This window comes from Schistocerca americana, chromosome 4, assembly GCF_021461395.2.
Source record: "Schistocerca americana isolate TAMUIC-IGC-003095 chromosome 4, iqSchAmer2.1, whole genome shotgun sequence".
Lineage (NCBI taxonomy): Eukaryota > Metazoa > Arthropoda > Insecta > Orthoptera > Acrididae > Schistocerca > Schistocerca americana.
In genome coordinates, this window is record NC_060122.1 from 613,364,788 (window position 1) to 613,508,966 (window position 144,179).

The following is a 144,179-nucleotide window of genomic DNA, read 5'->3' on the forward strand; positions in this document are numbered from 1 at the left end:
GACGTTGTGGACAGGTTCTATAATGGTAACTGAATACCACAATTCACTGCAACGTGTGGAATAAAATGATACATAACGCATAGGAATCAAACCCTATTCCCGTAATCCAGAACGAATTTTCGTTCTGTAACGGGACTCGAACTTATAGCCTGTTCCTTTCAAAGGCAAGTGTTCCACTGACTGAGCTACCGAAAGCACGACAAACGACCCGTGCTTACAGTTGGCGGAAATGAAGTTCTGAGGGAGCATCGTGAACAGTGCTAGGGTAAGTCAGTCGGAACAGCACGTTCTCACGAAACCCAAAGGTCCCTTGTTCTTGTCCCGGTACGTCACACAGTTTTAATCTTCCATGAAGTACCTACGAGTAATAACAGTAGTAGTAGTAGTAGTAACAGTTCTATTCATCCAAAGATCTCTTTTATAAGGATATTGAGCATGGCTTGCTATTACAATTTAAGAAAAACGAAAATGAAATAATTCATGTATACAGACATTTGCAGACTTACGGTTCTAGTAAGGTGAGCATGGGACAGGGAGTCAGCTGTGGTCTTGTAGTAGGGAACATCCCAGCGCTTGTTTGAAGCAATTTAGGGAAATCACACAAAATTTTAGTCAGGATAGCTGGATGAAAACTGAAGCCTCCAAACTCCGAATACAAGGCCAGCATGTTTAGAACAGAGCTGCCTCGTTTGGTTTGTTCCTACTGTACAATACTGGTTTTCATGTAAGTCATTTAATTACGAAAGAGGCTAATGGTACACTGTTAATTCATTCCTCATACCCAGTCACTGCACACACTACACACACATTGTTTCATAACACCACACAAACTACCAGCTTATGTCAGGTGAATTTTGGGTACCACAGCATCCTTCGCTAACCTGAACGGCATCCCCTTATAACGAGTTACATGTTGTGCTCAGAAACAGGATGTTTATTTACTTATTTATTTAATCTGGCAAGATTAGGGCCATCAGGCCTTCTCTTACGTCTAACCAGGCACTCTACTTATTTTATTTTCAAATGTTTTAGTAGGTATGTTAAGGTACATATAGTACAAAAAGTCGAATAGACAATTACAAAGGTACACTTGGAAAATTACATACATACACAGTATGTATTCGCTGATGATAAGTACAGCTATAATTAGACATTATGACAGAGACAGATTTTAGATAGGAGTGCTGGCAGCAGGGGGATATGAAGGAGACTGATGGTGAAGGGAGGAGAATAATAGGGACATGATGAAACATAATTAAGAAAATATCAAGGAAAAGAAGATTGAGTGGCTAATGAAGATAGATGAAGAGGAAGAAGAGAAAGGAGCAAGATAGGAGACACTAGCTTTGCTGTTTGACAGAGAGAAGGATTCGCCTAGTACATTAATTTTGTGGAAAACGTTTTGAGGATGATAGCAGGAAATGCTTTGGGAGTAAGTTTCTCCAGAGGAGGAAAACTGAATATAAATATATTATGAAACAGCTATGTGGCATCTTATATGTTTAATTATCGTTATTATTATTATTTATTTGTTTTACAGCTGTTACCAAATCTGTACATCTTGTTTCCATTTCGGAAAAAAAGTAATTTAGAGTACAAGTAGATGCACAAATTAATTTGCAATATGGATGTAAAATGACTCGTTCCACATCAAGACGATTTATCGTAGAAAATGATCCATGGAACATGAAAGTAACTAACTAAATAACCAACCAAGTAGCCATGTTCTGTGTTACTTAAGTAATCCTTCAATGTATAGCATATATTGCTCAACAAGTACTATTTACTGATTTTTTTAAACAAGTTTACTTTAGCAATGTCTTTAATACCCTTTGGTGATTTATTGTACAGTTCTATTCCTTGTTAGAAAATGCCATTTTGAGGTTTAAGTGTATTCTTTCTTGGTAAACGAAAGTTCATTCTAGCCTTGTTCCATGATCATGGAAAGAGTTGTTCGTACAGTAATTATCAACATTATTTTTGATGTGTACAACTGATCGGTAAATATACTCACGCGATGCAGTTAAAGTCCCCATTGTTTTGAATGGATTTTTACAATAACCTCCACTACTAGTTTTCCTTATTATTGTTATGGTCCTTTTCTGCAGTTTGTAAATTGTGTTCACATTTCGAGCATTTGTTTCCCGCTAAAGAATGTCATAGCTAAGAATTGAGTGCACACACGAAGAGTGAGTAACTAAAAGATGAAGACTGCTACAGATGACAGGACTCTAAGGACATAATATGCTGACGACATTCTGTTTGCAAATGTATTTGTGTGTTTACACCATTTCAAATGAGAATCACTATTCATTTCTAGCAATTTTGCATCTATTACACAGCCTATAGAAGTGCCATCTACGTTTAATTTAACAGTGTCATTGTCTCTCTTCAAACCTGAATTCACGGCATTTGTTTTCAATATGTTTACATTTATAAGATTCTAATATTCGACTAAAACTAATTAATATATAAACCCCAGCAGCAACAAGAGTAGAAGCATGAACTAAAACAGATAAATGTTACTTTATTACTTATTGAGCAATTGTAACTTCCTCGAGGGTTCCACTTGCTTTCTCAAAAGGGAGTTCTCTTTTTCTCTCAGTGTCTATAACATTTCTGCCACAGCAAAGACAATTTTTCCCTGTGACTAACACTACTGGGAGAGTCGTTGATGTATATCACGAACAGTATTGGTCTTAAAGGATACCTTGAGGTATTCTTAGGTTAGTGTATTTTGGGTCTAATAACTGTGTGAGTAAAAGTTACTATTAGCAGATAATGAACAGATCGAAAGATGGTGGGTAGCTTTCTCTAAGCGCTCAAATTTTTCTAAATTTTCCGCCGTGCTGATTACACGAGATATATAAGGGCTATCCAGAAAGTAACAGTTGATTTGGTCTATCATAACAGTGGGCGGGGCTACAGTTGCCATCTTGGTGTCATAATCATCCTACACTCAGTACACATCCAGCAGTGGTCGCATGAAGTCTACGTTTCTTCTATTTTGACATGTTAAAATGTGCGCTGCGATAGAAAATCACACCACTTGTGAGGCAAACAACTATAAACCATCTGAAATTAATCACGACTGAGCTGTGGCCAGCTCGTGTTCATGTCATTTGTTCTTTGGCATTTTGTTACAATCGAGTGGCGTCTTATTTCTCCCTGAGTTACTACCATTACAAGTTGCTGACTTGCCTCCATCAGTGGCAGCTGCAGCGCTTATCGATACTAGTACTGCTGTACCATCTTTGGTGTGACGGCAAGGAAGTTTCCGCAGCGCGGGATCAGGCCGGGACTGCTGATGGCACGCACCCACAGTCGGATTGTGAGGTGCTAGCTGCGAGATCTGCAAAGATCGTTGCCCACCGAACCTGGACATTGAAGTTGAGTGATCAGTTAACCTGTTATGGAACCTCAACTGCTGTGACATCTCTTTCTTCATTTCTGGTTGTTGCTTCCTGGGCTGTTCTGGCTAGTAGTAACGTATGGTGTGTTGGAGTCGGCGAAATTTTGCAGCCGTCTTCCTGTATGGCCTTTAACTATTGAACTGGCTGTTACTTATCAGCGAAGTTCACAAGCGGTATTTTCTGCCTTGTGACCGTTAACACCCCAGTTACCTGCCCTGGTCGAAATGTAGTTTTCCGGCAGTGTGTTTTCCTCGCCGAGTTGATGCTGTCCGGCACAGCATGTAGTTTGACAGCCTTTTACTTGTTTGTTCATATTGTTGTTGGTTATTGTGCCTTGGCTGTTTTTAGATGCCAATTTTGAAGACGTAGTGCCACTAGTATCTTCGTCCTCAGTTGATATTTTCCGTTGTTGTACCGTTGGTCGGGTGGAAGGGAATTGATTAAGTTGTTGGTCGGTCTTTCAGCTGTCCCTGGGTCGGGTTGCCATCCAATTATTTAATCTTACTCTTCGCTGCCTCTGTCATCTCACTTTGCGGTAGAGCTTCCTCCTCAGGGCGACCCTTGGAACACTTCTGAGCACCACTGTTCTGTTGGTTTTAGATAGTGATTTTCATTTTAGTCTGATGTACTGTGTGAGGTCTTCAGCTGTCTATTAATTTAGTTTGTTTTAATTTTAAAATAAGGCCTTCAGCCAACTTAAATTAAAATTTGAAGATTGATTTGTTTAAAAACTAAATTTTGAAAGTTTGTTCTATTTGAAATTCTTGTTATCCAGGCCCTAAGTCTTGAGTTGTTCAAAGTCCGGTGTGTGACCTTAAGCTGAGCTTTTACGTGAAATATTTTTTAATATAAGGCCTTCATCCGTCTTAAATTAAAATTTTGAAAATCGATTTGTTTAAAAAATTTTTTAAATTTTCTCTATCTGAAATTCTTGTTGTCCAGGCCCTAAGCCCGGAGTTGTTCAGTTTCTTGTGTGTAGCCTTCAGCAGAATATTTACATGATTTTTTTTAGGTAAGGCCTTCAGTCGGGTGTATTCTTTAAAGTAATTTTTATAACTTGTATTCAGGCCTTCAGCCGTTTTTGTTTCAGTGTGGTTTTGAGCCTTTAGCCCAGGAGGTATTGCAAGTTTTCTTGACTAGGCCCTCAGCCGTATTGTTTTAATTTGATCCTTTTAAGGCAATGTGCAATTAAGTGGTTCTTAGGAAAATAAAGTTTGTGTGTTTTGTGCAAGTAACAGTAGCTGATTACGGCCCCCTCCACAACCATAACCTGATCCGCTCTGTCCTGCAAAGCCAGATTTCAACGACCTTTGTGATGTGCACGGGAAAGGAATAAGGAGTGAAAGCCGAGTGAGGCACTAGTGCACAGATTTTTAAAAAAGGCTGTACGAATGTTCACGATTAGGACCGCAGTGGTAGGCCTAGCCTTCTGACTGACGAACTGGTGACGAAAATCAACGACAAAATTCGCAAAAAATCGTCGTTACACGATCACGGAGCTTCCGTAACATTTTCCCCACATTTCACAGTGTTTGGCCCATGAAATTGTGGTGGAGAAGCTTGGTTACCACAAATTTTGTGGTAGGTGGGTTCCCAAAATCCTAACGGAAGACCACAAAAAACAGAGACTGGGTGCAGCACCAACCTTTCTCGAAAAGATTACGAGAAAAATGGTGTCTGAGTTATCGATCGTATCGTAACCGGGGACGAGATTTGGGTGAAGCATCTCAATTGTGAAAAAAAAAGGCAGTCGATGGAATGGGGACACACAAAGAAACCTAGTACGTTTTCAAACGCTGTCAGCACGAAAGATCGTGCCTGCTGTGTTTTGGGACTCTTAGGGAATGATTTAGGTTTGCTCCCTTGAACGAAGCACAATAGTTACCGCAGAGAGACATTGTTAAACATTGAAAAAGTTATGGCGGGCGATACAAAACAAGCCTCGGGGCAAAATCACCGCAACAATTTTGGTTCTTCGCAACAACGAAAGTCCACACGCGGCAATCGTACCTGAGAGCTCCTATAGGGCCGTGGATGGGACGTGTTTGGTTACCCAACATACAGCCCGGATATGGGCACCTCATTCCAGCAATGAAGACATGGTTTGCTACACAACGCTCTGATAATAACGCCGAATTGCACGCAGGTATAAACCAGTGACTGCAATCGCATATCCAGTAATTGCAGGCCGCCGATTCCGACAGAGACGGTGCCGAAAAACTTGTGTCACGGTATGGTAAGTTCCTCAGTCTGAATGGCGATTACGTAGAAAAATAGCTCAAGAGTGTACCTTTGAAATGTACGTAATAAAATTTGGTTTTTCCATATTGTTAATTTTTTATTTCAAATAGCCTGTTCCTTTCCGGATAGTCCTCGTAAGTTAGAAGATGTCATTTGTTTTTTGACTCATATCAAACAAGGTGTCGAAATTACGAGGCTAAGATATTGCAAATTGCTTTTTGCTTTCGTCTTCTTTTGGAGGCTGTTCGGCACTTCTTTGTTGACTAAAAAAGCTGAGACACAGAATGCAGTTTTTATGTGAATCTTTTCTGTTCTGTTAATGATGTAATCCTGGTGACAAAACTGTAGCAGTCCTGTCACGTTTCCTTGTGGTACATCCGAAACTGTCAAACAGCACTCAATTATTGATCCATCGAGAATTTCTTGATCATCATCAATTACATTTCTTTAAGATACTTCCTGTGAATCTGACTGATATTTTTCTTTTTGAAGAAGAAGTTCATAACTTTCTGAACAGCATGGCGGCGAGCTGGTATGACATGGGCATACAAAAACTGCCACAGCGCCTACAAAAGTGCATCGACAGAAATGGTGATTACGTCGAAAAACAGCTAAATGTTAAAGCTGTAAACTGATGTAAACCATTGTAGAAATAAACAGGTCTATGTACTTATTAAAAAAAATTGGAAATCTTACGTTTGGGATTACCCTCGCACTTTGTGGTTGTGAATGATTTCATTGACTGATCACTGATTATATACACAAACCTAATCGAAATTTTCTTGTATTTATGTTCAGTACCTCACATTTATTTACATTAGGGTCAAGAAAGAAGTAGAGTTATTCTGTAAATTTACTAACGCTCTTGTTGTTGCGTCCAGCCAAGCACAGGAGGAATATATACAACTTCGGCGGTACGACAACAATAATATTTTGATAACGTTTCCGCTCTTTTTCACTACCAGCTGTCAGCATCAAACAACGACAATGGCCCACAAGCGGGAACCTGGGAAATGTTACCCAGTAGTTCCATTTCTTCGAAAATTCGCGCGAAAACCTCATTTTATAAGCGAACACGACACTGGTTTTCGAAAGTTTTCAACCGTACAGGCGCACGAAAATACTACTGAGAAGATCGTAACAGAGGAGACAGAACATAGACTTTGGAGAAGAAATTGAGAAGGAATATGACGCAGTGTAGTCAGATGGTATTTTGCTTCAGTATTAACAACAGTCGCTGTAACACTCTCGCGTATCGGTATACTTTCACATTCGGGTTTCATCTCCCACAGAACAGCATAAAAAAATAAATACGAGGGCGTACTGAAGAATAACACCTCCGAATTTTTTATCTGTTCTCAATATCGGTTGAGGTACTACATGTCATGCATATTGCACGGTCGAGCTTCCACTTCGCTGACTCAGTTTGCAATCCTCTGCTTCTAGAGTGCTCCAAAATTGTAGCCTCTAACGAGGCGGACTGTTATGTAAGTGCGTCTGCGCGTGAGAGACCCTCAGAAAACTGAAAGCACAAATTCGAAGAGTTCGTCCACTCGTGTAGCTCTCTCTACTTCAGCTTCAAAATGGCAGACCACTCGAGAGCTGCGACGTCTGCAACAGTCCGACGCCTTGGGTTCGCTGTCATCGATTATCCTCCATACAGTCCCGACTCTTCCCCATCCGGTTTTTAGCTACTCTCAAAACTTAAAGTACACCTTCGAGGACTTCACTCTCAGCGATGAAGCTACGCAAGTAGAGGTGAAGTTGTGACTCCGTCAACAAAGTCAAACATTCTATAGTGAGGGTATCAACTAACTTCTCCGTCGTTGGGAGGAATGTGTTTGCCGCCAGAGTAACTGTCGAAAAATAAATATGTAGACGTCAGGAAAAACGGTTTGTAATGTCAATAAAGTTTATTTTTTTTAAAAAAAAAGGCTTGAAGGTTTCTCACATAAAAAATCGGAGACATTACTTTTCAAAATGGCTCTGAGCACTATGGGACTTAACATCTATGGTCATCAGTCCCCTAGAACTTAGAACTACATAAACCTAACTAACCTAAGGACATCACACACATCCATGCCCGAGGCAGGATTCGAACCTGCGACCGTAGCAGTCGCGCGGCTCCGGACTGAGCGCCTAGAACCGCTAGACCACCGCGGCCGGCATTACTTTTCAGCACACCCTCGTAATATTATCAAGGGGATATCGTTTTACTGATTCCTTTCCGCTCACGAGATAATAATATGTCATTCTCAAACGAATGACTATCGAATTAATTGCAGAGTAATTTAAGGGGAATAAGAGCTCTAAATACTCTGACTATTACTGAAAAACAATCCGGTTTCTATCTACTTGGTGGAGAATGTCAAAGAAAATTTGTGACAAAAGAGAATCTGTGACAAAAGCGATCAATATGCAGAAAACAACTGCGACTGCTTCAGTTAAATTTTTGTAATCGTTGTAGGAGAAATAACATAGTGATCGGTAGAGGTGGACAGTGTTCCGTATGATTTCGGGAAAAGTTATGAGTATTTGTCACTTAACTGGCAATATATTCTGTTACAGAGTCATTATGCCATCTTGTCATGTAAAAGTACACTGAGATCCTGTACAAAAGCCGCAGTCAGTGAATGCATAGACCACGCACATGTAGCTGCGCCGTGCTGAACATTGCTAGGTTGCTCGATGGAGTCTAATAAAACAATTTTGGTCTACACATCTAAACTTTAGGATTTCATCAATCAGAGAAAGCACGACTGCCAGAAAACCTCATCACTCGGAATGGTTGTTCCTAGTTGTAATCCTGTAGAGTGATAGTGATTTCGTCGATATGTAGATCAGTATCTATATCACTTTGACGGGAAAGACGCAATTGAATAAAACAGAAGTGATAAAAACGCACCACAGTCCGAAAAGGATGCAACAGTGATCTCCAGCTTTGTCAAATCGAAAAAAGTCACTGAATTCCAAAAAAATACATATTACAAAATATTTCTATAATAACTTATTTAAAAATAGTTTTGGTTAGTTACTGCTACAAGTAAGAGGATTGCGCAAATATATGTCAGGCTTTTATTGTCACTGCAGTTCACATGTTAGCATAAGCGCTATTTACATATATACAACGGGAATGATAATACTTTTTTGCATGCTTTCAGGCATCTGGTTTAGAGAACAAAATCATAAATTAATTTCCTTCACTAACTTTAATGGCTACAATTAATTCTTATTAACATCTGTCTCTCCTTTTGATACACCTCAAGACATATTCTGTTACTTACGGCGCGTACAGAAGTAGTTGCTAAACAGGAAAATCGATTCAATCGTCTCAAAGTGAGTCAAGATATTTGCAATAATAGTACCGAACACTTTGTAATACAAAACTACACGGCAAGTGGTGTAGATACAAAGAATGTCACATTACTTTCTCCAGTTCCGTATTCTGATATCGCCAGTAGAAAGGGAAATAAACCGTTACTGCGACGTGGCCTCCGTATTTTTCGACATAGCGAACAGTAGACCCAGGCCAAGAGTGACTTAATTCGTCACCTGTCTAGGTACAGCCATATTCCAGTTCAAAGCTGGGCAAGCACAGAAAGTGGTAGCAGAAAATGCCACGACTGGTTGATGTTAACGTCATTAAATTTCTTGTCGATGAGAGGATAAAGAGCTGAGGGGAAAGGTGACGAAATGTTCAAACAGAATGTTGGAGCTGAGTAAGTCGATAGGTGCAAATGATGGCAATAGGGACTCAACAATAATATGAACGTGACTCGAGTATCTGCCCCAAAAAGAAGGAACATGATGCACACAGTAAACATCACACTGACAGTGTACGTATCTGGGTTATTAGGTAGGAATTTCTGCGATGCTATCAACGATACAAATAAACACGAAGGGGTACCCAAAAAAAAAAAAACGGAATAACATTGCCGTGGGCGGAGCTTGTGTGCCGCTAGGTGTGTACAGCGCAACTCATTGCCAGTTCAGTGCCTCGTGTGTTGTCGACCTGGCTTGTTCTGTTCATCTGCAGAGATTGTTTTTTCAAGCACTGTTTTGTTCTTATTTCGCTTTTTTACTATGGCAAATTTAAGTGAACAATCTGCAGCTGTGAAATTTTGTTTTCTACTCGGTAAAAATGCCGCTGAAACAGTTTTAATGTGGAAAACAACTTACCAAAGTGACGCTATGGCAAAAACTAAAGTGTACGAGTGATTTGCTCGATTTAAAAATGTCGATTGATGACAAACCACCTTCTGGACATCCATCAACTATCCAAACTGACGAAATTCTTGAAAAAATTCGAGAGCTTGTGCTCACAGACTGTCAACAGACAACTGATCAACTGTCAGAGATTAGTGGGTTATCTTGGAGCTCGGTTCAACCAGTTTTAACAGAAGATTTGGGAATGAAAAGGATTGCTCCCAAGTTTGTTTCTCGGGTTCTGATTGACAATCAAAAGGAACGTCGAGTTGATACGTATCGTGCTTTGAAACAACAGCTTGAAACTGATCCAGATTTCCTGTCAAAGCAACCGGTGTTGGGTCATGGTGCTATGTTTACAACCCGGAACAAAGCAACAGTCAAGCCAAAGGAAGACGTCATCGTCGACCCGTCCAAAAAAATGTCGGCAAATCAATTCAGACATCAAAACAACGCTGACTTGTTTTTTTTTTTATGCCAAGGGTGTAGGTCATTCAGAGTTTGTTCCCCCAGGTCGGACCGTCAGTCAAACATTTTATTTAGAAGTTTTAAGGAGATTGCGCAACAGTGTTAGCCAAAAAGGCCCGATTTGTGGCAGGCAGGAGGCTGATTCTTCTATCACGACAACGCACCTGCACACCCAGCCATCTATGTTAGTGAGTTTTTGGCTAAAAATGGCATGTTTCCGCTGCCCCATGCACCTTATTCGTCTGACCTCTTATTTTCACGCATGAAAAGAACCATGAAAGGACACCGATTTGATAACACCGACGAAGTCAAGAAAAAACGAGGGCGGAGCTGTCAGCTATTTCTTAGGATGACTACAAAAAATGTTTCGAAAAGTGGAAGCTCCGATGGGACAAAAGTACTAGTTGTAATGGAGATTATTTTGAAGAGGATGTTTTGTAAACAATTTGAAAATATATAGATTTTAAAAAATAATTCGTGTTTTTTTGGGTGTCCCTTGTTCAGACTGTACGAAAACGTCACAGGTTATGTCGCACATAACTGGATGGTAAAGCTAGCAAGGAAATTCTGATAAAATTTGTTATTTCTATAGGATTTTGTCTGCAAAGACGCCAGAATAAAACGAATAAGCATGCGCCAGTGAGACAGTATAGCTTCAAATGGGCGTATTACATAATGTTGTTACGTAAATATGAAGTATTACAGTTAGAGTGACATTGGGTTATTCAAAATAAATATGGGTTCATACAAATCACACAGTGACTAAATGTTGCTACATTGATAGTGTCCAATGAAAAATGTCTAATGAAAGTGCCGGACAATGTCTGGTTGTGATGCTACGCTAAGAACTGCCACATATGCGGCATGGCTCTATCCGTAAGAACACAGAGGTATGCGCTGTCACTGTCTCCCCTTCCCGTTTCTCGGGTGTAGCCGCGACGGTGCAGCTACCCTGGCCCGACTACAGTTCGCTTTGTCGGATAATACGCAGTGCTTATTTTTTAACTCGTGTATGACATATTTTATAAACAATTTGTAAGCAATTCTTTTTTTTTTAAATCATTTAGCACTTGATGTACCATAATGGCACTTCTATCATTGTTGCAGGAACGCAAGTGTAGTACGTGCTCCAGGACGTAATAATGCTTGTAAAACGCAAATCAGTTACAGAATGAAACCAAACTTAACAGTTTCTTCAACCTATCTCACAATTAGTAATTAACTGACAGTTGAAAACTATATAAACGTCTGACATCCATAGAGAATGTCTCGTAGATACATGCCTTCAACTTATACAGCTTATGGGCAGATAACTATACGTCAAATACAAACATCTGTATGTAGTTTGTCGTGCACGGCTAAACCAGAGTGGCATTGTGTTTTTTTCTTCTGTCACTCGTAAAATTGCATTATAAATAACATACCTTCACAGTGGCATAACTGTCCACTTCGAATTGATACGCTACCAGGTAAAGTGTCATTTGAAAAGTTCTTGTAGAAACAGTAAATAATATTCTGACAAGCTGCGACATTGTCGCAAATAAAACAGTGACCCGTATATACAATAAATTTCCTTTAATTTACGTCTATGGTCACAAATGACCATCATCAGATAGATCTGTTCTATAAAAACAAAGTCCTAATGTACTGCAGCCATAGTGGAATCTTCAAATGAATATAATGCATTTGATGTGATTTATATATATTTGACGATGCTGATTTTGCATTGAACATTTGATGATGCCACTATGGCTGCAGTACATTAGGACTTTGTTTTTATAACACAGATCTGATGATGGTCATTACAGACCGAAACTGGTAATCTGTTAACAAAACGTTTGTGACCATAGACGTAAATTAAAGGAAACTTATTGTAAATAATATTGTTAAATACATCAATCCATACCTTTAATTACAACTGTTTTTAAAAGAGGCTAGAGAAACTAAAATAGCTACGTATCAATCACAGAGAAGTCTACGTCTCAACTACAGTAATACGTGGAATAATTTTCACATCCCATTGGTGGAGTTTTGACTGTGTTCTACAGATAGTATAAACTTTGCATACCTGAGTAACACACACTTTTGGACCACGACTCACGCCCTAAAGAACAGGCCGAAGCGAAGCAGAAGGTAACACGGCGTGTGTCTGTATCTATTGTCAAGAAAAGAGATACTGATGTGAAGAAAGCAGACAGTTAACGAATTCACAGGCTACCAATAAACTGCTTTAGATGGGACAATCACAAACAGTGTTTCAAACTACGGAAGCCCATATTTATCAAATGAAAAGGAGACCACCCTCTTACCGTATGTGACATACAAGACACCATGACGAATATAATTAGGAGAATGTATGGCTGCCAGTTTCACAATTCTACTAAAAATCCGTATGTGGGTCAGAGGATCGAATAGTAAGAGTATGAGTCATTTTACATAATGGGTGTGAGCAAGCTTCATTCACCACTAATTAATAGAATCTCTACAGCAACATACAGCATGCTCAAAAAATGAGGGACTCTCATGAAAGAACGTTTCTTTCTCGTTGTCAGTATGATCCTTGTATTATCGAGAAAAGAAAGGGTTACGCATTAAAGCAGACAGCATTCGTTGACTTGTACCGATTATACTGACATCAATAATTCCTTCACAGAAATGTGTAGCAACAAGGACACGATGAAGAGGCTGTAAAACAAGTTACAGGAGACAGGAAATGCTGCAAACTTAGCCGACAGTGGTCGACCGAAATTGGTAGCACCTGAACGGTTGATTGAAGTTCAAGCTGCGTGTACTTTGAGTCCAGTGAAGCCTTTGCGACACCTCTCTAGCCGAGGCTCATAGTATATGTAACGCCAGACGGGGAAGAAATTCACTCCGTCATCAGGCCACGAGTGGCCCATCGGAAGCATCCGACCGCCGTGTCATCCTCAGATGAGGATGCGGATAGGAGGGGCGTGTGGTCAGCACACCGCTCTCCCGGTCGTTATGATGGTTTTCTTTGACCGGAGCCGCTACAATTCGCTCGAGTAGCTCCTCAATAGGCATCACGAGGCTGAGTGCACCTCGAAAAATGGCAACAGCACATGGCGGCCCGGATGGTCACCCATCCAAATGCCGGCCACAACCGACACCACTTAACTTCGGTGATCTGACGGGAACCGGTGTATTCACTGCGGCAAGGCCGTTGCCGGGGAATAAATTAATGATTGGTTTTTGTCAGACGAGGCATCGCTCCACCTTGATGGATCCGTGAACGCTCATAATTCATGCATTTAGGGTACTGGAAAATCACATCAAGGACACGCAGATTTTGGGTGTCTGTCCCGCAGTGTCAATCTTCATCACGTTCTTCCGTAGCAGACTGAAGAGAGAGCACTAGGTACAGTTTGTAAACACAGTTTGTAAACAGATACCTGAAAAACATTTACAGTAAAATGTCTTTAGGAGGACAACGCTACGGCTCATACAAGCAACAATACCATGACTTCCTCGGATGAGAATTTTCGTGGAGAATCGACTTCGAACTAAGTTGTTCGCCACTTCGACCTCTTCGCTTATCCCCACCTGGCTTTTTCTATGGGGATCCCTTGAGAATGCCGGCTAAAGTCTCGTTGCTGCGATCCCTCAACTAACATTAGAACATGTAGCTACGAACAACCTCAGCATTACTTTTTGTTACTTTTTGTAATAAAACAATATTCCTATAGATATGCACTCTTGAATTTTCCTTATAAAATAACTCTGTCCCAAATTGAGAACCACACTATCCGGAACTGCGCATGCTTTTAGTACTCGCTCCAAAATGCACTATTTTCTTTGACAAAAATTATGAAATTTAATCCGTTGGCTTTCGCTATAAAAAGTTACATACAAGCAAAATTTATTATGTTTTACATATGTCAATCAGTTTCGGAAGCTTTCAGCTGATTTTTAACCAACCATATCCTTAGATTTCCCTAGCTATCCGAAAATGGGGCGTCTCATCCTACACGCGAACATGTTGATCACATTCCAAGAAAGTGTTGATCATGTCGTTTTACGGATGCGACATATCGTCGACGTCTCCGTTGCTCATACTGAACAAATTGTGTCAGCGGTGGTTAATAATAAAATCAACATTATGCCTTTCTCACTTGTTTGACCTTTTATTCCAACGTCCCGTCCCTAATCCATTACATAGGGAAACATTACTGTACGTCTCTGTTGCGTTCTCAGTGGCAGATTTACACCCAGTGGCCAAAATTGGAACGATTTTTTTTTCCCCAAACGAGAATCAGTTCCTCATTAATATATTAGTATACCTATCAAGTTTTGTTGCCATATGACAATCACAGCGCGAACTGGGCTTTTGTGAGTAGCTGAACATTAAGTACAGTCACCCATTAATTAAGATTTATTCATAATAATAAATGTACATAAGCGTTCTTACAAGCTTTCTCTGTTTTAGCAGCTGCTTGAAATCACTACATCTTCGCGTTCACCTTTAGTTAATTCCATTCCATTCTTGTTTTCGTAACTCCATTTCACAACGATTTTACTGTTGACAGCAGTCATGCAGGAGATATTTTATTTTATATGACAGCAAAGCAGGACATTTGCCATGTCTGATATAAAAAAGATCTGATACTATAAGCGATCATGCTTTGGACACTGGTAGTTAATGATAAATTATTTTATCTGCGTGTCTTCACTGTTCTGAAATATGACTTTTGTTTTTTTATTTCATAAAAACCTATAAAAGAGTCTTTCGTGTCTTTTTGGACACTTCAGAGTACTTGTGGCGTAACGGTAAAGTGCAGGCTGCGGCACTCTGAAGAGTGACGAGCGCTGTAGTGAAGACATAAGGGCGGCGCGACGCTCTGCCAGTGTGACGTATTCTGCCAAAGTGACGGTGGACCGGGGGGTGAGGCGCCGCCGCGATGTCCCCGCGCAGACGCAGCCCGCTAGCCGCCACGAGAGGGCCCGGAGTCGCTCTGGCAGAGCCCCAGGGAGGGGACGCAGCTGTGCGCCGGCGGGCACTGGCTGCAAGCCCGGCCCTCCAGGTACAGGGGGCGCGCGAAGCGGTTGCCGGACGGCCCGTAGTTGCAGGCGTACATGGACGTCACCGGCTGCGCCTCCCCCTCCCGCCACGCGGCGTACCCGCAACCCAGCGTCCGCGTCACAGCCGCCACCATCTGCGTGTAGTGGCTCGTCTTCCCCAGCGACCTGCAAACACCACAGCCTTCGGTTCAGTTTCTCCACAACGTGGGTGCGAGAGACATTGAGGTGACAAAACTCGTGGCATACCTCCCAGTATGGTGAAGGACCTCTTTTACCCGGACGTTGTGCAGTAATTTGACGCGGCATGGCCTCGAAAAGTTGCACGTCGCCTGCAGAAACGCTAAGCCACGGTGCCTCTGTAGCGGCCCAGAATTGCGACGAAGTTGCCGCTGCAGCTTTTTGTGCACGAACTCGCCTCTCCATTGCGGGCTTCCCAAATAATAAATGATGAAGTGTGGTGTGGCCCTCAACTACGTACCCTCAGACTCAAAGTTGAAATATTAACAGTTTTGGCTGGTTTCGTTGTCTAGGGGCTGGGATACGTAGTTGCCGCTTTACTGGACAAATACTGCTGAGTCTACAATATACAATTGGAATATACACATGAATCTAATGGTCGAAGGTTCCTATCACTCGGCAACTGCGAATTTTAAATGAGTAGACATTTAACTGAAAGATTGCAATTAAATAAAATCTGCAGGTGCTATTCTTAACGACTTTAAATTGTGGTACGATAGTAGACGAACCTATAAGAATGCTGTTTATTACAACAAAACACGTATTGGTGTCGATGATCCAGCGATTAAATAAAATATAAGTTGTATAACAGGGAAACAATAAATTCCAACTTTACGTACACTACTGGCCATTAAAATTGCTACACCACGAAGATGCTGTGATATGTAAATGATTAGCTTTTCAGAGCATTCACACAAGGCTGGCTCCGGTGGCGACACCTACTACGTGATGACATGAGGAAAGTTTCTAACCGATTTCTTATACACAAACAACAGTTGACCGGCGTTGCCTGGTGAAACATTGTTGTGATGCCTCGTGTACGGAGGAGAAATCCGTACGACATTGCTGCTCGCGTTGGTCGAGATCCAATGACTGTTAGTGGAATATGGAATCGGTGGGTTCAGGAGGGTGATAAGGGACGCGTGCTGGATCCCAACGGCCTCGTATCAGTAGCAGTCGAGATGACGGGCATCTTACCCACATGGCTGTAACGGATCGTGTAGCCACGTCTCGATCCCTGAGTCAGCAGATGGGGACGTATGCAAGACAACAACCATCTGCACGAACAGTTCGTCGACGTTTGCAGCAGCATGGACTATCAGCTCTGAGACCGTGGCTGTGGTTACCCTTGACGCTGCATCACAGACAGGAGCACCTGCGATCGTGTACTCAGCGACAAAGTTGGGTGCACGAATGGCAAAACGTCATTTTTTCGGATGAATCCAGGTTCTGTTTACAGCATCATGATGGTCACATCCGTGTTTAGCGACATCGTGGTGAACGCACATTGGAAGCGTGTATTCGTCATCACCATACTGGCGTATCACGCTGCGTGATGGTATGGGGTGTCATTGGTTACACGTCTCGGTCACCTCTTGTTTGCATTGACGGCCCTTTCAACAGTGGACGTTACATTTCAGATGTGTTACGACCCGTGGCTCTACCCTTCATTCGATCCCTGTGAAACCCTACATTTCAGCAGGATAATGCACGACCGCATGTTCCAGGTCCTGTACGGGCCTTTCTGGATACACAAAATGTTCGACTGCTGCCCTGGCCTGCACATTCTCTAGATCTCTCACCAACTGAAAACGTCTGGTGAATGGTGGCCGAGCAACTGGCTCGTCACAATACGCCAGTCACTACTCTTGATGAACTGTGGTATTGTGTTGAAGCTGCATGGGCAACTGTACCTGTACACGCCATCCAAGCTATGTTTGACTCAATGCCTAGGTGTTTCATGGCCGTTAGTACGGCCAGAGGTGGTTGTCCTGGGTACTGATTCTTAGGATCTATGCACCCAAATTGCGTGAAAATATAATCACATGTCAGTTCTAGTGTAACATATTTGTCCAATGAATACCCGTTTATTATCTGCATTTCTTCTTGGTGTAGCAATTTTAATGGCCAGTAGTGTAATTAGTTATGAGCAACAACACAGCTTGCGAAATATTCACTTCTAAACGTCTTCACTGCAGAAACCAGGGAAATCTCACAAGTTTACAGGTCAGCACTACGAAAAATTTCTATCTCTCGCGACCATGCGCAAACTGCTCCACTCTGTAAGTCTTTCCCGCGACCGCCCGTCGCGCCTCCTCGTCCACCACCCTCTCCCGTACTCTCCTGTACTTTCCTGTAGTGTGATCCATGCTCCTCCCCCGCTTCGGTAGTCGCCTGCTGTAGTAACGAGCGCTGTGATTGGCTAGAGCACTCCTGCTACGTCTTCAAGCCCACGCACTCTCACAAACATATTGAAACACATACTAAATCCTGGATTTACATTTAAATAATTTGAAATTAAATAAATATTCCTATGGCTTGACCATAAACACGCTCTAACACACATTGTTAGATACATAAGCAAATATAATAAACATATATTAAAGGAATAGAAACAAAAGGTAGGCCAGTAGCCTAACGTCTCTGTGATTTCTAAAACACAGTAAATATTTAACCAATTGCTTCATCAATAGGATATATCGGCTATAAATAAAGATCTAGATGAACAAATATATTTATAAGCATGCTGCTACCGTTTTTTCGTGTAGCTGTGAAGTACTTATGCCCTGACGCGATCGATAGTAATCAACCACTTTGACCACCAATAACTCATGTATTCAAGTTACATTCCTGTAATTTATACCAATTTAGGTTTACACTAACAGCTTTCTAAAGACAAGTCGATCGACAAAATCGGATGAACCGTTTAGATTTTGTAAATTCGTTGCTGAGTGTTACTTGTATAATTTACAGTCAGATACTAAACCTTAAACTAATAAAGATATTGAAAATCTGATTACACCATCAGAATCGTCGTGCAAATAATGGTAATGTACAAGTTTCTTTTTAAGGTATCATGATTAATCTGGCTGCTATTAATTTCTATACGAACTGTGAAATGTCTGCCATGAAGGTTTCACAAAGTCCGCCATCTTTGGCACTCCTGGCATGTCTCCTTCATCGACACAGTGGCAGCATGGAATTCCCAGCCATGTGGGGGCTGGACCACGCACTGGGGCTACCCCTCTTGTCTGGCGCCGCGTAGTCGGCCTGCCGAGCATCCCGCATGTCCATGCCAAATTCGAACTTAGAATATTTTCAGGGCACCACAACTGGCCCGCTACCTCACACCATTGTGTCCCATCAATGTTCAGTGGGATTATGTCAGGCGATCTGGGAGGCTAAATTATTCTTTCGAATTGTCCAGAATGTTCTTCAAACCAATCACGAGCAACTGTGGCCCAGTGACATGGTGCATTGTCTTCCATAAAAATTCCATCGTCGTTTGGGAACATGAAGTCCATGAATGGCTGCAAATGCTCTCCAATTAGCTGAACATAATCATTCCCAGTCGATGATCGGTTTAGCTGGACCAGATGTAAACACAGCCGACATCATGACGGAACGACCACCAGCTTGCGCAGTGCCTTGTTGACTACTTGGATCCGTGGCAAAGCGGAGTCTGCACCACACTCAAACCCTATCATTAGCTCTTACCAACTAAACTCGGGACTCATTGTGCCAGGCCATGGTTTTCCAGTAGTCTAGGTTCCAACTGATGAGGTCATCCTGCTGGCGATGTTGTCCTTTTAGCAAAGGCACTCGCGTCGGCCATCTGCTGTCGTAGCCAATTGTTACATACCAACCCTGTATCAGGCAGCTTGCCGCAGAATTTCATAATTGCGAGGCCTCTTCACTTTGTGTTCCTTGAGGGAGTGTCAACAAGCGCAGCACGAAACGACAGCGTTTCATCACGTTAGCAGGTCAGGCGGAGAGCAGGACATCAGCGCTTTGCACGAACTGGGTAGCCAGCACCAGCAGAAGCTTAGTAAAGCAATAATACTGAGAAGTATCACGTCACCTTGTCACGTGAAGTAAGAAGCCGCCTCGCTAACGCAAGAAGTCGTACTGAATATTGTTACGGACCAGTCTGTTGGTATAAAAATTATGTTAAGCAAATAGGGTACGATATGGATCGCTGACACATTCGTACTAGGAAAGTCTATGTGGTCATTACAAGTGACGTTCGGTCAACACCAGCCGATATTTCACACTATAAATACTCCAGCATTTCAGTTCAGAAGGGAATTGGTCAGAAGGATGGATGGTGTACAGGATTCGCGTACTCGATTCCCTGACACAGTATTAACGCTGGGTATAAGTCTGTTAGTCATGGACTGTGCTGTTGGTCCTGGCGGAGGTTCGAGTCCTCCCTCGGGCATGGGTGTGTGTGTGTGTGTGTGTTTGTCCTTAGGATAATTTAGGTTAAGTAGTGTGTAAGCTTAGGGACTGACAACCTTAGCAGTTAGGTCCCATAAGATTTGAACATTTGAACATTTTTATAAGTCTGCTGTAGATTTCCTGCTCATACTAAACACTGCTGACAGCCGATGGAGAGATGTCTTCCTCTCCTTAAGCACCAGTCAAGAGTTCGGCGCTGCTGACAGCTTCCAAGGCAGATGGAGAGACCTGGGGGTCTTCCGTGTCGACTTGGAACAGGACTCCAGTGTTCCTGACACTTCAGTAGAGCCACGGGCCTACCTGCACGGCAGGCCAGGGTCGGCGCTCTTTTCGACCACACGACAATCGTCGTCATGGTTCAGAGAGCAGAGGTGAGCCACAGTTACGTGAGAGGATAGAGAACCTCCTAGGCCGGCGTGTGTAGGCCACATACGCACGTGCCACCTTCTTCGACTGCAGAGGATGGAGACGCAGCATCCACTTCCGAATAGCTGCCGGGCGCTCGCGAAACAACAGGACAAGCAGCGGCAGAGGACCGTCGTAACATCGCTAAAGGAGAGATGTATCTGCAGAAATAAATGGTTAAAAGTCACTCTTCTTTTACTGCGCCCACTGGCGTACTCAGGTCACAACCAGGAACTGGGAAGTGGCGAACTGGGACGGTGCCTCCTGACACACCATCCATCTGCCACGCCTCCCAATCGTCGTCACCTGCACCATTAACGCCACATTTCGCCGCACTGTCCTAAGCGATATGTTTTTCATATGTCCCACTTCACGCTGTGTTGTTTGTCTGTTAGCACTGACCCCTCTACGCAAACGCCGCTGCTCTCGGTCGTTAAGTTAAGGCCGTCAATTCCTGTGCTGTCTGTAGTGATTGATAATGCTTAAGGTTTGGTGTTCTCAGTGCTTATATGTTAATATGTTATATGGTGCCGGCCGCGGTGGCCAAGCGGTTCTAGGCGCTTCAGTCCGGAACCGCGCGACTGCTACGGTCGCAGGTTCGAATCCTGCCTCGGGCATGGATGTGTGTGATGTCCTTAGGTTATTCAGGTTTAAGTAGTTCTAAGTTCTAGGGGAATTCCCTCCTCTGGAAGCCGGGAAACAAAGCCGAAACTACACCTACAACGGCAATGGCATCCTGTGGCTCTAGCAACTCTCAGGGACAATAATGCAAACGAACAACCAATACAAGAAAATATAGTGACGAGCTCAAGTACGAGCCCCACCACACAATGCACACCAATAGTTAGACTACCACCGGTCGATCCGGTTAGGGTGTACCCCAACTTGGAGTACACCATGCAACTATCCAGATTGGAGCAGCCGCCTACCCTGACCACTGCCTTACGACATGTGGTCCGTGTAGGACATGAAGACGGCAGGAAGATAACTTTTTCGGTGATGGAGGCTGTTGACAGAATCCAGCTAAAATCAGTGAATCTTCCCACCGACTTTGGAGCCTTGCGAGACTTGCTCAAGAAAGTATTCGAAAGACGAGGAGAGAAATTTGATCTTGACGACATTTACCAACAATCAGTAATAGCGCATGGACGAATTGCATTTGACTGGAGTAAGACCTGGCCACATGACCGATTTCACACATACTCCCCATAATGACAAAAATAACTATAGGACAGCTTAACACACACAACAGCAGACTTGTAATGCAGGAGCTCCGAAAGGAGATGGAGGAGAGGAGACTAGATGTACTCTGTCTACAGGAGCCATACTCCCTGGCTGGGAAAATAGCTTTTGCTGCTGCAAGCTGGCAAATAGTCAGCAGAGGGGATGACCCGAAGACAGCAATTATAATAACAAATAAACTCTTGAGAGTTACCATACTCTCACAGTTCACAACTAGCCACTGCAACGTCGTGGAGCTTCAATCCCCTAGGGGAATTATAACTCTCATAAACATGTACTTTCAGTATGGGGACAACATAGAACTTTACATAGACCACCTAGCGAGAGTTACCACGGCGTTGCGGGGAAGAAAAGTCGTAATAACTGCCGACATTAACGCAAAATCCCCCCTGTGGTACAGTGGCACAAGAGATGCTAATGGCGAAAATGTTGAAGAACTTACTATGGCATCACAACTTGTGGTGGCTAACAGACCCGGCAATCCTCCCACCTACGCTGCAGGTGGAGGACAGGGCACAAACATCGATGTTACCCTAGTAACTCCGAACACAGCTAACAATCTTCAAAACTGGAGAGTCCCAGAGAATGCCACCACAAGCGACCACAATCTGATAACTTTCACCATAGGAGAAAGACAGTGCCGCTGGGCCACGGGGTGGGAAGTACAACTAAATTATAGAAGAGCCGACTGGGAACGCTTAGCGATGGAGTGTGACATTCCTCCATCACCGGAAGATGACATGCACTTGGACATGGACGTAGACCAGAGAGCAGAGGAACTGGTGACTGCAGTGACAAGAGCGGTGAGGGCAGCCGTACCTACTAGGAGGAGGGCCATGGCGGCCTCCCCGTCGCCATGGTCTGTCGAACTAGGGGAACTGCGTCAGTCTGTCAGAAGGCTAATGAGGTATTATCAGCGCAGTGTCGTCTGGCAGGAACGACAAAGGTGGCAGTTGCTGTACAGGGAGGAAAAGCGGAAATTCCAAAAGGAACTGCGGGAAGTTAGAATGAGAAGTTGGGAAAACTTTGTGCTCAACCAGCTAGTCACGGACCCGTGGGGGCTCCCATATAAGTTGGTGAGAGAAAAAATCCGCTCTCCTCTGGAGCTATCAACAGTCAGGTACGGGGATAGGACGACGGAGTCCTGGCAGGAGACTGCGGGGGTCCTCCTCCACTCCCTGCTGCCTGACAACAATGCTGATGGGGAGACAGAGGGGCAGCAGCAACTCAGAGATCAAGACCAAGAAATATACACCAATGAGACGGCTGTCTACCCCTTCTCAGAGGAGGAGGTAGCAACCCATATAAGATCTCTGCAAAGAGGAAAAGCACCTGGGCCAGACGGCATTGTGGCTGAGGTGGTGCAGTTTCTGGCGCCTCAGCTGACTGAGCCACTAACACATCTGTACAATGAATGCCTCAGACAGAGAAAATTCCCAAAGAAATGGAAAATGGCAAATGTAGTTATCATAAAGAAAGGACCAGATAAGGATCCTGCAGAAGTGAAATCTTACAGGCCGATTTGTCTGCTGGATATATTTGGCAAAATATTGGAGAAATTGCTGGCTGACAGATTGACAGCACACCGAGTGTTGTGCGGGATGAGTGACAGGCAGTTCGGGTTCAGGCCGGGGCGGTCGGCATCTGATGCAATCGCCCTGGCGGCCGAGGTCTGTGGCTCGACCCCTCACAAATACGTGGTTGGCATCATGGTTGACATCAGCGGCGCCTTCGACAACCTGTGGTGGCCTTCGCTCTTCTCCTGCCTGCGGGAGAAAGAGTGTCCAGGGCCGCTATATGGTTGCCTGAGGAGCTATTGCGAGGATCGGGAGGTCTGGTTATCATCCTCTAGCGAAAGAGTTGGAAAGACAATTACTAAAGGAGTCCCCAAGGTTCTGTCTTAGGACCCCTCTTCTGGGACATCCATATGGAGCCTTTGTTAGATAGTTTACAACAGAGTGAAGAGGTGCTAGAGGTGATAGCCTACGCGGATGACCTCCTCCTGTTGGTTGGCGGCCGCAGCCGCGAAGACATCGAACCGAAAACAGAGACTGCATTAGATAAACCCCAACAGTGGTGCCACGCGACTAAAATGACGATATCGCCCAGCAAATCTACTTACCTCCTGCTAAAAGGACATCTCATTAGAAATCCGACTGTCAGAATAGACGGTTCACCTGTTCTCAGACGACGTGAGACACGCTACCTAGGAGTCATCATTGACGAGAGGTGGAGTTTCGGAAACACATTGATACCGTCACCCAGAGAGCCCTTCAGATAATACTAAACAACCTCATCTCAATAGGCCATAAAAGATTCCATCTTCCTCCACACCCAATTAGACTTTATCATAAGAGTATCCTAAACTCAGTTGTGGGCTACGGCTCGAGAGTCTGGGCGCACAGGCTCACGAGGGTGGTGCCCGCCATGGCAGTGAGAAGGGTCCAGAGAAGCATGATACTAAGAGCTGTGGGTGCCTACAGAACATCTCCAGGGGGGGCCCTATTAGTCATAATGGGGTCTACCCTCTGGACATAAAGATAAGGGAACAGGCGACCTGGTATTGGGCCAAAAAGGGTAATTACGAGAAGATTGTAGATATTGTGGGTGTTAGGGTGGGGGATAAAAGAGAAATAAGGAAAAGAGGGGAGGAGCTCTGGCAGGAGACTTGGGTGATAGAAGAGGCTGGACGACGAACCTTCCAGTTTCTACCTGATGTGAGGGAACGCCTGGGAATGAAGTACTTCGAGCCTACACGAGGTCTGATTCACTTTCTCACTGGCCACGGACCCTACCCGACGTACTTATGTCGATTTGGGAAAAGGGCAACACCAGCGTGTGACTGTGGCGATCCGGAGGGTACACCCGAGCATGTTGTTTACGAATGTCCCCTCTTCAATGATGTCGCAAACACACTACGAGACAGACTTCCCAACCATGACACGTATCAACTGCTCAGACGAGAGGAAACATTTCAGACCCTAAACACCTTGGCAAACGAGGTATCTCTAAAAGTTCTAATTGAATATCTAAGAGAGATACGGTAAATAACAAGGACATAATCACCGATTTCGACCAAGAGCCCTATTCCCATGCCGCCTGTGCGTGGACTGGCCGACTTCATCCGAGTTGGAATCCGCCATGTGCAGGACTAGGGGGAGTAGGGATCAACCACCGATTATGACACACACCAGACATGACGTAGGATAAGTTAGTTTGTAGGACTTAGATATAGGAAATTAGGATAGGTACTGCAGCGAATTATAACTTCGAGGCCTCCCCAGTGCCAGGGGCATGTTCTTCGGGATTAGCTCGAAGAACAAGGCATATTATAGTAGGTTTATATTCTTACTGGCACACATGTGACGCTGCAGAATATATATATAAATTCAATTAGCTATAGGAATTAGGTATAAACAGTAGATGTAGATATTAAATGCCCATTGTTGTTAATAACTGTAGCTCACTATAAAACTAAAAAACTAGCTGCACAATTTAATATAAATGTATAACTGTTAGGACCCACTAATGAGCTAAGGAAGTGGGTTAACTTGTATAAATTATAATGGTTATCTTAATAAAGAATTTAAAAAAAAAAGTTCTAGGGGACTGATGACCACAGATGTTAAGTCCCATAGTGCTCAGAGCCATTTGAACCATATTTTCTTATATGGTATTTTCAGGAGTTACATTGCTTTTAAATTCTCATATTCCTGTATTTCATTCTTATAGCAGTTCTTATATTATTTCTTATGTTTTATTCTTGAGGAAGTTTTGGTGCATTCCTTTGGGTGATACCAACCGCTAAAAATTCGAAACAAAGAAATTCCGAAGACTGGTTTGCCACAGTGATATCTCACTCGAGAAAGAAACGTCACCGCGCGGGGTAGCCGCGCGGTCTCAGACGTCTTGTCACGGCCCGCGCGGCTCCCCCCATCGGAGGTTCGAGTCCTCCCTCGGGCATGGATGTGTGTGTTTTCCATAGCGTAAGTTAGTTTAAGTTTGATTAAGTAGGTCTAGTGTGTAAGCTTAGGGACCGATGACCTAAGCAGTTTGGTCCCCTAAGCTCTTACCCCAAATTAATTAAAGAATCGTCGTTAACATTACTTAAGATCTCACGTATCGGTAATAATTTCGCGGCAACGCACGCATAACGGAACACTAGCAAAAACTGGCGCTGTGGTTGATTATGAATCAAAATATACTATAGGAATTTCACCGAAAGCAATTTAAAATAATTTTCTCACTCATATATTTTTTTTTTTACTTTTATTTTGATTCATTCACCAGACATACAATTAGTAGACGAATAACGACACCCGTTATTTCAGTATACATTGGAAAACATTCATGCAATAATCTTATACGGATATGGATAAATAAATGGAAATCAAAAAAAATAATAATCGGGTTTCGAACACTGGGCGCAAAAATGTAGGCTGAGAGGCTACTCACCGCTTAGGTTCAAATATTTACTCGATAAAAGGCACATAAAGAACCTCGGAAACTTTTACCGTCTTTTATTCAGAAACGGTCGTGTATGTACGGACAAGCCGCGATACGTGTTCGCCTGTTTTCAGCCCTCTTCCACTGAGCGAAGTTTCTGGGGAATCGGGTTATGACACTTGCCGCGATCTCCTCGTGAGATCGACTGACAAGGATCTGACTTTCGTATCGCAACGTGCCCTCGATTGCTCGTTCTAGTTGTTTGGGTCAATCGCCCTGGCTGCATTTGTGCTTTCCTTCGTGCCACTCGCTACACGGTGTTTGGACACTAGACCATAGACTCATACTAGCACATTGTGCTTTCCCTCTTCCGCGGTCTTGTTGCCTGGCTTCTATGTCAAGCATCCAAGGTCGGCTAGGGAAAGAACAATTTTGCCGACAGGATTATTTCACAGCATTGCAGATACAAAATCTTCATATTCACAAAACTATTGCTCTGGAGCTCAGCTTAAAAACAGCAGGGCAAGGATTAAATGAAACCTGCATAAAATCCTGTCAATTAGAACGTGTCAGTGTTAGTGAACTCGTGCCTTATTCCACTCTCTTACTGACTGAAAGAAAAGTGAATGTGCATACGCCTCTTTGATCACCATAATCTCACTCATTTTGTTTCCATGGTCTGTACGTGAAATGTACAAATGTGGCAGCCGAAGTGTGGCACAATCTTTATCGTAAGTACCAAACAGGGAAGCAGACTGCGCAACGAAGGATGCCTATTTAGAAACCCGTATTGTCTCCCATTCTGACGCATAAGTTCGAAATTTGGCTTCCTCTATAATGGTGCAAAACCCTGGCGCCTTGCGAAGTCAAAAAGGAAAGTGTCGACAAATGCGAAAAAGAGGCCACAGCTCTGACGTTTATATGAGCTTGAATGTCGGTTAATGATGTCAAATTGACACCAATTTTCACCACAATTCTGCCCAACGACAACGTGGATGTGTTACACGAAGAGAGGGTCGTCACATCCACTCTTACCCATATATCACCCCTCCTTTTGCCGCCTCTGTGACGGATATCACAACCACGACACTCGGTATTGAAATCGTGCGGATTTTTATGGGTGGCACCCACAGACACACTCCCCCTCAGAATCGACACAAAAACGCCTCAGGGCGTTGGCATAAAGGGTGTCAATAAAACCGCCCCTTCCCTTGGGGCACTGATTCCCATACAGTCGAAAAGAATAATCTAATCTGCGGCAACAGAAAGACGTCCGTAAGGACGTTCAGACTGCTGCAATGACATTGTGGAGCTACAGCCCCACTGAGCGTGAACTTCGAAGTATAGAGCGACCACAATGTTTTGCTCTGCTATAGAGGGTGGAACCACTAGGGACCGTTCAAAACCACCCTATGAAATTTGAACGTGATCTGGAGCAGCAGAGGGGTATTATACTTTTTCAGCGCTTCTGGTTTGCGCCCTCTTCTGGCCTGATCACGTAGTTGTGCTACATAGTCATGGGTGTGAATATAACAGAAAACGCTCCCTCTAAGACCCCCTCCTCCTCCTTCCCCCCCTCCGCAGTTCACCAATACCATCGGTGCCAACTATGCACCTTTGCTGAGCACTTTAAAACTGTACCTGTCAGAAATATCGAGGCTGCCCTAGCACCTGAAGGTAGGCAACCCGCATGTAATAGGTGCCGAAAGATTTGCCCCTCATGCATTAGAGGTGCCACGATGCTGAACCAGTGTCAAAGCGATTTGTAACAACAGTCCCTTTTGCTGTATAGGTCAAACTGGCACCGCTATCAGAGTAAGGTACTGAAGGACATTTACTGGGAAAGAAATATGGTAAAGTGGACCTCTTTACATTTGCTGAATATTTACTCCTTACTGATCATTCCGCTAAAGATGTGGGAGAAACAGTAATTTTGTCTAAGCAGGTTCAAAGGCGCAAAATTCGACTTACGTGTAGAACTGGAAATTTTTAAACACTACCGTTTGCCTCGGCGTCGGTAGTTTCCAATGGCAGTGGCGTTAACTTCCGTTCGACACACCATTCTAACGGCCGCAACAGTACCCATGTTCTGTGTTTCTTTTTAACTCTGCAGTTCTTTAGGATGCCCATTACAGAGTTGTGTCACTCCATTTGCCTCATAAATATCTACTGCTCTGGCCCAAAAGGAAACCACATCTCGATTTTTAAAAAGGTTGATACATTTACCCTAGTAGCTAATTAAGTTTGCATAAAAGCGTTGCTATTTTTCAATGAAATCCTGACCACTGTTCGTCTAGCTGACAATGTTTTAGGCAGAAACGTTTGATGCCTCTCAGTGTGTTTTCTCCTTTTATCTGCGAGTACACGGTAGCTGTGTCTGACTCACCTGAATTGTTTCACGTTGCTGGCGTCAAATATTTCCACCTCGTTGTACCAGCTGAAGACGGTTGAGCTCCAGTTTGCTTTGATGTCGTGCTCGGTGCCGTAAATAACGAACAGGTTCTGTCCCACTTGGAAAGCCGCTGAAACAGGAGCACCGGGAATATTCTGAGGGGAAACGAAAGTGGCTAAATGCTGAGGATCTCCACCACACAGTTGGTCGCGTCCTTCAGCTGAGAGGACAAGTGTTATAATCAGTTCTAGTGGAAGAACCCCAACGCATGAAAAATATTAGGTAACATTATTTTCTAAAATTTCCACAACCTTACTTAATATTAAAAACGTGCAGATTATTTACGTTTTCTGTTAGTAATAGAGTATTCACGTTAACATAATATTCATTTTGAATACATAATGTTTGAGGCTGTTTTAATCAATATCTCAGCACGATTTGTTACGAAACTCTTTTCATTAATGATGGTCGATTCGCCCATAATCTAATTGCAGTGTAAAGCCCGTCCCTTGGATAGGGTGGCAAAGCGACAGCCAATAGGAAGCAACCTAAAAGAAGTGGTTGTGAAGATAATGCACACAGTAAGCTGGTCTTGGGTGTCGAGACTGGAAGATATCTTGCTTGCAGGCTCGAAAGAAAGAGGAACGGACGCGAATTTGTAATGTTTATGTGATTTGACATTTGGTCAGCAAGTGACCGTGTGGTGCAAATTTTGCGTCCGTTTCTTTCGTGAGCCCAGTTCACATCGTGAATTACAATATTTACGTTAGTGAGATCATGGAGAAAATTTAAAGTATTCGTAGTGCAGTGCATTGATACACAGTTGTAGAATTAACACTTTTGTCAATTATTCGTCTCTCATGAGACCACTTTAAGCCGTTTTTTTGTGAATATGAGTGCCTGCTACAGTTGCTGAAGTAACTAGTGGCACCACGACTGAATTGAGTTTTAATGAAGAAACAATTTAAATTCGAAGGTACAGTGCGCGCAAAATGCAGTGGCCGCTAGATGCGCAGTTGGCTGGGGAAGCGAGGGGAGGCCGGCAGTGGTGGGGAGCCGCTCAGAGCTCAGAGGGGAAATGCCGGCGCTGGAGGGGAAGTGCCGTTCTAAACTGAAGTCTACGCTCAAAGTTGTTTTTTAACTATTAAGCGTGGCCCCTTCACACCTACACTTGCATGATGAACATTCAAAAAGATCTACTCTCACCTCTGCTTTCGTTAGTATCTAAAAAGAATCCTGCCGGAAACGCAACGATTCATTTTCTCCTGGATTGATAACCACTTGTAACTTTCAGAGAAGAGTCATGAGTAGCGAATTTTGAGTAAAACCCACACATTTCTCTAGTTTCCATGACAAAATTTGCGTCCTTTGCCAAAACACAGCGGAGTTTACACTGTATCACCTCATTAATACACTCCTGGAAATGGAAAAAAGAACACATTGACACCGGTGTGTCAGACCCACCATACTTGCTCCGGACACTGCGAGAGGGCTGTAAAAGCAATGATCACACGCACGGCACAGCGGACACACCAGGAACCGCGGTGTTGGCCGTCGAATGGCGCTAGCTGCGCAGCATTTGTGCACCGCCGCCGTCAGTGTCAGCCAGTTTGCCGTGGCATACGGAGCTCCATCGCAGTCTTTAACACTGGTAGCATGCCGCGACAGCGTGGACGTGAACCGTATGTGCAGTTGACGGACTTTGAGCGAGGGCGTATAGTGGGCATGCGGGAGGCCGGGTGGACGTACCGCCGAATTGCTCAACACGTGGGGCGTGAGGTCTCCACAGTACATCGATGTTGTCGCCAGTGGTCGGCGGAAGGTGCACGTGCCCGTCGACCTGGGACCGGACCGCAGCGACGCACGGATGCACGCCAAGACCGTAGGATCCTACTCAGTGCCGTAGGGGACCGCACCGCCACTTCCCAGAAAATTAGGGACACTGTTGCTCCTGGGGTATCGGCGAGGACCATTCGCAACCGTCTCCATGAAGCTGGGCTACGGTCCCGCACACCGTTAGGCCGTCTTCCGCTCACGCCCCAACATCGTGCAGCCCGCCTCCAGTGGTGTCGCGACAGGCGTGAATGGAGGGACGAATGGAGACGTGTCGTCTTCAGCGATGAGAGTCGCTTCTGCCTTGGTGCCAATGATGGTCGTATGCGTGTTTGGCGCCGTGCAGGTGAGCGCCACAATCAGGACTGCATACGACCGAGGCACACAGGGCCAACACCCAGCATCATGGTGTGGGGAGCGATCTCCTACACTGGCCGTACACCACTGGTGATCGTCGAGGGGACACTGAATAGTGCACGGTACATCCAAACCGTCATCGAACCCATCGTTCTACCATTCCTAGACCGGCAAGGGAACTTGCTGTTCCAACAGGACAATGCACGTCCGCATGTATCCCGTGCCACCCAACGTGCTCTAGAAGGTGTAAGTCAACTACCCTGGCCAGCAAGATCTCCGGATCTGTCCCCCATTGAGCATGTTTGGGACTGGATGAAGCGTCGTCTCACGCGGTCTGCACGTCCAGCACGAACGCTGGTCCAACTGAGGCGCCAGGTGGAAATGGCATGGCAAGCCGTTCCACAGGACTACATCCAGCATCTCTACGATCGTCTCCATGGGAGAATAGCAGCCTGCATTGCTGCGAAATGTGGATATACACTGTACCAGTGCCGACATTGTGCATGCTCTGTTGCCTGTGTCTATGTGCCTGTGGTTCTGTCAGTGTGATCATGTGATGTATCTGACCCCAGGAATGTGTCAATAAAGTTTCCCCTTCCTGGGACAATGAATTCACGGTGTTCTTATTTCAATTTCCAGGAGTGTATGTTGTGCAGACAAAATTGCGACGGAATTCTGAAACAGTGGTTTATTAAGTTTCTTAAATCAAGAACTCAGGAAAATTAAAGTCAGTAGTTTATGAAAAAGCACATCCATTGTACAAAAAAAACCTATAATGTCTCCAAATATGTTGTTCCAAAACCCATAGCGTTTCTCGTTTCATCAGCTATCGATGACCCTTAAAAATTACATTCTTTCACCAAAAAAATCTGTAGTTATTGGAATAACACAATAGGCAATAAGTTGCATATAATAACGATATGGTAAAATAGTCTCCTCTTTGCGTGCTATCGTTTGCCAAAATCTCATTTCGATATCTGAAACCGTTTATGAAATATGAGGACTGTTGTGAATATTTCACTCTGGCTTTACCGCTGGCGCGGCGCGATCGCGAATGAGAGTGCTACATCTGATTAATTTTCTTGAGATTCGTGACAGACAGATTCCTCTATCCAAGTTTAAAGAAAAATTGAATATGTTAGCTAAACTTCACACTTAACAGCATATTATGTATTATGTACCAAACACAAAATCATAGCGGCCCCTATTTTTCATTTTTCCGAATTTCGCTCAGCGTCTTACTTTCGCGTAAATACCACAATACCTATGACCATTAACGAAATGATGGGCGCATCATCATGAACCTGACATATAAAGCTATCAACAAAGCAAAAATTAATTTTTTTTTCGAATAGTTTCTGTAAAATCGTTTGAGAAAGATTGTAGTGTGCGCGCCTCCATTCTGTAACAAACGAATGAACTCGCCCAGCGCTTTGGACGAAAACTGGTCATTGCCCATCGGCCACTGTATCCTGCGCGAGGTATACTCCTTGTGTTGCCTACCTCATCTGATGTAATAAACTCGAGCTACGTTCATTTATTTTATTGCAGTCAACAAGTATTCCAAGAACTCACAAATTCGTGATTTTTTAAATTAGGAATTGTTTTGCAGTGGTGTGCTATCGATCTCTACACTATAACAAAAAGAAAGAGCTTCTCGTCCAAGCCGTGAGATCACAGGGATGTCTCCTACCGCCGCGTTGTCCTCTACCTTGCGACGTCATGTGGATGCGGTATTCAGAGGCATGTGTTCAGCACATCCCTCTCCCGGCCGTTTTGCAGACTTTCCAGACTGCAGAGCCGCTACCGCTAGTTCCAGTAGCTCCTCAGCTGGCATCACGAGGCAGAGTGCAGCCCGTATCAGGCCTCCCACCAAGGAAAAGCCCTTACCAGTGCCCAGAATAAAACCCGGCATGGCAACCATCAAAGCAGACCACTCAGCTACGAAGCTGGACTAGACGACACATAATGGGCCAAAATCAACTCGGATGAATCTGATCAGGCATTTACGTTCCCCATCTAAAGTTGGATTACTGATTCCCCCACTCCTCCATGTTGCACTGTTGTAAAAAGGGAGAGTCTGTGCTGAGAGTTGTACGAGCGGCTAAAATATAGTTAAACAGACATTAGCAACTGGTCCTTGTAACTTATGTATATACAGTGTTTTTCTTTCGAAAATAAATTTTTTTGTCAAACAAACAAAAATTGAAATACAGCTCCAGGCCTCAACTGGGGTGTTGCAATTCCTCGCCCCCCACTTGATCACGCCTCTGACTAAGTTGTACAATGTGTGTTTGAGGCTCAGTATGGAGGAAGGCAAACGAGGTCATAATAAAGCAGCTCCAGATCAAGACCCGAAAGCTGTGCGGGATTAGCCGAGCGGTCTAGGGCGCTTCAGTCATGGACTGTGCGGCTGGCTCCGGTGGAGGTTCGAGTCCTCCCTCGGGCATGTTTGTCCTTAGGATAATTTAGGTTAAGTAGTGTATAAGCTTAGGGACTGATGACCTTAGTAGTTAAGTCCCATAAGATTTCACACACATTTGAACAAGACCCGAAAGAGGTAAAGTTGTATAGAAGTTCTACAGGTCCGTCTGTTTATTGGACCTGCTGGGAAAACTTCTTGAGAAGCAGCTAGCAGGTAAACTGACAGCACACGGTGTGCTGTGCGGGATGAGTGATAAACAGTTCAACTTTCGGTTGGGGCGATCGGCATCTGACGCAGTCGCCATGGCGGCTGAGGACTGTAGCTCAGTCCCGTACAAGTACATGGCATCATGGTGGACATCAGTGGCGCTTTTGATAACCTGTGGTGGCCTTCACACTTATCCTGCCTGTGGGAGAATGAGTGCCTAGGGCCGCTATGTGGCTGTCTTAGGAGCTATTGTGAAGAAAGGGAGGTCTCGCTATTATCCCTAGCGAGAAAATCAGTAAAAAGGTAACAAAGGAGTGACCACAGGGTTCTGTCCTGGGCCACTCTCTTGGGACGTTAATATGGAGCCTCTTCTAGAGAACTTGAAGAATATTGCGGATGTACTGGAGGTCATGGCCTACGCAGGTGACCTCCTCCTGCTGGTGGTTGGCGGTGGTAGCAGTGAGAACCTTGAACCGAAAGCGGAAAAGGCTATGTCGGTATTGGCAGAGTGGTGTCATAAAGCAAAGATGGCAGTAGCACCTAGCAAGTCTACCTACTTCATCCTGAAATGACGACTTATTAGGAATCCGACAGTAAGAATAGACGGCTCACCAATTCTTCGACGCCACAACTACCTGGGAGTAGTCATCGATGAGAAATGGAGTTACACGACGCATATCGACACTGTCACCCAGAGATCGCTGGAAATACTTAATAACCTGATTGGAATTAGAGACAAGCCTTTCCACCTACCAGCAGACCTGATTCAGCTGTAGCACAACATCCATTGTAGGGTACGGTTCGGCAGTCTGGCACACAGGCTCGCGAGCATCATGCCTACCACGGCCGTGAGAAGGGTGCAGCGGAACATGCTCCTGCACTTAGTAAGGGCATACAGAACGACACCTGGGGGGCATTATCAATGTTAATGGGACTTGTCCTCTTGACAGTAAGATTAGAGAACAAGCAGCATGGTACTGGTTAAAGAAAGATAACAGGTAGAAAATAGTTGAAATAGAGAGGGCTCAGGCAGGAGACAAAGTCGAAATCAAAAGAAGGGGTGAGGAAGTACGGCAGGAGCAGTGGGATGGGGATGAAAGTGGGTGCAGAACTCATGAGTTGTTACCAGACATCAAGGAGCGCCTGCAGCTTAAGTACTTCAAACCTACCAGATGACTGCTGCACTTTATCACCGGATATGGACCTTACCCGGCATATCTGCGCCGATTAGGAAAGCAGGCTACACCATCGAGTGATTGTGGCACTGTACATGGCACTCCAAACCATGTGGTGTTCGAGTGCCCCCTTTTCGACGATGTAGCATGTCGGCTTCGACAATAGTACATCCAGCTCAGGCCACACAACACATTTGAGATCCTCAGTGAACATGCCAACGAGGTATCAACCAAAGTTCTAAAAGAATTTCTAAGGAACACCCACGATTAGAATAATACACCGACTAAGACGCAATGCACCTCTCCTGTTCCGCCTGAGTTTGAACTTTGCCAGCCGCCTAATGGCTGTGATCCGCCACGTCTCGGATTTAGGAAAGAGTGCATCAATCACGGACTGGACAACGCACCGATTATGACTGCAGTATTAATAATTTTAGGTTGCATGTAGGTTTAAAATAGGATAAACTAACACTAGGCAAAATGCAGCAAATTCAAGATCTTGAGCCGGCCTGGTGCCAGGGACATGCCCACTAGGATTAGGTCGACGGACACGACCACCAGTGTAGGTTTATATAGCACTGAGACACCTGGAACGTTGCAGGACGTGTAGATTAGTTTCTTAAGTATCATGTTATGCAGAACTTAGCATAGAATTAGACAATAGATACTATCATAGTAACCAAGTAGATAACAGTTAATGTTACATGTAGAACAAATAATAATAGTTAAAACAAGAAATGCCCATATTGGAAATACGAATACACCTCATGTAGTAATAACAATTAGCTGCAGTAATTGTGAACATTAGATGTAGAATTGGGACCCACTAATGAGTGAGGAAGTGGGTTCTTATGCATCGTACTGTTTATATTGAAATAAAGATTAAGAAAAACTGCACTTTGCAGCACCAGACCTTAATATGATCTGCAGCGCAGGCTGAAACCGGTTGTCTGTGATAAAAGAAACTGAGATCTAGGCGACTGTTGTTTATTTAGTATAGTTATGATAGTAGAAAACAAATTCCGCTACGGGATTGGTTTCATAAGTTTTGCTGGTGTTACGTATGTACTGAAAAAAATCGAAAGCTTTCTCAGTAAAAACCCAGTTTTTCCTCTTAGACCGTCTTTTCTGTACTACACTGGTATGTCTGAGTCCACACGCAACGAGCAGAAAACGGAGCGACAGCAGCGGCACAGGAATGGGAAGCAGCGAAACACTTACGGAGATCCCTACAGGCGTCGTGGGCGTACGTGCACTGGTCCACCCAACGCTGCGCTATCGTCGCCAGCTCGGAGTCCCACACCTGCAACCAGCAAACAGAGCAACCACGCACAGGTGTAAAAGTCCGTATTTAGCGCACGCACGTGCCTTGTATGCATGAATGGGAAGAAGGTTAGGGTATAATCTCCCATCGAGGACAGAGTTGAGGTGGTTATGTGTTAGGGTGTATAAATCGGCGCGGCTTTGATCGCTATACTCCAGTATTCTTTCCCCTGTGCTGTGCTGTCAGCGTGCTTGCCTCATAACTTCCCTGTCATCGCTGAGACATAGAGTAGTACATTTGGGGGTTTGTTCTGTCTGGGAGGCGTGCACCGATAGCCGAAGTTGTTACGGCGATTGCTTGCGTAAAGCGGGAAACCCGTACAAATGTTCATACTTCACCAGTTAATTCCGGAGATATGTCCTGTACAAATTTTCATACTTCGCCAGTTAATTGTGGAGATTGGTCCTCTACAAATTTTCATACTTCACCAGTTCATTGTGGAAATGAAATCTAATCGTACTCGCAATTGCGAGGAAGTTGCATAGTACACCGTAAGAAACAGATACTGGAAAATACCATTTCAATCGCTTACTGACACCCAAACCTCCAGATGTCAGACATTCAGATCGGTTCCAAATGTTGTATGTAGACAGCTATCAACCAAAACACCGAAGTACTTCGTACTATGTGCTGTCGTCCAGTAGAACATGCGTAAACGGTAATTAAAAGTAACACCAGAACTACGGAGCATAGGAAATGAGTGTCTATAGGTCTTCCGTGGGTAAGCTGGTAGAGCATATAGTTGTCATGCCACAGGTTCCACGTTCAAACTCTCCTGATGACTATTGTTTTTAAATGTTTACAAGTGAAACTGTTATAAGGAAGAATATTTTCCTAGCACGTAAAAGGACTTTTCGGAGTTTGCAGCAATGATCTTTTGTAAGTAAGCTTTCGCTTCGTTAGTTGAAAGTAGCAAACCCATAGAGTACATTATTATAGATAGGTGTGGTGTTGTGTCGGACATGTGCGCCAGAACAGACACCAATCGCATTTGTATTTTCACAGAATAAACATAAACAATCGGAACAGTAGAATAAAGAAACAGTAGCATCACACGTACGGAAATATTAATAGTGCCATATAACACATTCACCCATAACACTAAAACTAAAAATTGGCATCATTATGGTGTGAACCCAGGACCCTTGATACAGAGATCTAACGCGCTACTAACTTCCCCTCGGTAGCTATGCATGTTAGCTACAGTTATGCTTTTCCTGTTCTCCGTGGTTCTGATGTTACTTTTAATCAACGTTTACGCTTGTTCTGCTGAACGACAGGACAAAGTACGAACTAAATCGCAATTTTGGTTGATACCCTATCGATACACAGCGTTTGGTACCGATCTGAGTGTCTGACATCTGGAGGTTTAGCTGTGAGTGAATGTTTTGAAGGGAACTGCAGTGGGATACACCATAAAAAGTCTTCTTCACAGCGGAGCATAAAGCTGCAGGGGCCAAACAGCACGAGAAGTGAACGCAGCGGACTGGAGACGTATGGTTTGGCCCGATTAGGCACAATTTTATCTCTTTATAAGACATCAGGCGCACCAACGATGCGTTCAATCTGCAGTGTCGGAAGGTGTGAGGGTACACAAACTTAGAATTTTTAGTTTTAGAAGATTCCAATGAAAATCTTGTTTGATTTCAAATTTTTGTACTCTCAGCACTGAATATGGATGAGTAAACGTTATGGATTCTAACTTCGAATTACCATTACGTAAGGTTACGATTCTGATAATCAGTGATTCATTTTGTAATATGTACTAGATCAAGTTTCTGCTCGAACTTCGTGATATCTGTTTGAGGTATTCATTGGGCTACGCGCGGTGTTGCGCACACCGCGGAAGTTACTCTGACGTCAACACAAATGCAACGGACAGAGCCCAACGCCGTACGTCGTCCCACGGAATACTTCAAGCACAGACCTTCCTTTGAAAACTTTTAACATTGAAACAACAAAAAGAAAGCATTTTTTGGCTAGGAGAGAAAGTGAGTCGTATGAAATGCCCAAGTAAATGCGGCAAAAAACGTGTCCGTGATACGGAATTCCTCGGATACTCGCTTGTAACAAACTGAAGTAGTATCAGTACGTTTGTATTTGGATGAATAAAGTGTACGAGTATCCTGCAGGACCAAAAGCCATATAATTTTATCCTCCTGTACCCTCGCACATGGTTAAGTTCAGGTGGTGTTTCATGTAACGTGTCCTGGACTGAATAACTCACGTTACCATGAAAGTGAGCATCGGTGTTTATTTCAACTTTCTCTGTGACAAAGTATTGTCCTTTCGACTTCATCTTCGTCATGAATACACAGTAGACACTTCCACATTCCAAGAAGACTACTGCCGTATTCATAAGATTACACGCTCACATTCCTGTTTAACGAACACTCAGGCACCTATCACAACTCGACTGGTCCACAAAATCAGCCGAACTTATCCCTAGAAATACCAACGCATTTTCCAAAACGCTTACTACCAAGGAGGAATACTTTATGCCCTCTAAAAGAAAAATTTCAAAAAATACTTTAATTTCTAAACCTGTTGTTAACTTTTATTAAAAACACCCTATCTATACAGGTACTGATCTATAAGTAGGACCCAGAACCTGAAAATATCTTTCAACACAAGTTGAGCAATATCAAAGCATTTTCCGTAACATGTACATTGAGAGGAGGGATACTTTAAGGGCCCCCGAAAAAAAAAATTGCAGATTTCGTTAACTGTCATTGCCTTTTATTCACAAAATACTTTTTGAAGATATATTCATGTTTAACAATAAATATGAATATGACATTTGATGCAAAAAGTCAAATTCACCACTGCGGCATAAAATTTTGGGTTGCGTTTTACTGAAAAATTTAAAATAGTTAAGGATTCTAGTGTCACAAATCATTAAAAACAATAAATAATTTTTTCATAATTTTAAAACATAAAATATACGACTAGTTTACAATATTTTCAAAAGGTAGGCATAAAGAACCCCCCCTCCCTCCTCCTTGGTACTGCGGGGGTTAATCGAATATAACGAGCCAGGGTCTATCCTATACCCCCCCCCCCCCCCCAAGGGGTAAGCTGAAATTTTCTGAGGGGTAGAAAGAAAAGTCTTTGACTACAGCTTGCGAAGTGAATGTATGAACATCTTCTTTGGTTGGTTGGTTGTTTTGGGGAAGGAGACCAGACATCGAGGTCATCGGTCTCATCGGATTAGGGAAGGAGGGGGAAAGAAGTCGGCCGTGCCATTTGAAAGGAACCATCCCGGCATTTGCCTGGAGCGATTTAGGGAAATCACGGAAAACCTAAATCAGGATGGCCGGACGCGGGGTTGAACCTTCGTCCTCCCGAATGCGAGTCCAGTGTCTAACCACTGCGCCACCTCGCTCGGCCAACAACATCTTCTTTCTCACACAGTCCACCCACTACATACATATTTTCTACATTGTGTTACGAATCTATGGCAGAAAACTTGAGACTTATACCTTACATATTCTTAAACACCTTATGAAAATGTCTTCTATCGCAGTGGATTAGTAAATGCTTCATTATTCACTGCGCAATGTATAAATAAATTAACTGAGAGCATAACGAAACACTAACTAAGTAATCGCTACTACATTGCTGTATTATTATTATTATTATTATTAGTGCCAGTGCTCACACACAAAGCGTCAGGTGTCTGAGTCTTACAAGTTCTGCCAGTCCAAAAAGTATAAATGAAGCAAGTGTCGCTACGGAAAAAGAATGGTGCAGAGGAAGCATGTTTTGTAACAAAGGTCTTCACTCAATGTGGATCGTTAACTTCCTTCCCAGAGAAAGAGATGTAGATAGCAGTTGCGATTCACTGAGAATAGCTTTATCATTCTATAAAAAAGTTGTTAGAAGTAAGAAGAACCAATTGTCTCTCTGACATATTAGTTCGTGATTCAATAAGATAACTACAAAACTAAATTTCATCTATCTTTCGTCACTTTAAAAATAAAAGTCTTCAAACAAAGTTCATTCCCAGCGTAATTTGTAGTTAAGCGCTAATGACGACGGTGGTGGGAGGGAGGAGGGGGATACTAGCTAATATTTGCTTGCACTCCCGGGTGATATCAGAAACGTTGGAAACCACTGCTATAAAGAGTAATGCTGTCGGCAGTGGTGTGACATTACGAGCCGTAGCCTTACGCGTCGCTGATTCTTGGTAACATTCAGAGCTGCAGGCACCGTTTCCGGCAGGAGATACTGTTCTACAATGCCCAAGCGCACTGCTCACACGCCTTTATGACAGACGAGAACAATCGTTCTTCAGCTATTGGTGGAACTGTCAGATGCAGTCAAGTCCCATCCTAAATGTTGGTATGCTGCATAAGCTGTCTGCGTTTTTCCGTAAGTTTAGTAAACACTGTCATCAACGATATATTCCCCTTCACTATTTACAACAGTCTGTCGACGCTGGGGTAACTTTTCGATTCCGCAACTGTATAAATCATGTGGTTTTCAGGCGAACAACTCGTCGAGCCATGTTCTGAGCACATTTTCATCGGGGAAAGAAGTTTCTTGAAGAGTGTTCTATAGAGAGCAGAAGATCAGGTGAATAAAATGGGTGCGGAATGACTTCCCAACGCAATTTCTGTACAGTGTTTCTTGCCAGTCCAGCAGAATGCGGGCGGGCGTTGTCGTGGAGTAGAACCACTTCACGCAGCCTTGCTGGTCGTTGTTCGTGGACTGCGTCTGCAAGACATCTTAATTCGTTGTCAATAAGTGTCAGCAGTGATGGTTACACCTCGGGGAAGCAAGTCGTAGTACGCCACACCGTCAGTGTTTCACCAGATGCATAACATTATCAATTGTGCATGCGTCCACGTCTTTGTACGGGGAGTCCCTGCTTTGTTTGGGTCCAACCATTTTTTTCTTTTCCTTACGTTAGCAGAAACAAACCATTTCACGTTACAAGTAACAATACAAGATAGGATTAGTCGGTCTTTTCGCGAGCTAGTCAACGACGAGCAAGCAGAGATGCACATTTGGCCAACTGTTGATGTTTGTGATTTTTGGCTTAGAGCATGCGATTCTCATACACCCGATTTTTGAACCTTTCCTATTGCATGCAAATGTCTCAGGATGATGGAGTGGTCACAGTTCATCACATTTTCCAGGTCTCGAGTACACTGACGTGGATCAGTGTGGATTAATGCGTTTACACGATCCTCATCAAACCCCGAATGTCTTCCTGAACGTGGAAAGACTTATGTCAAAACGATCCTCCTTAAAACGACAAAACCATTTCTTGCCGTGCTCTGTCTCATGGCATTGTTCTCATACATTGCGCAAACGTTTCTGGCAGCCTCCGCTACTGCCACCCCTCTATTGAACTAAGACACAAGAATATGTCGAAAATGTTCCGGTTTCTCCACTTGGCATTCCATTTTTTAGCGTCCACTAAATCTATTCACTATCTCCGATTGATAAACTGAAAATATGTAAACTGAAATAGCAAAATGGTTCAAATGGCTCTGAGCACTATGGGACTCAACTTCTGAGGTCATTAGTCCCCTAGAACGTACAACTAGTTAAACCCACCTAACCTAAGGACATCACACACATCCATGCCCGAGGCAGGATTCGAACCTGCGACCGTAGCGGTCTCGCGGTTCCAGACTGCAGCCCCTAGAACCGCACGGCCACTTCGACCGGCGACTGAAATAGCAACTGTAAACTACAAATAAAATCGGTAAACAAACCCATAGCAACCTGAATACCAAAATACAAAACAAAAACGCTACAAAGTCATCCACTAGCCTAATATGAAGACTACCTGGCAGATTAAAACCGTGTGCCGGACCGTGACTCGAACGCGGGATCTTTGCCTTTCACAGGCAAGTGCTCTACCATCTGAGCTACCCAAGCACGACTCACGCCCCGTCCTCACAACTTTACTTCCGCCAGTACCTCGTCTCCTACGTTTCAAACATCACAGAAGCTCTCCAGCGAACCTTGCAGAACTAGTACTCCTGGAAGAAAGGATATTGAGGAGACATGGCTTAGCCATAGCCTGGCGGATGTTTCCAGAGTGAGATTTTTACTCTGCAGCGGAGTGTGCGCTTATATGAAACTTCCTGGCAGATTAAAACCGTGTGCCGGACCGAGACTCGAACTCGGGACCTTCGCCATTCGCGGGCAAGTGCTCTACCATCTGAGCTACCCAAGCACGACTCACGCCCTGTCCTCATTCTGCAAACATCCCCCAGACTGTAGCTAAGCGATGTCTCCGCAATATCCTTTCTTCTAGGAGTGCTAGTTCTGTAAGGTTCGCAGGAGAGCTTCTGTGGATTGTGGAAAGTAGAAGACAAGGTACTGTCGGAAGCAAAGCTGTGAGGACGGGGCGTGAGTCGTACTTTTGTATTTGAAATTCAAAACATATCTACAACCAAAATCCTCCTGTCGAAGCACAGAAAAGGCTAGAATGTTCCTCTTTAACAGACTCTGAGAGGAAGTGGGGAACCAGTTGCTTCAGTCCTCATTCAGCTTTCCTAAAAAAAAATTTAGCACTGTTGAAGTTCGCCGTTTTCGGACCTTCCAGATGCTCCAAGCCTATGTATGTTCTCCACTCGTCTGTGTTTTTCATTTCCACTGCCTTCTCTCTCTTTTGCTCCAACTACTCCCGTACCCATCCGTCTCTCTTTCTCTTTCACTATCATTTTCTCTCCCCAATCATCGCTGTCTCTTCTCTCTCTCTCTCTCTCTCTCTCTCTCTCTCTCTCTCTCTCGCACTCACACAGTTTTTTTCCCACCTTCACTGTCTCTCCGTTACTCTCTTTCAGCACGAAAAGCGCGTCTATATTCACAGGACGTCGGAATGAGGACTGAAGCAGTTGGTTCCCGACTTTTCTGTCAGAGTCTTTTAAACAGGAACACAGTCGCCTTTTTTGTGTATCGACAGGGGCATTTTTCCGCTTTTTCTCTTCTTTTCCCTGCTACAGGAGAGTGTGCTGTTTATTCGATGGATCAGTAAGTTTGGAAAGTTTATTTATATACTTTGTCACATATACACTCATGTTCAGAAAAAAACAGAACATCTTGAACGACTGAAGATAGGACATTCATATTCACAGGACATGTACATTATATGTTCTGCAGAAATGATTAGAATTTTAAACATGTCGGCCGGCGGGTTCAAGGTCAACATTGATATCGCGGTGCTACATCACCTACAGGCAAAATGTGCCTGCTGCTCTCGTTGTCCCCATACCCCGAAGGCAATAGGTCAGTCTAACTTTAGCAGACGTGCAGGATGCCTCACAGACGTATGCGCGAACCGTACCAACAAATCAGTGAGTTTGAAAGAGAGCGCATTACTGGCATGAGAGAATGTGATGCATCCATCCGGGAAATTGCTTCTCGTGCGGGACGAAGTGTTTCAGCAGTGCAACGGGTGTGTGCAGAGTGGTTCACGGAAGACCGTAGAACACCACGAGATGGGTCATGTCACACCACCCAGACCACACCCGTGACACCTCATCCGAATGGTTCTGGCACAATAGTGGAACAATGGAACACGTTGTACACTATCAGGGCTGACAGTCCGTCGCCGTTTATTACAGCATGGGTTACGTGTGCGTCGTCCACTTCTTCGCCTATCTTTGACGTATGTGCAGAAACATGCTAGACAGCAGTGGTGTATGGAACGACGTCGCTGAGAACAGAATAGCGTTTTGGGCTGAATCCAGGTTCGGTTTGATTGAAAATGATGGCCGCATTTTGGTTCGCGTAAACAGGGCGTTCGGGATCACAGTGATTGCATCCGCACAAGACATATAGCTCGAAGTCATGGCCTTGTGGTGCTGGGTGCTATTGGGTACATCCACAAATCACAGCAGCTGCGTGTTGAGGGCGTTGTGACCAGTGTGACCTAACTGAATGACATCCTGCAACCAGTAGCCACACACTCCAGACGCCATTGTTCAGCAAGACAATGCACGACCACATGTTGCTGTACGACCACGTGCCTTCTTGGTGGCACATCAGATCACTAGACTTGTCGCCAATCGAAAATTTGTGGAATATGGTGAAACGACGGGAACAGCGATGCGACCCAATGCCAACCACCACAGATGAACTTTGAAACCAGGTGAATGCAGCATGGATGGCTACACCACAGGACGTCATTCGCGCCGCCTTATACGCGTCGATGCCACCACACATGGAACAAGTTATCGGGGACCATGGCGGACCATGGCGGACCGTGTGCCCACTAGGCAATAGGTCACATGCTGAACCGAGGTGACTGAAATGCTAATCATTTCTGCAGAATATACTAATGTACGTGACCTGTGAATATGAGCGTCCTATCTGTAGTCGTTCACGGTGTGCTGTTTTTTTTCTGAGTATGAGTGAATATACTTTGATACATATAAGCAACAAGTAAGTACGCATACATAAGTGTAACACAAAATCGTTTTCCCTAGGTGCTTAGTTTAACGATCACAATTCATCGAAAACGCCTGGCTTGTGATTTTTATCTTAAAAAAGTGTAAACATAATTGAAAACATTTTACTGTATTTTTAATATTTCTAGTTTTATGTAATTTTTGGCAGTCATTTTAAGCTGTTCGTAGACATGTTAAGACTGTCTTTAATCTATTTTCTGTCACTGCAGTACCACCTTGGGCATATTTGTAAAGGCGTGAAGTGCCTGTCATACAGAGATTGCGAGTCTTACAGTTTTATTGCTGAGAACGTGCTCACTAAAGACATCGTTCGATGACCTCAGAAACTTTGCGATGACCCTAGAACCTTTGCCATGCGTTCACTATATCAGTTAAAACTACATTTACGCCTAATACTACTATTACTTGCGTATTTTATGTGCACAAGCACGGCAAATTTGAACCACTGGATCTCGGTAACGGATAATGGTATCAAAAAAATTTTCAACGTTCCCCGAGGACATAATCTTAAGAAGATACAGTAAACATTTCGACAATTTGCCATGAATAGAAATTACAGAAGTGGGCATCCCCACAACTGGCTCTTTTGGTACACTAAAATCAATGTTTGTCTGGTGTATCTTGATAACGAATATAGATTTTCGAAAACGGGAAATTAGTGTTTCCAGATGAATGTCTAAAGGATGTACGGATAATATTTAAACCAATTTCTCCAAATGTTTGTATAGATAATTGCGGGTCACTGTGCGAAAACCGGTTTTTGCTGTTTTCTGCATAAATACAGTAACTTTGATCTCTGGATATCGGTAACGGATAATGATATCAAAAAAAGTTTAAGATTTCCCCAGAACGTCATCTTAGGAAAATATGGTAAAAATTTCGACAATCTGACATGAATAGAAATTATAGAAGTGGCCATCCCCTAAATTAATATTTTTCGTACCCAAAATTCATGGTTTCAGCGTTCTCTCAGAAAACACTTATGAACAAATGATGCTTTTTATAAGCCGCTTGACGTCCACTCTAGACCACACCTAATGCGAAAGGATCAACCGATATGCCTGGTTTGAAGGAAGTGTGTAATGTTGAAATTTTAACCCTGAGCTGCTCGATAGTTAAACCATGCCCGCTCTTCAGAATGGTGTACAAATGGTCGCCAGGCTAAGGACTATTTTTACTTGACCTCTTACCTCTGTGATCAATGATTTGCACTGCGTCACTCCAGCTCACAGTATTTTCAAAACCTTCCACGTCTGGTAGGGTATTTGGAAATCGGCAGCGGGCTCTTCCTATAGGTTTTGGTTATTATTTCCATTTGTCTTGTTTCGCCACACTTTTATTCGACGAGCGGAAGGTGATGATGTAATTGCTTCAGTTGTTTGAAGGAAGCTATTTCTCGACTTCAGCCTAGGACATAATGTTTAGCTTCCGAACATGGCATATCTTCAGTCATACACCTTAAGTATGGTTTGTATGCTGTGCAAAATTCATCGAACAATCTCTCTTACTTCTGAAGAAAAGTGTACCTATAGCAACAAATGTAGCAAATAGTAAGCGAAAAAATGATGAAATTTCACATGTAAAAAAGTTTGTTTTGTAGTGTTTTTGAACTTTCACTGCTATGAGTGTGAGTCCTGAATCCTTCCTGGCCACGCTGACAAAGCTTTATGGATTTATTTGTAAAAGTATCTTTTCTTTCTTTCTTTTGCTTGTACCGTTTGTCCCGCAGATACGCAGGGTCAGCATGATTAATCAGATGTGGCAATTTTAGTGGAAGAGGTTGCTTTAGTCGTCTTTTTACGCGTGACCTTGATTCGGACTTAGTCTCTGGCGCTCGAGCAACGCAACACGGGTCCTAGTATTACCAGACCCGTGTTGCTGGAAAATTCACTTCCGGTTGCGCAATCGCGCGGTAAGGAACTGATAACGGATGCCGTTCCTGCCGCCACCCCGTACCCCCCAGGTAGCAATTATTGGACCCCAACTGTCTGCGACTAGTGTAATCCATGGAATAGTGCGAAAGTGTTCCGATGTCTGCGAGCCGTGTAATTGAGGCGGGATGTGGGGACGAGCCCAGTATTCACCTAGGGGGATGTGGAAAACCGCCTAAAAACCACATCCAGGCTGGCCGACACACCAGCCCTTGTCGTTAATCCGCCAGGCGGATTCGATCCGGGGCCGGTGCGCCTACCCGAGTCTAGGAAGCAGCGCGTTAGCGCGCTCGGCTAACCTGGCGGGTAATTTATTTGTAAAAGTATAGACAGTGGAAATTAAAATGTACTGTGGTGCCTCTCATGCTCCAAGTCGGCCCGTTTGACGTCCTACCCTCCCTTAAGTGAGCTGGCCCTCAACTCTTGCAACTGGTCTTTAATGCACTGGATACTGTGCTGGGGTGAAGTTATCATTCGAGCTGGTCGCACACATACTCTACTGGCGACAGATCTGGCGACCTTCCTGACCACAGTAGTACCTCGCATTAATCAGTCAATTCATAGACACATGTGAAACATGTGGACGGGCATTGCCATGTTGAAAAATGGCACCAAAATTCTGCCGCATGAGTGGTAACACATGCACGAGGACTCACGATGTTAGTGATGTACTACCGTGCTGTCAGTTGCTTTAGTCACTTCCAGCCGTGACTTCCTGTCATGCCTGATAGTTCCTCTCACTATGACTCTAGGAGTAACACGGCTGTGCCTCTCCAAACCCTGGGAAGAACGAGATGTGTCCCCAGACTGCCGCCCTGCTAGCCAACAGTTGTCATCCAGGGTAGACCAGAACCGCGATTCATCGCTCAACACAATGCAACCCCCTTCATCAGCAATCCATTTTTCCCAGTCATGACTACACTCTCTGAATGCAGTCTGTTGTGCTTTGGTGTTAACGGCAGCCTTCACATGTTCGGCTGCTGCTCGTCCCCGACCTATGTTACGGGATGACACTGAATATTGCAGGCAGTTCATAACTTGTTCTCTGATGGCAGGCACAGATGTGCAAGGGATACGATGTACTTGGTGTGCAGTATGGCTATCTACGTAGACGGTTATATTCTGCAAGCCACCCTGCTCTTTGTGGCTGACGGTATTTTGTGTACTACTGTCACTTCCCTGCCCTCTCCATTTTCTTGTTCTAGTCGCGAATGGTACGCGACAAGAACGGTCGTCGGTAAGTTTTGGGCTCTAATTCCCTTTATTTTATCTTGATGTTGTTCTCGCGAGATATACTTAGCAGGAGGCAATATATTTGGTGGCTCTTCTAGGGACGTATGCTCACGGAAGTTTAACAGTGAACGAAAACATGACGCACAACGCCTCTCTTGCAGCGTTTGTCGCTGGAGTTGGTTTATAATCTCCATAAACATCCGTGCTTACTAAATCAACCTGTAGTAGTCAGACTTGATTGACAACAACCTTGATTATGAGTAGGCATGTCCTCACGTTGCCATACAGTCCAACATCAGCCCATCATCATAACCGAATACTCCAAAAATCTGGATATTGTACAATTGGACCAGCTGGTTTAATGGAGAACCACAATCAGGCCCCTTTCAAACTCTGTGATGTGCTGATTTTCTGTAGATAATACTTCCTCTAGCTTATTTAAACATAGGCCTAAGGCTAGTGAACATAACATGTGGAACAACATGAAGAGTACGCTCATATACATAAATCAAATGTAGCCAAAATGATTATTTTACGAGGCCATGGAGGTTAGCTTCCCAGATAATGTAAGAATGTGCATATCATGGTTTTAGCATGTAAGGATTAATCACGTATTCCATATTACATAAAAGAAGAAATGTTAGAAGGCGTCAGATATTAAATGCAATAAAATAATATAAGGAAATATAGTTTTTCATATGACAATAAAGAAAGGGAGTGTTTGGAAGTACTGAACATTCCATTTTAGACAAAAATCAAAGTGTATCATTAACTACCAATAATTTCACATAAGGAAAAAGATAGAGAGGATGCTAAGACGTTGTTATCCATGTCCGGAAAAAAGAATGATGTAACAAAGTACAAAATGTTCCTCATGAGTAAGAAAACAATGAATCTTTATTGTTTCGACTTGTTGTTGTCAAACATTTCACCTTCATCCTAGTGATGACAATTTAATTTTTATTTTTGTAAGCGGTTACTGGCTTTACTGTTAAGGATATGGGACGTTTTTATATTTGCGTAAATTGTTTACTTATTATTTATTTAGTTGTTTTTATTAACTTGGATTATCGTGTAATGTTTTACAAGTGTCAGTTGGAAACTAACAATTTCTGGATAGGCGCTCATGATTAAGACATTCTCAACGATATGACGCTTATAAAAGATGTCTGACTTTTTTATCGTACTTGTCTAATACAATAAGAAATTAGAAAAATATGAGACATTATAAACAGTATATCTGTTAATGGGACACCAAGTTTAGAGTGGGAAGTATGTGTTATGTTATCATTAAGCCTGACTGGTCAAGAAATAACGCGTTCTTGGAAGTACTTTAGGATCTTAGTTTGTTCAGTTAATAGTACAAGAGTAGTAACATTAATACGCAAAGCTAAAACAAGTAAACTAACATACTTCTATTAGAAGGAAAACAATCATTTGACAGAAGCAATGTACTCTAAATGTGCAGGTCGAGAATATAACTCTGGCCGCTTTCGGTATTAACCCAATAAAAGTTAACATTGACAGGAATTTTTCTGTGCATTTGGAAGTTCTGTATACTAAAATGGTTGGGTTTTATATGATTAATAATTGTGAATAGTTTAACTTTAGTACTAGTAGCCGATAGTGCTCAGCCAAACATTCAGCTAGAGCTTAAAATCTCTACTAATTATCATTGACTGCATAATGTTAATTAAGAGAGATTCTCACAGATAGATTATGCTTTTGTAGCCAACAATTATCTATGCAGTGGGGAACCAAAGCGTATAATTTTCTCTACGGTGGAATGAATCGAAGCCCACCATCGTTATTAAGACTGAGTGTGGTTCAAGGCAAATAGTTGTTGACTTTATGGCGGTATATGTTAATAAAGGTAATTCAATCAAAGTAAATCTCCTTTCCGGAGAGAGAACTGTAGTGTGTGATGGTATACTTTTTAGGTGAATATGCACAGAACACAGGTATATAATCCAATATTGAGGAGTACATTTCTTAAACGACAATTACGTAAACAAATGCAATAAGAAGAGGAAAGAATAAATACAGCAGGTGGTATAGAACAAAGAGTATTTTTGGCTATTACGTGCTTAGATGACCTTCACTGGGTGGTAAAGGACAGGTAACAGATGTCATTGTATGTAACTTTGTAGTTCAAAGATGGAACGTAAAATTGAGCGTGAAAGAGAGAGTGTAGTACTTACCAGTCTTAACTAACGTGCTATGAAGAAGGACATTTAACAGTACTGGAAGACGGTCAATTTATGGTGCAGGAATTTTTACCAAAGAGTTAGTTGCAAGTAAAAGATGTTTTATCAAGATACATTATAATAATGAATGCAGTTACGGTGTAGAACAACGGTGTTAATGTTAAATGAACTTTGACTGTGTGAGTCAGTTGTTCAAAGTATGTAGTATGGAAAAATCCACAATTTATTATCCTTTTTCTCAGGAATGGTAAACGTGTTACTTTCAGATTTGTGTCACATATTGAAGTGTATGGTCACGTGGCGGTGCAAAAATTTTGAGCTTCTAACTCGATGCAATCAAAAGATACGGCCATTTATGTCACATGTTTTGATAATCGAGAACCTGATCTAAACCTGTAGGGTACTTCCCGTTGACCTAGAATAATGAAATTTGGCAAGAAGCAACGTTTCACAATACAAGTAAAGGAAAAAATCCGAAAATAGTTAATTTGTACTTATATAACACGGAAAAGATTTATTTTCATTTTTTATCCATCTATTTGTCCATCTGCTAAGAACTCTTTTTCCCGTGATCAGGTTGGCTTATCAAATTCAAATTTATGTCACATACTAAGGTCTGTGGCCTCTTGGAGGTGTATGACATTTAAGCTTCTAAGTCATTTCAGTCAAAAGATTCGACCATATATCTCATGTATTTTGAAACTTGCAAACCCATCCATCAAAACCTACAGGCTACTTCCCATTGACTTATAATCATAAAATTTGCCAAGAAGCATGGATTCACAGGAAAAGTAAAGGAGAAGTCAGAAAATGTTAATTTGTAATTAGACAGCACGAAAAAACATTTTTGTAGTTTTTCATCCGTCTGCCTGTCCATCAGTTCGTTACGACTGCCTTTTCTCTTGAACAGATTGGCGTACCAAATTGAAACTTATATCTCACACTAAGGTCTGTGGTTTCTCGGCGGTGTAAAAATTTCGAGCTTCTAAAGTCAATGCAATCAAAAGATGTGGCCATTCAAGTCACATAATTTGATACTTGAAAACTCACTCACCAAAACGTTAAGGATACTTCCCGTTGACGCAGAAACATGACATTTGGCAAGAAACAATGTTTCACAATGCAACTAAAAAAAATTTGAAAGTTGTTTAATTGTAACTATGTTTCATAAAAAATACGTTTTCGCTTTTAGAACATACACTCCATTCATTACCCATCAAAAGTGTGATAGACGAACATTACTGCAAGCAAACATAAAATGTAAGGTGTACTCTTGTTTTAGTAAAAATAAGTAACTATTATTTTATGAAAAACGTCTGTATCTACATATATAAACTGAAATCTCCTGCTAGCCTGTTTTTGTATGTCCGGGTTAGTCTGAGGAACTATTGTAGAAATTTTGATACGGGCTTGGAATTCCCGCGACTGATATCTTCTCAGGATCTATATCGAAACAAGTTGTTGATATTCTCGATTCTAAAGCTGGGATGCCTAACTATATTAATTACGTGCTCAACACGGAGTCCTGACGTAACCGGATGGATCTTTTGAAGTGGTAGGCAGGTTTACAGGTGTCGCACAAAGTTATTTCCGACCAGACAGCCACTCGCAAGCAGATGAGTTCCGCTGTATTAAGAATGCTGCTGATAATTACTGTAATTCCAAAAAAGAAATATGATTGCTTATGTAATTGTGTATCAGATTGCTTTCAGCCACATATGTTTGCACATATTTGTTAAGAAACATGACATTTTTAATACGTGGCTGTAGCCTGTGTATAGTGAATTTGCAATAAATAATTATGAAGTTTTCACCTCGAGGCTGAATCACTTATACCCAAGTTCGCTTACAAATAAATTTGTTTTTGGATGGGATCCGCCTTGAGCTACCACAGTTTTTTTCTCCTTTCTCTCTGAGTAGTTTCGCTGAAGTTACACAATAATCACTGTATTTTTCATTATCTTTCTTTTAAATATCCGGAAAATTGGTCTTTGCTAAATGTACATAAATAAGTTTAAGTTTTTTTAAAAAAGTATTCACAAATCTGAAAATCAGATTACAATTTTTATATACCTTGTCACCGTATGCTGTGATTTTTATGATATTCTGTGTTTTGCGTTATAGATGTTTTCCTTTTACAGCTCGTTATCTGCAACCATCTTGGTGAGTGAACACCCTGACATACTGTAGTCCAATCTAGAGTTAGTTTTTCATGGTTACCGAAATCGCTTAACGGGAATGGTTCTTACGGTGACGTAACAGCCTGTTTCTTTGGCCTTCATTTTTGTATCCTGGCTTCTGACCCATTCACAAAGACCCTGCCGTCGACAGGATGTTAAATCTTCCTCGTTTACGCAGTTGCGATGGGTACAATCGTGTTGGGAACATTTCAGTGCGTCAAAAATTCAAGACCTGACAATCAATATGTGCATCCCTGGTTACTTCGGTTCCACGGCCAATAATCAAGCTGTAAAGTACACACATCAAAAAAAGTTTTGCATCACCCCAGTTCCCAGAACTTCTGCAGATAGACGTTGACTGTGGATATTGTATCACAAACACAGTCCGTTTGACTGTTCAGTGATGAAACTAAACCCGCCCACAACCAAGCATGAGCAGCCCTATTAGGCGGAGGGGGTCCGACAGTCGATCAGTTCCACTCATTCCATCAGGAAGGAGGTACACGACTCGTGTTGTCTGTAGTTCAACCATGCCTACACAGTCAATACCGCTGTTGATCACGTCCGAATTGTTACTTTGTGCCAGGAAGGGCTCTCAACAAGAGAAATGTCCAGGCGTCTCGGAGTGAACCAAAGCGATGTTGATCGGACATGGAGGAGATACAGAGAGACAGGAACTGTCGATGATGACATGTCCCGCTCAGGCCGCCCAAGGGCTACTACTGCAGTGGATGACCGCTACCTACGGATTATGGCTCGGAGGAACCCTGACTGCAAGGCAACCATGTTTAATAATGCTTTTCGTGCAGACACAGGACGTCGTCTTACGACTCAAACTGCAGTAGGCTGCATGATGCGCAACTTCACTCCCGACGTCCATGGCGAGGTCCATCTTTGCAACCACGATACTATGCAGCGCTGTACAGATGGGCCCAACAACATGCCGAATGGACCGCTCAGGATTGGCGTCACGTTCTCTTCACCGATGAGTGTCGCAAATGCCTTCAAGCAGACAATCGTCGGAGACGTGTTTGAAGGCAACCCGGTTGGGCTGTACGCCTTAGACACTCTGTCCAGTGAGTGCAGCAGGTGGAGGTTCCCTGCTTTTTGGGGGTGGCATTATTTGGAGCCGCCGTGGGGGTGGTCATGGAAAGCACTGTAACGGCTGTACGTTACGTGAGTGTCATCCTCCGACCGATAATGCAACCATATCAGCAGTATATAGGCGAGGCATTCGTCTTCATGGACGACAATTCGCGCCCCCATCGTGCACATTTTGTGAATGACTTTCTTCAGGCTAACGACATAGCTCTACTTTGGAGTGGCCAGTATGTTCTCCAAACATGGACCCAATCGATAATGGCTGGTATAGAATCAAAAGGGCTGTTTATGTACGACGTGACCCACCAACCAATCTGAGGGATCCACGCCGAGTCGTCATTGAGGAATGGGACAATCTGGACCAACAGTGCCTTGATGAACTTGTGGATAGTATGCCACGAGGAATACAGGCAAGTATCAATGCATGAGTACGTGCTACTGGGTATTAGAGGTACCGGTGTGTACAGCAGTCTGGATCACCACCTCTGAAGGTCTCGCTGTATGGTGGTACAAGATGCAATGTGTAGTTTTCATGAGCAAAAAAAAGGGCGTAAATGATGTATATGTAGATTTCCATTCCAATTTTCTGTAAAGGTTCCGGAACTCTCGGAACCTAGGTGATGCAATACTTTTTTGATGTATGTATATTCCCGTACGCAACGTTTCGTCCCCTCTTGTGAGAGAAATTCTCAGAGGCTGTAAAGATGGACGTTGATATGCAAAGTAACTTTCGGATAGTGTGTCGTTGACACGTAAAAGAGCTCAATGAAAACTGGACCACGCGCAGAAAGAACTGTTATGGTACTATGCAGAAGATAACTGAAAGAAATATGCAAAGAGACGTACAGAAATGCCACTTTCATTTTAAGACAATAATTACATTGAAGTCCTGTAATGGTCTGCTGGAGATTACAAAAGGTTCTTAATAGGCTGTGTGACCACCACTCTGCATCGTGCTCCCATGGTGGCGACAAGGTTTTAGAGCTCCTCCGCCTGTACTATGTGGTGCGGTCGCGCATTGCCATCTGTAAAAATAAAGTTATTGCCGATTTCATCCCTGCAAAGATGCACATGGCTAAGGGGCACAGTGCCACAGTAGCGTTGACTGGAAAGGTGCTGTGTTGAAAGATTTACCCTCAGCATGACCAGGTAAAATTATGCCTCCTCACACCATAACATCTGGACCAAAAAAACAATCATGTTCGACAATACTGGACGTATCCTATATGTCAAGACGTGGGAATACTCATTGCACCCAGGTACATTGTCAACTGTGATCGTTTTGGCTGTCGAGGTTTAAAGTGTGGGAAGGCAAAACGTTGCATGTGTGACTAACCTCCAAATCTTTTAACGCAGTACACTCACCGGTCACATTATTGTGACACTGTACCAGTTCCCCACGTGCGTCTCTTGAGGGGTGCTGTCGGCTCTAATTTCGTTTTTGTGCGTGACGATGTGCTAGGGCAAATGAACTGGCCTGTCCGTTCCCCCGGCTTAAATAGCATAGAACACGTGTGAAAGGCATTGGAGAGACGTGGTTGCAGCGCGTCCATATGCACCAACGATCATCCAGCAATTGCCAACCTCGCTGGTGGACGAATAGAACGCTCTACCACAAGAACTCCTTACCAACCTTGTCGCCACCATGGGAGCACCTTGCAGATCACGCGTTGCCATTTATGGTGATCGCACACTTTATTACGAACCATGCCCTGTCCATTCTTATTTACAGAAGACAGGGTGAATTGCATTGAGTTCAGTGTATATAGCGTCTTTGAATAAAATCTTCATTTCCATTCCTCTCACTACGCGTTTCTTTCCGCTACCTTAAGTACCATATTGCAGCAATTGTTTCTATGTATGGCCCAAGTGCCATCAAATTATGTTACTTGAAAGTGAGCAAACTACGTTGGTCTTTAAAGTTTGCACAACCAGTCTAGTTGCTACACTTTGAAACGTAAACTTGTTTATTCACTGAGGATTGAAATACCGTGCGATTAAAAGGCTTTATGAGGGGAAGATGCCCAAAAACAAACTTTTACAAGGAACTCAAAAGAGAAGCTCTTACCTACCACAAAACAGTTTGTCAGTTTCGTCTGAAAATTAACTTGCTACGTCATTATAGCCTCTGATAAAAGGACATAACAGAAAGAATAAAGCAAATAATCGACGAACACCTCCCCGGAAGCCAAATAGGATTCAGAACGGGAAGATAAACTCTGACAGAAATAGAACTCCTGCTAAAGAGCGTATGGGAAGCCCTTGAAGACAAAGAAAAGTTCTATGTAGTATTTATAGATTCTACAAAAGCCATTGACTTTATAAACAGAAAATTAATGCCAAAAAACTAAAGGAAACCCTGGCAAAAAACAACATCTCGACACGAATTATAAGCGCAATACTGCAATGGAACGAAGTAAGAATATCAGACAATCTCTCCCTATCGGAGCCGATACTCCAATCAAACGGAGTACTACAGGGAGACCCACTGAGTCCTCTGTTATTTATCCTTGCAGCGGAAGAAATTGTCAGAATACCCCAAAGGGAGGGTGTAGTCTCATATGCATATGCAGACGATATTGTAATAGGTGCAAAAATATTGCAAAGTTACAAGAAGCGATAAACGATATGGAAGATTGGTGTGTCGAACACGGCTTCGAAATAAATGTGGCGAAAACAGAAATGATGGTACTCAGAAATGGAAGTAGAATACCTGCATCAGCTGACATCTTTATACGAGAGAGAAAACTGAAGATTGTACCGTACTACAAGTACCTAGGGGTCCCAATACAAACAACTGCAAAATGTTTCACAAAACATGTAACAGAGAAAGCAATGCAAGCAATAATGGCAATACATGAAATACAATACATCAGATCCCTTAGCCTAAAGACTGCAATGGCACTATTCAGAGCCAAAATCTTCCCAGTACTGACGTACGGCATAGAAATTATTGGACCACACCTTACAGTGAACAACCTAACAACACTAGAAAGAGTGAAGGGGACCTATATAAAGAAAGCAATAGGAGTGTCGAAAACAACACGTTCGAGACTTGTATACCTGCTGGCGAGGGAACCCTTCCTCATTGAAGACCTTCGGACAATTCTGATGCTACCCAATAGCAGCGCCTTGGAAAGTCTACTTAAAACATTGAAGAAAATAAGGGAAGACATACCTCCAGAATTTTATAGCACAGGTGCCATGATTGACCGAACATGGACAAAGGGAAACTTCGAAACGAGACACGTGATCACCAGATTGGCAGTCCATGTTTTCCACCACCTTATTTGCAACAACACGTCATATCTTGAACCAAACGAAATGTGTGAGTGTAAACTGTGTCACCAAATTTGCAAACGTTACCATATAGAGCTCTGTACCAAAAGGATACGAACAATAAGTGACTATGCAAATCACAATATGTGAAGTTTCTAATTTATCTTATTGATCACTGTACATTGAATTTGTATGGCTATTTGGCTGCAATAAACTTATTATTATTATAAAAGGACATAGGAAATGTACTGTTACGTTTTCATTGTGCTGTTATCATAATTTAGGGAAGAAGATAGCTGAGAGTCATCTTCCATGAGCCAGAAAGGAAACTCCAGAATTCTTTCCCACCTAATAATAATTAACTCAGTCTAAAATGTCAGCTCTAATTGTTTCATCACGATATTCAAAGACTAATAAGTAAAGTTAGTGAATTACTCGTTTACACTGATGAATTAGGCATTCAACCCAGTTGGCATAGTCTCATCACTGGGAGCGCTGGTGTGACAGAGAGTGTGAGGAGAGAGCTGGAGGGTGAAGTCACCAGCTTGTGCATGTGAGCACTAGCGTCAGAGAGAGTGACAAAAGAGAGGTGTGGGGTGACGTCAACATGCATGTGAGCACTAGTGAGAGACAGAGTGAGAGGAGAGAGGTGGGAGTGACGTCACCAGCTTGTTCATGTGAGCACTAGTGTCAGAGAGAGCGGCAAGAGAGAGGTGCGGGGTGGAGTCACCAACTTGTTCATGTGAGCACTAGCGTCAGAGAGAGTGGCAAGAGAGAGGTGTGGGGTGACGTCACCAGCTTGCGCATGTCGGCGGCGGGCGGCTGGTTGCCGCGGAACTCACGGCCGAGCGCGACCCTGGAGCGCAGCTGGTTGTGCAGGTACAGGATCAGCTGGATGTCGCCCTTCCGCAGGCCGCGGCTCAGCATGCGGGACTTGCACGACTGGCTCATGCCCTGCAACAGCGCACAGCCTGCTCAGCTGGAGCGGTCTCTGGGGCCAAGGCAAGAGGGGCAGCCGAGAAATCTCTGAGGAAGCGCTATGTGAGTGTCTAGTAACAGAGCTCTCTTTCTCTCCGAACGTTTATCAACCTTAATGCAGACTACCCACTTCCCTGTCCTACTTTACCAACTGTAGATGGCGCAACCTGTACCACCCATTCCTCTCGATTCCAAATGAAAGTCCCGGCACGCTGTTGCCTTGCCCAGATGAAATACCGATCATCTCATCTAACACTTCTGGTAAGTTCCCTCCCAGGTAGACATTCCATATCATTTTCCGCCTGACATCCCCTCCAACACTCTCCACAGACCAGCCCCTACCATATGCACCATATTCCTCTCGATTCCAAATGAAGGTCCCAGCACTCTCTTACCTTGCCCAGATGAAATACCGATCGTCTCATCTCCTAACACTTCCGATAAGTTCCCTCCCAGGTAGACATTCCATATCATTTTCTGCCTGTCGTCCCCTCCAACACTCTCCACAGACCAGTCCCTTCCAACAATTACCAGGAGGTTCCATAACATCATCCTTATAATAAAGACCATGTACTCGTATATCCACATCAGCAACTTCTTGTAGTAAACATTGTCAACTATTTTCAAGTTAGGAAGGTTTCATACAGAGTACATCATGGTAAAACAGAGATTTAGAAACTAGATTTTAAACTGCAAAACATTTGCACGGGCAGACTTCCATCACAATTTACTGGTTAGAACTGCTGATTAAAATTGAAGAAACTAAGCAGATGGTACCTGGATAAATTGAAAGAACCAGAGGTTCTTGCGCGTTTTAAAACCAGCGTTCAGCAACGATTCTCTGACACAGGGAAAAGGGGTACAACAGAAGATGAATGATTAGTTTCGACAGATGAAATAGTGGAGGTAGCAGAGGATCAAATGGGCAAAAGGACAAGGCCTAGTAGTTACCCGGGTATAACGTGAGAGAGACTGAATTTAACTAATGAAAGTAGAAAATGTAAAATGTAGCAAATAAAGCAAACAAAAGGAAATGCAGACAAATCAAATATTAACATGACAGGAGGTGTAAAACGGCAAAGCAAAAATAGCTAGAGGAGAAATGGAAGGCTTTACAAGCATATATGACTATGGGGAAAATTTATGCTTACTGTAGGAAAATTAAAGAAAACTTTGGAGAAAGGAGAAGCACCTTTATGACTATTATTATCATTTCAAATGGCAAGTCTCTTCCAAGCAATACAGAGAAGGAATACATAGAGCGTCTGTACAAGTAAAACAATCTTGAAGACAATAGTACAGAATTTTAACACGACTTTCACGAAGATAAGGTGGGATATATGATACTGTGAGAAGAATTTGACAGAGCACTGTAAGACCTAAGTCGAAACAAGGCTCCAGGAGTACGCCACATTCTCTCAGAATTATTCAGACCCCCTGCGAAAGCTAGCCATTATAAAACTATTCCACGAAGTATAAGGTATATTAAACAGGCAAAATACTGTCATACTTCAAAAAGACTGTAATAACTGCAATTCCAAATATGTAAATTGTTGACAGGTGTGAATATTGTCGAACCATCAATGTAATAAATCATGGTAAAATTCTGAGTCGTATGAAGAGTGGCCTTCAAAAAGTATGCCACATACTATCATGGAAGGCCAAGTAACGGTTCATGAATGCTACACTACACTTAAAAAGTGACACAGCTGCATACATTATTTTTCAGCAATATCACTAAGTCTTTGTATGCCGCTATCGGAGCGTGCTACCAGTCGCTCGTTTCTTTCACGAAAGCAATACGTTCTTTGGCCATGGAGTCATTCGAGTACCATAGTGTGAACGTCTTCTTTGTGGGCAAATCGGCTTCCAAGGCCGTCTGTGGTCGATGTCGATGGCCTTCCTTCCTGATCAGCATCATCCAAGTCAGTGTGGTCTTGGTCAAATTGGTACCATTATCCTACGGCTGGACACGACATTTCATTTGGTCAACGGTCAGAATTTCACAGTGAATCTGTATGCAGCTTAAACGTTTTACCCACATACGTCTGCACTATCCCGAGCACTTCAACTCTGGAGTACATTTCCAACTGTCACGCTATTTCACTCCCTATCCGTACCACAGCAGCACTGTGTCCACAGAATATCCAGAACATGTGTTTTTTATGACAATGAGCCACTTTTGTCGCACAATGGTCTTAGGGTGCGACGCCTTGTATAACTCACTTTTTCAAGCTACGTTGTATTGAGAGAAGAATGGGAAAAGTGGTAGAATTCGGTCACTGTGAAGATCAGTTTGAGAACCACAGAAACGTAGGGACATGTGGGGCGATATTGACCAAACGACTTATCTTAGGAGACAGACTGAAGAAAGTTAAAGATACATTTATAATACTGGTAGATTTACTGATGATTTTGACAACTTGGACTGTTGATAGGAATTACTCTTTGAAATACTGAAAGTGGCAAAGATAAAATCAAGAAATTAAACAGTTATTTACAACTTATACGGAAACCAGACTACTGTTATAAGAATCGAACGATATGGAAGGGAAATAGTGGTTGAGAAGGGAGTAAGAGAGGACTGTAGCCTCTTCCCAACTTTACCCAACCTGTACATTGAGCAGGCAGTAAAAGAAACAAAGGAGAAATTTGTAAAAACGAAAGCTGAGAGGTTTGCTGATAACACTGTAGTTGTGTCAGAGGTGTCTAAGGCCTTAGAAGATCAATTGAGTGGAATGGACTTGTCTCGAAAAGCGCTATAAGATGAACGTTACCAAAAGTAAAACAAGGATAATAGCACGTGGCCAAATTACTATTTTAGCTATAAAATAACTAACAACGGTCAAGACAGAGAGCAAGAAAAGCATTTCTTAAAATGAGAAGTCAGTTAACATTTGACATAAATTTAGGTGTTATGGAGTCTATTTGGAAGCATTTCTCCGAAATGTAGCTTCAGACGGAAGTGAAACCTGGACAAATTAAGTACCGAATCGAATTGGGGAAAAAGAAATCTGGGCCATAACATGACGGTTGATAGGACACATCCTGAACGATCAAGGAATCGTTGGTTTAGTAATGGTAGAGTGAGTGGCGAAAATGGATTCGGAATAACAGGCCGGTTAAAATGGATGTTTTGTGCAGTAGTTTTACAGAGATGAAGAGGCTTGCGCAGGACGGAGAAGCGTTGATAGCTGCATCAAACAGAGTTTAGGGCTGGAGACCAAAACCACAATGTATGAACCTAGAATGTTTATATAATCCAAAGGCTGTAGACTGCCACCTAGGCTGATGCCAACCTGTTGGCAGTAGGGGGAGTGTATTATCATTTATTATTTAGCACATGACTGATACACAAAATTGCCAACATACAAATGAGAAATGATGAGCTTGACATGTTTACATATGTATCATAACAGAAAGTCCAGTTCTTTGATCCAGAGCACAGTCTCTGGTGTTGCTAGCAGGAAATCTTCGTCACTATTGTGATTTGTTCGAATCCGACAATCGTTGGCAACGTGATGTACAATGAGATGTCGAAACTCATGAGATACCTCCTAATTGCGAAATTGTTGCCAGTGCAGGATTTTGTGCACGCACTGATCTGTCGATTATGTCCCATATATGTTCTATGGGATTCATGTCAGGTGGTCTGGGAGGCCAAATCATTCGCTTTAATTATCTAGAATGTTCTTCGATAACTGTGGCTTGGTGACAAGGCGCATTGTCATCCATAAAAATGCTATCGCTGTTTGGGAACATGAAGTTCATGAATGGCTGCAAACGGTCTAGCGTAACAGTCAATACGAAGATTCATACCCTCTACGAATCTAAATAATCCATGTTAGTTATTATCCGATTTTGTTCAAATTTGCTACACAGCCTCTTATTATTAATGGAATGACGCTGTTAAAATTTAAAATTTTTGTTTATTATAGTGCCCGAGCTAAAGAAAATTACCTAAAAGTCCTAAAAACAACGCTTGTTTTTTTTTTTTTTTTTTAAACCAAGTTAGGAATAAATACAGATTGACTTTCATCATCATTAGAAGCCACTACAAATTTATCAGTGCATAAAATCAATCAGTCAGAATTTTCTTTTCAAAACTATAGTCACTGAGCGTTACGTAATACAAAAATCAGTCAAAATTATTATTTGATTATATTTTGTTATGAGTGCATGAGAATGATTGAGAGAGTGTATGTGGGACATATGTTAAAACTTAATACGTCATTTTTATAAAACTTTGTACAAATAGACCGTTGGAAAGTTATGGTGCAACCATGATTCAGATGACGTATGTCGGTGTGAGCTTGCTTTTGTATAAAAGCAGCCAGAATGAAAGTTAGAGACGGAATAAGTTTATTTATCGATTTGGAGAACATATTAGAAATTGAAGTTTTAATGATGTTAATTACTATCAGACTATTGATTGGATAAGCAAGCTCTGCCGCGAGAATGATCTGTAAGGAACATTCTGATTGGTCGTTTAGATCAACAGCCAATCAGAATTAAGCTGTTCCCTCGGGAATATAGTGGAGTGGGCAGTCAGTAAATACAGTTCGAGGTAGTCGCTTGCTAACCAGCCTACCATGTTAGATAGCTCCGTAAAAATACTCTGAAAAATGAAGAAATAGTGAGTTAATTGCGGTTCGAATACCCCGTGACTTAAGCGACTAGAGCTACGAACATTTTAATGAAAGTTTGGTGTTCCTAAATTATATAGTTCGAGAGTTATGAGCGTGTGAACTTCCTGGTCGTAGTAACAATACCGCGTGGCATGTTTCGTGCTCTGTACGGAATACTTTGGCGAGCAGTTCTTTCGAAGAAGAACACTGAAACGACCGAATGTTTAACTCGCGAATAGTTGTGGGTCGGTACCTGGTAGAAAGTGAAAATTAGTCGGATCGGACTTGCAAAAATTCTGACTGCTTTTCGAGTGAAACTATGTTGTACAGACAGTGAAGTTTGGATGATAGAGTATTACCATAGTGAATACGAACTTGATAGCCATTTCATGTGTTTCCATATGAATAAAAAGCAGATTCAGTCTAATTTTAAATTCTTTCTGCAAGTAGAATGCATCCTCCGAATGCCCGATTTTTTAATTATGAACATTTAGGAACTGACTTTCAACTTGAGTTACTCGGCCTCTGTGTGGTAGGTATTAGGTATTGGTTTCACCAACGGTGCTTTACACTGCCTAGCACGTATCTGTTACTACAGAGTGAAGGGGCGTCGGAAAGAATCACATCGAGGTGGGTGGACTTTCGGTAAGTGAAAGAGAGAATGCGGACTGCCGACCCCGCTCCGCCGAACACGGTTTCTCAGCCGTCTAGGGTCCAACCGGTATGGTCACTGGCCCAGGAGAGGCGCTGCAGGCGGTGTAATGCTGTTAGGAAAGGCACTCGCGTCAGTCTTCTGTTGGCAGAGCCCCTTAACGCCAAATTTCTCCGTACTGTTCTAATGGATACGTTCGTCGTATGTTCCACATTGATTTCTGCGATTATTTCACGAACTGTTGCTTGTCTGTTAGCACTGACACACTATACAAGCACTGCTGCTCTCATTCGTCAAGTGAACGCAGCCAGCCACTGCGTTGTGTGTGGATCTCGGCGCACTGAATTCTCTGACGATTTCCGAAACAGATTACCCCATGGGTCTAGCTACAAGTACCATTCCGCGTTCAGAGTCTGTTAATTCTCCGCCATGCGGCCACTATCCCGTCGGAAACCTTTTCACATTGATCACCTGATCTCAAATGACAGCTCCGCCAATGTAGTGTCTGATATTAAACCTTATGGACGGGATACGGCCGCCATTTTCATATGTGCATATCGCTATCCCCTTGTTCCATTTGTAAAGTGCATAATTGCGCCAGGCATTGCCCATACGGATTCGATTAAAAGCAGTCCAGGTCGTTTGTGGTAGATGATAACCAATTGGAAGCTTAGCATCTCAGTAGACATTACGCAGCCTCACATCTGTTACCTCTTCCCTCCAATCTTTCCATTCTTCAAGAGACTTAAAGTCTCTGGCAGTGTTGTGAGAAGCATCACTTAGAGTTGGACGTCGCAATTGTAGCCTTTTAAGATTTAAAGGTGGCAGACCGCTATGCATTAGTAGATCCGGATTTCTGAAGACCTCGTGGAATTCTCTCTTAAGAGCAGTAGATCTGCGAAAGTCGGGTGGCATAATACAACGGAAGCCGATGAACTGAGGTAGATCTATATATGACGGTAGTATCTGTTCCCGAAAGAACAGTTACCGTAGATGACCATGCAGCTTTGCTAGAAATGAAATGATAATTAAATGGACACCCTAGCTGCAAACAGGCATTGATGTACTTCGTTGGGGACATGTTGAAAATGTGTACCCCGAATGGGACTCGAACCCGGGATCTCCTGCTTACATGGCAGACGCTCTATCCATCTGAGCCACCGATGGCACAGAGGATAGTGCGCCTTCAGTGTGCCCTTGCACACTCCCCGTGAGACATGTTGGGAATGTGGGTTCACAAAATTCAGCGCTTGAGTATTGTTTTCGTGAATCCTCTGGTAGTTTCACATAATGTATGGAGGTTATTATTTTAGTGTTATTATTATTTTTCTAGGTGTCTGTGGGACATATAAAGTTGGAATGGTAACAAGTTTTCCGGGGGGGCGGGGGGGGGGGGGGGCGCGAGACAGAAACTGCGATCCCTGCGAACCCTGGTTCCGTACCTGTGTTGAAAGTGGAATACTGCTCGGGCAGCATCACACTGCGTCCACACTTTCATTAAGTTCTAATTGAGGCGTGACGATTCTACCAACTTTAAGCTTTTGATCGTTCGTTGGTTTATTTAGTAGCCACTGGTACTTAAAATCTGCTACCAACATGTCTTGCCTCCCAATCACTCTTTTTGTACATATTCTGTAGAAGCCTATTAACAACATCGATTATATTTTTCTAGTGTACAACATGATGAATTATCTTCGTCCCTCATAAAATAGTTCTTGCTAAGTTGAAGCATTACTGAAAAACTTGTAAAACCGCTAGGTGACGTCAGTACATTCTACTGACCACCAGTAACGTATCCTCAGGGTAAAATGTCAACACCCTTTACATATTTCAGACGTGGAGGTAATATTGTAACACTGGAAAAGCATTAAAGATCTAAATTCAGATGTGGAAATATTTAATTTGAGTATACATCATGTGCAGGCCGAGAAAGTACTTGTTTATTATTTTATAGTTTTACAACTATTTTGGCGTGAAATCCGCATAATGGCACTTAATTTGAGACTTTATAATCATGTTTTGGGTAGCAATTTAAAGGATGTGTGTGTGTGTGTGTGTGTGTGTGTGTGTGTGTGTGTGTGAAGGATAGAAGGGCAGCGTGTAGGGGTATAAAATAACGCAACATTGTAAGATTGAAGAAATTATGGCATATTCTTTCACTGGCTTATTTTTACAGACATTTTACATATGAAATTAACACTGATTCTTGACAATCATAAAACATCAATTATATGCGAGGGTTTATTGTGTCTTACACCACCTGCAGGTCGAAAAATTACCTGCATAGGATGTTATTTTTCAGTCATATGTGTTTTATAACTATTTAGATATGGAAACAACGTTGGGCCATTTAATTTGAGAGTTCATAATCATTTTTAAGCAGCAATTTTGATGAATATTTGTATGTGTGTGTGTGTGTGTGTGTGTGTGTGTGTGTGTGTGTTATGCTGAAGTATTTTAGATGTGGAAATATTGCTAGATACATCCTATATGTATTTTTTATAACTACTTTTGAACATGGTGCAAAACAATTCATCTCGTTTAGAAACCCCCGAGCATAGCCAAGATGGTGACTGTAAGCCTACATTGTGATTAGATGCTTCGTTTTAACAGACTGTACCGTACTGAGTGTGACTGGAGGAGTGGGAACAGGAGATGGTGAGTGGGAGGCGTAGCAAATCACCAACAACACTGGCTCAGACAGTTTGGATTTTTTGCTTTTCACCTGAATTCTTTTACGTGTCTATTTTCTTACGTTTCCCAGAACTCTAAAATTTTGAGTCCCCCCCCCCAGTTCCATTTTATATTTTTAAATTTATCACTAGCACCATCTAGGATGTTTTAATTTCCTGCCATCTGCCATCTTGTATTTTAGCATTTTGGTAACGCAGCTAGTGACTGATGTGTCGCAACAGCAGTGCCGACCAGCGGCATAAACTTGAACTATTTGCCAAGTTCTCCAGATATATACTGCCATGGATTAATACGTATATTGCTCCAAGACATTCCACTTACAAACAAGCCCTTTACAAAGTTTAACTAGCAGCACATTGCACCTATCGAAATTGAAATGATATGAAAGTTGCTTAGTGGAGCACAAAGAATCGAAAGCTATTAGCAGGTATATTCAGTGTTTACTTGCCTACTGTAAAGTTGATATTTTGTTCTAAGAAATGTCCACTTGACAGGCGGTATACTATAAAACACACAAAGTTCCTCTAATTTGATGGACAGTTAACTGAAATCACTCCACACTTCCATAACATTGTTAAACAAAAATAGTCAGTTAATATGTTCCTTGGTATGTGACAGAATACTTTTTTTTGCGATACTACTCTGTTCTACTCCTTTACTTTTCAAAAAGTTCATACGAAATACATCATACCAGTCCGAAATGCACAGGCACCTCCAAGAGCCTGGTTATGTAAAAGAGATTGCAACGGCTGACAGGTATATGTGGGAGTAGACAGCATGTGGGTACCTCTCTAACCTGAGTAAAACCTTGAATGAAGTTTTCACTTTGCAACGGAGTGCGCTGATATGAAACTTCCTGGCAGATTAACACCGTGTGCAAGACCGAGACTCGAACTAGAGACTTTTGCCTTTCGTGGGCAAGTGCTCTACCGTCTGAGCTACCCAAGCACGACTCACGACCCGGCCTCACAGCTTTACTTCCGCCAGTAAAACCTTGACCATGGTGCATGAGCCCTCTAGTTCTGTAGTTAATCACTTATAACTTTCTCAGTTTGGATTTTGTTAAAGGAAATATTCTATTTATGATGCAGGGACATTTCAGAATGAATCTGGAAAAGTACAATCCCTCTGCTTCAGTAACATTGCTAATATGAAATAAAGACGGTGCTGGTTCATACAAATTGTTTAAAATTCATTATCCTCAAAAATATTATAACTACAATTATGAAATTTGATACAGCTCTGATAATTCTTTAACAAAAAATGATTGTGAAATTTCTAAATTGTATACTAGTTTCACTGGCTGGATAATGTACCGTACTTTATACCATACTATCACATTTTCAACAACAACTTACAAAGTAATGAAAGTTTCTTAAATTGTTTGTGAGATGATTTACTTTGAAACACACATCTATAAATAACAAGTTTGCTACTTTTGTTTAAAGTCGACTAAAATTCATGAAAGTAAGTGAAATTCCTCGAAAAATTAGATAATGAGTTTCTAAAAGCAGCACAATCGCCAACAGAAAAGTTCAACAAAGTTTTTTTCGACTTCACCTCCTCTAACAGTGCGAAAATACCAAACACCTACACAACATGTAAAAAAGTCTGTAAATCGGACGACAAATTTAAAAAGAATACCTGTTTTCAACCAATGATAGCAAAATGTAGAAAAGTCTTGTGTATACCATATTTACTGAATGAACCCCTAATGATGGTCCATAAATAGAAGTGCAACACATTTGGTATAAAACACGCTTAAACTGCAGTACACCTAGAACGGAAAAACAAATAATATACTCTGTTTCAGATGAAACCTTAAGTTCCCAGAAACTGAGGAGGGAAAGAAATGTGATTAAAAAGTTGAGTCAAATTTATACAGAACTTGGCCGTATGAACCCATTTATCAGTACAATGTTGCACCCCGTCTGACGTGGATGTATGCACTGATGTGGATGGGAAGGGCGTCATAAACCTGTTGCGCCCTTTCCTCAGGAAAGCTGGTCCGCAACTGTTTTAATTGGGGCTTGATATCCTGGAGACTGGGACTGAGTATGTCTGAGCTGGTCACACCCATGTCCTGTTGGAGACAGATCTGGGGACTTTTCTGGCCACAGGAGGACCGCAGCATCACACAGTTAGTTCCTAAAGACATGTGCTGTTTGTAGACAAGGACTGTCCGGTTAAAGAATGGTATCACAATACTGTCACATGAGAGGTAACACACACAACACAGGATGTCCATCATGTAGTATTGTGCTGTACAAGTTCCCTCAATCACTACCAACTTTAACCTGAAGTTATAAGGTGGTCGGTTTGCATTGACCAATTTTAGTCCAAAACGCTGGGCAAGTTTATACGTTTGTTGGGAGGGGAAGCTGACATTGGCTGCTTTCAACTGGCTGCGATGACAGAATCGAGGTGCACACCCTGCAATCTTTCTCAAACGATTTCACAGAAACAAATCAGTAAAAGAATTTAATTTTTGTGTTTCTTATAGCCTTGTACGTCAGTTTCATGATGGAGTGCCCGTCATTTCGTTAATGGTTGTAGTTATTGTGATATTTGCATCTGTGTAAAACACTGCGCGAAACTCGAAAAAGTTTGTAGTGAAAAATAGGGCTCGCTATGATTTTGCGTTTGGTGCATATTACTCGTTGCTGTGTGTGAAATTTTGCCAACATATTGAATTTTTCTTTAGACGTCGTTGGAGGTCTCTATTTGACACCAGTCTTGAGAAAATCTATCTTATGTAGCACATGCATTTGCGACCGCGATAAAGGCAGAATGAAATATCCATAACATTTCTCGTATCTCACATCCAGTTTGAGATATCGAAATGAGATTTTGGGAAATGATAGCATACAGATGAGAGTTTGTTGCCATATGGTTACTATGCAAAACTTCATTATCTCCTCTATTATTCCTCTAACTGCGAACTTCTTTGATGAAAGAATATAAATTTTAAAGGCCAGCGACAGTTGGTGAAATGAGAAATGCTGTGGCTTTAGGAACAACATAAGAGAAGACATTACATGCCTTTTTTGTACCGAGTATTTGGCTCTTCACAAGGTATTGATCTTACTTCCACTCAGTTCACAACTTAATAACACTCGTTCAAAATTCCCCCGCAACTGCAACTGCAGTCATTGCTAACAGACAAGCAGCGCTGCATAAAATAACTTCATAAATCAGTAGGGCAAACGTTTCCGTTAGCACAGTGCAGAGAAATACGACATTAATGGGCTATGGCAGCAGATGACCGACGCGAGTGCCGTTGCTAACAACAAGACATCGCCAGCAGTGCCCGGTAGATCCTAGACAACTGGAAAATCGAGGCCTGGTCAGATGAGCCCCGATTTCAGTTGGTAAGAGCTGAACGTAGGGCTAGAGTATGGAGCAGACCCTTTGAAACCATGGATCCAAGTTATCAACAAAGCACCTTGCAAGCTGGTGGTAGGTCCATAATGATGTGGGGTGTGTTCACATGGAATCGACTGGGTTTTGGTTATGTTCAGCTTCTTGGAGACCATTCATGGACTTCATATTCCCAAACAGCAATGGAATTTTTACGGATGGCAATGTGCAATGTCCCCAGGCCACAAATTGTTCTCGATATGTTTCAAGAACATTCTGGACAGTTCGAGCGAATGATTTGGCCACCCAGATGAGCTGACATGAATCCCGTCGAACATTTTTGGGACATAATCGAGAGGTGGGTTTGTGCACAAAATCCTGCCCCGACAACACTTTTGCGGTTATGGACAGCTACAGGGGCAGCATGTCTCAATATTTCAGCCGTAAAAAGAGGGGCCGACACTTTATTAGGAGCTTTCCCATTACTTTGGTCACCTCAGTGTATAGCGATAGAAATGACGCACTGACACCATCACAGAGATTTTGAATAGCTTCATACACCAACTGACATCACAATGAACTGGGTCAGTGGCCAAATATCCAAATGGCATGTGTCATGCAGTGAGCCTATTAGTGTGTACCGGGGAAGTTGTGAACAGCTTCATATGGCAAGTGACACGGCAGCTAACTGGCCCTACTCAAGGTATCCAGCAGACGGAGTGTGTTGCATATCGTACCTTGAAGCGGCACATGGTGTGGTCCTGGCAGACTCTGCAGTAGTCTATGGTCTTTGCCAGTGTCACTCCCACAGCCGCAGCCACCAGCGCAGTCCTGATGGCCGCCAACGCCCACAGCCTGCGCACCTGCAACAACTGGAAACACTACCTCAGGAAAGCCCTAGTCAAGTACAGCTTGGATATTTTTTAGATGGCATTGACACAGCTATCATTCTGGCACTGTTGACAAGTTTCAGGCGAAATACACCTTGGAGTATGGTTAAACGTGCTCAGGCTAAGAAACGAGTAGTAGCGTTTCAATGAGACACTACTTGTAACCGGACAAACTACAGAGTCCACAAGGTGTGCGACCTTTTACAAAGGTCTCCTCTGCTGGCAGAGAAACAGCCTCGACTGTCACGTGCCTCTGCATAAGAGGGTTTACAACATTATTCAGGGTGCTCAAAAAAAGTGACGAATACTTTGAGAGGCGGTAATACTCACTCAAACAAGAAAAATAAGTCCAACCAACATGGGTCCAGAAACGCATACTTTTCGAGTTAAACACGTTTATAGGAAGGGTTGCGCAACACTTGGTAGTGAATATTAGCACAGTCGTTGCATTACCGCTCCGTCAAATGTGTTGGTAGTGTATTATGATGTGTTACTCACAGTGCTCTTCTGTGAATGCTACATTCGGTGGAAGGAACCTCTGGGATCAGTGTGCGATTATTAGCAGCAGCAGAAGGCGTGTCTCACTCTCTCATCTGGGGAGCGGGTGGGGTGGGGTGGGGGGTGGGGGGTGGGGGGTGGGGGGGGAGGGTGTTCCATGAACAGTTGCTGCACCATATCATCACTAGCACGTTCAGGCATTAAGAACACAGGCTCATCATAGCAGACGGCGGTTCTGTTAATGGCTGTTGCAAATTTTCATAACCAGCATGTAAGGCAAATATAAATCCCCAAGCAGTTCAGAAAATGGAGCATCAACACCGATTCTCAGACTACGTTTTCGCAGGTGTACTTGGTGACAAATTAATAGGGTCATATGTGGTACCACAAAGGTTAAGTGGGGTACATTATTTGGACTTTCTCATTAATGTATTGCCTATCTTGTTGTAGGCATGCCATTCTGGTTCATACTTGATGGCGCACCAGCACACTTACGCCACAATATGTGTCAACATCTGATGCGACATTTCAGGACCACTGGATGGTCGGTGTGGTCCCATATCTTGGCCTGCTCGTTCCCCGAGACCTCGATCCCCTTGAGTTTTGACTATGGGGACACTTGAAGGAATTGGTCTACGCCACGCCAATCAACGATGTGGGGACACTACATGGTCGCGTCTTCAATGCGTGTCTGTAGGCACAACAACAACTGGGTACACTTCAAAGGGTGCATTTTTTTTTTTTTTTTTTTTGGATTGTCGTGAATGGACGCCACGTTGACCACCTCCTGTAAACATGTGTTTATCGCTTAAATTATGTATTTCTGGATTCATGCTTATTGGACTTATCTCAAAGAGTATGCATTTCCGGACCCATGTATATTGGACACATATGAAGTCTTTTTCAGAGACTGAATTAAAAAAGCATTTTACAGTATTGGAGCACTGTTTGTATATGCGATTATGTCGCAGTTGAAGGCACTTATTTTTCTTGTTTCGATGAGCACTACCACCTCTCACAATATTCGATACATTTTTTTGAGCACCCTATATATGTTAGCCGTGAAATGTACATATGCATCATGCATGAAAATACCAAAGCATATAAAAAATAAACTAACTACATACTGTTGTAATAATATGTGAATGCCTGTCTTGTTTTATTAGTGAAACTCTTAATGTCATGAAAAACAAAGTAAAGTGTTGAGGCCAAAGAATTCTGCTACTAGTCCAAAATCATAAAAGTGGGAAGAATTCCTGCCAGCTTTTTTGTTAGAAACAAGTGAAACACCGTACTTCACTTTTTCCCGCCATACTTAGGCGCCTTTTTTCCTCCTGCTCTTATAACGTGAGAATCTATATTTCTATGTAAATTTGTTTTGGCTTAAATGAAATAGATTGTAATTACTATGTGGAATTCATTTTGTAATATATTACCTGATTAATTCTCATCCTGACAAAAATAATTTTGTATTTTTTCATAGGCCATGAGGAAACCGTTGGTGGCTTGATGGTGTAACAATCGAAAGCATTACGTGTTAATTTCATTATTTGTACACTATCGCTAAGGAGAACCTGCCTGAAATCAATTTGCAGATCAATTCGTTCAGTCCGTTGCGTGTATTTTTTATGTAAGAATTTTGTTTGGTTGATTGGTTAAGTGCCATCGAACAATGACGTAGACAGCTACTTCAGTCGCTTGATGTCTCCAGCTGCACAGATTACATTAGATTTGATTAATACTTGTTCCATAGATCATGAATACGACACTTCGTAATTATGAGGAATGTGTCAGGTTAATAAAAGGTGCCTATACAAGATATTACATTACACAAAATATTACATGCCACTTAATATTTTTAATTTTATTTTTTGGTGGGGGGTGGGGAAATTACCCACTTACCATATCCAAAAATTCATCTAATGATTAGAAGGAGTTGCCATTCAGAAATTCTTTTAATTTCCTTTTAAATGCTATATGGCTATGTGTCAGACTTTTGATGCTATTAGGTAAGTGACCAAAGACTTTTGTGGCAGAATAATTTACCCCCTTCTGAGCCAAAGTTAGATTTAACCTTGAATAGTGAAGATCATCCTTTCTCCTAGTGTTGTAGCCATGTACACTGCTATTACTTTTGAATTCGTTCGGATTTTTAATAACAAATATATATACTGTGAGGCTACAGTGAAGATCGCCAGCTCTTTAAATAATTGTCTGCAGGATGATCTTGGATGAGCTCCAGCAATTATTCTGATTACACGCTTTTGTGCAATGAACACTTTTTTACTCAATGATGAGTTATCCCAGTATATGATGCCATACGAAAGCAGAGAATGAAAATAGGTGTGGTAAGCCAATTTACTGAGATGTATATCACCAAAATTTGCAATGACCCTAATAGCATAAGTAGCTGAACTCAAACGTTTCAGCAGATCTTCAGTGTGTTTTTTCCAGTTCAACCGCTCATCAATGCATACACCTAGAAATTTTGAATATTCTATCTTAGCTACCGATTTCTGATCGAAGTCTATATTTATTAATGGTGTCATTCCATTTACTGTGTGGAACTGTATATACTGTGTTTTGTCAAAGTTTAATGAGAACCCATTTGCAGAGAACCACTTATTGATTTTCTGAAAAACATTGTTTACAATTTCATCAGTTAATTCTTGTCTGTTGGGTGTGATAGCTATACTTGTATCATCAGCAAAAAGTACCAGCTTTGCATCTTCATGAATATAGATTGGCAAGTCATTAACATATATAAAGAACAACAGAGGACCCAAGACCAAACCTTGTGGCACCCCATTCTTGATTGTTCCTCAGTTTGAGAAATCACCAGTTTCTTGCATATTACACGAACTGCTTATTTCAACTTTCTGCACTCTTCCAGTTAGGTATGATTTAAACCATTTGACCGCTGTCCCATTCATACCACAGTACTTGAGCTTATCTAGAAGTATTCCATGATTTACACAATCAAAAGCCTTTGAGAGATCACAAAAAATTCTAACAGGTGACTTCTGGTTACTCAGAGCATTTAATATTTCACTAGTGAAAGTATATATAGCATTTTCCATTGAAAAACCTTTCTGGAAACCAATCTGATTTTTTTAAAAACTTTATTTTTAAAATGGTGTCAAGCTACTGTACACTACATTACTTTTTCAAGAATTTTGGGTAAGGCAGTGAGAAGAGAGATTGGGCAGTAGTTGTTGACATCAGATGTATCTCCTTTTTATGCAGTGGATTAACAATGGCATACTTCAGTCTATCTGGGAAAATACCCTGCTTCAGGCAGATATTACATATGTGGCTAAGAATCCCACTCATCTCTTGGGAACAAGCTTTTACTATTCTGCTGGAAATGCCACCAATTCCATGTGAGCTTTTATTCTTGAGAGAGTTCATTATCTTCCTAACAGAAGGAGAGGTGGGTGGAATTTCAATTGCATCAAATTGTGTGGGTAAGGCCTCTTCCATTAACTGCCTTGCTTCTCCTAATGAACATTTAGATCCTATTTCCTCCACAACATTTAAAAAATGATTATTCAAAATATTTTCGACTTCCAGCTTGTTATTTGTCAAGTTTCCATTCGCTTTGATGGTAATGCCATCATCCTGTACTCTTGGTTGCCCTGTCTCCCTTGTAACAATATTCCAAATTGTTTTGATTTTGTTATCAGAGGTATTAATCTCAGACATGATGCACGAGCTTCTGGACTTTTTAATAACCTTTCTTAATGTAGCACAGTAGTTTTCTAATATTTGGCTGTTTCTGGGTCATTACTATTTCTTGTTGTTAGATACAGTTCCCTTTTGTGGTTACAAGATATTTTTATTCCCTTAGTAAGCCAAAGTTTTTAGCATGGCTTCTTATAACTAGATTTAACTACTTTCTTGGGGAAACAGTTTTCAAATTCTGTTTAAAGTGCATCATGAAATAAGTTATATTTTAAATTATCATCAGCTTCCTTGTACACCTCATCCCAGCCTAACTGTTGACGATTTTCCCTAAAATTTCTAATTGTTGAATCATTAATCGAATGCACAACATCTGAGGGTAGTTTTAAATTACTGAATGGAGCTATGTCATATACTGTAACTAGCTGAGCACCATGATCAGAAAGGCCATTCTCAACAAGACAAGAATTTATGTTTTTAAACTTATCTTGGTCTATAAAAGTGTTATCTATCAATGTGCTGCTGCCTTTACTAGCCGAGTAGGAAAATCAATGACAGATGTCAAATTGAAAGAACCGAGCAAGACTTCCAGGTCATTCTTCCTGTTACACTCTTTCAGTGAATCAACATTGAAGTCCCCACAAATAATAATTTGCTTTCCCCTATCTGGCAGATAGCACAACAAGGGATCCAAGTTCTCAAGGAATAAATGAAAGTTTCCTGAAGAGGACCCATATACTGTTACAGTTATAAAAGAGCACTCCTTCAATTTAAGTTGACAGGCACATGCTTCTATATGTTGCTCTAGACAAAACTTTTTTGTATCTAAGCTTTTTACACAGTGATAACTTTTGACATATATGGCAACTCCTCCTCTCTCTACTCATATGTGCAGCTAGTTTATAACAACTGATATTAACTTTTCCATATCAGACACAATGTGATGGTCAGACAGGCATAGTATATCTATTACATTATCAGATTCAATGTCATCTAAACAAACCAGGAGCTCATCTACTTTATTGTTCAATCCCGGAATATTATTTTTTTACTTTACTTTTGTGAGAATCTACTTTTTCTTTAATCCACCAATATTTTGGTTAAATATGGTAACATTATTATTTACTTTACTGTTGTGAGAATCTTGTGAGCTTTGGACCTCTTTATCCATGAGTAGTAGTGTCCCCCCTTATGGATTTCGCTAACAACCCTGCCAGTTTACCCTTCCCTTTCCTATTGAGGTGTAGGCCATGCCTTGTGAAATCCCCCCTATCAATAGCCTTGACAGGAAATCAACCCAATGTCTGACAGAGTGGCCACCCTACGCAACTGATCCAACTCCATATTTACCCTCCTGACAGAGCGGTTCAACTGGGGCTGATCATGCCACATGAAAGCAGGCACCAGCCCAACGTTGGCATGGGTCATTGCAGGGGCTATTTTCACCAGATCACACTCAATACTGTAGCCCTGATCCCTATCAATACTGTTTCCCACTCCACCCACTATCACCACATGATCCTGCTTTGAGAAACCCTTGCACAAGGAACCTATATCCTCTACCACCTGGCTAAGACATGCACTTGGCTTGAAAACGTTTGTGACCTGGCATGTGTCACCTAATTTTTTCTGCAAAATCTGGCCACACCTCTTCCATGGCTGCTACCTAGCAACAGAACTTTCCTCTTACTTTCTACTTTTTTTGAAACAGTTGATTTCCTAGTGAGATTCTGTTACATCTTAACTTCATCTACTGCTACTGGAGCCTCTTCCTTTCTTAACTGTGGTAGTAAGGCAAATCTATTGGTTGTGCCAATTGGGAAACTGTCAGACACTATTCTCTTTCTGTGGCCCCTTTTCTCAGCTACCACTTCACAAATAGAAACAGATGGTGAACTGAAATATTACGCTAATGCGAAATTCTCCAATTTTTTCGGCCATTATTACTTGCTTCTGTCCAAAATTTGGATCAGATTCACCATTATTAGGGGTTTCTGTCTCTCGTCGCGGTATTACGAGGTGCTTTGGTAATCATATGCTTTTACTGTCGATACTTAATGAGTAAACTTCTATCTAAAACATCTCAACTTTTAAAACATAGAAAGAAAGAGAGAGAGAGAGAGAGAGAGAAATGCTTCAGGTCCCAACCAGTAGCGGAGAGGGGGAGTATGCAGATGTCCATATCAAAGAATCGATGTTCAATCTGTATCAAAATTTGCTGGAAGCTCCTTACACAACTAACTCCGTTCCATAGACTTGTTATAAATGATGAGTTAGATGGAACGTGTCTCGCCAGATTCTCTGTAAGGTTAATCATGACGACTACTAGGATCCAACGAATTTAATTTTGAAAAGTACTGAAACCTACAGAATATATTAGAGTAGTTACTAACTCCTAGTTATCGTTTTGAAAAAGGTTATTTAATTTATGGGTTTTTTTTGTAAGCACATGACTGCAGTTCTAAAACAAGTGGAAAGTCCCAAAAGAAAATGGTGCAGCTCATTAATAAGTGGAGTGCGGTGTGGTGTCTCGGTTTCCGCATTTGAATGAGAACAACACTGCAACAATCCATGCTAAGTTGGTGGTAGTGTTTGATACGGATGGCGGTTATCACTGAAACAACTGGTTTTCGGTTATTTCTTTTGTTTTTCACATCAGTTAACCTGACTGTTAAAACCGTTGAAAACAACGAGTTTCTCAAATAACCGATTTTCGGTTTTTTACTCCTATTACTTCCTGTACTAAATACAGAAATCTAAAAAATACTGAAAAACTTTGACCCTCTTAGTATCAAGATACCTAGAATCAAGATGTTTAATAAAGTTGGCAAATAAAAGAAAACATAGTTTTTTTCTGAAAAGTGATAAGTCGTCGAATACTACAAAATAATCACAGGATACTACTATTGATTCTAATTTTTTGAAACTATGCTCGAAATTCATAGTGAGTGCTACAGCGTGAAAACTAAGAAATCAGAACTCTGTTTTTCGTATTGATTTGTTCCTTTTCAAGGGCTACAAGCAAATAAAGACATATTACGTAGACGCAAGTAGCAGATCAGCTACTTTCTATTTTTATCGTATACTATGAATGAACTGTTGTTTAGTTTCTAATTTATTACTGTTACGGTAATTTCCTTTCTCTTATATTATTTTAGAAACAGCAGACAAATCTGTACCCTTTAAAACAAATGATGCATTGTAATTCCAGACTATGGTTTGCGCCATTCTGCAGTACAATGAATGTGTGGCGACGACAGGGAGAAACCATCGTATACACCTGGTGGTTCGTTGGTTGGTTGATTTGAGTGGGGGGACCAATCAGCGAGGTCATGGTCCTTCGGTTTTGGGAAGGATAGAGAGGGAAGTCGGCCGTGCCCCTTCAAAGGAACCATCTCCGTATTTATCTGAAGTAATTTAGGGAAATAACGGGAAACCTAAATCAGGACGACTGGACGTGGGTTTGAGCCGTCGACCTCCCGAATGCGAATCCAGTGTGATAACCACCGCGCCACGTCGCTCGGTGGACCACATGGGGCAGGTCTCGCATTCTGCACGTACACGCGTATCTTAAACCATGACAACAGGCATATAATTGCCTCGGTAACGCTGTAACAGTTCTTAAGCCATGTGCTTGTTGTTCGTTTTTGTCAGCATTGTTATAAAATAGCACTGATCGCTTTTCTCGTTTTCGATAATGACGCAATATTTCAAACCAATTCAAATTTTCCGAATAAAAATTACTCCTTTTTTGAAGAAAAGGTTTATTCAAAAAATGAAAAATTTTAGCACTGCTGCTATGGCTAATTGACATTTCGATTTCCTTACCGAAATACACGGATTATTCAAAAATAAAATACCGGCATCGGTTTTAAGCGGTCGGTTTCTCCCATCCCTAGTGCATGGCCACAATGCTCCATCATATTATTCATTGGTCAGGTGTCACAAACGCTTTCGCAGTGGGTAAACTGTCCTGAATGGGGAATACCGAAGTAGCAAGCCATATATTTCAGAAGAACGGGGAATCGTATGAGAAATGCAGGACCTGGTGTTCGAAAACCGACGTATCTCAATCACGGCGATAGTTAAATAAGTGAAAATCAATCATGGATCCATTTTTAACGTCTAGCATGACATTTTAAATATCACAAAAGTCGGCACCAACTTGATCTACATCTACATCTACATCCATATTCCGCAAGCCACCTGACGGTGTGTGGAGGAGGGTACTGTAGTGGGACGCGAAATTGAAGCGTCACCCATCCACCAGTGTCAGCTCAGTTTGCAGGTGAATATAAGTTTAATTTAGTTTTGTTTATGTATTTTTTGTAATATTTGTAATCGTTGTGAATTGTCTAAAGTTTGTATTTATTTTTTATATTTCATGTACGGAGAGGGCGGCGCAACGAACGGAGACAGCATCTTCGCTGCCGGGACCAGAGAGAAAATTGCTGGCCACTATACGTCGCGGGTCGACAGCCAAAGAACAACGGAAGATCCTGAAACCGAGTTGTTGCGTCGTGCTTCTAAAAATCGAAAAAATTAGAATTTGTAATGTTTCTACAACAATGACGTCATAGAAAGTTTAATCATGTTGTAAATGTTCAGTCCTATCTCGTCAAGACTCAGGTTCACATCTATATGTAGGAAGATAATAAACTACTGGATGCTACTTAAGTCTCAATACGTGTTCCGAGAATTTATTTATGAAGAATTATGTTACGTAATTTGTTTGACAAGATTATTAATTTCTGAGAACGTTCATCGCGAGTTTGAGTCTTGAAAGTTTATTCAATGTGGTTCTAATATCTATTAAAGCAGATAACCTCCATTAATATAATTTCTGAGGAGAAACAAACGACATCTAAATTGAAAAAGTTTACGCAAACCAATTAGACTGAGTGACGTAATTCTGCGCATACGACTCAAATGATGATGTTTTACAGTTTCGTTCAAGAACCATTCTGAGACAATTGAAAAAGAATTTAAATAGTTCTGAAGTGTGTTGTAACTGACGTAGGTGACGAAGTCTGCACATGGTCATATGTCAAAAAGAAAATCATTCATACGAAACTTGCGTCGTTACACTACACCGTGGCGACCTTAAAAACAGGACTTGTGTGCAACTAAGGCACACAGGTACGAAACAATTAAAACATCAAGAGTCCTTCGGAAGTCAACGCGAGTTTTCGTGGAGCCTTCACCAGCCAGCGGCGACTTCGCGGGTGTGGGCATCTGACGGAGCGCAACCAAGCAGTACGGTCACGCAGTTATTCCACGAGAAGGCGCATCTGTTGGGCAGCAGCTGAACGCTGCAAATCCCGACAACCTTTTTCTCCCTAAACTAACAGGTCCAGTACTTCAGCTGGGGGGCGGTCCTCCGGTTGGTATTAGAGGTGTTGCTGAGGGCTTCGCCTGTCTACGGTGCGGCCGGGCGTGGTTGCAGCCAGTGACGTCTCCGGTGTTCGACTCAGCGTCCTGCCGGTTGCGGAAGCGGGGTCGCAGCATCTCAGCGGCTGCATCGACGGCTGTTACTTCTGCAGCCCATAGCAGCACACTGATCACCGAGAACTGAAAACTACAATATTAGTGTCCGGTGAGTCTGTTTTAAGTTGGAAGTGGAGTGTTGTACGTAGGGAGTGTGCATTTATAGGATTGTTGATTACAAGTCTGCGTGTGTAACTAGTTAAAATCTTACAATAATGTCGGGAAGTGGAATGTCAGACGAAGAGCAATCTGTGTCCGATAGGAACAATCTAACGAAGAATCTACTGCTAGATTAAAAGAGGAATTAAAACAATCTGACGAAGAATCTACGGCTAGATTAAAAGAGGAACTAAAACAGGAATTAAAACAGTCTAACGAAGAATCTACTGCTAGATTAAAAGAGGAACTAAAACAGGAATTAAAACAGTCTACCGAAGAATCTACTGCAAGATAAAAAGGGGAGTTAATAAAATCTACAGACAGGTCACAGGAACATCTTAATGAAACCAGTCGTGAATTAAGTGATAAAATAGAGGCTTCTAAAGTTGAAATGCAGGAAAAACTAGTGGGACTTAGTAATAAGATTGCTGATAATTGTAAGAGGTTAGAAGAACATATCCAGGAATCACGTGAGGAAAAAGCTCGCATGCGAAATGATATTACTGACTTAACCAAGAGACTAGATAATGACAATGTTTTAGTTGTAAATGAAATAGAGAAAAATAACGATAAGTTACGAGGTGAATTTTCTATGCAAACAGAAGCTGTTCGTAGAGAATTATTAGAATCTATTAAAGAGGTTTCTACCAAACCTGTAGAGATTTCTTCAATAGATAATGTAGAATTAGAGATATTAACTCATCGAGCAGAAAAAGATCATACTGAAATAGAAACCATGAAATTTTTAATTACCGAAATATGCAGTAACCTTCAGACTTCCAAAGATAATAACATTGACGAAGGTACAGAGCGTTCACATCGTGAACACAGTGAAGAATCGATATTAGCTAATCGCGTATCCAACACAGAAATGCGAATACAGGAAATTGCTAAACGGTTATCGGAATTAGATAATAATGAAAACATTTCAAGTAGTAGAAGTAATAACGTAATCAGAGACAACAGTCACATCGTGTTTGCCAGCTCGGACGACAACAATACAAATAAATAAATCACGGCAAGCAAATCCGACGCAACTCCGTCTCTGCAACCTAAACAAAATCCAACTATGTCTCTCGCAGAATCTTGGGATGATATAACGACAAATTCGAGTGTAGCAAGTCGATTTCCTGTATTCAAACCAGGAGGCGAACTTCACCCTATAATCTTTATAAAAGCTTTTGAAATTTCATTATCTCCTAAATGGAGTAATGAAAAATGGATTCAATTTGTAATAGGACATTTAGAAGCAGAAGCTACGGAATGGGCAGTACTGCATAGAACTGAATTTAGGGACTGGGATGATTTTGTTAAGCAGTTTAAACAAAATTATTGGTCAAGAGGAAAACAACAACACTTAACGTTAGAGTTGTTAGACCCTCCTCCATATTCTAAACGGTGCGGAGGTTATAGGAATTATTTCGAATGGCATTTAAACCATGCTAAATTAATTGAAGAACCAATTATTGAAAGTCATCTAATACGAGTCCTAATTAGTAGGCTACCGTATTATGTAAAGGAAAGAATGATAGAAAGGGAATGGTCACAACCTTGTGAATTATTAGGATATTTAGAACAGTTAAATATACTTAATAGAGAACGGGAAGACGAGAATTTAGATTTGGTAGAAATGACAATCCTCGAAATAAAAATAATTCAGAACCATGAACATTTAACAACAACAATCATATCCGGTTTTGTTATATAAAACGGCAATCTAAAGATAAAGAGAGCCGACAAAATCGTGGTAATAACTCTAAAATGCGGAAATTACACAATAACGATAATGAGATAAATCATCCTCAAGTAATTAATAAAGGTCAAGTTGTAGGTGACGTTATCATAGAAAGTTCGGAAAACTACGTAGTAGAGCCCTTTAGTATGGGTCGACTAAAGGCAACTGTTAGTCAAAATTACACAAGACCCAATTGCAATTTAATCAACATGCTATGGAACCCTCATCTCAGGTAGGAGATCTTGTATTAGTACGATCTCATCCTGAAAGTTCGAAGATCAATAAAGAATTCTTCTTTATCTTTGAAGGTCCATATGTTGTACATAATATTGTACATCCCAAAGCGTTACTTCTCATGGAACCTTCATCAGGTGTAATTAAAGGATTATATAGTGTCGATCAAATGAAACCCTTCATTCCTAAATAAGTTAATATGTAATATATGTTACATACGGAAGAGCGTTCATAGTTTATTCATGTGAAGTTTTTCGTGATAGTTACGTGTTATTTTTAAAGAAATGACAGGAAGTTTAAACAAGTGTTCTACAATAATCTACCGGTACTTCAAAAAGGGAAAGATAACTAAAAGGGGATTTATATGGAAGAAAGTTTTGTTATTAGGTCAGAAGGAATTTTGTATATTTTATATTTACTCGGATAGTAGGAACCAAAGGGGATGGTTAATAATTTTAGGGACCATGGGCGTCCAGAGCTATATGGCTCACGAGAACATAGCAGAGTGCCTTTAATAGAGATTTGTAATAGTGTTAATATAGAACACACCAAACGGGGCTCTCTCGCTTGTTTCTCCTAAATAAATTGCCGTTACCCAACAAAGTGTCCAAAGGTAAAGAAAGCCGTGCCGAGATTCTAAAGAAAGTTTTGCTTGATTTCTTCTTGACCTCAGGCATAAATAAAGCATTAGGGAAAAGAACGACGTAAAGTAAATAGTACTATTAGTTATTGTGAGAAACTTGTTAGTAATATACATTTTTGGAAAGAATAACTCTAGTAAATGAATAAAACTGAAACAAATCTATCACATTTTGAACGCTTTGTCCTAATGTAACAACGTTAAAGAACGTACTAAACTATTATTTACTAGCAACTATTAAATGAAAAGGAGTAATCTCAATATATTCGGTTCTGAATTATCATAATAGCACAATTAAAAGTAAATGACAAATAGTCACAACAATATCGTCATAAAAGGATTGAATCTATCTAAGAGCAAGGACTTTAGATTACTGAAAATGTGAGAAAAATTGTATATCATTAACAGTTAAATATTGTATATAGAAGAAGTTTTATTTTCGGTTAAAACCTGACAAACTGAGCTTGTGGGTGGGGTATGTAGTGGGACGCGAAATTGAAGCGTCACCCATCCACCAGTGTCAGCTCAGTTTGCAGGTGAATATAAGTTTAATTTAGTTTTGTTTATGTATTTTTTGTAATATTTGTAATCGTTGTGAATTGTCTAAAGTTTGTATTTATTTTTTATATTTCATGTACGGAGAGGGCGGCGCAACGAACGGAGACAGCATCTTCGCTGCCGGGACCAGAGAGAAAATTGCTGGCCACTATACGTCGCGGGTCGACAGCCAAAGAACAACAGAAGATCCTGAAACCGAGTTGTTGCGTCGTGCTTCTAAAAATCGAAAAAATTAGAATTTGTAATGTTTCTACAACAATGACGTCATAGAAAGTTTAATCATGTTGTAAATGTTCAGTCCTATCTCGTCAAGACTCAGGTTCACATCTATATGTAGGAAGATAATAAACTACTGGATGCTACTTAAGTCTAAATACGTGTTCCGAGAATTTATTTATGAAGAATTATGTTACGTAATTTATTTGACAAGATTATTAATTTCTGAGAACGTTCATCGCGAGTTTGAGTCTTGAAAGTTTATTCAATGTGGTTCTAATATCTATTAAATTAGATAACCTCCATTAATATAATTTCTGAGGAGAAACAAACGACATCTAAATTGAAAAAGTTTACGCAAACCAATTAGACTGAGTGACGTAATTCTGCGCATACGACTCAAATGATGATGTTTTACAGTTTCGTTCAAGAACCGTTCTGAGACAATTGAAAAAGAATTTAAATAGTTCTGAAGTGTGTTGTAAGTGACGTAGGTGACGAAGTCTGCACATGGTCATATGTCAAAAAGAAAATCATTCATACGAAACTTGCGTCGTTACACTACAGTACTTTGAGTACCTCTATCGGTTCTCCCTTCCGCGACTGCTCTCACCCATTACAAAAAACGTCAGACGTTCCTTCTCTTCTGCCCTCTCTGAGGTTCCGAAGCTTCGGGCTGAGTCCCACTGGTGGCCGCAACCATAGGCCAAGTCTTCTTGTTTGGTATTTTTTAATTTTATCACAAGCGACTTCTAATCAAGCTGCGGGCCTATGGGGTATCGTCTCAGTTGTGCGACTGGATTCGTGATTTCCTGTCAGGAAGGTCGCAGTTCGTAGTAATAGAGGGCAAATCATCGAGTAAAACTGAAGTGATATCAGGTGTTCCCCATGGAAGCGTCTTGGGACCTCTGCTGTTCCTGATCTATATAAATGACCTGGGTGACAATCTGAGCAGTTCTCTTAGGTTGTTCGCAGATGATGCTGTAATTTACCGTCTAGTAAGGGCGTCCGAAGACCAGTATCAGTTGCAAAGCGATTTAGAAAAGATTGCTGTACGGTGTGGCAGGTGGCAGTTGACGCTAAATAACGAAAAGTGTGAGGTGATCCACATGAGTTCCAAAAGAAATCCGTTGGAATTCGATTACTCGATAAATAGTACAATTCTCATGGCTGTCAATTCAGCTAAGTACCTGGGTGTTAAAATTACGAACAACTTCAGTTGGAAAGACCACATAGATAACATTGTGGGGAAGGCAAGCCAAAGGTTGCGTTTCATTGGCAGGACACTTAGAAGATGCAACAAGTCCACTAAAGAGACAGCTTACACTACACTCGTTCGTCTTCTGTTAGAATATTGCTGCGCGGTGTGGGATCTTTACCACGTGGGATTGACGGAGGACATCGAAAGGGTGCAAAAAAGGGCAGCTCGTTTTGTATTATCACGTAATAGGGGAGAGAGTGTGGCAGATATGATACGCGAGTTGGGATGGAAGTCATTAAAGCAAAGACGTTTTTAGTCGCGGCGAGATCTATTTACGAAATTTCAGTCACCAACTTTCTCTTCCGAATGCGAAAATATTTTGTTGAGGCCAACCTGCATAGGTAGGAATGATCATCAAAATAAAATAAGAGAAATCAGAGCTCGAACAGAAAGGTTTAGGTGTTCGTTTTTCCCGCGCGCTGTTCGGGAGGGGAATGGTAGAGAGACAGTATGATTGTGGTTCGATGAACCCTCTGCCAAGCACTTAAATGTGAGTTGCAGAGTAATCATGTAGATGTAGATGAACAGTGGAATGTCATTTCTGACGATACTCACGTAACAGTAAAACAAGTCAGTCGCCGAGCAGAGAAAATCTTCGCTGCAGCCGGGAATCAAACGCACCCCTGCGGTTACCAGTCCACCGAGCAGCTACCGAGGCGGACGAGGCTCTCGTAGTGGCGCGCGTTGCCAAAGACCAGTCGCGAGGCGTGTTGCTCTCTAAACTTCCTCTGAAACATTTCTTGGCGTCGCCGAAACATTTCTATGCACTGCTGCGCAAACGAGTATACTAATATGCTAAACAATGGTCGCGAGTCTTGCTTTGACCTGCGCGACGGGATTTAATAGTTATTTCTTCTATCCCACTCCCTGTAGCAATCCATCTCCTTTCAAACAGCTTTCACATCCGACCACTGGATTGGGAAACTACAACTGCACACAGTCACTACCTCGTCTCTAACTGGTTTATAGTATCTCGTCCATAAACAAAAGTGCATAACAAAGTTAAAGACCGATAGACACACAAAACCACCACCATTTTCACTGGAACAGAGTGGAATTATTGTCTTCTATAAACCGCGCCATATCTGCCTCGTTGTTATCAAACACTAACAGGTGTAGAAGTATGAAACCGAAATTTCCATATAGGTGGTGCTAGTCGTCAGTGTAGGGCCCGTGAGACAGCGTCTGCAGCACCATTTGCTTCCCGTAACGGCTGACGACGAATGTCAATACACAGTAACACAAGTTCCATACATCGGTTTCTGTTTCAAACCTGTAAACATGTCGAGTTTCGTGCCTACGAACAACGATTTACGGACAGCATTGGTTTCCTGTTATCATTTGTAGAAAAATGTTGCACAATCGCGTCGAAAGCTTGTTGAAGCTTTTGGTGAACATGCTCTTGGGAAAACACAGTGTTTCGAGTTGTTCAAAACATTCTAAAGTGGTGACTTTGACGTGAGAAACGACGAGTGCGAGAAACCACTGAAAAAGTTCGGACAACGAATTGCAGGCCTAATTGGATGAAGATGATACTCAAACTCAACAGGAACTCGCGGTACAATTGAATGTGATGCAGAAAGCCGTTCCTCTTAGGTTGAAAGCTATGGGGAAGGTGCAGAAAGTGGGAAAATGGGTTCCGCATGAACTGAATGAACGACAGCAAGCAAATCGAAAGACCACTTGCGAAATGCTGCTCGCCAGATACAAAAGAAAGTCTTTTATCCGTCGAATAGTGACGGGTGATGAAAAATGGATGTAATTTGAGAATCCTAAGCGTCCTAAATCATTGGTGCATCCAGGCAAACCATCAACATCCACTGCAAGACCAAATCGCTTTGGAAAGAAGACAATGCTTTCTGTTTGGTGGGATCAGATGGGTGTCCTCTATTATGAGCTGCTAAAACCTGGCGAAACCGTTAACATTGATCGGTACCATCAGAAAAGGATCGATTTAAATCGAGCAATACGTGAAAAACGACCGGAATATGGAAAAAAGCAACACAAAGTCATATTGCTTCATTATAACGCCCCATCACACGCAGCACACTAGCTGAAAATTAGCCCCTGCCCCTCTGGAAACTATAAAATTGGCGTGGGTGTTCATAATGGGGACCTCCACTAGCTGACAAGCAGAGCACAGAACCGAAACGTAACAAACCCGCCTAACCGAGCAGCATCAGATATGTTACAGCCATGTTAGGCCAATGCAGATGTCTTCCTTACCCTTGTAATCAACATCGGCACATCAGTGTGTATAGCAATGACTCTGCCACAAAGGAGCCCTGCAACCAATGAGGACATTGACCATTGCCAAAATAAGGGGCAGAACCATTGTTGGAAAAAGTGACGGTGAGCCATTTTGGGACTAATATGGTACAGCTGTAATAGAAAACACTAGCAAGCGATAAACCAGTATAGGGGCATACTACCGAAATCTCCTGACGAGATTACATTACGTCACGATGAAGAATCGCAGGTAGTAGTCCTGCTCATTCTACACAGGACACAGTCAAATATTCTGCTTCTTTGAGGTGCCAAATGTTACCTCTCCTCTGCATTCTCTTTATGACGCTCCAGAGAGGAGAAAGAAGTCAGCAGTAGTGTATAATTGTCGATTCAGGTGCAGCATACATTGTGGCCGGATTTCTGATGACCTATTTTCGTCTATGATGCCGTGGAATGTTGCCAGATATTCTCCCTCACCCACCAACCACCCCTCTCACGTCGCTATCCAAAATGGAAAAACTAGCGTATTTGTCCTAAGTCAAAATTGTGGGAAACTCAAAGTACTAACTTGCACTAGTGCGAAATGCAAAACACCCCACCAAATTTCGCCGAACCTCATAGTTGTTGTTGTTGTGGTCTTCAGTCCTGAGACTGGTTTGATGCAGCTCTGTGCAAGCTTCTTCATCTCCCAGTACCTACTGCAGCCTACATCCTTCTGAATCTGCTTAGTGTATTCATCTCTTGGTCTACGATTTTTACCCTCCACACTGCCCTCTAGTACTAAATTGGTGATCCCTTGATGCCTCAGAACATGTCCTACCAACCGATCCCTTCTTCTGGTCAAGTTGTGCCACAAACGTCTCTTCTCCCCAATCCTATTCAATACTTTTTCATTAGTTATGCGATCTACCCATCTAATCTTCAGCATTCTTCTGTAGCACCACATTTCGAAAGCTTATATTCTCTTCTTGTCTAAACTATTTATCGTCCATGTTTCACTTCCATACATGGCTACACTCCATACAAATACTTTCAGAAACGACTTCCTGACACTTAAATCAATACTCGATGTTAACAAATTTCTCTTCTTCAGAAACGCTTTCCTTGCCATTGCCAGTCTACATTTTATATCATCTCTACTTCTACCATCATCAGTTATTTTGCTCCCCAAATAGCAAAACTCCTTCACTACTTTAAGTGTCTCATTTCCTAATCTAATTCCCTCATCATCACCCGACTTAATTCGACTACATTCCATTATCCTCGTTTCGCTTTTGTTGATGTTCATCTTATACCCTCCTTTCAAGACACTGTCCATTCCGTTCAACTGCTCTTCCAAGTCCTTTGCTGTCTCTGACAGAATTACAATGTCATCGGCGAACCTCAAGGTTTTTATTTCTTCTAACCTCATAGTCCTAAGTTTAAAATGACAAAATAGGCAATTTATGTTTGTTTTAATAGCACTGCGTCATTTTCATTTAAACAGTTACATTGTTTAAACAATTACCACCATGTCTGTTCTAGAATGGAATGAGCGGGAATGCTGTTGGGGCGTCTAAAGATCACAGTAGCTCAGGTGCCAGACATCTTATTGATGTGGTCAGTAGGTGCATGTGTAGTGAATGTTTTTATTTATTTAGATAATTGGCAGCGGTATCTGCACAACACTAAGACACTTCAACGCAAATAGTCAGTGGCTTGCCACACCATGCCGCTGCTGGTCGCCATAACACTCGCACAATTCTGGAGACCTGGTGTGAGTGCCGTTGTCTGATGGGCCACCGCCCATACACCGTGTGACGTCTCACAGCTACTCCTAGAGGCCACGGATCCAATAGACAAGATCACATGATTAGTGAGTCATAATGCATCCATACCGAATGCAGTGGTTTGAAGCTATTTCCTACTGCCAGGAATATGATGACGTTTCTGCAACACGGAAATGCGCTGAAGGTATTACCAGCACATAAACATTCCAATGGGAATGATTTAGCACTCAGCTAAGGTCTGTATTCAGCTACATATGGCGGCAATAAAACTGTGCTGTATCTAGCAGTAAACAGCGCCAAACTGCTGCTGGAATGTGTCGTAGCTGTATATGACTATTAGTCACACCTGATTGTGGCTATTTTCTCTCGTCAGAAATGCGATATTGTCTCTGCACCACGGAAGAGCAATGATGTGATGCGATTTCTAGCAGACAATTATTCATATAGAAAGCATTCTCCTCTCAGACACAGATGCTACTAAACGTTCTACCAATATATAGTATCAGACTGAAAGTAAAACGTGCAAAGAGCCCAAGACAATCGATTTACCTTTCCAAATAACCAGATGTGGTAATGCAATCTTCCCCCATACTCTAGTGGAATTTACAATCATTGTTGGAGTATGGATTAACGCTTTCCACATACGTAAATAATGTAAACTACACTGAAGCGCAAAAGAAACTGGTACAGGCAAGCGTATTCGAATAAAGAGATATCTAAACAGGCAGTATACGGTGCTGCGATCAGCAACGCCCACATAAGACAACAAATGTCTGGCGCAGTTTTTAGATCGGTTACTGCTGCTACAATGGCAGGTTACCAAGGATTAAGTGAGTTTGACCCTAGTATTATAGTCGGCGAAAGAGGAATTGGATACAGCATCTCCGAGGTAGCGATGAAATGGTGTTTTCCTGTACGACCATTTCACGTGTGCACCGCGAATATTAGGAATCCGGTAACACATCAAATCTCCGACATCGCTGCGGCCAGAAAAAGATTCTGCGAGAACGGGAACAACGACGACTGAAGAGAATCGTTCAGCATGACAGAAGTGCAACCCTTTCGCAAATTTCTGCAGATTTCAATGCCGGGCTATCAACAACTGTCAGCGTGAGAACCATTCAACCATCATCGACATGGGCTTTCGGAGAAGACAGCCCATTCGTTTACCCTTGATGACTGCACGATACAAAGCTTTAGGCCTCGCCTGGGCCCATCAACATCGACATTGCACTGTCGATGACTGGAAACATGTTGCCAAGTCGGATGAGTCTCGTTTCAAATTCTATCGAGCCGATGAACTTGTATGGGTATGGAGACAACCTCATGAATCAAATGGTTCAAATGGCGGTTCCAGTCTGAAGCGCCTAGAATCTCATGAATCCGTGGACCCTGCATGTCAGCAGGCGACTGTTCAAGCTGGTGGAGGTTTTGTAATGGTGTGGGATGTGTGTAGCTGGAGTAATATGGGACACCTAATACGTCTAGATACGACTCTGACAGGTGACACGTACGTAAGCATCCTGTCTGATCACCTGCATCCATGCATGTCCATTGTGCATTCCGATGGACTTGGACAGTTCCAGCAGGCAATGCAACACCCCAAACGTCCAGAATTTCTACACAGTGGCTCCATCAACACTCTTCTGAGTTTAAACGCTTCCGCTGGACATCAAACTCCCCAGGCATGAACATTATTGAACATATCTGGTATGGCGTCCAACGTGCTGTTCAGAAGAGATCTCCACCCCCTCGTACTCTTGCGGATTTATGGACAGCCCTACAGGTTTCATGGTGTCAATTTCCTCCAGCACTACTTCAGACATTAGTCGAGCCCATGCCACGTCGTGTTACGGCACTTCTGTGTGCTCGCGGGGCCCTAGACGGTATTAGGCAGGTGTACGGTTTCTTTGGCTCTTTAGTGTATAACCAGAATGACCCTTATTTTTGCGGAATTCGTAATCTTTGTAGGAGTCTGAGTTAACAATCTCCACATATTTCGCAAGCAGAACCGCAGTTAGGTACATGATTGTCCTTTTAATTTGTAGAATAATTCTTCAAATTCCCGCGCAACTGCTACGGTCGCATGTTCGAATCCTGCCTCGGGCATGGATGTGTGTGATGTCCTTCGGTTAGTTAGGTTTAAGTAGTTCTAAGTTCTAGGGGACTGATGACCACAGATGTTAAGTCCCGTAGTGCTCAGAGCCATTTGAACCATTTTTTGAATCTTCAAATTCAGTAGGAGAAAAACAGTAAACATCTTTCACAGATTAGGCCTTGCATCTCTTCTGACTGCTGCCTGTAAGACAGTATGACGAGCAGTCTACGATCGCGGGACACTTCATCAGCATTGCGCCAATCCCTCCAATTGTTATTGCTGATAGATGAATCCTGATGATGCCACAAGGGATGGGTGTACCCTGTACCATACTTCCCTACGTCAGAAAAAAATCTGTAGAGGCACCAGATTCTTCCACACCAAAGGCAGCAATGCTAACCATGGAGCTGTGGAGAGAATCTTCAAAATTTAATTGTCGACCATTTAAAATGGTCGAAAGCTATTTTCTTTGAACACGTGTTGAAAATTAAATATGGCTAGTTAAATTCTACGTTATAACATGTTTCTCACTACAGTACGAAAAAAAAGTGAATTACTACAAAGAAATATGCGACATTCACAAACACTGCGACTGCACTGATTGCACGAATATGTGCTTAAGACTTTATACTAAATTCTGCAACAGCATGGAGGAGGAGATTTAGTAATGTACACACAAGACGATGTGGAAAGCCTTGACAATAGCGTAATACAGGAAATAAAAGACAAAGAAAAATTTCTGAATGCTATACGGTAGAAGAATTGCAAAAATGTGCAGAGTTAGTTAATTATTAATTCCATACAAGAGATGTTTTAAAGGAAAAGAATTAGATGTGTATTATAATTCGAGAACATACCTTCTTTGTATTTACAGAAGTACCGGTTGAAGAAGTAATTAGATCATTCAGATGTAGATTTAAATTATGAGTTAAGAATTAATCTGGCTGCTGTTAAAACTGTAGCAAACAAACACACAGAAAGAGTTGCCTTCTGTGTGTAATGCGTATGGAAAAATTAATAACGTTATTTTTCAACAATATTTTGTTTTCCTCTACATTACCCTATTAAAAGTTCTCAAAAAAGTAGTATTTATAATAATTTATGTGTGTCTTTTGGATGGTGATCTTTAAAGTAGTTGAAAGTGTATAGATATATGACCTTGAAAAGTATTTGGCAGTTGGTCGCTGAAAGCATAGCAAACCTTGTTTCTTACCTCTTTCTTGGATAAAGATCATGGTACTGCGAGACTGGAAGCTATGATTTATGACTAGAAGATCAATGTTGACGTCGTGGAAGGCTATCAAATTGTATTAAACACTAACAAACTGTATTTACAATTTGCTCCAGTGCACTTTGCACCTATCGCTGTTTGGTCCCTTTCCCCAACATCAACGAACCAACGTATCGTTTCTGTGTGGTGCGTATTCGTGAATAGCTTACAGAACAGTTGCTGTATTATGTTTAACATTGCTTTGCAATTTGTCTGCTGGGGCATAAAGACCTCATGAAATCTGACTGGTGTACAAGGAAAGCTTGCAGATAATCAAGAGCTAGAGAAGATTATAAACTATGTTCTGTGTGTCTATAGTTTTAATTATTTACCTGTAAACTATATAGAAATAGTTAAGACAATAAACTGTTAATACAGACTCCACCAAAGATGACATAAGTATTACATTAAATATGGAGAATCATTATTTTCTAATCTAGGACGTTAGTCTCCACAAAACTTTCATATGCAGATATTGCCATTTTAGGACTGGTTCCCATAAATAACGTTATCCACAGGCCTCAAGCAAATGACTAATGTACTGACCAGTCTCCGTCGTTCCTTATTAAATAGATTACTCCTTTAAACGCACTTAATGTGTTGTGCTTATGAAAAAGAAAACCAGAAATGGAAGAGTGTGAAGTCAAAAAACAAAAACTTAACTATTTGGTGAAATCAGTTACTACAGAGAAAGAATAGTAACTGCTGCTGGGAAAAATTAGCCATTGTGCACATGCAAGCAAGGCTTGCAAATTACTTTAAATATGGTATATGGGAAGACCAGGATATTACTGAGGGATCAAGTATTTTAGCATTTATTGTAAATAGCAATAGAAAATAGTCATATGTTGGTGTACTCAGAGAAAGTGATGCATTCAAGGGTATTTACTACATTAAAACATATACGAAAAATCTGTTTATAAATCTCCAGTCCCATTTGGATATACATATTGTGTCTAAATATGTTGGACTTGATGTTGTGCGTCTAACTACTGAAAATCTGTTTGGAGAATCCAAAACCAGCAGACAGTGATCCATTATGTAATTGAAGTGCCACACTCACCTCTTTCAAATTCAACGAACTATTGTCTCACGTTGTGAAGTGATCGCTCTCCTTAGCTTCCATGCATGGAAGCCATGGAGTATGTATGTGTCTAGACCCATCAGACAGTCCCACCACAAAGCGGCTTGGTTTGGTCATTCAGCAGATGTCCAAACATCTTAGTTGTTTAAACGTTTAAATCCCAATCCAAAAGCTCCAACTCTTCCAATAAAGTGGCAGAGACTACAACTGGTGTTCATAATATCTAAGATTACATGTATATATGTGTGTGAAACAAACCTACCATAATATGTACCAAACTAGTTTAAGTTCTAGATCTGCTGTGTTGTGAGGTATATAGGATAGGAATTTTCTTGTATTTGTGTGTGTGGAAACTGCTAAGGCATGTTGCATAACTGTGGATAATGCACCCAAGTGTCAAGATTTAATATCCAAATTTCATTATTCCAGTATTCCTGGGTTGAGTGCTGTTAAAATATCACAGCAGGATTTATTTTGATCGAAGCTGTGTAATGTTAATACGTGGTCCATTGATAGTGAACGGGCCTAATAGCTGACGAAATAAGCATCAAATGAAAAAACTGCAAAGAACGAAACTCGTCTAGCTTGAAGGGGGAAACCAGATGGTGCTATGGCTGGCCCGCTATATGGCGCTGCCATAGGTCAAGCGGATGTCAACTGCGTTTTTTAAAATACGAACCCCCATTTTTTGTACATATTCGTGTAGTACGTAAAGAAATATTAATGTTTTAGTTGGACCACTTTTTTCGCTTTGTGATAGAAGGCGCTGTAATAGTCACAAACGTATAACTACGTGGTATCGCGTAACATTCCGCCAGTACGGACGGTATTTGCTTCGTGATACATTACCCGTGTTAAAATGTACCGTTAACCAATTGCGGAAAAGGTCGATATCGTTTTGATGTATGGCAATTGTGATAAAAATGCCCAACGGTCGTGTGCTATGTATGCTGCTTGGTATCCTGGATGACATCATCCAAGTGTCTGGACCGTTCGCCGGATAGTTACGTTATTTAAGGAAACAGGAAGTGATCAGCCACATGTGAAGCGTCAACCACGACCTGCAACAAATGATGATGCCCAAGTAGGTGTTTTAGCGGCTGTCGCGGCTAATCCGGACATCAGTAGCAGACAAACTGCGCGAGAATCGCGAATCTCAAAAACGTCGGTGTTGAGAATGCTAAATCAACATCGATTGCACCCGTAGCATATTTCTGTGCACCAGGAATTGCATGGCGACGACTTTAAACGTCGTGTACAGTTCCGCTACAGGGTACAAGAGAAATTACGGGACGATAACACATTTGTTGCAAGCGTTCTATTTAGCGACGATGCGTTATTCACCAACAGCGGTAACGTAAGCCGGCATAATATGCACTATTGGGCAAAGGAAAATCCACGATGGCTGCGACAAGTGGAACATCAGCGATCTTGGCGGGTTAATGTATGGTGCGGCATTAAGGGAGAAATCTAAATGGCAGTCTAAATGGTGCAATGTATGCTGATTTCCTACGTAATGTTCTACCGATGTTACTACAAGATGTTTCACTGCATGACAGAATGGCGATGTACTTCCAACATGGTGGATGTCCGGCACATACCACGCGTGCGGATGAAGCGGCATTGAATAGCATATTTCATGACAGGGGGATTGGTCGTCGAAGCACCATACCATGGCCCGCACGTTCACCGGATCTGACGTCCCCGGCTTTCTTTCTGTGGGGAAAGTTGAAGGATATTTGCTATCGTGACCCACCGACAACGCCTGACAACATGCGTCAGCGCCTTGTCAATGCATGTGCGAACATTGCGGAAGGCGAACTACTCGCTGTTGAGAGGAATGTCGTTACACGTATTGCCAAATGCATTGAGGTTGACGGACATCATTTTGAGCATTTATTGCATTAATGCTGTATTTACAGGTAATCACGCTGTAACAGCATGCTTTCTCACAAATGATAATTTCACTAAAAACCTACCTTTTACCAACTGTTCGTCTAAAATTTTGAACCATATGTTTGTGACTATTACAGCGCCATCTATCACAAAGCGAAGAATGTGGTCCATTCATATTTCTTTACGTAGTACACGAATATGTAATAAAAATGGGGTTTCCTATTTTAAAAAAAACTCAGTTGATATCCGTTTGACCTTTGGCAGTGCCGTCTAGCGGGCCAGCCATAGCGTCAGCTGGTTTCCCCCTTCATGCTAGACAAGTTTCGTTCTTTGTAGTTTTTTCATTTTACACGCATTTCGTGAGATATTTGGCCTGGTCACGATCGATGGACCTCCTTGTACATATTGGGTGAACATCAATAAAGCAGACAAACTGCAGGGACAGATTCCTGACTGGAAATGGAGGAAAAAAGTTCCTATGAACGTGTGTCTAGAAATGCAGATATGCAGATGGCCCTCTCAAATGGCAGTTCCTCTGACCATGTGCATGTGTCGTGTGTTCCTTGTTTGTTGCATGCTGTGTGACTGAAGCAGCGTACTCTAAGCAGCAGAACGGTCCAGCATCCATGTCGGGAACAAGCCGACATGGGTTTTGTGTACGGCCAAGCAGATGGAAACAGTCAAGAGGCAACACCGCTATACCAAAACAAGTACCCTCCCAGACACCAACCGAATCACACATTTCAAGCCCTTTTGGGGCATTTGTGTGATCATGGGTCCTTTCAGACAGATGAACATGCAGGGAGGCGGTGGACTGTGCCTACTTATGATGGAGGAACGGATTCTGCCCCCCCCCCCCCCCCACCGTACCCTGCATGGCCATACACAAACGCCATCTCGGCTTGTTCCCGACATGGTAGTTGAAACTGTGCTTGTAAGTACACCCACTACAGTTCTTACGTTAGTTCTGAAAAAAGTGAGTATTCATCATAGTGAGTGCGTGTTTCTCTTTCGGGTTCTGGCTAATTGATAAATGAGAAATAAATAAAAAGCTGTATCATCTATTGTAAAAGATGATTAACAAAAGCTTTTATTGTTGTCAAGAAATTATTTATATTGATATGTAGACATGCAAAAATGTTGAGATTTCATGTAGTTTGGAGGAAGCTTGCTTAAATTGTAATTTTAATTGCAATAGTAGTAGATTTTTGATTGAGTAGGGTAAGAAGGGACATTTTTTGGTATGTCTTGACTTGAATCATGGTACATAGGCCTACAAGGTGTGATCGAAAGGTAATGAGTAATTTTGTTTTTCTTTTAGTATCTTTAGTTACTCATCAACATCAACTTTGTCCACTTCAACTTAATCCTCCACACATATAACACACTTGCCCAGTACTTCTTCCTACCAGGTAAGCGCCTCTGAAACTCATTATGGTCTTCAGCGAGTTCAGTGGTTCTCTTTCCAACTCATCAATGATGTTATGCAGAAACATCAAAATTTTCCAAACTTTCTAAAACAACAGCAGTCCAATATATACCTTAAGTAATACATCGGGTTGCCTTAACTTATCTTATTCTGTTCAACCCTCGTTGTACGGGATTTTTTGACTTGCTTATGAAGGAAACTGGAAAAACTCACCCATCTGACTCAAAACTAATATTTCTAAAATTGTGGCCATCTTTTATGCCTATAGCCGTAGGTTGAAATGCAATGAGCCCTTCCAAATCATCATTTTCAACGAACCCCATTCTACCCTGTATTTTAGAGGTGGTCTCTTTTTGTTTTCCACCACTCCCCTGCATTGCTCCTTATCCCATTCGAAAAACTGACAACAGTTAATTTTAATCTCGTCTTTACCCTGCCTACATTCTTTCATATGGTCTTCAGTAACTTTATCCAAGTCTTCCTTTTGTCTGTCTATTCTCATATCTAATTTTTTGTTGCTCTGGATATTCTCTGTACCTTTTGAAATTATTTCCCCTCATTTTATTTTTAAATATGACTATATTTTTTAATTCTTTCAGTGTTTCTTGTATCTTATCTTCGGACTCTTCCTTTGTCTGTAATTTAAATATTCCCCATTGGTTTTTGTGCCCTATTCTTTGAGTGCTTAATTCCTTCATAGATTTTTCTTGGGCATCCATTCCACGTTTTACTTTATCTTTAACTTCACGAATTTAGATTCAACACCGCTGGTTTTAGATTCAGCACCACTAATTTATATTCAGGTGCTTATCTTACAAGAAAATCGTTTAAAAGCCGGCACTGGGCAAGTTTTAAGAGGGTTGTAACTGGAACTTTTTATGGCTACTTGCAAGTCGCCATTCGTCTCCCAGAATATTGAAAACAGTCCATTCCACCAGGTACAGCCCCACTCCACTCCACCCCCTCCCCAACCCTACAAATTATCGTATGGGCGCCTTTGCATGTATTGTTTCACCAGTGACGCCCTCCCCCCAATCAGACTGGAGTTCGTTGCACAAGTGTAATCTGTAATCTGTTTTCATTCATCCATGCCTAAAATTAGAGTGACAATTCAGAGTTTACTCAATATAAATAACTGCTTCTCTGCAGTTCACTTGACGCAGTGTACATACAGATTTAAATGTGTTATCCGTGTCTATACGAGCCACACGACAGATCAACAGAGACCTCGTTTCTCGCCGCAGCACCACTCGATTGTTGAGTTCTGACAATCGAAATTAGGTTTTCTCATATAGCAAAGATAAAAAAATAGTTTGAAACACTTATGTCCTTATAATATTTGAATGTATTGATGTTTAATGCTAAACATAATGAATAAAACAAAATAATAAAGGAAATAATCATTTACAAAGTTCCTGAAACTATACCTTTACAGTCAATACATATTACGTTTTCCTTTATCAATATAGATTAATTTAAATGCGCCTACAGACTGTTATTGACCTACCTATGAGAGGTACCTGTGATAGGCTCCTGGCCTGAATCTTAAATTTTGCCTTTGTGTTATAATTGCAATGAAAAATTGTCATTCTTCACAACAAGACTGCCAGAGATTATGTTACCTTGAAAAAAATTTACTGAGTCTAGCTAGGTGGCATAGCTAGTTACTTGCGCATAGTAGAAGTAGATTTTGAACTGCATGAAAGAAGAATAATTAATATTTAAGAAAGATTCACAATACTTGATTAATCTACGTTTAGTGTATCATTGTTTGCAAAGTGTTGCAAGTGTATAACAGCTTAAGTATGTTTGTGCTAGTGGGATATTTACGTACAGCTTGAGATGAATTTTTTCGGTTACTTTAGATGTCGCTTTATCTCAAATTCATCAATATGAGGGAATAATTTTCTGGTTAATTAGTGCCTCACATTAAAGTGTTTGATCAATATTACAGATAAAAGTAGATTTAATAGTTTCCTTATGAAACAGATAATGAAGGCAGTTAAACAGTCATTGAATTTTTAGGTTTAAATATAAAACTACCCTCACTTGCTCACATGGAAGTATGCTTGAATTCAAGTGGCGACCACAATTTTATCTTGGTATGGCTACTAACTTCTGTTGTGTGTGACCTAACAGAAACGACTTCCAATCTGCATTGTTTTGTTTCTGGATAAAATGTATAACTTTGAGTCCGATGGCTTCAACTAACCCTTGGTAATATGTTCACAGTCAATATATAGTAAAAATGACAGTACTAAAATTTACATACACTATGTGATCAAAAGTATCCGGACACCCCCAAAAAATACCTTTTTCATATTAGGCGCATTGTGCTGCCACCTAGTGTCAGGTACTCCATATCAGCGACCTCAGTAGTCATTTGACATCGTGAGAGAGCAGATTGGTGCGGTCCACGTAACTCACGGACTTCGAACGTGGTAAGGTGATAGGATGTCACTTGTGTCATACGTCTGTACGTGAGATTTCCATACTCCTAAACATCCCTAGGTCCACTGTTTCCGATGTGATAGTGAAGTGGGAATGTGAAGGGACACGTACAGCACAAAAGAGTACAGGCCGACCTTGTCTGTTGACTGACAGAGATCGCCGACAGTTGAAGAGAGTCGTAATGTGTAATAGGCAGACATCTCTCCAGACCATCACACAGGAATTCCAAACTGCATCAGGATCCACTGCAAGTACTATGACTGTTAGGTAGGACGTGAGAAAACTTTGATTTGATGCTAGAGCAACTGCTCATATCCCACATATCACGCCGGTAAATACCAAACGATGTCTCGGTTCGTGTAAGGAGCGTAAATATTGGACGACTCAACAGTGGAGAAACATGTGGGGTGATGAACCACCGTAAACAATGTGGCGATCCGATGGCAGGATGTGGGTATGGCGAATGCACGCTGAACGTCATCTGCCAGCGTGTGTATTGCCAACAGTAAAATTCGGAGGCCGTGGTGTTATGATTTGGTTGTGTTTTTCGTGGAGGGGGCTTGCACCCCTTGTTGTTTTGCGTGGCACTATCACAGCACAGGCCTGCATTGATGTTTTAAGCACCTTATTGCTTCCAACTGTTGAAGAGCAATTCGGGGATGGCGATTGCATCTTTCAACATGATCTAGCACCTGTTCATAATGCACGACCTTTGCCAGAGTGATTCCACGACAATAAAATCCCTGTAATGGACTGTCCTGCACAGAGTCCTCACCTGAATCCTACAGAACACCTTTGGGATGTTTTGAAACGCCGACTCCGTGCCAGGCCTCATCGACCGACATCGATACCTCTCCTCAGTGCAGCACTCCGTGACGAATGGGCTGCCATTCCCCAGGAAACCTTCCAGCATCTGATTGAACGTATGTCTGCGAGAGTGGAAACTGTCGTCAAAGCTTAGGGTGGGTCAACACCATACTGTATTGCAGATTTACCAACGGAGGGCGCCACGAACTTGTGAGTCATTTTCAGCCAGCTGTCCGGATACTTTTGATCACATATTGTATGTAGTTGTGAGAAGGAGTGTTACAGTGACGAAACAGGACACGGATGGGGAAATCCACAATCATAAGTCAATCTGACAAAGAGCACATTGCTATGCCCCAGCACCAGCGTACGAGCATCTCGGATAAGGCGAAGCTCGTCGGCTGTTTGGGTGCTTCGTCGTGACCAGCAATGGCAAATGGTTTAAGGACGGTGAAATGACGAGTAGGCGGCAAGATGTCGTATATCCACGCCTCATCACAGAACTTGGAGGTCGAAGGGGTGCCCGTCCTGTAATGGAGGGTAGGCAGCGATTTGTGGCAAATATGACGACGGATTACCATTCTGGTGCAGGGAAAAGTGCCTATGAGCACAATATTTAGGGTGCATCCTCGAACAGAGGGTTCCGTGACATACGATACCTGCGTGTATCCATGCTGACCCAACGACGTCATAGCAATGCGCACGGAATCTTGGAAACTGGAACGTGCTCCAGTGGAAACGTCTCTCCTGGTCGGATGAATCATGTCTCACATTACATCAAGACGATAGTCGTGCCCGGATATGCCATTATCCAGGTAAAAGACCTGCTCGAACATGCATCACCCTCCAGCCGGAGGTTCGAGTCCTCCCTCAGGCATGAGTGTATGTGTTGTTCTTAGCATAAGTGAGTTTAAGTAGTGTGTAAGTCTAGGGACCGATGACCTTAGCAGTTTGGTCCCTTAGGAATTCACACACATACATCTGAACATGCTCCGCGCCACGGGCGCAGACCGATGGGGCCAATATTATGCTTCGTAGGATGCTCATCTGGGCTTCCGTGGCAGCCGTGGTAGTAAACGAAAGCGTCATGGCAGCTGTAAACTATGTGAAGATTATTGTGGACCACCTGCATAACTCCATGCTTTACATCTGCGTCATAGGACCAGACTCGTGCTAGAGGGCAATTCAAAGGGCTATAATTTGTGGCAGTTGTGTAGCCTGTACGTAGTCGTCTGGTGCTACATAACTCCAGAAACCTACCAAGGACCTGTCAAATCCATTCCACGTAGAATCGCTGGTGTTTTGTGTCCGAAAATTAGACCAACTCGTTATTAAGTAGGTGGTCACAATGGTTTGGCTCATAGTGTAGATTTGCAAAGAATTTCTTGGCGGGAACAGTCGATGATTGGTTAATAAACGAGTAACTTGTTTCTCCTTGTTTTGCAGAGCCGTACTCTCCACGTTGCTAGATGATATCCCATAAGATCTTCGTGCAAGTATGTTGTCTCAGGACGTTGGAAATTTAGCTCATTTTTCAGTCCTTCCTCCAGAACTCTTGCATCGGGTGTTCACTTACAGATGGATAGGAAGTGAATTTGCGCAAAGCCATAATTAAGGAAACGTATGTTGCTACACTAATCGAGAGAAGCCTCACTTGTTTTCGTCTTGTGGTTGTCCAAAGCTGTGCTAATTTTAAATGTTTGATGCTAATCTGCGTGTTGCAGAAACGAACATAGTAAAGGGAATTTTCTTACAAGTGGTAGAATTTGTCAGTAACTTCCATTCCTCTTGCATTACACGCCCCTTTACCATTTAAAAAGAAACGCAAAGTCACCAAAAATATTCATTCCAAAAGCATGTCATTCGTTAGTAATGCTTAGGTTGTCTATATCTACCTGGGAATCTGCACACGCCGCATGTTGTTGAATTATAAATCTCGTCATTATCCTTTGAGTGACTCCTTATTTGGCCTTATCAAGTATGATCTGCACACCGAATGTGCGACGGATTCAGTTCATTAGGTCAGGTAGTAAGAGGTGAACCTAGGAAGTATTGCACATTCCTGCTGGGTTTTTTGACATCAGATCTCTGTCCAACGTCTCCGTGCTGTGAAAATGCCACTCTGCACAAATCGTTTTTAGATATTCTGTGATTGCGTAACATAACTATGAGGTTAAAGGTGTTCTTTGGTTTTTGAAACAAGTTTAAGCAAGCAGAAATTTTGCGCCAATTAAAGGAAGTGAATGGTGATAGAGTAATGAACAAACGAAATGTAAGAAAGTAGAATAAAACTCTCAATGTGGACGAAGAAACGTGTACGCTGAATCTCGGTGTCCGTTATTACAAATGATCTGCAGAATCCAGTGGCGATCGACATCTTTGATGACATAGTTTCATGAAGCTCAAAGAGTTCTTGGGCTGGAAATGTCTTGAAAGTGATTTAGAGGTGGAGATTACAGCAAATAAAAGGGTTATTCGACAGACGGCAGATGATAATGGCATAAAATTGTATAGCCCGAGGACAGATAGGAGATATAAACGGATTGAGTGCCAAATAGGAGGAACAAAGTTAGAACAGGTGGACGGTTTCAAGTACTTAGGATGCATATTCTCACAGGATGGCAACATAGTGAAAGAACTGGAAGCGAGGTGTAGCAGAGCTAATGCAGTGAGTGCTCAGCTACGATCTACTCTCTTCTGCAAGAAGGAAGTCAGTACCAAGACTAAGTTATCTGTGCACCGTTCAATTTTTCGACCAACTTTGTTGTATGGGAGCGAAAGCTGGGTGGATTCAGGTTACCTTATCAACAAGGTTGAGGTTACGGATATGAAAGTAGCTAGGATGATTGCAGGTACTAGTAGATAGGAACAATGGCAGGAGGGTGTCCACAATGAGGAAATCAAAGAAAAACTGGGAATGAACTCTTTAGATGTAGCAGTCAGGGCGAACAGGCTTAGATGGTGGGGTCATGTTACACGCATGGGAGAAGCAAGGTTACCCAAGAGACTCATGGATTCAGCAGTAGAGGGTAGGAGGAGTCGGGGAAGACCAAGGAGAAAGTACCTGGATTCGGTAAAGAATGATTTTGAAGTAATAGGCCTAACATCAGAAGAGGCACCAATGTTAGCACTGAACAGGGGATCATGGAGGAATTTTATAAGGGGGACTATGCTCCAGACTGAACGCTGAAAGGCATAATCAGTCTTAAATGATGATGATGATGATGATGATGATGATGATGATGACGAGGACAGAAAAGCTCACTGTATCAGTTATCACCTAAAAACAGCCCACTGGTCGTTTTGGAGCTGGTTCGAGGGGGACATGTATCTCCACCTCTGACGTAAGCTGTGGCAGTCAGATGCTATGGCATGTGCCAATCAGTTGCATAGAATCAGCAAAGTGAGATGGATCGACGTGGAGAATTCACAGGTTTGCAGAAAAAAGTTATCGTGTTCTGATATGTTCATGACCACGCAGTGAGTGAAGTTGCCCGATTTTTAGATGTATCAACGCGGACTGCCCAACGCGTCTGTGAGGAATGGTGCACTACTAGACACCATATATCACGGTGTAACAACAATGACCTGTGCGCTGTTTCTATATCTAATTGACAGAGCGAAATGACCACTTCGCATGTAGCTAAGCAACGTCCCGCTTAGCGTCTCGCCAGGGTGCATGAGCGCACTCTGCCGCGCTGACTTCAGGGGATCTGGACGTCATGGGCTGTAGTTTTTTCTAGTATTTTGAAATTTAATAACTAAAAAAGTTTAACAGGTATTGGAATAAAACTTTAACCAAATAATTATTATATTGTGACCTCTACTTCAAAAAAAATTTAAAAATTGTGGAACGCGTAGTGGAGTGAATATTGGTTTTTATCTTACGTACCGAATTACGTGTAATTTCTATTTTAGGTGCACTTTACTTCCATACCCTTCAAAATAAAGGGTCCAAAAATTCCAGTGCCCAGTCTTGTTAGTTCTGAATGGCCTTTTCATTTTCTTTAGTTTTCTTTCTTTTCTTCATTATTCTGGCCTCCTTCGTCATGCTTTCACCAGCTTTTTCAGCTTCAGCGACTCGTTGTCTGACCACTCATAGCAGCTCACTTGTCATGTTGTCCCGATGGTTCAAATGGCTCTGAGCACTATGGGACTTAACAGCTGTGGTCATCAGTCCCCTAGAACTTAGAACTACTTAAACCTAACTGACCTAAGGATATCACACACATCCATGCCCGAGGCAGGATTCGAACCTGCGACCGTAGCAGTCGCGCGGTTCCGGACTGCGCGCCTAGAACCACGAGACCACCGCGACCGGCTGTTGTCCCGAGTTTTGATGCCTACCCTGCTCATGATTTTCAATCTGCTCGTTACTCCATCGTTAAAATTGATTATGGCGTCCATCAGAACACCGTGAAAAGCTGAAGTGACAAGAAAATGGGTTTTTGGCAAGCGTCCCAAAAGGCAGCTACAGAAACTCTCAATCGGATTTTGTATTTGGCCATGTAAACTTTCTTCCAGGAGTTTTAGAATCTGATAGATCTCGTGGTATTGGGTTCAGTTCAACAGCTCAACCGTAACAGTTCCTGGCACGGGTTGTGCATGTGTATGTTTTTGTCCATTTGCTCACACGTATTTTACGTGCACCATGAATTATTTCCTTTTGGTCAGAGGCCATGCTGTAGATGCTAATCAGTGGATATTCTGTGAAACAGAGTTGCCCAAACAGCTTTTCCCATCTCACTGACATTTTCTCTGTTTCTCCTAATGGCTAGACCATAATATTCTATGAGGTTTTCTGTTCTGATTTGGTGAGCCTGCCTTGCCCACCAATTTCTTTGCCATCAGAGAGTTTCTTTTTTTCGCCTGTCATGTCCTAGCAGAGTTTCGTAAGTCTTATCCCATTCTTTCTGCGCATGTCCTATACATTCTACTTCTTTTTTTTTTTAATTTCAGTTTCATCATGTGGTTTAGCAGTCACAACACTACTGAAGTCTTTAGTCACTGTGTCGCACACTACGTCTAGCAACTGACCTACTTGAAGCAGAGACTGCCCCTTGCTTTCAGTACCACCACTAAAAACATCAAAGTGTTTGCCACATTTGTTTTCATTTACATTATTAGCACAACCTTGCCAGTGTTTTTTCAGACATTTGCAGTCCAGCACGCTGCCTGTATCTACGGAAGTAACCGTGAGAACTGCATTCAGCGATGCACGGCCTCTCTTCTGGCAGAAATCGTCCAGTGCGGCAACAATTCAGTAAATCATCAATTATCTACAGTTTCTTTCTCGGCCCTCTTCATAGATGTTTCGCTGACTTCCGTTAGGGCATTATGCAAACGTTTGTAATACATCTCAGATTTCGCAGGTGGCGAGAGACGGTCCGTCATAGCATAGAATATCTGCGCTGCTTTTCTTCCTTTCCCAATATACCTGATAGAATATGTGAGGGGAATATTCACTTCACTATATTTTGTGCATGTTTACAGGAGCTGTTATCGTACGTTTTGTTACTTTATACTTTTGACATTCCACTACAATTTTGCTGTATAGGCCTCTTCTCTTACTTATGTCCTCACGAAGCGTAAGGAATTTTTCACTAATACGGTATTTGTATTTAGCAACAGACAAAAGCAATTCTGAAACTTGCAGTTCATAATTAAAATGTATACAGCAACAACATCTTGTTCATTTTCGTCAAGATGCTTCAGTTTGCGTTTTGAAGCTCTGCCTGTCAAACTTTTACCCCTAACCTCATTTCGCTGCGGAGTAACAATTTCTTCACTTTTACTAGTTACAAAAACGCGTTCGTGTTGATTACCATAAATTTTACGACTGCAGTTAAACTTCTTCGTTTTTGGAAATTTAGTATGTAAAATGGTTGAAGTATGCAGTCACAACAACAAGTTTACACACGCGAAAAATGTAAGTGTAATCAAGTAGTCTATTAGGTATCGACAGGAGGATCCATTACAATAAATCCCCACTCATAGTATAGTCGATATATTCTTCAAGGATTATACACAAAAGGGCTGCAATGAAAGTAGCTGCGCCAAAGTTAAAAAACGAGACACTGTGCGCAAGTCAATGATAAGCGAATTTTATCATTTACAGTGAATAACAGCTGTGAATTTCCCATCAAGAGAAATTATTGTAAGCAAGGTTTTGTGTTTGATAATAGTGTGACAGCTAGGTATTCACGCACCGTATCTGCTTTAGAAAGGCATTTGGCATTTAAACACGAAAATGACGAGGTTCCACACATAAAGTTTATATTTTTAGAATCAGGAAGAATCACAGAATTTTATTAAATAAAAAGTTTCCAATTTTGGACACTCTTGATGTTCAGGTCCCCCTAACGGCGGCCCGCATCACATCACTCTCACACGTTTACCACCGGCGGCCAGAGGATGGCCATCCGAGGGCGGGTGCTGGCAGTCTTGTGGGCTATTGACGCTGGCGATTCAATATTGTCTCGAGCGAGCAGGTGGCGCTATTCTGTCAACTTATACGCCCGAGAAGGACGTCGCTCAAATTTTGTGACTGACGGCCCTGGAACTTAATTTCCTGTTTACGGCCACAGAATGCAGAGGCGAGGTGGAATTATTGAATCATAGTCATCGGCACCGGTTGTACTGCCTTGGAAAGGGCAATAGTGTGCGTTCCCTGCACTTCAGGGATTAATGTATTAAGTGTCTCAAGTATGAGTTTGGTTTATCTTTACCGGTGGCTTTCATACATCGCTACATCTTTCTGTATGTCAATGTCACAGTCAATCTTGTTTAGTGGCTTTGACGTTTTTTTTTAATTTGCGGATGTTTGTGCTGCCTTTGTGTCATTTAATTTAATACTCAGGACTAGTGTAATTCGTCGTTATCGTTGTGGAAGCCTTGTCGGCATTGCTGTTTAAATATTATTTATACACCATTGGCCATTAAAATTGCTACACCAAGAAGAAATGCAGATGATAAACGGGTATTCATTGGACAAATATATTATACTAGAACTGACATGTGAATACATTTTCACTCAGTTTGGGTGCATAGATCCTGAGAAATCAGTACCCAGAACAACCACCTCTGGCCGTAATAACGGCCTTGATACGCCTAGACATTGAGTCAAACAGACCTTGGATGGCGTGTACAGGTACAGCTGCCCATGCAGCTTCGACACGAGACCACAGTTCATCAAGAGTAGTGACTGGCGTGCTGTGACGAGCCAGTTGCTCGGCCACTATTGACCAGATGTTTTCAATTGGTGAGAGATCTGGAGAATGTGTTGGCCAGGGCAGCAGTCGAACATTTTCTGTATCCAGAAAGGCCCGTACAGGACCTGCAACATCCGGTCGTGCATTATCCTGCTGAAATGTAGGGTTTCGCAGGGATCGAATAAAGGGTAGAGCCACGGGTCGTAACACATCTAAAATGTAACGTCCACTGTTCAAAGAGCCGTCAATGCGAACAAGAGGTGACCGAGATGTGTAACCAATGGCACCCCGTACCATCACGCCTGGTGATACGCCAGTATGGCGATGACGAATACACGCTTCCAATGTGCGTTCACCGCGATGTCGCCAAACACGGATGCGACCATCATGATGCTGTAAACAGAACCTGGATTCATCCGAAAAAATGACGATTTGTCATTCGTGCACCCAGGTTCGTCGTTGAGTACACCATCGCAGGCGCTCCTGTCTGTGATGCAGCGTCAAGGGTAACCGCAGCCATTGTCTCCGAGCTGATAGTCCATGCTGGTGCAAACGTCGTCCAATTGTTCGTGCAGATGGTTGTTGTCTTGCGAACATCCCCATCTGTTGACTCAGGGATCGAGACGTGGCTGCACGATCCGTTACAGCCATGCGGATAAGATGCCTGTCATCTCGACTGCTAGTGATACGAGGCCGTTGGGATTCAGCACGGCGTTCCGTATTACCCTCTTGAACTCACCGATTCCATATTCTGCTAACAGTTATTGGATCTCGACCAACGCGAGCAGCAATGTCGCGATACGATAAACCGCAATCGTGATAAGCTACAATCCGACCTTTATCAAAGTCGGATACGTGATGGTATGCATTTCTCCTCCTTACATGAGGCATCACAACAACGTTTCACCAGGCAACGCCGATCAACTGTTGTTTGTGTATGAGAAATTGGTTGGAAACTTTCCTCATCTCAGCACATTGTAGGTGTCGCCACCGGCGCCAACCTTGTGTTAATGCTCTGAAAAGCTAATCATTTGCATATGACTGCATCTCCTTCCTGTTGGTTAAATTTCGCGTCTGTAGCATGTCATCTTCGTGGTGTAGCAATTTTAATGGCCAGTTGTGTAAATTATTTCATGCTGTTAACTTGAATTATCTAAAGAGTTCAAGTCATATTTTTTCAGTTCAACTTGAGTCTTCATGAAATGGGTGCCCATTCACTGTTTGTTTTCGTGGGCTTACAGGTCTCACTTGTGTTGACCGCTAATGTGTTTTTCTTCGGAACATGCGTTAACTGAAAATTTCCTGTACATTATAGTAATGGCTGACATTTCTGAAAGTTTCTCGTTGAAATTATTTCGACAGAAGTTCGACGCAACGCCACGCTTTCAAACGGTAACTGAAAACTTTTTAAATTTCAGCTGTTAATGATTCACTGGTGACTTTCTTCCAGGTAATAGAATTTGCCCAGTTTCACCTCTCAAAAAGAAATTCACAAGATCTTCGCGGAAAATTCTTAATAAATTATCTTTTCTAGATGGAGTGTTATGTTTTGGCGACCCAGCAACTTATCAATCCCACGTCGTCACTATCTATATCATTTAAAGCAGTAGTCATAAAAAGATCATAACCGACGTCAGTGGCAATCGGTTTCAAGTGGCGATGCATATGAGCCAATTTCTGAACAAAACCTGCGAAAAGAATTCCATACAATGGACTTTTGGAGTCGGCTACCTCGTGTAGAGACACATGAAGCTGCACATCCCCAATGGGCCAAACGACACAAACACGGAACAGTAGCTGGCTGGAGGCGTGTGATGAATCGCGATCTTGCCTCTTTTCAGATGGTGCAAGGCACTGAGCACAACGACTGTCCAATGAGGCTTTTGACGCGTGGTGTGTGGCGGGTGTAGTTCCAGCCAAAGGAGGTTTTGTGGTGTGTTGGTGGTGTCCCGCACCATGTCTTGGACAGTCCTGGACATACTTGTTCCAGTGACCGTGAGCACGTACCGGAAGTTAATTTCAATGCTCTTGATGACCATGAGTTGCTCATTCTTCTAGAATGTCCAATCGCATTAATGTGACTACATGTCACAAACTTAAATCACCACCTTCCGCAGTGCGGACTGCTACAATACGTGCAGGAAGAGAGCCAAATAGGTTCTGAAACGTATCGAAATAGATGAGGAGCCATCCCGACTCCACTGCCGAGGCCCGCTGTGCTGGGTTTCTCAGCTGACGATCCATGGCGCGCCGGCCGGAGTGGCCGAGCGGTTAAAGGCGCTACAGTCTGGAACCGCACGACCGCTACGGTCGCAGGTTCGAATCCTGCCTCGGGCATGGATGGGTGTGATGTCCTTAGGTTAGTTAGGTTTAAGTAGTTCTAAGTTCTAGGGGACTTATGACCACAGCTGTTGAGTCCCATAGTGCTCAGAGCCATTTTTGATCCATGGCGCGAACGACCTTACTGAGACGCTCCCACAGATTCTAGACTGGCTTTAGATCCAGGGAGTCCAGTGGCCAAGGGAGTACGTTAATATCTTGCTCCTCTTCAACTCATGCATTTACACTGTGAACTGTGTAACACATTGCATTGTCCTGCTACTAGATGCCATCTTTCCGAGAAAAAACAAAATGCATGTGGGGACTATTTCGAACAGTCGGTGAAAGTATCAATCTGACTCTGCGATTTGGTACTGGCAGAATTGAAACTGTGAGGACGGGTCGTGAGTCGTGCTTGAGTAGCTCAGTTGGTAGAGCACTTGCCCGCGAAAGGCAAAGGTCCCGAGGTCGAGTCTCGGTCCTCCACACAGTTTTAATCAGTCAGGAAGTTTCAGCTCTACAGAAACTGATCATCAGTGAGTGCCTTCAGCTGGACAGGGCATATCTGAAGAAACTTTCCTTGTGAAGTTTAGGCCACTATGAAGGCTTTAGACGGAGTTACAAGGATTTATAAAGATATCTCCTGGAGGGTGGCTGATTTTTTGTCTGGCGTGCTTGTGGCAAATTTTTAAGTGAGCTGATTATGTGTGGAGAAATATAGCTGGAATTTTTATTATTTTTTGATGATATAATTTTCTGTTTTAATTCCGGATACATTTGTATTCAGATGCTTCTTGTAGACCTTTTGTAGACCATTTTGCTTTGTCTGGGGTGCACCTGCTGATTTGTCTACTCAATCATATCAAACGGCTAAAATATAAAGATTCATGTAACAATAATAGCAGACAGCTGAAAACATAAATTAGCTTCATCCAAAACATAGAAAACAGAACGTCACAGTGTCAACTGCCGATAATTGATGCTGAAAAATTTATTTTACCATTTCTCTCCAATTCCGTTTCCTCAACTGCAACACCAACTGGACGTAATGCATAATTGTTAAAAAAGTGAAACAAATTAATAAACACAGCTACACCACACACCACTGTAAACACCAAATCCGAGATTTCATGAAGATCAGTGCCTCGGCAACACACAGATGGTTCATTAATGGAAAAAGAAAGAAACGTCGGAGTAGCAATATACAGCAAAATTTTCTGTTTCTATTAAACTTTAGCACGACACCACTCAAATTCTGAGAGTGAAGTTGAAGCCATCAGAACTGTAACAAATCGGTTAAACAATTATTCACTCGTATTCGACAAAGAAATTATATTCAGTGATTCCACAGCAGAAATATCGGCAGTTAGCAATACGCAATATCCAAAAATCGTTCAACTTAGAAGAGTCCAAGAATTAATCAAATGTCTAAGAGAAAAAGAACTCTGCGTGAAATATCCGCATAAATCAATATAGACGAATGACGAATGTACCCGTTGGGACAGTGCGGCGAAATTTGACTGTTAATGGGCTATGTCAGCGTGCCTTTGCTAAGATCACGACGTCGCCTACAGCGCCTTTCCTGGGCTCGTGGCCGTATCTGTAGGACCCTAGACGAACGGAAAATCGTGGCCTGATCAGGTAAGTCCCGATTTTAGTTGGTGAGAGCTGATGGTAGGGTTCGAGTGTGGCGCAGACCCCACGAAAAAATGGACCAAAGTTTTCAAGAAGGCTCTATGGAAGCTGGTTGTTGTTCCATAACGGTGTGGACTATGTTTACTTGGAATGGACTGAATCCTGTGGTCCAACTGAACCGATCACCGACAGGAAATGGTTATCTTCGACTACATGGAGACAATTTGCAACCATTCATGCTCCCAAACAGAGATGCAATTTTTATGGATGACAATGGCTCATGTCTTCGAGCCACAATCGTTTGTGATTGGTTTGAAGAATATTCTGGACAACTCTTGCGAATGATGGCCACCCAGGTCGCCCAACATGGGCCATAATCGAGAGTCAAATGAATGTCACTCCATCTTCTGGTGGAGTATAGGACTACAACTGTTGAATGTTCAATATAAATAATACCAATCGCCGTTATATAGGTTTATTTCTAGGCAACCATTCATGACGTAGTGTAACGTCGATACTGGTTTCCTAGAAATAAACCTATATAATGGCGATTGGTATTGTTTTTATTGGATAATCGAGAGTCATTTCGCGCACAAAATCCTGCACCGCCAACATTTTTTGCAGTTAGAGGCAATATTTATACTTCAGTCGATTTGTGGACTCCATGCCAAGTAGAGTTTCTGCATTACGACGGAGGTCCAACACGATATCAGGAGGTACCCCATGACTTCTGCCACCTCAGTATATTAACAATCCGATTCAAGGAGAGTTAAAACGATCTAATAAAATTTCATGTGAGGGAAAGATCTGAAAAACCTCAAGGACAACTCGATAGTCGTATTCCGCTTGACTAACGGACAAAACTGTTTGGCTGCCGGTCTGCATACGCTCTCCCTCCCGCCGTCTCCAGAATGTGTTCTGTGTTCCAAGATTGTTTCGATTATAAACAAAGAATACTTATTAGTCGACCTTGTTATTATTGCACTTGAGGGTGAAGGCACTTCGGTAGGCTTGTCGTGAGTTTTTGTTGCGAGGACACGCTGAAACACTTGATAGTGTATACATAACTGTCGCAGTGCGATGCGTCATCACTGGAAGCAAGAAGGCCAACGACAGTGTCTCAAGTGCCAGAACATCATAATGATGACAATAATACAGCTTTCTTAAAACATTATTAACAAACTTTGCTGTCTGCGGTGCTTATTGCTCTCCCCCCCCCCCCCCCCCCCCCCCTCTCCTGTTCCCATCCTCGCGTCCCTGGGACACTCCAGGTCGCATAGATACGCTACAGCTTTACTCTTACCTTTGAATATATTACGTAAATTTCTCTCATGCTTAGAGTATCGAGCCACTCACCCTCCGATGATTCATTGTGTCATTTAGATACCAGGACCGCCACGTTTTCCCTTAATATGAGACAGATCTTCTGCAGCTAATCCTGAAATGAACAACAGCATCAATGTTTTGGTAGTTTCACGTTATAACTTTGCACTAGGCCTACATAATGCACCAAAAATCGCTTACTTTGTACATAACAACAACATAAGCTAGTGGATTAGACGAAATATACTTGCGACAAAAGGCGTGAAAGAAAAGCTTTTATTCATATCATTACTCTGCCTTTTCCAAGAAAAACTGACAAAAGCACAACTGTACATCAGTCAGTAAGCAGGTCATCAGTACATGAAAGTCATAAGCCGAGTCTACCATCATGTAAGCAATAGATGTCGATGTAGCTATTTTTCTACAAAGAGTAACGTAAATCATAGATTAAAATTTTGTTCGCTGTTGCTTCATCTATATTTTATTTAGAAATAGTCGGTTTAACTTAGCACGATAAACAGTCTGTTTCAAAATATTCACAGTATTCTAATTCGTACTGACAGATTTAGAAAAATATTGCTGCTTGTGATTTGGTTGTGTGTAGATTATTTTCAGTAACGTCAGTGTCCTCTTCTTCTGTTACACGAGACTGGATAGAAATCATTTCGGAAACAAATGAAACTAATTATCTTGCCTTTGTTTAGTTCACATGTCGGCTATCATCGGAATGTTAATGACTGGGTGTTCTGTGATGTCCTTAGGTTAGTTAGGTTTAAGTAGTTCTAAGTTCTAGGGGATTGATGACCATAGATGTTAAGTCCCATAGTGCTCAGAGCCATTTGAACCATTGGGATGCTAAAAAAATTACCTTGCGAAAACAATTCGTTACAGGTCTTGCATTACAGATTTCAGAGTCGTAGCGAAAGCTAGAAAAGAGTCGTTGCTTCCGCTACGTAGCTCTGTACACCATCAGCCATATTACACAAAGATGGTATCCGTTCTTTCGAACATGCAGCGCTCTAGAATGAAATGATAATTAAATCAAGTCCCTACACTGCCGACAGACATTGATATACATCAACTGGAACAGTTGAAAATGTGTGCCCCGACCGGGACTCGAACCCGGGATCTTCTGCTTACATGGCAAACGCTCTATCCATCCTTTTTTTCCTTTCATTTTGTTCGATATTTTTCGTTGCGTGTGGTCTGGGCGGACGTCACATGACATCCGTTCGAGTTGACCGTTGATTCCTTTACTCAGTTTTTTTTTATTATTATTATTACAGAGAGCTACCGGCTCGATAACACACTGAGCTATCGTGCCGACATCCATCTGAGCCACCGAGGGCACAGAGGACAATGCGACTGCAGGGATTTATCTCTGGCACGCACCCTGTGAGACCCACATTCCCGATTTACTGTCCACACACTACATTCGTAGTGCCCCTGCCCACTATACTCATTACTCGCGACAGTCAATCTTCCGATTCCCGTAAGCCATGTGAATGCATCCGCACTGAAGAAGATCATTGGCCGGTAAGCCTTATCTATATGAAAATGGTATCTGTTCTTTCGTGCAGGAGATCCCGGGCTCGAGTCCCGGTCGGGGCACACGTTTTCAACTGCCCCCGTTGATATTTATCAACGCCTGCAAGCAGCTAATGGTCTGGATTTAATCGTAATTTCATTCTAAGAGAGCTGCAAGATCACCAAGGGTGTCTGTATTTTTAGGACATGTCCGAAAGAACAGATTTATATTTTATGCCAGATGTCTTCGGCCACCATGGCCGGTGATTTTTATTCAAATTTAAGCATTGGCAATGGTCGAACCCGGGACTCATGTCGTTTTGATAATTAGTCAAAGACTTTACCCCTAGACCACGGGTACCAAGTACCGACAGTTATCCTACTTGAAAGTTCCAATGCTGTCGGAGAAGAAATCAAACATGAAGGGATGCCGGTGGTCCATAATAATCTTCATGTAGTCCACAACTGTCGTAGTACCACCGATTATTAATTATCACTGGACCCATTGAAGCCCAGGCAAATCTACACATGGGAATATGCTGCCTTCACCACCTTGTGCCACTGACGTTTCATATGTGTGTAGCAGCCGTTCGCCTGGATGATGGCATATCCGGACGTGACCGTCATTTGAGTGCAACAAAAAAACATGATTCATCCGACTACAAACGTAAATGATTATGTCGGTGAGTGAACGTGGGTACGTGAATGGATCGTGTGCTGTGGAGCCCCTGTTCAACAATGTGCAATAAACTTCTGCTCTGAAACACTTGTTCCTGCACCAGGTTTACACTCTGTCATCAGATCTGCCATAGATCACAGTCAGTGTCAGCTTTACAGTATGGACAATCATCAGACTTCCACGAGGCGTGGACGTCCAACATCTTGTCGTCTACTCGCGGTTTCACCGTCCTTCAGCCATCTTCCACAGATGATCATGAAAGCAGCACGCTACCACCCAACCAGCTTTGCCGTTTCTGAGAAACTCATTCTCAGGTATTGTGCCACAACAATCTGCCATTTGTCAAAGTCGCTTCAGTCAGTGGATTTCCCACTTGCAGTTCTTTTCCTTGCTAGAATGGCTCCTCATTCCTCCGTGTTCCTTCTACATACTTCCCTTGCCGTGGCTCACGCCCACAAAACTAACAGACAGCCAATCTCGTGGTGGACAGTATTCAGAGCGTTATGGCTCATCAATCGCACATTAAATTTTGAATAATCAGTCTGATAGTCCCCACTTCCAAATGCTACATGTGTTCTAATTTTATCACAGATCCACATGCCAAAGAGGACAGATATTGGAATTTGTGATGTACATAGTAAATGCTTCCTTCATAGTATTTTAAGGACAAGATATCCGTACGGTGCGAAAACTGGAATTTGGCTATAAATAATGAAAAGTGTCAAGTCATCCAAATGAGCATCAAAAGGAATCAGCTAAATTTCGGTTACACGATAAATCACACAAACCTGAAGGCTGTAAATTCAGCTAAATACTTTGGAATTACAGCTACGAGTAATTTAGGTTGGAGCTATCACATAGATAATACTGTGGGTAAAGCAAACCAAAGACTATGATTTATTGGCTGAACATTAAGAAAATGCATCAGGTCTATTAAAGATACGGTCTACACGACGCTTGTGCGTCCATCTTATGGAGTATTGCTGTGCGATGTGGGATCCGCATCAGATAGGATTGATGAGGGACATCGAAAAAGTTCAAAGGAGGGCAGATCGTTTTGTATTATCGCGAAATAGGGAAGTGAGAGCCAAGGATATAATACACGAGTTGGGGTGTCAATCATTAAAACAAAGGCGTTTTTCGTTGCGGAAGGTTGGGTGTTTGTTCCTCCCGCGCGCCGTGCGAGAGTGAAACGGTAGAGAAATAGTTATAAGGATGTTCGATGAACCCTCTTCCAGGCACTTAATATTGAATCGTAGAGTAATTACGCAGATGCTGATGTAGAAGGCAATTTGTAAAAATAAACCTACAAGAGAGATTGCAAAATACTTAGCTTGTATGAAGTAAGCTATTATTGTAGTTATCTTGCGGTCACCTGAAACTATACTGATCTCTTAGTGCTGATCTGATAGTTTTCAGACCCTGCTGCAGTCAGTGACACAAAGTTTATTGAAAAGTTTTTACCTGTAATATGACGGGCAGACGATAGGAAAAAGCAGACCTGTGAAGCTTTCATACTCCGAGACTAGAGTTCTCCATCCAAGCAGTACGGAGATCAGTGCTTCGAGGTCGATTTCCCCGAAGTGTCTTTTGTGCATTCATAAAGTTAATTGCATTTCTGGGTTCAATCTTCTGAGTTTGCATGCAAATACTATGTAAACAAGATAATTGGTAGAATCTACTTGCCAAGTAACATGAATGTCTAATAGCTTCTCTAATGGAAGGATACGCATTAAACACATCTTAATACATCAGCCTAGAACAGCAAGTTCACATCATTTACTTAATTATCGTTACGTTCCTCACTGACGTTCTGGAAACGGGGTTTGTCTGCAGAGCTTGAAAGGAATTCCCCAATATCACACTTTACTGTCCTGAGAGTTGCCTATACCATTATATTTTTCTCTACTGCAGGATCAATTGGCCTTGGTCTCACGCTTGCGGTCAAATGTGAATAAAATATACAGGAGGAAACAGCACAGCTCTACATAAATAAGGGGCGGCGACAGACTGAATTTAAAGAGATATATTGTTTGATAGCGACCTATGGTTACATTACATGAAGGGTCACCCATTTTACATATTATGTATAAAACACTGAAATAAGTGTAAATATGCTGTCACTATGGAGAATCATTAAGAAGACAGGAGATGGCACTTGGTGGATAAAGAAAAACTACACACAAGAAGACGTGGAATATACTCGACTATGAAAATCAAACATGAAAAGCCGAAGATGAGAGAGAGAGAGGTTCTACCTAGCGACGTTACACGATAGTAGAACGCAGAAAATTACCTTATCAGCGGCAAAGAAGCCTCTGTGTTCCGTATGCAGTTGTAGTTATCAGTTGTCATCGTAAGTCCGATGTATCTATTTGTCGGGAATAGCGAGCAGCAGGACTGCAAACTGCTTTACTTGACAAAAGCGACGTAGGAAGGCAACCAACTTTCTGGAGCGAATGCACACTCTGACTGTTCCTCAGACTGTGTCAGATGGAGGCTCAGACAATGGTGGGTGGGGGCCATCTCTCTCTCTCTCTCTCTCTCTCTCTCTCTCTCTCTCTCTCTATCTGGCATCACAGACCATGACAGCAGTAAGTCACGCTGTTCGCTTCTAATCACAGTCCAGTGTTTTACCTGCCATTGAAGTGGAACAGCCAATCACATCCAAGTATATTACCAGTCAGTGAATCGAAACAGCCAATCTCAACCCAGCATTTTTACTAGCCCTTAAACCGAAACAGCCAATCACATTCCAGTATTTTATGGGCCATGAAAATGAAACATTAACTCAAAATGCAGCCACAGAGTCGCCATCTTGAATCATGTTCAGAAGTATCTGAATTATCCAAAATTTTACCGCCATGTACGAAAGTATTTATCCAAATAATTGAGTAAAGGTTGTAACTTGCAGTAATTATACATTTAGGAAAGTAAGCTTCGTCAACCAACACACACACACACAAAATGAATGCAATGCTTATGGCTTGAACTTACAAGTTGCGCAGCACTTGTAGATGTCCATAGTTAGATCTCTACATATACAACACTTGGTGTAACATACAATGAACACTGAATCAAATATTTTTTTGTGTCTAAATTACTGTTGAGCGATTCTTCTCAGGAGTCGCAAAGTTCATCCAATGTCTAAAATCTCCTCAACATTTGGTCAGAAACACAAAATACAGTGTCTATACCAAGTGTAACAATGTTATTTCAGCAAATAGACACATATTCTGCAAAATGTAACTTAAAACATGACTATGGACTTTCAAATCAAGTGCCGCCGTGCTGTTTCCATGTCTAAATCGTTACAAGATACCAGTGGCTGAAAAATAACGTTCCAAGTAGGTAGAAAGCATTTAATTTTTAGGCACAATGGACCCTCGAATTAAATATTTCCTCTTCTAAACTGTTCTGTGATGTTTGTAAAGTGTCAAGTTGTTAATTCATTGTCTAAAATGATGGCAAAAATCTGCAAACTTCATTCGTAACACAATGTTTATGGCAGAGTTATTTCCACATTTTCTCAAAAACACGTCGGCAACACACACACACACACAGTCTTTATGTCCAGTTAGTTGAGCTGGCCTAATTGTATCCCTGACAGTTGCATTGGGCTGGGCGACTTTGCGGGTCTACCTCAACCAATAATGTAACACGATTTTGTAAACGGTTCTATGACAGTGGTTCACTGTCAGAGTTTCACGTAAGTCTGTCACAATGTTATTGCACCTGGGAATTTGGGCACATAGGTCGGCTTATCCTGAGAGGGCTCGTAGTCGTGGCTGATAGTACATGCACAACTGACAAGGAAGCATGACAGTGTGATATGAGTTCCTTAAACACCGCTGTAGTTGTTTACTATAACGTCGCCGCCTGTTCCAGGTAACGGTCAAGTGTAATAATATTGTGGCTGAGTAGTAGACGGCTATCGTTTTCATCTGCTAACGTTAGCGCTTCGCAATTGAAAGCTGGTAACAGTGCTGTGAACTTCTGAGACTCTCCACACTATAAATGCAGAAGAAGGTTTGCATGTAACACAACAAACCAGCAAACGTAGATCGACCGCTAACTTTACATGCTGTTTCAGACTTCGACACTACGAAGACTGTCCAGAGAGGTACTACCTTTTACTACCAACCTAACTGAGTTCGTTTTCACAGCTTTGGGAAGGCTGCTCAGAGGCGTTAAGTTGGCGGGTTTTGACATCTCACAACGGTTGAAACTGCCTCTTTAGGGAATCCGTGCATTACGGAAGGCGAACTACTCGCTATTGAGAGGAATGTCGTTACACGTATTGCGAAATGCAGTGAGGTTGACGGACATCATTTTGAGCATTTACTACATTAATGTGGTATTTAAAGGTAATCGCGCTGCAACAGCATGCGTTCTCAGAAATGATAATTTCACAAAGGTACATGTATCACATTGTAACAACCGAAATAAAATGTTCAAACGTACCTACGTTCTGTATTTTAATTTAAAAAACCTACCTGTTACCAACAGTTCGTCTAAAATTGTGAGCCATATGTTTGCGACTATTACAGCGCCATCTATCACAAAGCGAAAAAAGTGGTCCAACTAAAACATTCATATTTCTTTACGTACTACACGAATAATATGTAATTAAAAAATGGGGGTTCCTATTTTAAAAAACGCAGTTGATATCCGTTTGACCTATGGCAGCGCCATCTAGCGGGCCAACCATAGCGCCATCTGGTTTCTCCCTTCAAGCTAGACGAGTTTCGTTCTTTGTAGGTTTATCGTTTGATGCTTATTTCATGAGATATTTGGCATGGTCACTATCGATGGATCACTCTGTATTGTGAAGTTTTGTCGTACGGAAGAAAACTAACACCAATAATAAATGGTTATTATAAATTGGAAACCTCGTGTAAGCTACATAATTCAATTTTCCGATTCCTAACACATCCCACGTAAAGAGAAGAAAGAGCTCTACAGATTGCAAGTAAAGAGAGTACAACTCCAGTTACTTTATGAAGAAGACAGCTAAGACGAAACTTACATACTCCTTGTCTTACTTAACACGGCACTGAGTGCTCGAAGTGCTTGTTAATAGACACATCTAAAAATCTTTTGCATCGTCTCGATTGCGAGAGTTCCAGAACTTGTACAGAAAATTGGAATAGAAATCAACATAAACATCATTTCCGCACTTTTCTTTGCTCATGAAAACCACGCATTGCATCTTGTACCGCCATACAGCGGGACCTTCAGAGGTGGTGGTCCAGACTGCTGTACATACCCAGTAGCACGTCCTCTTACATTGATGGAGGCATATATTCGTCGTGGTATACAATCCACAAGTTCATCAAGGTACTGTTGGTCTAGATTGTCCCACTCCTCAACGGCGATTCGGCCTAGACCCCTCAGAGTTGTTGATGGGTCACATCGTCCATAAACAACCCTTTTCAATCCATCCCAGGCATGTTAGATAGGGTTCATGTCTGGAGAAAATGGTTGCCACTCTAGTCGAGCGATGTCGTTATCCTGAAGGAAGTCATTCACAAGATGTGCACGATGGGGGCGCGAATTGCCGCCAATGAAGACGAGTGCCTCGCCAATATGCTGCTGATATCGTTGCACTATCGGTCGGAGGATCGCATTCAAGTATCGTACAGCCATTACGCTGCCTTCCATGACCACCAGCGGCGTACGTCGGCCCCACATAATGCCATTCCAAAACAGCAGGGAAGCTCTACCTTGCTGCACTCCTTGGACAGTGTGTCTAAGGCGTTCAGCCTGACCGGGTTGCCTCCAAACATGTCTCCGAGGATTATCTGGTTGAAGGCATATGCGACACTCATAGGTGAAGAGAACGTGATGCCAATCCTGAGCGGTCCATTCAGCATGTTGTTGGGCCCACCTGTACCGTGTTGCATGGTTTCGTGGTTGCAAAGATGGACCTCACCATGGACGTCGCGAGTGAAGTTGCGCATCATGCAGTCTATTGCGCATAGTTTGACGTCCTGTGGTTGCACGAAAAGCAATATTCAACATCGTTGCGTTGCAGTCAGTGTTCCTCCGAGGCATAATCCATAGGTAGCGCTCATCCACTGCAGTAGTAGCCCTTGGGCGGAGTAAACGGGCCATGTCATCGACAGTTCCTGTCCGAAGAATATCGCTTTGGTTCACTGCGAGACGTCTGGACACTTCTCTTGTTGAAAGTCCTACCTGGCACAAAGTAACAATTAGGACGAGATCAAACCGCGGTAGCCGGCCGAAGTGACCGAGCCGTTCTAGGCGCTACAGCCTGGAGCCGCGCGACCGCTACGGTCGCAGGTTCGAATCCTGCCTCGGGCTTGGATGTGTGTGATGCCCTTAGGTTAGTTAGGTTTAAGTAGTTCTAAGTTCTGGGGGACTGATGACCTTAGCAGTAAGTCCCATAGTGCTCAGAGCCATTTGAACCATTTTTTGAAACCGCGGTACTGACTGTCTAGGCATGGTTGAACTACAGGCACCACGAGCCGTGTGCCTCGTTAGTGGTGGAATGACTGGAACTAATCGGCTGTCGGGCCCCCTCCGTCTAATAGGCGCTCCTCATGCTGGGTTGTTCACTTTTTTGGACGGGTTTAGTGACATCTCTGAACAATCAAAGGGACTGTGTCTGTAATACAATATCCACAGTCTACATCTATGTTCTGGAGTTCTGGGACCTGGAGTGATGCACAACTTTTTTTCATGTATGTACTTTACATTACGTTTCAATGTGCTACTTGTGATGTACGAAAATATATGTCCTCTAACATGATAGCTGGCTGATCATTGATGTATAGCAACATTGACAGTATTCAAAGAAAAGTCCGCTGAGGACCTTCCCCCCCGCCCCCCCCCCCCCATCCACACCCAGTCTTATTCAGTCAAATTCAAATTTATTCTCTCTTACCTGATGCCGTTAATTAATTAGTTAGTGATACATTATTAGGGTGGACATCAATGAACACAAAATCATTGTATTTCTACTCATACAAATACACTTTTTTTTACTGACTACCGATTTTTAAGTCGAAATTCGTCAATGAAATACAAGGAGTTCCCAAGAAAAATTATTTTAAATTAGATTTAAAACTTGTTTCGCTACCTGTCAGACATTTTATGTTATTGGACAAACGATCAAAAACTTTTTATCGCTGCGTACTGGACTGCTTTCTGAGCCACTGACAGCTTTAACAATGTGTAATAAAAGCTATTTTTCCCTCTAGTGTTGTAGGTACGTACATCACTGTTCTCAAATTGTGATGGGTTATTTACGACGAATTTCACTAGCGAAAATATGTATTGTGATGGCGCAGTTAAAATACCTAGCTCCTTGACAAGGTGCCTACGTGACGTCCGTGGGTGAACAGTAGATATTATTCTTACTGCTTGCTTTTGGGCAATCAATACTTTCTTCCTAAGTGATGAATTTCCCCAGAAAATTATTTCGTACGTACTTGGTGGAATTACGCAAAATATGTCTGAAGATGCTTCTTTTGATTCCGAGATTAGCAATTATACAAAGCGTAAAAGTAGTTGAACTTAACAGTTTTAGAAGTTCAGTAATGTGCGTCTTCCAGGTCCAATTTTTTCATCACTATGTATCCCCAAAACTTTGGAGCATCGTACCTAAATACAGACTCCTGCTCATGTGCTACATCAATTGTTGGTATGACTCTGTTGTACCGAACTGAATGTAGTGTTGTTTTCTTTTTTTTTTTTTTTTTTTTTGAAAATTTAGAGAAAGTCCATTTTCAGAGAACCACTTAATACTTCTCTGGAAAATATCGTTTATTAAATCTTCTGATTCTTTTTCTATGTTAGTATTTATTAAAACACTAGTATCATCTGCAAAATGAACCAACTTTTCTTCTTGAATGCTAAGTGTAAGATGATCCACATATATGGGGAATAGGAGTGGACTCAAAATTGAATCCTGTGGGTCTTCCTTTGTGGTATTACTCCAGCCGCAAAAATTTTCTACCTTTCCAACATTGTCTGATTTATTCAGCACAATCTTTTCATTCTGTTTGTTAAATGTGATTCAAATCAGCTGTGTGTAAAGCCATAAATTCCGTAAAACTTGAGTTTTCTAAGACAGTATCATGATCTACACAATAGAAGGCCTTAAGGAGATCACAAAAAATTCCATCAGGCAATATATTATTATATAAACCTTGTACTATTTGACGAGTGAATGTGTCAATAGCATTCTCAGTCAAGCAACCTTTCTGTATTCAGAATTGTGATGTGCTAAGTTGTTTCCACTTAAGTCTGCAACTGCTCTTGAGTAGAGAACTTTTTCGAATATCCTGCAAAAAGATGTCAGTAAGAAAACCGTAGGATAATCGTTTAAGACTGTCTTGTAACCTTTCTCATGAAGTGATTTAATAATTGCGTATTTTAACCTCTTTGGAAAAATAACCAGTGTCAGTGATGCATTACATGTATCACTAAGAAGATTACTTATTAAGTTGGATGAACTTTTCAGAATTCTGTCTGAAATACCTTCAAACCCACAAAACTTTTGTTTTTTAGTGTTTTTAGAATTCTATTAATTTCAGTAGAGGATGTTTGTGCTACTTCTAACTGTTTAAGGTTTTGTGGAAAGACATTTTTAATATATTCTCCTGCTTCTTCAGCTGAACCATTTTATCCTATATATGCTGCTACGTTTTGAAAGTGATTGTTAAAATTACATACAACTTGTGAATTATCGGTCACTACATTGTCTTTAGTTGTATTGTTATTGAATCTTGTATACTGACTAGCTGTCATGCCACCTATTTGAGAAGCCCCATAGGATTTTAATCTTATTATCTGCATTACTTATTTCTGGCAGGACATATATACTTCTGGACACTTTAATGACTTCCCTTAAAATAGTACAATATCTTTTGTAGTATGTGAGTAATGTCAGACCTTGACCTCCTGTGGCCTTTACATAACTTTCCCTCTTCCTCTTACATGAGATTTTAATTTCCTTAGTTATCTGTAGCTTACTTGCTTTTTTTATTGGATCTTTTGGATAATTTTTTAGGAAAGCAGCTTTCAAATATTGACACAAATTTACTATGGAATAAATTTAATTTTACATTAACATCTCTTTCTACATATAGGTCATTCCGTGCCACCCCTTATAGCTTGATTTTAAAGCATTGTATTCTGTTTTCACTTAAGCCTCACTGATCTGTGTGAACCTGCCTCTAGGTTGTAAGGTGCCATACTGTTTATCTATGTTAACTGTGCTTCATTATCAGACAATCCGTTAGCAATTGGGTATACATTAATTGTTTCAGCCTGAGCACTGCCTATAAAAATGTTAGCAGTCAGTGTCCTACTGTTTTGCTCCACACAAGCTGGAAAACTGACTATTGAAATTAAACTGAAACACCCAATAACTATTGTACTTCATTTTTCCTGACTATATCTTCTAAGAAATCGACATTCATATCTTTCTGTGGGAAAGCCTTCCTGCAATTCGTTATCGTTGAACTTCTGTTGTGTGGTTTCGTGATTGACCTCACTAAATTTTGAGGCACATACACAAAGAGCTCTTTAAATAAAAAGATATGCTTATGGAAGCGGTATATAGAGAACCAGAGAAAAGAAAAATGTGAGTTTTTGCATCGACCCATCCTTCCGTACTTGCTGGGCACATTTGTGTAATCTGGACAGAGGCCGACTTTTTGACTGACTCAACGATATAACGAGCGATAAAACGACCAGTAAAACTGTTGATAGACCTGCTTTACAGCCGCACCATTGTGACGGCTGCATTCAAGACGCAGTAATGCAGGGCGCAATGTCTCATGTGTTCTAATATCAATACTGAAGTCTTTGAAACATCTATGTTAAGGACAAAATTTCGATCTTCGACTTTGACAGAATAAGAAGGCTATTTGTTATCACAGTCAATAATTTTTTAAGCATTTGGAAGGTTTTCTCAGAAGGTGTTTCATGACGATGTCAGTAAGTAAGTCAATAAATTGTATGACTGGTAGCGGTCTCCGAACAGACACAAATCTGCACAGAAGTTTTCTGGAAATTGCTGTTCATTATTTTAGTGACAATTAAATGGAAACTTCTACTGTTGGTATCTATTAGGTATCATGATGATACACAGGTTATTGTATTTCGTTCACGTTATCACAGACTTGTAACGAATAGGTAATAAACACCAGCAAAATACTAGCAGTGGTGACTGATTCAGGAGTAAGTATGGTTAAATAAGTATAAATAGCATTAGGAAGAACTCATATGTAACGTTTTGCTCACATACTGAACTTGGTTGCAAAAAAATTTACTGGAATGGTTTACAAACTGCCTCAGTTCATTACTACTGTGAAAGTATTGTAATGAGTTCTAAACAACGTTTAGTTGCAACTGTCGACCTAAGAAACGAATCACACCTTAAAGCAATTGAAGAAGTGTACACAAGATGGACTTTGACGTTTCATATGATTGAAAGATTTTCACAGCTGTGTACAATGATATCATTGCCATGCTAGTGCATTACCCATCCTAACAGTCGCAGATACTGCAGATATAGTACATCTTTGTAATATTCTATAGCCTATAGAAATGGTTACACGTGAAATTTGCGCAGGAAAGTATAACGAAAGCAGTAACGCAATGCCAGTAACTACTGTGATTAATATCAAAATATCTAGCACATAATCAATACAGGCCCCCTGACTGAATTTTAGGAGTGTTATCACAACAGAAATCAAAAAGCGCTTACTAATAAGTGAATATGTTAATATAATAGCCATATAATCTTGGCGTGATTCTAGTTTTAAGAAAAAATGCTTTAGCATGTTTAAAGGAAATCAAAACCACTGAGGATTTGCTTGCAGGTGTTTAAACTACTGTCAGTGAAGATAGGCAACACGTTGTTAATCTACGCTTTTACAGAGACACCAAATTTGATTTAGGGGTGAAAATTATAAAACAGCGCAAGAAAAGAATAATTTGCAAACTAGAACAGAAAAAAACCCTATCGCAGTTCAGTTATTATATGACAGATCGGATTCTAGAATTGAAACAACGGCCATCAGAAGTATGAACACACATCTGAGGTACTATCAACTCAAAATTACAACAGCACTCAAATATTTCAGTAGTATAGCCACATCGTCAGCTTCCGAAAGACTGTTCTCAATATCATGAGATACTCTCTATCAATATCTCAACAGAATGAGAGGACAACGCCTCTCAGAAATCATTTTCTTCAGTTTCTAGACAAAAACTGATGGGGGTTGTGTTATTTGTGGCTGCATTCATTGATTAATTAATAGTAGATGTATTTGTATGCTCCTTTTAGCTTCATTCTATAAATTCATCATTTAACATCCATGTTTTGGGGTCGATTACTACTGGCCATCGGTAGTTAGTCATCGGTGATGAAATCGAAATCAGCATCGCAGATCTGGAAACACTGTATTATTTAACATGAAGTACTACAGTAGTATCTCTACAGCAGGCAGCAAAATTATGCAGGATGTGTCACATCTTTAGAACCAAAATAATACGTAAGTCGCAGATATTAAACTGGGTACCCTATGATAATTAAAACAAAGGTCTCAAATGAATATTTCATGCATTACGAGGTAGTGAATGAGCAAGATGAGAGTGGCTTATATTTGTATATGGTTTACGTTTCATACTAAACAACTGCCTGTCGTATCGACGCAACACGTTGAAAAGCATTACACAGTCGCCTGTGATTCATCAACGGTGGAAGTTACCATTGCTTACAGTGCATGACTGGTAGTCAGGGATGGGACATTGCTAGTTACGAGTACTTGCAAAAAAAATATCTGCATCGATGGTTTTCCCGGAAGCAATGCTAATCTCCTGAACTTCCATCTCATCATGTAGAAGGCCACCGAAATGCACCGTCAATTACAAAAAATATTGCTGAGTTATATTAGTAGTCTCCTAAACATTTTTATGAGTAAAATCTCTAGCATCTGCATAATTTTTGACCTCAGTATTTCGGACACACTTGTATGTGATTCAAAACAAATGTTAAGAATTTTTTTCGAAAAATTTAAATATTCACCTTCAATTGATATCATATTTTCTTTGTTGTTGTCCAAAAGGACTTCGAAAGAAATAGTACAATGGCTGATCAAGCTACTTATAAACACTTTCCTGTAATATTTGCATGGGATGGCAGGCTGTGCAAGACAACAGTTTGTGTTCCATTAGACCATATCAGCAACTTTCCCGTGAAGACAGCATTTTTCACCACCTGTTAACAGCACTTTGCAGAAGATTACTGTTGGTGGCAGCAGCAGAAACGGACCTCAAGAATGTTTGGACTTTGTTCTTGAGACCCGAATCTTAAAATAATTTTGTGGAGTGTCTGAGAACTCGTGAAAGTGGGAGTCGACCTGCAGTCCTCTTTGGTGTAGCAAGCAACTCATGTGCTGTCTGTGGTGAGCTGGTGTGTTACAATATTTCACAGTTTTGCTGTCGGTAATCAATTATCCTCTCGATCAACAGAGCTATGCCTCTGAATTTTTTACGCGAAAGCTGTTCAGGTTTTTAAAATAAAATAAACGTTAATCTTCTACATCTTTATTCTTCATGTCTACACGTTTATTTCCCTACATAGTCACCTTGGCAACGAGCACATTTCTCCCAATGAGAGAACAGTTAGCTAATATCATCGCTTTACAATGCCTGAGTTTGTTGTCGGAGCCACAACCTCACCTCTGCTTGTAGCGCTTCATCACCATCAATCTGAAGTCCTCGAAGGTGTTCTTTAAGTTTTGGAGACATAGAAAGTTCGGCTGGGGCGAGGTCAAGGCTGTATGGAGGATGACAATGGCTACAGTGAACCCAAGGGATCAGATTGTTGCAGATGTCACAGCGCTCGTGAGTCATCTGTCAGTTTTGTCGTGCTGAAGCATAGGGTGCTCCATGTGTGGACGAATTCTTAGAATTCGAAACGGGATTACAGCACGTTATTTCTCACGCACCGATGTAGTTGTGTTACATACCGCTATGTTACACGCTACAGTACTGAGCCCTCTAGCGGCAGAAGGCTGCAGATATGTAGACATCAGCAATAAATATGTAGAACGTTAATAACATTCGTTTTATGTCAAATGCTGAAACAGTCTTCACATAAAAGATTCGGAGGCATTACTTTTAACAATGCCATCGCACTTTTACAACATGGAAGCCTTCAAGAATTCCAAATGTATGTATTTAAGTGTATGGGGGTGGAATCCAACTGTATCATTTTCCTATTTTTTGCGTAAGTTGTGTTTCAGTGAACGTGTACTTAATCGGTACTTTCTTTAGTTTATTCCTGATTTTTATCTGTCATAAAATGTGCCATATCTAAGCAAATGATGTTAACTTTGCTTCTAGAGGTATCTACATTGATTACAACATTTGCTTTGTGCATTACGTCCTACTTAAAACTACGTGGTTTTTCATGAAAACGTACGTGTAGGTAAAGCATAAGTGAAATATTCTAAAATCAACTTTCTAATCAGTCTGTCAATGTCCGGATCGTACTAAAACTGAGTATCACTTTCACAAAAGTCAATATCTTCAAAAAACAAAATTTTCAGGAAACATACATCATTGAATTACTTCAACCGCTTATGTTGCTAATGTCTTACAAAATTTTATTTCACAAATAATCTCTAGGTACATACAACAACGGCGGAAAAACATTATCAGCTTTCAGTTGGAAAGAAAAAATGTGTAAAAATTATGAATTTTTTTCAAAACTGATGTGCAGATTATTTTATAGCAGTAATATTCTAGTTTATTTTAAGCTACTGAATAAATAATTATGTAATTAATTTGTTCATTAAGGTACTGAACTTCATTATGTTTATTGTCATATTCAACGCAATATTCTAGGGCTTTCTCGTAGAACTCTCGCCATTCTTCTGATGGAGTATCAAAAATCGGCTTTCTTTTCTTTGCATAGTCAGCTTTTTTGACTCTCGTAAGGCTTCTAGGTTTTACTACAGCTGATTGATCAATGTCTTTGAAATTATCTATGTTAGTTTTCTTCACTTCAACAATTATTGGAGAGGAAATGTTCGTTCTTTCGACTTTTCAGATGACACTACCGTTCAGAATGAGATTTTCACTCTGCAGCGAATTGTGCGCTGAAGTGAAACTTCCTGGTAGATAAATCTGTGTGCCGGACTGAGACTCGAACTCGGGACCTTTACCTTTCGTGGGCACGTGCTCTAGCGACTGAGCTTCCCATCCTCACAGTTTTTAATTCTACCACCACTTATCAATGGTCTTAAAATTGTACACATGTCAGTCCTTGCCAGAACATACAGGTACATGAAAGTGTGATGGTAAGGATATGATTTCAAGTGTTTTCGAATTCTTCTAATGGAATCATCCCTGCTTGAGAAGTAGTGAGCCACTTTGACGAAAATGAGAATAAACCTCTACCAACAGCAGCAGATGTTCACATTTGGCAAAACTGTTTTTTTTGTAGATGTCGAGTTCAGAAAAATTTCACAGTTTTGTGAACAAGACTAAACAGGAAAATGGTAAGGTTTCATAAATTCCGTGTACTGCAAAGGATTCGTCTCATTTAGAAGCGCACGAATACATATACAACGCGTTTTTACAAATTTTGTAGTTTGTAGTTTCTAAATAATACAACAGAACTGCTGCCGTTTTCTGCACAAGTTTGGAAACAGTTCATTTTGTTCTTCCGATAAAAGTAGAATGTCCGATATAATAGACTCGTGTGGGCACTCAATCGGAAGTTAATGAACTTCATGCTGGCGCGCTGTTGTAAGGCAGGAAACGAAGTAAGAGCATCTTTGGCTGTCATGTGCAGACATCTGTAGTGTGACAGCAGATAGCATCACCTGAAACTCAGCTCGAACTCTTCACACATGGTATCCACAGTGATATGGACCGAGTAAGCCAAGCAGATATTGTATTTGTACAGTAGGAAGGCAACAGGCATTCTGGACAAAATTTGATCTTTGGCCATGCGGTTGCTTACATGCCTGGGGCAGGAAAAAAAAAAAAAAAAACATGTCATTATACTCCACCCTCAATGCAAGCTATGGTTCTTTCCTAAGCTGTGCTCTTCACCGCCCTCTTCTCCCCTCCCCTCTCTTCTATCGCCTCATATTACTCCTCTCCACATTTTGTGTTTAATTTCTTCGAAAGAGTATAGTTAGGGAGCTCCCAAGCCAATTGCACTGCACATGTTTAGCCCAGTCACTGCACAGTATTTTACTTCTGTCTCAGTTTGGGACAATCGCATTTCTAATCTAATTCTTAAGTCATGCTACTTCCACCCTTTACTATTCTATTTCGTGGGAACAGGCTGAAGGACAGACGGGGCACGATATCATTATCGTCCACTTCTGATGGCCATTGTGTAGCATATGCATGTGATTGTCTGCCGAGCAAATACATTGGTTGTCTCCACACAGCGGAGACATTACATAAGTACTCTCTGAAAGCTATCACATGATATAATTTACTCATTTGCAGTGCTTATTTGTGACAGTACATACCAGTACTGGTATATCTGAGGAAAAAAATCGGAACGGCAATTTTGATATGTGGTACAACAGAACTATATTCTTTATCAGTACAGATTTTGTATTCACACTTTTAAACTGCTCAGAAAAATACATTTTTAAGAAGCATAAAATTCTAAAACACCCCCAAAAAGTAACAGTACAGGAACCTCATATTTTACAAATCAGGCACTGGGGTTCTGTATATATGTATTAGATAGATGGAATATTTAGTCTGTCACTCAGCTTCAGACAGGTATGACACGCGCAGATCACGAGGAATATACTACGTTGCTTAATATTTTATGGGAATCTTTTGTTACATACTGATGAAAGTTCTCAAACACTGCATCAGAATTTCAGTTTCGCAGTACATCTACAAATGTAGGTCATAGTTAGGGTTCCATAATACATCTGTGACATACAGGCTATAATCTCAGTTTACATTCTTTCTATATCTATAACATTAGCTTACAAATTCAGTACATTACATCTGCAATCAGTAGGATACAATTTTAGTACAGTACTTTCATAAACAGAATTTGATCGCCAAATCACTTTTAAGTCACCTTCTGTTGAGCACATAACTGATGACTAGCTATGTGACACTACGCTATAATGCTCACTGTATCATTGAGTATGGAGCGTTTATGTTCTTTCACTAATAACGCCAATTTACATTGTTTTATAGAAGAAACTATATGTAACTGGTTTAGAAATGTATACTGAAACATGGTTCATCGATATTCTTTAATACACATTCTCAGTAATCATTAATACTTAATTACTTAACTGATGAGTGTTTCATACCTTTGAGTTTTGTTAGTGTACATTTTTACTCTTGGTCCAATGAATTCTGTCGCCACATAATTCATCTTTCATCAAACCCACGTTCTTTTTATTGATGTTATAAAAGTTATTATCGAGGAACTACTCCATGTGTCAAACCACCTATGTTCACCACCTTTAATAGCATCACAAATATACGATATATTAAGGTATTGGTGCACATGTAACTTTCCGTCTCAAATTTGTTCAGCATATATCCGTAATTCAAACATATAAGAAGAATGTTAGAAATATATAAAATAGCCATTCCTACAGCTATAGGTTTCTCAAAAATAGTGTCGAGCCTTCTTAATTCAACTGCAACCACATTTCCTTAAATTCGACACTGCACTTGAAATTCAGTGTTGCAATCTGAACAGCAGCCCTGTATCTACATTCACGACTTGTTGCCAGCTTCACATCACTCACTTTTAGCGCATTGTGTCTAGATTTTGCTAAAGCAGTTGTATACATGCGTTTTAAAATGTTTCTTACAATTTGCTTTGTCTGTTCATACGTTTCTCATCGTTAATATTGATATACAGTTTGATCCAGGTAGTTTTATGGAATCATAACATCAGTTGAATTTTACTTAGAATGAGATTATTGTTCAGATACTGCTTTAAATTTTTGTAGTGAATCACAAATTTAATCGTATAATTTCGAAATCAGTTTCTTTGAAATACTGGCTTGATGATACTTGGTAGCAATACCACTTTCTCCGAGCGTAATGGTAGATCTGAGGGAAGTTCACGGATATTTTTTGTATACTCAAGATCTAATTTTAAATGTAAGCTTCGTCTGAATCATCTGGTATGTCCATTACTCAAAACTGGCTACAGGCAGCCATGCAAAGTCAGAGATGGGTCAGCATTGCACCACTGCCTCGCCATAAAGACCGTTAACACCAGTGTACATAAAATTAATCGTTATGTCCATTACAGTCAGGGTAACAACTTGTCCACGCTAATCGTGGGCAGTATCACTGCTGTTACCATGCTCAACAAACTGTGATTCTTGTATGCATTAGTAAGTTACCATTTTAAATTTGTAGACTCCAGCAAAGCAACCAACATTAAATCAGATGAATTCACATAATGGGCTGGGTCCAGTTCGTATGTTTTCAAAATATGCGAAAATTTCATAAGAGATCAGGCAATAGTAAGATACCGGTTTGCAAGTATAAGTCGGAGTAATCTCCTAATGCCTTGCATTCAGATAAACAGCACACCTTGAAAGTTATGTAGAGTTCATAGTCTTTGCTACTCCTTTCACCAGTCAGGAAGCTTTTGTAAGTTTCAAATGACGGAAACTGTGCATCCATGAAAACGGATTCCTCAGTGGCACACTCATATGGAAACATACCTTTCTTATTAAACAAATTAAACTGTTCCATATCGGTAAAATACTTCCTTGTTGTTTTCAACTTGTCATTTTTTTTCTAGAGAACACGCCGGAAAGCTGAAAGGATCTATAAACCGAATTCTTGTGTTGCAATGATATTTCACAGTGACAGTTTTGGTAAATGTTTTATACTTGCTCACGTCTGTCGCCATCACAGAAACAAGGCATGGATTTATGTGCACCATTTTGTTTGCTCAGTTTTTTCACTTGATCACATAGGCTCCAAATTGTGAAATAAGCATTGTATTCGTAATATTGTGAAACACTGTTGCCACTGCAATATTAGATCAATAATTTAAATTATAGCCAGAGAGTGCAGGTCATCAAAATCTGCCAATAAAATTACAGTGATGCCTTTTCTCATATCAGTTTGCTTGAAGCGTTCCTTGCAGATCTGGAAAATTTCTAACGAATGCTTCTTCTTTACTGAGGCTAATATTAATCTGCTAGTTTAGCAACAAATAATTGCAACAAGTTTCTGTAAATAGGCTTAACCGCTGTAATAACAGCAGCAGGAAGAGAATGTCGGTGAGAATAAGATACTCCAATTGCCTGTGCCCTATTGTATTTGCACCATGAATTTTCTCCTGATGGACACAATCCATGACATGGCTTATCATCAGTAGAAGACTTATGGAAGAATATGACGCAAACATCTCTCTTCATTGCCTTCATATTTTCTTTATTTCTCCTAATTGCCTGCCGATAGTATACCTGCAAGTTTTCTGTAACAACTACTCGCAATCACACTTGAACAAAACTAACCGCGTGTCTGAAAGCATGTTGTTTACAAACAGCAGAAACAAAAGAATACCGACCGTTGCATTCCAAGGATAGCTAACACACTCGAGAGTAAAAAAAAATCCCTAACGTGTAATGTAGGGGATATAAAGATCTAAAATATATGCAGAAAAGTGGGTGACAGAAAAGTGGGCGTGGCACATAAACACACGTGGTAGGAAAATGCTCTTTAAATGCTCGAAAAATTATTTTTCAGTATAATTCTTTTCAGAGTACTTAAATATAACAATAACCTATCGAAATATGACGAAAACCGAAAATCGATTTTTTAACCTGAACCACGGTGTGGTCCCCTTCATACTAACACACATGAACACTATTGCTTGAAGTGCACTTTTCAGTGGAAATTATAAAAGTAAATAAATTATTCTCACATCTAGATTTGTCAAAACCCGATCTCTAAAGTCGATATCAAAGTCAGCGAGACATTATTGTTATCCCCACGTTAGGGTATTAACTTCATTCTGTAGCTCGAAACATTTGTCATGTTCTGCTGGTAATGTTAAATCTTTGCTGTCACACATTGGGAACTACATGACATTTATAAAGGTAAGAAAAGAGGGCTGCTGTTCTTTCAACTACTCAGTTTCGAGATCAGTCATATATTGTAGTCATCTAATGCTAGGGTATTAACTTTATCCTGCAGTACAAAAATTTTGTCCGCTTCTGGTATCTCACAGTGGAGACTATGTGACACTTTGCCCTATTCGTTGCCATTTTGTTGCCAAATTATAACAGATTATTCCATGTTAGAGCAAAAAGGTAACAACTACTACAAAATCCCCCAATATCACCATTTTACGGAAAAAGGGTAAGAAAATGCTCCATACATCACTATGTTTACAAAAACATGTGAGTTCTATACACCGCATTTAAGGTAATTTGTAAGTCTAATCTATTCTTTTCCCAATAGGTGAAATCAAAAACGGATAAAAGAAGCATGCTTTGTTGTAAAAATGGGTTACTGATTTATGGCTATACGAGTACACAAATAAAAGAACAACGGTATTTATTTTTTAGCAATTTTCGTACATTCTGTACCTTTTACCAAACGGACTTGCACCAGTAGTAATATATCCACGTTTCTTCGTGATTCCCTTTGTAAGCTCTTGATGTCACAACATAATATACATTCTCCTTATGTGGCCTTTTGTCAGTAACACCTCATGTTGATGGGGTCACTTCCTCTGAAATGTTTTTGTAAAGTCTGGGTGCCTTTTCAAAATAATTCTATCTACTTCTTGCCAGGTTTCCCATCTGTGAGTGGAGTATCAATCTTCCATTCCGCAACTAGTCTGTGTACATCTTCTCTTAGCTGACTTCTACTAACAATAAATCGATTCTATTGACACTCCAAGATCTGCTTAACTAACAAGCTTCACATTCCTCAAGCAGTATACATGAGGATCCAGTCTGTCTTTGAACTGTGTGTTTTATACGTAACAGCTATTCTGGAAATTTAATACAGTTTTTTAGCACTTTCTATGGGCATCCCATTTTTTGCAGATTCCAAAGAAACATTTGATATTTTTTATATATGAGAATCTTCTTTCCCTTTTATTTCCCCATCTCCAGTTAAATCGGAAAACTGAAACAAAATAGTATACTAAGCAGGCAAATCAGTGACAGCTGACACGAAAAATAGGTCTTCAGAACTGAAATAATATTCTAAAACCATAACCTGACAGACGCAGAAGGTTCATGTATACTGCTTACTGATTCTTAAAACTGTATTCTGACCACTAGTTGACATCTTTTACGTGTCTAGTTGATTTTATTGTGATGAATGAAGTCATCTTGCAGAGTGGGGACAGTGATGGTCATTTTACAGGGTGATTACCATTACACCAGACAAGCATATACACAAATCTAGCACAGCCTACCTTCCATCACTCAACAAGTTCTGAATATTTAAGGCTAGTTCCATATAGTACTGAATAGTTCTGAAAACTCACATCATATGTTACAGCAACAATTTAACGAATTGTCTCTGTTACAGCATAAATGAAAAAGAAAACCATACATCGTCATGGTACAGCAAAATTGTAACAAATTGCCTCATAAATCACCTTTGTTTAAACAAAATTGTAATAAACTGCGGCCATGCAACAACAAAAATGTAACAAACTGCCTCACACATTGGCAGCTTACAGCAATAATGCAAAATTTAGTCTCATCAAAATTGTAACACCTTGAATGTGCACATGCAGATAGCAATAAGTCTTGACTTGTCTGAGAGAGTGCACATGCATCTATGTCAACATGGCAAAATATGACATATTTGGAGATTGGATTGATGTGCATATGAGGATGCCAGTACTATGAATGGATTCGTGTGTGTGTGTGTGTGTGTGTGTGTGGAAATAACAGCGTGGCACTTGACACTAAAACTGCATTTTCTATCTTTTCTGGACATTTTAGAAGCTGAATTAACATTGTTACACATTATAAGCATCATAGAACGACTTACATTTGGAAGTATTTAATTTGAGGGTCCGTTGTGCGTTATGCCACATATTTTATGAGGGTGTGCACAAACGCAATGTCTCTGAATTTTTTATTCTCTTCACAGTATCATTTGTGGTATTACATTTTATGCATATCACTTGGTTGACTTTCACAGTTCGCTGATGCAAACTGTAACCCTCTACCACTGAGGGCTCTGAATTGTAGCGTGGAACATGGCGGTATGTAATGGAACTCTGGCGGTACATGAGAAACAGCATGAATCGAATTCATAACTGCTGAAAACGTGCCTCCAACCGAAATCTCTCTTCTTCAGCATGACAATGCCATATGACAAACAAGCACTGTGACACTTGCAACAATCCGACCCCTTGGGTTCGCTGTCATTGATCATCCTCCATACAGTCCCCACTAGGACCAACTTATTTTCATCTGTCTCCAAAACTTAAACAAGGACTTCACTTTGATAGTGTTGAGGCCCTGCAAGCATAGGTAAGTTTATAGCTCCGTTAACGAAGTCAAACTTTTTACAGTGATGGTGCCAACAAACTGGTCTCACCTTGGGAGAAATGTGTCCATCTCAGAGTGATTATGTTACAAAATAAATATGTATACAGATGCAGAACGTTAACAAAATAATCTAAGAAGGTTGAAGAGTTTTCACATAACAAATTCAGAGGCATTACTTTTCGGCATTTCTTCGTACATAATGTCAACTGCGGTCATTCAAAAGTGCTACTTAACCTATAAAGTATTGTACTTATGTACCTTTGATAAATAATCAAATGCTTTTGAACCTGGTGCCAATTAATGGAAAATTCGAGTGGAGCTTATGAACTTTTGTCGTGGAAATACTGCAGTACTGTGAATATCTTTACATTTTTTAACATAATGCAAATTTCAGATTATTGGGATATTTCTGATCATGGGATCGGTGGGCTATACCACAAGCGAGGTATTTCTAGTGTCTGAGTGTTTTTCATTTTACGCTTTTTTTTTTAGAATTTTGTTCCACTCGCATTTTCTTTAAGTTCCTGGCAGTACCATCTTGTATTTTTTAATTTCCCTGGCAGTATTTTTTGAACTGCATGCCTTATACAGTCTTGGTTTTGTTGATTTCTTACCGCCACCGCCAATGTCCAAGTTGTTCCAGAATACCCGTTGCCATTACACCATTGTCCAGAATGACTGTCGCCCTCCTATTTTCTAGACTATCACGAGCCTTCTTATTAAGTATCTTCTAAAGAAAATATGTCCCTATGACAAATGTAGCCAAATTTGTGAGTACTTCGAAGTTTTTTTTGACAGATTCGGTCCGGTCCAGAGAAGCATTCTAGATGGACAGTCACATACAGAAACTAACATAAAGTTTGCTGTGCCCCAAGGAGTGTAATGGGGAGGTTGCTGATAGTAGTGATTACAACCTGAGACTGTGATGAAATTCTTTCTGTTGACTGTCTTATACGATTATAACTCGACGAAACATGAGCCTCGTGAAAAGACTAGCAACTAGCTCTTGATGCGAAGAAAATGCAGTTGTGCTCTACCCTAAATCTAAGAAGGAGGATACGTTTGACTATATGATTAATGGATAACGACTAGAATAGATAGTTTCATACAAATATTTGTAAAGGTAGAAAATGGAAGACGAAGAACGAAGTTCTTGGATTAAAAACCGTGTTAGACAGCGATTCAGTCTTTCACCCCTACTGTTTAGCCTATATTTAGATGTAGCAATGGCAGAAATAATAAAAAGGTTCGAAAGAGAGCATAAAGGGTGCAGTGATTTCAGCAATAAGGTTCGCTGATGACACTGGTATCCTTACCTTGTGAAAACTCTAAATGGTTAAAACCAGTTACGAACACTTCTGCGGGTTACGTCTGCAACACCCTCCTGTTTGATCATAACAGTGCTCCATATGTCTGGTAATGTTAGCCGGGACCAAACGAGTTAGGTGACTGCTTACGCCGTCTACATCATCGACTGCTCATGGTGTAGGTATCACAGACCAAGTACCTGTCTTCTCATTATAATCGTAGCACAGTGTGCCACTGTTAGGTCCCTCTTTATGAAAGATAGTAGGGCAAATGTAAGGGGCAATCAAAAAGTTTTCGTTAGAAGGCTGTCCAGTCCAGAATCGGTAAGCCAATTAGGCAAAATCGCCATGAGCATTCAGGCAGTCATCCCACCGACGCACGAGGTTGACGTTCCCCGTTTTATAAAACACCGTGTCCTGCTGCGTGAAGAAGTCCGTTACTGCCTGCTGCACATTCTCGTACGACAGAAATCGTTGACCGTCCAAGGTCTTTTTTTAAGAAACCGCCGGCGTGATAACAGCATGGGGCAGAGATCAGGACCATTGAGCGGGTGCTCGAGTGTGTCCCGCATGAGTAAACGTAACTAAAAAAAATGTTCAAATGTGTGTGAAATCTTATGGGACTTGACTGCTAAGGTCATCAGTCCCTTACACGCTACTTAACCTAAATTATCCTAAGGACGAACACAAACACCTATGCCCGAGGGAGGACTCGAACCTCCGCCGGGACCAGCCACACAGTCCATGACTGCAGCGCCCAAGACCGCTCGGCTAATCCCGCACGGCAAACGTAATGAAAGCAATGCGACATTTGGATATGGGAACGTGTGTTATCGTGAAGCAACAGCGTCCCCTGCCGCGCATCATTCCACAACGGACATTTTAGACAAAATCCTTCCCCTTACACTTTGTTCATTCACCCGTGTACGTCTACCGGTGCTTGTCCTTCGGCAAGCATGAAAAGAATAACAGCACGTCGGTCCTGTTTGGATGCATTTGGTAATAACGTCACCATAGTTCACGTTTCTCTATTTACCCCATCCACGTTGGAAATACACAAGTGCCACACTCATGCCTTGCATACATGTCGGTGCTCATATACCCGCATCGGAGTAGCGCTACGTTGCATGTACACTGTAGGATCGCCCTCAAACGAAAACTTCTTGATCGCCCCTGAAATTAATAATAAAAACTATCAACCTGTTTCAATATTAACTTCGTTCCCAAAGGTTTCATAAAAGATAACGCATTTAAGAATGGTTGAGGACATCTAAAAGTACAAAAATTTCTGTGCGTGCAATTCAGATCCACGCCATAGATATTTAATGGAGACGTCAGGATAAAATCGTGACAAGTGTTTCGTATTAATATATAATTTAATTATCAATCTCTTTAATACAATGGTTACAACGAGTACTATAATGATTGCAGAATAGATAAATCACAAGTTCGAACTGTCGCTGGCCGCTGGATGCTCCATGGTTCAGTTACGTTATCACTTTGCGCTATCGTAGCTGTCTCGTAACCTCGGCGCTGGACTTTTAGCCATTTTGGATTCCTTTCGACACTACTTTTTCTCTGACACTACATTTTATGTAATTCCAAACATATTTACGAGTTATATGATACGATGCCTTTCATCATTTTGTAGTTTTCGATTTAATACCGATTTCCTCTTATACGTCGACGAATATTTTTATTGTTTCACTTTGGATTCTAGAAGTGCTCTCCAAACTCTTCACAATGACGCTCGAATTAATGTCCGAATTAAACACGTTTTCATGCTACACCAAATCGCAGCTTTACACAATGCTAATTCGTAACAATAAAGTGCATGCACCAGTACTGGAACGGTGACTTCAGAGGCAACACAAACACTGTGACACAGAGACGTACAGACATGATCTATCCGTTGTGTGATCAATCATTGTTTGCACATTATTAGTCTCGTAGTTATTAACAATTCCAATCCGACGGTATTTTGTCACACAAGAAAGTTTGACTAACGGACGAGTATACGTTTTTAAGTCAAAATCATGAATCAGTTACAATATTGATTCCAGAAGGGCCTGTACACACAGTGAGTCACCTACCATTTCACTGACGGTGTATCTGAATAAGCAGATTTTACCTGCTAGGAATTCTTGTGGTCCGGTTGAGGTATTTCAGTGACTAAATTGTATTCAGTTTTCCTAGTGGAAGTCTATGATTTAATCAATGAAAGGCCTTCACAACATCACAGAAGATACTAATACATTAATTTTTTTTGTTTGGTTCCACTACATCATATATTACTTTCTCAGTAGAGAAGGCTGCACAGAAAGGAAATTTATTAGTTAAAAAATTAATGTCAGCAAAGTGGTTCAATAGTCCACTGTAAATTTTCTTCTTAAAGATTTTTTAGAGAACAGGAAGGAGGGAGATGGGTCTATAACTAAAGGTCATTTTCTTATGTCGACATTTATGAGTGGGTATCACTCCCGGATACTTCAGTCCTTCAGGAACCGCGCCTTGACTCACTGGTGGGACACAAACATAACTCAAGCAGGAGGAGGACGCTGCCAAGTCAGCGCAAGATTTTTAGAACTTTCACTGGGATTCCATCATATCCAGAAGAGTTACTTCTTTTTAGAGAGACCAAATGCTTTTTGTTATCTCTTATACAGACATCTAGAGAATGCTGTTGTCTGGTGACTGAGCATGCAGTGCCTGTTCACGTAAATTTAATGGATCTGCCTTTGATGTACCATTTATGATACTTGTTTTTGCAGCTTCCATTAGGAGAAATTTATTGAATTTTGTCTAGAAACACCAAGGTATTTTAGGTTTCACGGAGCACCAACCAGGGGCAAATTTTGCCCGTGTTACAATAAGTTGTAAATCTTGTAATTTGTTGTAATATGTATTTATTTTATGTAATTATGTTTCCATTGATATATTAGTTTAACAGGAACTAGTGACAACATAATTGAAAGCTTAGTTTTTTAACACTCATAGGGTGAATCTAACAACCTAAAATGGTCAAATCTTTGTTAATGAAAGTTTGTGTAAACCAGATAAGAAGGTTTTTAATTGAATACAAAAGCTGTCTAAAGTTTCTATGCACTCTTTGATCTATTAACTGAATAATACAGCTTTGGCATTGAGAGGAGTATCAAAAACAGAAGTGAAAACACTTGCTAATGCACATGTTACTGTACATTGAAAACCCTCGGAAAACACTTTTCACTTGGAGAGAATATTTTCGCTTACAGATGACATTTACCTCCTGCGCACAAAATGGTTGATTCTGAATGAGTCTTACACAGATGGCGTCCACAGCTTCCACATGTTAACTTGGTTTTTGTGATGTTGTCTCTTGCTCTCTGGTTACTTGCATTCTTCAAGCATAAGTAGCACCTTGCTTTCCTAGTTGGTTCTTCATCTGCAGCAATTTTGTCTACCTCTAGTTTCTTTCCTAGGATCTCTCCCATCACAAAAATAATAGGCAACTGGAGTCCTTTCAAATCCATGGCTCGCTCTTCTACGTATGGTTTCAAAAGTTCGTGCCCTAATTCATGGAGGTACAGTTTTCTGACGTTTGGTTTCTCTTCAGTCCATTTAGGAGCATTCATTTTGAACAGTGTGAATGAGTTAATTGCAGCTACATCAAGTAGGCTGTAAAACATTGACAGTGGCCATCTTCTCCTTTTTGTAGAGTATGTCCTTACCATTTGATCTACAGCATCCACTCCTCCCTTAGTGGAATTATAGTACAGGTTTATGTGTGTTTTCTTTTTTGGTGTATCAACATCTATTCCTACATTACGATGTTGTGTAGACGACATCAACTGACTTTTCTTTGGTTTTTCCTTTGTGATGTAAGAGACAATTGTTACTGGCGGCTTCTTAGAAGATGGCTCTGTGAATGCGAATTTGGAGGAATACAGCTCTCTGCCTGCTGTCGTCTTAAGTTCCTGCGGTACATGTTTTCTATTTGATTTGAGTGTTCCAACCAATGTAAGTTTGTAGTCTTGATAGAGAATGTCCGCTAACTCCACAGAAATGTAGAAGCGGTCAGTTGTGACTTTGTAGCCTGTATTCTTTATTGACTTCACCAGTCTCTTCACAATCACAAGAGGCCCTCGTTCACTGGCAGATCTAGTGTCTTTTCCAGCATACACTTCCATTTTTATTATGTATCGTTCCGTTGCACTACAAAGTATTCTGACTAGTATTCCATATTTTCCAGGTTTGTCTTTGAGGAAAACTTTGAAAGGACACAACATTTCATCAATTGTATTGTCCGGTCCACTTCTGAAGTACCGTGGGAATATTCCATTCAATACTTCAAATACTTCACGCAGTGGCGAAAATTTGTCACGTACACGTCTTTCTGACCTGGTGCCTCTTATCATCAAAGCAAAGAATTTTCAGTAGCTGATATGCTCTTGTCTTACCCACAGCTCCTCTATAAATCGCTCTTCCCAATAAATTTGACCATAAATCAGATAAAGAAATATTGGTATCCTGGTAAACTCCCATTATGATTAAAACTCCCATCAATGCATATATTTCAGAATCGTTAATGGGAGATAAGTTTTCTCTTTTAGCTTCTTCATTTGTATGGTCAAGTATTTCCCGTACTAATTCAGGAGTGAAATTTTTTTTAATGATTCACATATGCTTGTTACTTTTGCAGTACTGGTTATTCCTTGACGTTCACAGACTACGTTACCAAAATCCCTTTTACTGTGTCTCCGAGCTTCTGCAAGATACACTCTGCCAGAACTTGTAACATATTTATTTGGAGCGTTACCTGCATGGTTTGTTTCTTCTTCATTGTCCTCCGCTTCTTCACTGTAATCCTTTCCTACTTCTGTATGCTCTGACTCAAAATCACTTAAATCTGATAATTCGTCGTCGAGTAACAGTTCTGCAAGAATTTCTGCGTCGTTCAAGCCTCTATAACTCATCTTACAAAATCTACTTTACAATAAAGGCGTCGCTCTACTGTGACAAACTGCTAATGGTAATAATGGAAAGTCTAAAATCAACAATGAAAGTGAAACTCAACAATTAGATGCTCAGTAAACCACTGTAAAACTCATGTTCGAAGTTGCCAACCGAATAAAAGAAAGAAAAACGTACGGGCAAATTCTGCCCATGCTTGGTGGTTGTAGGGAAGATAATAATAATTATGGTCGTGTGGAGTACCAAACCCAGGCAAAATGTGCCTTTGGGCGTAAAATTTCTATTTTGTACTTGCAATTATAAAAATTTAATCATAGAAACGTACAGGATAGTGTATTATATGGTAACAGACAAATAGAAAAAGACCCAAAAACAGAAGGATATTTGCCATGACATTTTTAAAAAATAAAAATGTACGGGCAATTTTTGCCCGTGCTTGGTGTTTCTAGGGTTAGGAGAAATTCATTGAATTTTGTGCACGCGATTTGATTTTAATGTCGTTTGTTTCTCTGCTACTACTGTCATCTATGCAATTCCCAATAATTCTACAAATTGTTATTGCCTTCTTCCTGGAATTTTTGCACACTGTGTGTGCCTTTTTGATGACACACTCAGTTATCTTCCAGTACAAGATACTTGGAGCCCTGATGGAAGTCACTCTCTTTTTTTCAGCTTCCACCTTAATTGTTCCTGACTTACCGTCAGTCAAAACTGAATTCATAATGTTATAAGAAAATCTTTAGAAAACAATTAAATTTCGCTTCTGCTTTGTGTCTTTGGTAAACTTTGTCCCATTTTTCATCCCAAAAATTTTATCTGAGAAATGTAACTGAGTCAGTATTTACAGTTTCGTGAAAATTTATCTTTCCTTTCCTAGTTAAACTTGATGTGTGGCTACGCTCAGTTGCTGCCATTTGACCAACATGGTCAGATAAACCATTTATTATGGAACTCACATATATTTCATGAAAGACAGTAAGGTTTAGAAATAAATTATCAACCGCTTTTGCACAATGTTCTTTTATTCTTGTTAGGGATGTTACTGTGAGTATTAAACCAAAGCTGTACATCACTAATTATTGAAGGTGTTATCGATCAGAAGCATCCAAGACGATATATGTATTGAAATTTCCAGATACAATAATTTTTCAGTTATTTCTAGTAAGTCTCCTTAGTTCCCCATCTAATTGCTTGATGAAATTTTAAACATATGTTGATGAGGTACTACAGACTGTCGTGACTGTTATCTCGTATATTTCCGGGTCTCTTACTCTAGTACAGTTCTCACAGAGCTGTTCAGTACAGTATTTACTGACGTCTTGTGCTGATATTCCTGAGTGAATATCGCACATTTCTTGCCGATCAGCACTACCTTCCTTAAAGAACGGTGTTGAAAGTAGCAAACCTATACCGTACATTTGTATGAAAATGGTTCAAATGGCTCTGAGCACTATGAAACTTAACTTCCGTGGTCATCAGTCCCCTAGAACTTAGAACTACTTAAACCTAACTAACCTAAGGACATCACACACATCCATGCCCCAGGCGGGATTCGAACCTGCGACCGTAGCAGTCGCGCGGTTCCAGACCGAAGCGCCTGGAACCGCTCGGCCACCGCGGCCGACGTACATTTGTAAAGATAGGTGTGGTAGATAACGCCACAACTATCTATACAAATGTACGGTATAGGTTTTCTACTTTCAGCTAACGGAGCGGAAGCAGACTGCCAAAAGAACATTATAACAAACTCCGAAACGTCCTTTTACCGGCAGAAAATGTTCTTCCATACACAATTTCAATCGTAATCTGTTAAACAAAAATTACCGGCAGTTGGTTTCGAACTTGGGACCTTTAGCACGACAAGCTGACGCTCCACCAACTCACCTACAAAACTTCTTCGTATGAACTGCTCACAGATACGATCTCTGTGGTGCCGTTGTTACTTTTAATTACCGTTTCTGCATCTTTTACAGGACGACAGCACACAGCACGAACTAAATCGGTATTTTAGTTGATACTCGTCGACACAAAATGTTTGGTATCGATATGAGCGCCTGACATCTGGAGGTTTGGGTTTCAACTATGGTAACAGTAACTACTTCAACAATTTGTGGCGCTATTAGCCATTGGTATCTCCTGGGAGCACCTCCCAAATAGCCAGTTAATTCAAACTTCCAAATCATGTTCTTCGACCCTGGTGCGGGAAGAGAAACTCTCCGTATTCCTTTAGTGCGTGAGTACTCACGAAGAACAGCAGCACTACTGTTATTAACCATTTCATTGCTCTAGACGTAAATATACGCTAATCGTTTCAGTGCTCCAGACGTATATATACTATTTGCTATAAAAAATACTTACAGCGGTTCCCTGCTACAGTCGTATAGTTAGGCATAACGCCGACAATCGGGCCAGCGAGTCGGAGGTAATTGTTGCGCAAGTATGCAGTTTAATTGTTGGAATACTAGGAAATACCTGAACGACTATTAAATGCTGAATTCTCTTTCTGCCGAGTTCATTCGTATCGCTATATTACCTAGTTTGTGTGCGACCGTTTCCGCGTTACCGAATAAAACGACGCGACGTTCCGTCCGTTTACAGACGATGAGCTGCTGAGTATTCTAAACCAAAGTGACAACGAGGACATCATCATGCCCAATCCAGCTGATTATGGGTGGACAGATAATGACGACGACGAGCTGGCAGATAAATCTGTCACCACAAATATAGAAAATATTTGTGAACCAACCAACGTTGAACCAGTAAATGCAGATCCAGATTTTGATGTTACCGTCGATTCTTTCTCCGATTACGAAGAAGAGCCTGAGCGTATGCCTGAAAAATCTCCTAAGAGACACAAAACAGTTGATTTTAGATGGAAAGACTCTAATTTGGACCCTAAAGTGTATAATTTCGATAACAGTGGTTCCGGTTGCAAAATCGTCAAT

The 144,179-nt window shown here is 41.5% G+C and overlaps 1 protein-coding gene across 1 annotated transcript; it reads right to left on the reverse strand.

Moving 5' to 3' along the window:
• Positions 1–15,271: 15,271 nt before the first annotated feature.
• Positions 15,272–111,332, reverse strand: LOC124613656 (venom allergen 5-like). Its single transcript, XM_047142372.1, has 6 exons — positions 111,248–111,332; positions 69,069–69,203; positions 56,815–56,973; positions 35,551–35,632; positions 28,327–28,462; positions 15,272–15,533 (listed from the first exon to the last, which is right to left on the reverse strand). The coding sequence occupies exons 1-6, from the start codon at positions 111,260–111,262 to the stop codon at positions 15,272–15,274; spliced, it is 789 nt and encodes a 262-aa protein (XP_046998328.1). The 5' UTR covers positions 111,263–111,332.
• Between the last annotated feature and the right edge of the window lie 32,847 nt (positions 111,333–144,179).

Excerpts from the sequence above, each read along its gene's own strand:
- LOC124613656 (XM_047142372.1), bottom strand. Across the intron at positions 35,633-56,814 it reads CCGCCGACATGCGCAAGCTG|GTGTGGGACTCCGAGCTGGC; the intron begins GTGACGTCACCC and ends TGCTGGTTGCAG. Across the intron at positions 28,463-35,550 it reads CGACGCCTGTAGGGATCTCC|CGGCTTTCCAAGTGGGACAG; the intron begins GTAAGTGTTTCG and ends CTCCTGTTTCAG.